The sequence below is a fragment of the Uloborus diversus genome, chromosome 2, assembly GCF_026930045.1.
Source record: "Uloborus diversus isolate 005 chromosome 2, Udiv.v.3.1, whole genome shotgun sequence".
NCBI lineage: Eukaryota > Metazoa > Arthropoda > Arachnida > Araneae > Uloboridae > Uloborus > Uloborus diversus.
Window position 1 is genome coordinate 205,229,397 of NC_072732.1, and position 144,179 is coordinate 205,373,575.

At 33.4% G+C, this 144,179-nt stretch overlaps 2 protein-coding genes across 2 annotated transcripts; both read right to left on the bottom strand.

The window, feature by feature from the left end:
• Positions 1-410: 410 nt before the first annotated feature.
• LOC129216252 (F-box only protein 28-like) lies at positions 411-29,300 on the bottom strand. The gene is made up of 6 exons (XM_054850450.1): positions 29,022-29,300; positions 26,867-27,115; positions 17,375-17,570; positions 13,468-13,610; positions 6,206-6,780; positions 411-1,154 (listed from the first exon to the last, which is right to left on the bottom strand). The coding sequence occupies exons 1-5, from the start codon at positions 29,157-29,159 to the stop codon at positions 6,241-6,243; spliced, it is 1,266 nt and encodes a 421-aa protein (XP_054706425.1). The 5' UTR covers positions 29,160-29,300; the 3' UTR covers positions 411-1,154; positions 6,206-6,240.
• Positions 29,301-49,506: 20,206 nt separating this feature from the next.
• LOC129216251 (dual serine/threonine and tyrosine protein kinase-like) lies at positions 49,507-118,459 on the bottom strand. Its single transcript, XM_054850448.1, has 14 exons — positions 118,315-118,459; positions 67,332-67,519; positions 65,609-65,743; positions 64,749-64,955; positions 63,518-63,957; positions 60,259-60,823; positions 59,437-59,499; positions 58,727-58,957; positions 58,509-58,584; positions 57,551-57,707; positions 55,860-56,016; positions 54,633-54,716; positions 54,289-54,538; positions 49,507-51,969 (listed from the first exon to the last, which is right to left on the bottom strand). The coding sequence occupies exons 1-14, from the start codon at positions 118,457-118,459 to the stop codon at positions 51,698-51,700; spliced, it is 2,970 nt and encodes a 989-aa protein (XP_054706423.1). The 3' UTR covers positions 49,507-51,697.
• Positions 118,460-144,179: the final 25,720 nt, after the last annotated feature.

Below are 144,179 nucleotides of genomic sequence, written 5' to 3' on the forward strand. Positions count from 1 at the left end.
CAATATTACTATGATTATAATTTTTACATTGAAAATACCTCAGTTGAAAAAATAAAGATCGAAAATATCATGATATTTTCAAAATAAATATGGGATATATATCGTGATACATATTATGATGTATATCGACTGATACATCGGCGAACCTTGGGCTGTATTTTCTTGAGAATTTGTGCTTTATTTACTTGATTTTTTCACTTTCATTCGTAGCACGAAGCTTATTTAATCACTTTCCATTTATTCTCAACTTTTATGTATTAAAAACAGTAACAATGCTAGGAAAAAAATAAATACTTTTTATAAACACAAAACTTAAAAATAAAACTGGAATTTTTCCAGTTCAACAATGTTTAATTATTGACTTCTAGTTTTTGAATAAAGTAAAACTTTCCAATATTTTAAATGTATTCTATTAACACAAAGTTTCATGTGGATGACTTATATTTCTGTTTGACAACCACAATAAGCACTTAATGCTTCCATTTACGAAAAAAGTAACGGTAAAATGCAATGAATGAAAACTATTTCGCACAACATAAAAGACCAAGAACTACACAAGAAGGAACATCACTCGGTTTCAAAAATTAATAAAATTAGAATACAAATGCATAACCAGTTTAATGCAAGCAATGTATTACACTTAATGAACATTTTAAAAAATGCAAAAGGAATGTTGAGCCATGAAATAATATTACATATTATTCCCATTTTACAGCAAAACTATTAACTTTGTATTTTCAAAACACAAATTATAATAATGGACAAACGCCTTGTTGTTTAGATTATTGAAACTCAATCAAGTAAACAGAAAAAACACACAACCATATAACTACATTAGGAACTAATTTCTATAAGTTTTTTCTTGTAATAGTAAAATTATCCCACATACAATGTAAAAACAAATCAAACTGCAATAAATTTGTGCATTATGTTCTCAAATAATGCTCAAAAATCAGAACTAAGGTAAGTATTACTTATAATACTCAAAAATGAAGCAACAATATTTGTAGAAGATTGATAAATTGAAAATGATGCACTCATTCTCAAAAACTGAAACAAAATTATAAAACAACGGCTTGTTTTTCAACTAATAGAGGATGTCTTTAGCTTTCCTTTTCTTACGATGTGAAGACCAGAATCAGCTAGAAAATCACCTGTAAGAAAATTTTAATAATCAATTAGTAATTAATACAGATCCACATAGCCAAACTTGCAAATAACTAACTCCACATGCATTAGTATGTACAAAAGTAATATTGAACCTCTGACCCAACATTTAAACTTTTGACATTTGACCCTCTTAAAGTGTAAGGAATTTTATTAAAAACTTTTCAATTGATGATCTTAAACTGAGGCCCCTTGTTGCTAGTTAAAACTCGCTATACCCAGTTTCTGCCACTGGCATGGTAAAAACAAACTTCTGCTGGCAGAAAACCAACTCTATCTAGTTTATGGCTTGAATTCCTTACATAGGTAATCCTTTTCCTTCAAAACATTTATTGTGTTCATCATATAGCTGGTCAGACAGCTAAGGATTTTGGGATTAACTATCTTTTTTTTTTAAGCAATAAGTTACCACCACTTAAGTTAGGGCTACATGCAAAATACCAAGAGCAGTTTTGTGTCATCCAGAAACTGCAGTTTTATCCTTGTTATCAACTCATCAGCCTGGAATAGTTAATGGCTGAGCTGGAGGCAGAAGAGAAAAAGTTTGAGAACATCAACATCTGCTTCCAGCTAGGTTATTGACTAATCCAGGGGTTTCCAACCTACTTCCCGCGGGCCACATATGGCCCGCGAGCAGATTTCCTCCGGCCCCCAGAAAGATTACGAACAGAAAAAAAAAACCTTTTTAAAAATTTGAAACTAATTTCCTATCAAGCGTTAAAGATAATTATGTCCAGGAAACCCCAAAACCCCTACCACTGAGTACTTAGTATTTAAAAAAAAAAAGCATGAGAGAAGGGCTAATTTAGACTATCTGAACTGAATATTGTTGAATTGATGGCCCCACTGATGCAACAAGAAGCAGGGTCCACAGGGCATGGTCCCTCTCCCCAGAATGCCAAGCTGAATATTATTCAAAAATATACTTTAATATTGAGGAGAAAAAAAGAATGCATCTTGGGGAAAACAAAGAGATTTAAAAAGAAAAAAAATGTTGAGGGAAAATTTTAATTTATTTTGAAAAGAGATCTTTAAATTAAAAATTTTCAATAGTTACAGCCTAAAATTTCCGCTGAGCCCCTGTATCTTTTGTCTCCCTAAAATAATGAAAGACTCAAAAACAGCTTTTTGAAAAAAAAAAGTTTCAAAAAACTTCCAAGGGAGAACCCTTCCCCCTCCCCTCTTAATTAAAACTGTTCTCTAGTTGTGCCAATGGATGGCCAGCCTCATTATCAAAAATGTACAATGTGGCCCTTGAGTAAAAAAGGTTAGGTACTTGTGGACTAATCCAAACTGATGAGTTCATAACAAACAGGGATGAGAGTGGTCAGAGAGCAAAAAGGAGGAAATCCAAAAAATTTCGTAAAAGGGATGACATCCAAAACCGCATCAAAATAGAACCTGGAAGCCATGATATTCAAAAATTTAATAAAAAATGGCTAATTTACCAGTTTTAAAGGTAATACCTATTTAATTAAGTATAAGTAATGATTTTGTATAGTTTGCTGCATTGTACCATTTCTTGCAAGAGTGTTTATTAATAAATCTAAATTTTAAAAATAGGCAACAATTTCTAATACCTGAGTTATTGAACAAAGGGTTGGGGGAGTCGGAGGTCAATCTTGACTGCATCACAAAATAGTGCGAACTTTTCATATTTTTTAGAGAAAAATACATTTTTTTCATTAAAAACATTTGAGTTTATAGTGTTAAATGAGTGAGAACATAAATATATATATGTATATAAACGATTGGTTATCTTTTTCTTTGCATTGGAACCCAAAATTTGTCTTTAAAAACTTCCTAATACGATTTCGGAATCAAAAGAACAACTTGCAGTCGCCTCATTTAATCATGAAATCTCAAAACTTTCAACAGGCTGTAAAGCCTAAACGGTTTGATATTCACCATAAATATTTATTTCACTTTCTTAAATACACAAAAAAAGTAACCATGCCAAGTTTCAATAAAATTATGCCTTATTTTTTGATTGAATTTTGCATTTTTTCTAAAATAAATTAAAGAAATAAAAATATTATTGAAATGATGAATAAAATAAGCAGATATAAGGTAACATATAGTGAAAAACCACCCAACATTAAAAATAATTAAAATACTTGCAGGATGCAAAAAGATTGAAATCTCAAACGAGGTATGCAAATTTCGTCGCAGCACGTGTTTGACATCGTTAGCATGATTCCAAAACAAACGTTTTTGGCAGATATCGTGGAGGATAAAGATTCGAGGAAGAAAAATAGAAAAAAAAAAGAAATCGGGGACGAAAATTTGAAAAAATCATTTTTTTTCCGATTTTTGAGAAAAATAAGGCCTGAAAGAGGCAAAAAAAGAAGGAAAAGGAGGAAAGGTTCTAAAAGTCAACAGAAAAAGCCGGAATTCCGGCAAAAGCAGGAAAAATCTCATCCCGGAACAAAGAGAAAACTGCAGTGTCTGGATGGCACGATCGAGCAGTCAATATTTTTCTATTTTTTTCTTTCCACTCTTAGTCATGTTTAGACATATATATTTTGAATTTTTGGAAGTAATGACCAACTTTTTAATATAAAGGATACCCCCATTAAAGCAGTTTCTGCTTATGGCAAATCTAGGGTAAGATGGGAAATATTTGAATAAAAGCACAAACAAAAAGTTGAAAACTTATTTTTAAAAATAACACATTTTTTTCTTCACTCAGGACTCTGGGCCCTCCAAGAATTCTTCTCAATCTTATTTGGTTAACTTTTTATATTGTCTGCTAGGAGGAATTAGATCAAAAATATGTATTATGTCAATTAGAACAAAATGAAAATCATGGTAAAAAAATAAGAGTTTAAGCAAAGAGCTCATTGTTAGAACAATATTCAAATCCACTCCTACCCACAGAGAAAAAAAAAGTTTTATTGATGAAAATACATTAAACAAAATTATCAATAAGTTATTTCAAAAAAGAACTTTTAAAAACCAAATTCTTATTAATGTATCACTTCATATAAAATCTTTAGCAAGTTATGATTTTGCCAATTACATTGAGGTGAAAGGTTAAATTTCGGAGGAAGATAAATTTGCTCTCTTTTATAAACTCTGAAAAGCCGACAAAAGTCCAGATAAGGATGAAAGCTGACAAAAAAATGTATTTAGCACAAACACCTTTGTTGGACTGAAAATACAGCTACCTTGGTTAAAAATATCATTTTTCTAATCACATTGTCCAGTTTATGGCATCTTTTGATTCCTGTAATCTGAATCAGACTATGTTATATGTTTGGAGAATAATCACAAGAAGGAACTATTAGCTCATTCTTTAAAAAATTCACCAAACTTTTCAAGACATAGTGCTTATTTGCTTGTCAAATGTTGCCAATCAGTTTACAAAATTTAAAATTTAATGTTTTAAGCTTAAAAGAAAGAAAACCTTAGAATAAGACTAATAGTTACATTAAAATGAAAATCCACCAACTAAATAAACTAAGCCATTAAGTTATATCATTTGGATGTGTCAGAAGCTCTATGTAACAGTTGGATCTTTTAGTCTTAATACATTTTTGATTTATTCTCTTTTGTATACTTTTCTAATTTTTGTGACAATGAGAGTTGGCACTGCAGTATTGAAATTCATTTTCTAAGACTTCATTTGAAAAAAAAAAAAAAAATGGTAACAGCAATTCCAGCAAGAAATTCAGAAAATGCTCCAGATGAAAGCAATTGCGTGAGAATTTAGGGACTAAACAAGAGCTTCAAAGAGCACCTCTTTCCCGGAGTGCAAACTAACATATACCAAATTTCAGCCTTTGGTACTGAGGGATTTCTGTACATTGCAAACCAGCAGTTTTGTACATTTGAAAAGTCGTTTTCAAATTTGTAGTTCTGGGCTTGAATTGAGTTTAGTCTAAAACTTTCGCTAAGATAGAATCCCTTAGATTTGCTGTCCTAATTAATAGAGAAATCTAGAACAAGCCTAATCTGATGCGGAATAAAAGCTCTTCCAAATGACATAGAATGTTAAGGGGTGTGGGAAATCTTTCATTCCATTAATAGGCTATATGTATCAAATTTTACTTTAAATTAATTACAAAACAATTCAAAATTTAAAAAAAAACGCTCTGAGGAACAATTGCTGGGGCTCAAATTCATTTTGTACCAAATTTCAAAGCCGTAGGTGATATAGGGTCTTATGGATGCGAGCCCAGCACAAACGCCCATTACGAATTTCTTTGTCATTACTTTTTTTAAATATATAGATACCGGACACAAGGGAGGGGCGATGAAGGCAATCTTTCCTCCCCTGAGGGACTTTCCATTGGTAATTTTTTGAAAATGAAGTTCAAAAATGCGAATTTAGACGGGATTTTTTGATGTTGGGAGAAGAGAGGTTTGGGTTTGGGTTGGAACCTTATCTCGGAACTGTTTCAGAATTCAAGCCCAAAACCTTTGCGATCAATATTTTAAAATCAGTATACCTAGTAAAAATGAAAAAAAAAAAAAATGTCGCCTTCCCTTGAAAAATTTCTGGATCCATCCTTAATATATACCAGTGGTACACACAAGGAGAGGGTCCGAACCCCTCCCATCGCCCTTCAGTTTTGATTGACACAAAAATCCAAGCAAGGGAAACAATAACTTTAGATTTTATAAATGAAAAAGTAAAATGTTCACTTTCTTCCCTGCAAAATCGAATTGTATACAAACAAATTCTTCTACAATGATGATTTTGCTTCCCTATTTTTACTTTTAAATAGAAAAAAAAATAAAAATAAAATAAATACATTCTTGTGCTTTTTGGTAGTTTCAGTATTTATTATTAAAAAAATTTATTAACTCTCGTTAAGTAATTATTCAGTAATTTTTTTTTTAGTTCCAGACAATCAATAAAATCAAAAGAATATGTTCGGCGGCATGGTGGAGTATGACACAAGAATGGTGGACTTTCCACCCTGACACGCCCTTCCTCTTTGAAAAATTCTTATGTGCCCATTGATAGATACAAATCCATATCAGATTTGTACCACCATTAATATTCAGAAATAAAAATGATGTAACTCACCAACTTATTACATGTACAGTATTTTGCACTAGGAACTAAATTTTCCTTTTATTTGCCTCACTGCCTTTCTTAGAAGTACAGCTCCTAGTAATAGGCCTATGAGCTTGAGGTTCCTCTTTCACTTGAAGTACAACAGCAGCAATTGAACACTTTCGTCCCTTTTTATTCGATGTTGAAGTTGAAGCAGAATCGACAATCCTTTCTTCATCCGATTCTTCTAATTTTAGGGCTGTTGAAGTAGAAGTTGGAACTACAGTTCTAGATTCTGATGATGAAGATCCCGATTGTCCCAGGTCCTTAGAGGTGTTTAGCCGCATTCTTTTTGCAGCAGGTCCATGATCACCATCAGAATCAGCAGGTGATTCCCTTTTAACTGTATCCAACAGCCCAGGCTCAACTTTTACGTATTGATCGCTCTCATTTAGCTCAAGCTGTTTATGTACTTTTAAATGCTTTGAAAGGGCAGCTATCTGCTTATCATGTTCTTTACTTTTCTGATCGTGCAATGCCACTATCCTTTGTTGTTCCACTAATTGCTTTTCTAATTCATCACATTTTTTTGCTAAATCATTGTTCTGTAAATAAGAAAAAAATACATATCAACATATTTTAATAAATAGCAAATTATCATATTCATAAAAAAGAAATTTTTTAGTGTAATAAGAATTTGCAAGATATCAAAAAAAAAAAAGGTATCACTCTAGTTAGATAATACTGCTGTGTGTAGGACTGCAACTTTTTCATTTTTAATTTTTGTTTGCACTTTTTGTCAACTATTGTAAGTTACCTTTATTGTGAAGGTTGCTTATTTGGTTTCCAATAAAAAAAAAAAGCGCAAAAAAAAGTAATTCCAACATTTTTCTATTGTTAGTATTAAATCCACCATATTTCTTCAAATATCTCGAAAACTAATTTCGATACTGCCGTTTACCTGCACGCGGCAGAATACAGATGTACACCTTTTGGGGATACATTTGCTGCTGTGCGGATGCATTTGCTGTGGATAAGTGCATCAGCGAATAATTATTTATTATTATTAAACATTGATTATCTTCAAAATCCGAAAATAAAATAACTAAACAAGTTAACCTCTTGCTTTTGTGTATACATGATTGAAAGTAAAAGGCAACATCTTTTTTAAAATTCGTATCTACCCACTGTACATTGGTTTTCATACCTGCAGATAGTTTTGAGTTGAGTGACACTATATTTTTATCTTACTATAAGTATCAGCAAACTTGAGAACAGGACAAAGAATGTTTTACACTTTAATTTATAACTTTTCATGCTTCAATAAAGTTTTAATAAATTTCAATAAAGTCAATAATTTGGATTATTGAACAATATAAACTAATTTGCCAATGAAAAATACATTCAAATATTAGAAAAAGGAAAAATTAGAATAGTTAATTATATATTTGGTTATTTTAGTTTAACGGATTAAGTATATTGAAAGGATTGCATGCATTAGAATGAGTCAAAAAGAGACAGGACTGTACTTGTAATCATGCCATCAATATCAAATCCATTTCCTCATTTAAAATGCTAAGAAATTAAGAGAGCCATGCATTAGTTTTAGGAAAATAATTGAATGAGATATTGCTGCCATGCACAATTTACTAAGTAATTCTTAACACCAATTAATTTTGAATTCCTTAAAGCAAGGACTGAAATTAATGTTTTTAAGTGGAGAAAAATCCTCTATCTTTAATCTTTTGATGAGCGCACAATTTTTGTGGGGAAGAAATTTCAGCAATATTATTTGACTATTACAGCATTATGCAAGTTCATGTTTGATGCGCTGTTCCTTTTCCAACCACTTCAATCCAAAATGTCCACTGTTTTCATTTTCAAGGAAATTTCTGAATCATCTATGGCTGGAGGTGTCCCGCCCAGACTAATTTTAAAGAAAGGAACAGAGGAAGTTAGGAAGGAAATCTGTCTAAGCTTTATCTTTTGATTTAAAAATATTCAATACATAATTTATATTTATTTTCGCTTCAAAAATTACACTTTTTGTACAAGTAGTGGAAATTTAAAAGGAATGTGAGATAAAAAAGAAAATTACATGAGATAATTCTGCAGAATACACCAAGACAAAAATGAATTCTTATGACATTCAAGCAAGCAATAAAGTTTGAAGTTGAAGTTCAATTGCAATAACTTTTCCCATTGAGTTACTTAATTTTCATCTTGAAAAAATTTTTGGCAAAAAAATATACTTAACAAAAAAAGTTAGTAATAAGTTGAATTTTGTTTTACCCTGTCCCTTTCTTTGTAACAAGTTTTTGATGTAATAGAATGTTAGGTTCATAAAAGTGTTGGTAAATGAGTTCATAAATATTGAAAATAAAATATAATTTTGGTATATAGAATTAGATACTACAACAAAAGTGCATGACCTTTCAGTTTTCAGCATGAAAACTGAAATGAAATCAGTGTGTCTAAGAATTTGCTAATATTTTCAAGCTTTAAAACTAAAAACGAACATTAGGAACACAAAGTAGCAATATTTTCTTAAATAGCTATTTGTAATTGCAAGGTTGATTATGACTTTTAATATGTTTAGCTTATCAGCTACATTTTGAGTTTTCAAATCCATAACTTCTACTAGTAACATTCTGTCGCTCACGGCAAACAATTGTTTTCAGCAAAAAACATCATTTTCTTACAAGAATTACTTGAATCAACATTTAAAAAAAATAAAATTAACTCATGTGAGTTATGCTTTGTAATCGTTTCTAAATATTCAAACTGAAGCAAAATGTAACTAGCTGAGCTACTATTATTACTAAAAAACAATTCATGCAGAACAAGAAACACTAATAGTTAGAGTTTTAAATTTAACATTTGCTTCCAAGGACACAAGTATCCAGGAAATCTAAAACATCAACAATTTTTTCGGTATCCAACAAACCATATCAAAATTTTCTTTGGTCAAAACTTTACACATAAAGAAAGTAATTTTATTCCTGTGAAAAATCTGATATGATACTCAACATTATTCTTCCAGTCACTAAAAACATCGAATAAAACCATTCACTTTACAATGAATATTCAAAGCAAAATAATCTTCAAATTTGTGGCAATACTGATATGTACAACTACTTGTGAATAGAGAACCCTTAACCCAGTTTTAAAATAAAATACTCTTTTACTCTTTCAGATTTAAAAAATTATTTATTACTAAAAAATGAAAGGAATTATACAATTAAGTTTTTAATACTTTGAAAGCAAGCAGTTTTCTAAAATACATGCACTTCCCAATACTTTATTAAAAACTAAACTTAATGTATAAATGAATTATCAGGATAAATGAAAATTATACGCTTTTATATATCAAAGTAATTTCTATCTTTTAAAAAGATTGAAAGATTAGCAGGTTTTAAAAAGATTGAATTCAGTCATTTGAAAAATGTTGCTTGATAAGATAAAGGATAAAAATTGAACAAAAAAAAGACACCATTAATAACTAATTTACTTGATATAATCAACATAATTATATAAAAATAATGAAAATTTCTTAAATTTGAGAAAATCCCAATATTTCCAGACTTAAAAAAGTTTCTAATGATAATTCATTGATTTCATGTTCTATCTATCACAATTCAAAATGTTTTTAGTTAACTTTTTAGACCAACTTCATTTTCTGTAATCTTCATAAATGTAAGATTAAGAAGTGAAACTCAATGATAGTTTTTACCAGTGGTATTGACTTGAACATTCTCAGATGCAAAGGGATCAAACTTTTCGGGTGAGCATGGCAAAATGACCAATGAGTCTTCAACTAAACAGTATGAAATATGAGAAAGGTTTAGAAGAATTATTAACAAAAAAAGTTACTACAGCTGAAGGTAGCATGGTCTTTCTCTTTTTCTGCTACTTTTCCAGTTCAGTTTTAGAAATCTATCTGCTTTGCATTTCTTTCTATTGTCTCTCCTGCCAAAAGCTAAAATCTGTTGTCTCTAGACAGATATTCCTAGGATGAATGTTTCAGGGTTTCTGCTATGGTCACTTTTTTCGCAAAATGCGAAAATATCATCTAAATTACGAAAATGAAGCAAGGTAGTTTTGCTTTTATGTTCAAAAAAGAAAAAAAATGATGCAGAATTCGAGGGAGCAAGCATGGCAATAGAACTTTATCTTTTTATAAATCTCAGTCGACATGTTTCAACAACCAATAAGTTCAATAGTACTTGGTCTTAACTATGCAATATATTTCCCCCAACTAATTGTATCATTACAACTCTTAAACTTTTGATTTTAAATTTTAGAGGAATATTAGCTACTGTGTATTTATTTCTGAAAATATGCCATGGCTAAATTTTGAATTTTGCTCTCAACTGGAGATGAACAAATAGTCTGAAAAGATGTGTAAACGTATTTATTAACCCTTCGACATTTTGCTTAAGCCTTTTTCCCAATTTTAGCTTTTTTTATAAGAGCGTTCGAACTCAGCTTAAACTTTGTAATGTTTCCAGATGGTTTCATTACTTTATTTGTAATAAACAAAATAATGATGCAAGTTTTGTTTGATGTCAAGAGAAATTTGATTCTGTTTGAGCAGCTCAAAGTGTCGTGGTACCCGGAGTTTCACCATAAAACACTGTGGTAAAATTTGGAACCAATGAGCATTAAGATTATACTGCCATTAGTTTGGGACTTTTTAAGAAGCGACATGGTATGCATAGCATTGTGAAATCCAAGTATTACAAAAACAAGTTTTGACAGTATTTTCAAAATGCAAAAGTATTGAAATCTCAAATGTGGAAAGCAATTATGTGATGCTGTGTATCAAACACATGTTCAAAAAATTGCACTGATAAAGTACTTTTGAAAAATTTAAAGTGTGATCTGATGATTTTTGAAGGAATTCAAGCAATAAGAAACTTTTCAAACTTTTTGAAGGTTTTCAATCACATAAAAATGATATTTTTTTAAAACACTTTTCAGGGATTTTCAAGAGCGAAGGAACCAAACAGACCAATTGTCAGTTTCCATGTTTTTTGAGCATTTTTTGCAGAAATCATCACTTTCTATGACAAAATTCAATCATGGTTAAAATCCATGACTTTCTTGGAGACCAGATATCCAAGCATGGGTGCTCATATGCAAAGTTGCAAAGGGGGGGGGGGGGGAGCTCAAATCTTTTCCCCGTAGAAAACAATTTCAGGACAGATTAGAGTCATTAAAATTAGACATTTTTAATAACTTATTCATTAAAAAGGGTGGAGAAGAAATATTTTTACATTCGTGCAAAGAAAAAAGTACTAAAAGCAAGGAAGTTTTAATTTGAATGGGGGGGCTCCAGGGCCCCCTATCTGGGCGCCCCTGTACCCAAGATCAATGGTTCTAAACCTGGGAGGTCATTGCCCCTGTAGAAGAATTCTAGATGAATTTTTGAGATGCGATAAGTATTTAAAAGATCAATATTAAGAATAAAAAGCCAACAAATATTGAGGTTAAAATGTATTTGAAACTAATTGTTTGGAGAAGGAATGACAAGATGGAAAAGAAATTAAAGTTCAGAAGCTTCCTCCTCACACCTCTTTGAATCATAAGGAAGTATTTTATCATTCACTGTCAAATTGATGAACTTTCAAACTATTATTATTTCTTTTTAATTGTAGGAGTCAGTGTTGTTAAATCCTTCAGATTCCAATTTAAAAAAGAAATTCATCAAAAAATGTACACCTGTTTTTGAAAAGTATGTCAATGATATTAGTTAAATATTTCCCTCAAATATTAATTAGTTCCATTTGAGAAGGAAGAAAAAAACTTAAAGCAGAATAGAATTTAAAAAATAAGCATTTTGTAGCAGGATATAGCACAGGAATAGTTTTGGAGCAGTTGAATATTCAAATCCAAACCAAATGAGCAATGATTCCAGATTTTGCAATATATATATATATATATATATATATATATATATATATATATATATTCAAATTTGCTCATGCACTTAAGTAATTTAATGACTGTGTAACAAGATAGATAACTCAATCTGTACATTAGCAACAAATGTGGTAGAACTTTTTGTATTTCTATTCACATAAAACTTTATCTTTTATTCACATTGTATTATTAAAGAATATAATATTTGAAACAATTTAATCTGATGTACCGAACAACCTTCAAATCATAATAACTTATGAAATATTTTACATTCAAACTATATGAAAAAAGATAAATATTTGTATTTGTGTTTCAATTTGAGAAATTTCAACTTTATTTAAGTAACTTTTTTTAAACATATTTTTTAACAAAATGCTTTATTTGTACTCTGTAAAAAATCACAGAAATTCTTAAAGTTTCATAAAATGCTCATGAAATTAAAATAAAATATTTGAAATACATCTTACTATAGTAAAAAAATAATGATGGTACTACAGCAAACAATGCAATCAATAGAAAGTTATGATGTTGCAAAGTCAGACTGAATCAAAATTCATAATTATGGTTAGCTAACAGCTTACAAGTTGTAACACCTTAAATAATTGTCGAGATAAACCATACCAATTAATATGAAAATCTTATTTTAAGAAAGCCATAAAATGCTTGGGGGAAAAAAAGTAGAAATTCTATTGTTGAATGCCAAAGATATATTTTTGAACCAAAACAGCGAACTTTTGGAGAGCATAAATATGTGGCATGTGGCGAGTTACTTGACGACTATTATTAAATGTCCAATTTCATCTTGATTGTATTGCAAAACAGCACATGTTTGTAACAAGAGATAAAGGAAAGAACAACATGCAAATGAAACTTGACATTAAAAATGAAGCAGATTAGGTGATATCATTGGGATACTGACACAATCACCAAATTTTGGACAACAATTGTTTTAGTCTGACAATATCAGCAAGAAAAAGATACACCAGCTGTCAATGTCCTAACTAATTTCTAACTTTCTAACCAGCAAAAGGCAAATTGTGATAATTAACAAACTGAACAATGTAATACAATTTTTGAAACTCAAGTGAAGTATACAAGATTTTTCACTGCTTTTAATCCCAAAGAGGTGTGCTAAAAACTAAAACATCTTTTGACAGGGTACCAATTCTTTCTGAGATAAGGATAAAGCTGGTCTAAAATATTTTGGCGTTCGACAAGCTAGCAAAGTGATACAATGGAAATTCCATAAACAGTTCTAAACCAGTCCCAGCTGGTGAGGGTAGCCAGCAGGGATGGTAGCTCTCTAGTTTATACATAATCTTATTGTTTACGCACAAATTTTTCAAATTAAACAATGACATTTTTACCTTATTCTGAAGAGCAGTAATATCTTTATTTGCTTGATTTTGCTTTGATAGAAGCTGGCGCACATAATGTGACATTTTTTGAAATTTTGTCTCTTGACTTGGTGAAGAACTCGAACTGCTCTTGGAACTAGATTTGACACCTGCTGAAAGAGGAAAGTAAATATTGTTACAAATTTTATTAATTATTTTATGATTAATTTGTTGTAATCTGGCTAAATTTGGCGTTTATTCCATTATTTTTCACCTAAAATTATCTTAGTAATGTAACCTGTAAATAGTTTCTTGTAATGTACATACAACCCCCTAACATTCGACTGAAGTATACGGTCCCCCCATTTTTGAATGATAAGATTTGTGAATGGGAAAAAAAGAAAATATGAGAAATTGGTAGAAAATAGTAAGATTTTCTGGATATTTCTTTGCTGGGTATAAAACGCCGGGCGTCTTGTGAATGGAGAAGAGAGTTAGTTTTGCTTTTGAACTGTCTGAGTTTTGTCTGAGCAGTTGCTCTGTTTATTATGAAGCATTTACGCTGTGTTTTTGCGTATTTGGATGTAAATATGTGTGCCATCATCGAGTTTACGGTGTTAATTGATATTTGCTTAATTGCTGATGATTGATTTAGCAGTTGTAACTACATTTCCTGTACATAGCTGTAAATAAATCTCCCGCTTTTTTTCAAGATCAGTGTCGTTATTTAAAGAAAGTTTGAAGTTGCATCGAACTCATAACACTATACACTAAGAACATGGCAAACAAATTACAATTTCTATGATGATGCATGCTACGAAAAAGCTCATATTTCCCTCAAAGTTATTTTAAATTATTTAATCACAAACTGGGATACTCTTCATACTGAAATATGAGCAAAAAATCCAATTCTTTAGTTTGAAAACAGTTATAACAACGACAGAAAAGCACAAATTCGCAGATTACTGCAGACAAGTGTTTTGCCGGTACAGGGAATGCCTTTTAGAATGCAAAAAGTAATGAGCTTATGGATGAAAAGACATCTGACAAAAGTCAAAAGCGAGTGTGCCAGATGTTTTTTCATCCATAAGCTCATTAATTTTGCATTGAAAAAAGTGTTCCCTGTAACGCCAAAACACATGTCTGCAGTAATCAGCGAATTTGTGCTTTTCTGACGTTATTTCTTAATTTAAGAAATGTAGGTTTTAAAAATAACTTTAAATTTTGAAAATAATTGAAACACTTACAGGTCATAACAGGAGTGATATCTCAAACATTGATAGCAATTTTCAATGAAATATGTGTGAATTTTTTTTTTTTTTTTTTTAATAAGACTTTTATTGATATAACTAAGAAATTACCAAAATTAATACCCACTATAGAGAATTTTCCTAAAAGTCTTGAGAAAAAAATTTATCTCTGATAAATTTTAGAAAATATATATTTTTTAAATTTTGCTAGGTGCTCAACTGACAAGACACAGGCAAACATGTGGTTCGCAGGTTGTGCACCGCTTTGACTTGGATAAGTTTAAAACAATAAATGACACTTATCCAGGGAACCACACAAATAGTGCAAAAATTAAAAAAAGTTTAAAAAGGTAGCAATCGTAAGAGCATCTTGAGACAAATTTTTGATGCAAAGATGCAAAAACTATTTGCACTTGCCCTACCAGAATCGAGATATAAGGACTTAAGAAGAAATTTAATAAAAATTTTAAGAAGAGTGCCAAAATGTAAATTTTGGCAAAAAATTTGCACATTTTTCAAAATGTGCATTCATTTATCAAGAATTCTCCAACACCTCAATACTTCCACAATTCTGTTGCTCATATGTAAATGTCAATAAAAAACATAATAAAGCATGTAACTCCCCCTGAGAATTATGACTAGTGATTTAAAATACCCGGGAATTTATTTTTAGGGGTAAATACCCAGGGTATATTACCATGGTTAAATACCCAAAATGGGTATTTACCCAGGTATTTATTTCAAAAATTTATATTCAACTAAAATAATTTTCTGTATGTATTCCACTATGTATATATCTAACCAACCATATACAAAACAATAAATTTTTGCCAAAAAATTTTATTTTGATCACATATTAAAGAATTATTGTGTGAAACAACTTAGCAATCTAATATGACATTCACATTAAATGTGCTGGCTATGTCTAATCAATGCTGCTTGCCAAATTTCAGATATAAAAAGCCATTCTACAAAAAGTAAAAAGCTTAACTGGTTCCAAAAAAAAAGTAAGCATTACTTTTTTAAGGTCCTAGCCTTTTATAACCCAGTAATATATCCCTGCATGACATCAAATTAATTAATAATGTTATTTGCATTGGAACTGGGGAATTAAAAATTGTCCGTATAAGAGGGGTGTGCGCCTTTGAGGAGTGTCTGTTAGGAAGGGTTTTACTGTGTGTATATATATATATATATATATATATATATATATATATAAAGAAACATTTAAAATTCAAAAATAGAAAGAAACAAACCAAAAATGTTCTGAAGAATGGATCTTGCGAACTAAGTGGCTGGTCCACCCCCTGATAACGTATCAGTCCTTAGTTCGCTCATTTCATTTTGATATTTTGACTTTCTCTTTTTATTGTATTTCAAACATATGTACTGAGTGTGAGAAAAAAAATAGACGTTACAGCTGTTTGACAATGTTTTAATTTAAAGAACAAAACTATTTAATACTAAAACTAAATGCAATACAACATAAATTTTAGCATAAAAACACTTGATAAATCCTTTTTCAGCAAAATGTGTTTGAAGATGTTTAAATTTTTTTTAAATTAATTCTAAAGGAAAGAAATTGCTGAGGTTTGTTTCAGAAGGATACAGAACTGTTAATGAGAAAGAAAAGATAAAGATAGTGGCACTTGCAGCAGGAAGAAATTTTGATAGTCTCAAATGTTTTAAAAAGTTTATGTTTTAAAAAGAAAATCATCACCTTTTGATACCACCTAATTTTTTTTTTTTTTTTTTTTTGCAAAATGCACAATTGCTAGGGGATTTACCCTGCCTTCGGATAAATACCCCCCCCCCCCAAAAAAATATCTTCCCACCCTACATCAATAATTGCGTGTATTAAAAATAGTTTGAATGAAGTTTCATCATGAAGTACCGGGGAGCAAATGCAAATGAGCAAGGCAACAGAAAACAATATTTTGATTTCTTTTTGCTGGTTAATGTGAAAACTGTTTCTATATTTGCCACGTTATCACTTAAACAGCAATAAAACAAATAAATAACATCATATTCTTAATAACTTCTCAGTTTATTCTTGAAAACATCCCTCATGCTTCCTTTTTTTTTTCATTTTGGATATGACTAACCTAGATTGAGATTTTGAAATCCTGAAGTTCACCATTGAATTGCTTATACTTCTCCAATTACGGCATTGAAAAGAAAGATTCTTTGGTTCACGATATGTTTTTTCATAATTTCATCAAGTCTTTCAATAAAAAAATATTATAAACTGTGTAACACATATGTATGTATTAGTTTTACCAATTATTTTATATTTAGATGAAAAAAATATCCCATTCACTTTTTGCACTTTTTGTAATATACTCAGTTTTTGGGTATTTACCCAGGCCTTGAGTAAATACCCGGGTAAATACCCAAAAAATATTTACCTACCTACAGGGTATTTACCCAATCCACATCTCTAATTATGACTAACTTAAAATATCTAGTTGCTTCAAAATTTTGTTGGAAAAAGGAATTTCAGAACATGTACAACCCCCCAACCGCCTAGTAGATCTGATATACTTACACACATTTTTGGAAAATACGAAGTCTAGATTGGTACAGGGATCACAAACCTAAGGTGCATCTCAAAGTGCTAGGGTGATGGGCAGAGAAGGTACAGTGATTACACACAAATGATTTCTTTCAAAATGATAAAAACTTACTCATGGGGAAACTTATGCCAGCGTGAATTTTCGGTACTGGATCCTTATGCTTCTTGAAAGTGGGAGCAATTTTATCATCAAAATACTCCATTGCCATTGATGATAAATCTCTCAGCTCCTGCAAGACCTCGTGAGCTCGTACAGGTGATGTCTCTGTAGTCACATACCTAAGCACTCTATAAATTTCGTCAAGCACCTGAATGTTTTGGAATAAAATCTTTAGAAAAATGTATTATGCATAAAATACGTTGGAAAATTAAAATAAGTTTCCAGTAAACAAGTATTTTTCTTTTAAAATTTAATATGTACGATGATTAAAAGAATTGTGAGGCTGTCCAAAAACTTTATCATCCTTTGAGGGGAGTTCATGAAATTCAGAGCTTGTGGCAAGGGGAAGTGAGGGGATAACAAGAAATGTTCTTTAAAAAATGCGTAATGTCACATGTTCATGAAAAATAGTGTGACATGTGAAAAAGGGGCGAGATGGATTTTGGTAGAATGTGACAAAAAGTGGGCGGGGGTCAAAATGTTGAACAAAAGTGACATTTATGGACAGCCCCTTATTTAACAAATGGTGGATAATGAAAGAATTTTACTAAGCTTTAGTTTAAAACTTTAAAATATGCCAAGTAAATCCTAATTTTTAATTAAAGTACCATTTACAGCAAGGTTGGTAATTTTTGCCAAGACAATGGAAAAAAACCAAAGCAAAACTGGAAAAAACCAACAAAAATGGAAAGAATGGCAAAAACTTAACTGCCAATATACAATTCCATTGAATAGGGAAGTTGCAACCTATTAAATGTTCATATTTTGGCTATTGGATATTGTTAATTGACCCTCAAAACTAAAAAATTCACCATTGCCGAATTTTAAAACACTGTGGTTGATTTTTAATGAATTTTTAAAAATCCACGCGCAAAACTGCGCGCTTTTGAAACGTCACGAGCCTACGTCACAGGGCGCGAATGTGCAACCTTCCGCCAAAGATCCCTTGTTTTCGCTAGGAACATTTTGAGCGCGCTGATGTTTTTATTTTTTAGAAATTCAATAATCCTTTTGAACACACTATGGAGACCGGATTCGTTAAAGCACAATCTAAATAATCTTCCTCGTGTAACATCAATGATTTTATTCGAATATTTCCGAGAGGATGAGAGGTTTAATGTTCCAGAAACACGAGGAGTTAAATGCGAGGAGATAAGCCTTTTACGTTTCGTCTTCGAAGTCGAATGCGTTGTTGTATAATATATTCAGACATAATTGGTCTTGCCATTTAAACAAACCTCTATTGTCATCATAAATATATACGTATCAATTTTCTCATTGTTTGTCTCACTGTCCGGTAGATGGCGCCATGAGTAGACATCAACTGTGTTTTTCTGTGGGATATAAGAAGTAAGATCACAGAGGGTTTTGAGTGGTATTTGGTGTGTGGCTATCTTGTAACATGGTGTTTTCTTTTCCTCATGTCCGAATGGGTGTATTATATAGAATATTCACTTTACAGGTATGAAGTTAAATGTTCATCCATCCTGTTTTGCAACGTACATTGTAATTTCTTTAACTTACCAACTATTTTAAACTTTTAAATAAAAGCTTTTTATAGCAGAAGTATCTTTCCTTGTAATGTGTAATATTCACTCTGCTTAGTGTTAGACAGTATTAGAATATGTCAGATATCTTCGCTAATGGCGTTTGATATTCTGTACATAACATGCGTGACCTTCGACTTCTCCCTTACCGGAAGAGGGCATGACGTCACTTCCTATGCCATTTGACGTCACAAGAGATTGAACTTTAAAAATTAATTTAAAAAAAAACTACTTATCGTATCGTAAAAAATTTTTCACCTATGATGTTCATACATGTTACTCTATCATATAAAAATAAAATTGAAAATTCGAAAACTTCATTTTGTCAATAAAGGGATAAAAATAATGTAAATAAGACACTGCAAATAAATATTTCAGTTATAAAATTGACAATTAATAATTTATAAATTTTGAAAAATGCATGCAGTTGCTGCCTTGTAAAAAAATAATTGCACCAACAGTACCAAAACCCATTTGAGCAAGCAATTTTATCTTGTCATCAAACTGCATAATTACTACATCCTAGTTACAATGGGAAAGAAGCTTATGAGAGGATGGGAAGCTTTAGGATTAAGATGGGATTAAGATGGGAAGCTTGGTCATTGAAAAGAGTGCAAAAAAAGTTTTTTATTAATTACGTTCTAAATTATGTTAAATAAAAAAAAAATTATTATTAACTGTAATATCTAATATAAATTTAATTTTGAACTAAAGAACATTCCAAGATTTATTTTTAAGTTAAAAATTTGCTGACACACACGAGAAACAAGATGTAGATAAATTTTAGTTGACATCTCATAATTTCAAAAATGTTATTAATTCCTTGCTAACTAACACTTACTAACATTTAACTATCAAAACTAATGGCACAATTTCGCAGAAAATGCAATCAAATACAATACACATTCATCAAAACATGCCTTTAAAAACATAAGATTACTTTGGGTAATTTCAATTCTTAATTTTAAATGAATATAAAAATAGTGACAGCAAAATTTTTTCTTTAAGGTCCACTGATGTAAAACCATTTTTAAATTGTTTCATCAAAAAGCCACTGTCAACTCATTTTATAATCATATTTTATTTTCCCTTGCCCTTAGTAGAAAAGAGAAAAACCCATGAGCAGTAATTTTTAAAAATTAATAACAGGAGAAAGAAATGACTTACAGCTTTTAAATTCATAAGTGGAGGCTAATGTTCATCTAGAATAACATTTCACTTGTAAAAACATAAAATTGAGCATAAATCAGCCATGGTGGGCAATACACAGGGTTCATACCATTCAGGGAGAAAAATTCAAGCACTTTTCAAGGCAAAATTTTTTTTTCCAACTCAATATCAAATTTGTACTAAAAACATTGTATGCAGATTTCATTCAAATTCAAACAGAAAATAATAGGTAATAATATTTAAAAAAAAGTAAAAGAAAACAAAATTGCCTTTTCTACAGCAAGAGACACTTTGGTAAAAGATCTACTGTGTCGAAAGTTTTTCTGCAAATATCTGAAAAGCTCGGTCATAAAGAGGAGCAGATCCAATGAAGTTTAATTTTGAAATCTCCACATTCAGAGAAGTATATTGTAGGGTCTGGTGGGGTAAAGTGGTCATAAAATCGTATGTTTTCAACTTAGATGGATAATAAATGCAACAAATTCTTTAAACACTTCAACTTTTTTTGTTGTTATTTTACATTGCATTATTAAAGAACACGGTACATTAAATTTTAGGAAGAAAAATATTGATTTTAGTAGTTTTATAGAACTTTCTTTTCCCTATGTTTTTATGACCACTTTACCCCATGGGGTGGGGGAAAGTGGTCATAGCATGGGGTAAAGTGGTCATAGTTAAAAATAGTAGCAAAACCATTATAAAAACCCTAATACTTGTATATTTCAGTTGTTTTTATAATTACAAGTATATTCACGAGTACATGTGTACACGAATATATACGTGTTGTGTTATACACGAGTAAACACGTTCCTATATGAGTAGATACATGTATACATCAGATACATGCATGCACGTGCCTACTCAAGTATATACGTATAAATACGAGTATATAAGCATGTATACATGATTACCTACAGGAGTCTATACGTGTCTACATGAGTACATACGTATCACATGTATATACGTGTCACGTATATGTACATGTCACGTGTATATACAAGTATATACGCGTATAAACGAACATCATATGCGCGTATGCACTTGTATCTCGAGAAAATACGTGCATACTTGAGTATATATGTGTATATTAGAAGTATATACGCATATATAAGTGTACGTACATACATATACGGGTGTACACGAGTTAATTCGTGGATACAGCCAGTGCGTCTGTGTGTCTACTCACGTATATATAATATGGAAGCACGAGTATATACACATGTACACGTGTACACACGATTATATACCTGTATAGACGTATATACAGTGGCTCCCAAAAGTCTTCGTACACCTACGACTTTCAACGAAATAGTCCCCAATCAATTGGTTAGAATTAATATTTCGGAATAGGTATTTAATTATAAGATCTATGATCAATTTGTAACAAAACTGCATGAAAAGTTTTTAAAAAATATTAAAACTTAATTTTTTAAAAATCAAAAACCAAAAAGTGCCGGAAATTTTATCTCACAAAAGTCTTCGTACACTTTATAAAATGTCTATATATTATTGAATAATCTAACTTTTGATTAAGTTATTAATTAGTAGAATATCATACAGTATTCATAACACCTTTTAAACGTCTGGGAATAGATTTCATTTTTTTTCTTTCTTTTTTTTGCGTAATTTCTGAGTAAGTGTTCTACTACACTTCGAGTCTTACTGTTTCTTGCTCTTTTTTCGTTTTAAAGCCCTATTTTCGTAATCTAGCCTCCAGATATCTCTAAATACGTTACATTAAGTTAAAATCTGGAGATTTAGGGGGTATTTTTTAAACTTTAGGACAATTTTCTTTGCACTAGACGCAAATGTTGAAAACCCTGTGCTTCTTATCGTTATCTAGATAAATAAACAAAGTTGTTTCAATAACCAAATTTTTGGCTAAGAGTTCAAAATTGGTTTTTAAAATATTTAAAGGAACAGCATGATTCATTATTTCATCAAAAAATTACAAACTACCAAGTCCTGGTGCTGATATGCACCCTCACACTAGAAAACCTCCACCGTCCTGATTAACTGATCCAAATAAGTTCTTAAGATTAAGTGCCTATTTTTTTTTCTACTTACAGTTATACAACAATTTAACCAAAAATGTTGAATTAATTTTTATCTGTAAATAAGACGTGATTCTAAAACGTTTTTAGCTTATTTATAATTGATTTTGCGACGAAAAGCGTAAGCTTTCTGTTTTTCGCACGACCAAGAAAATTTCTGCGAGAAGAGGTCCCATTTAATCCAGCTAATCAGAGAACTTGGCGAACAATTTTAGGTAAAAATTAAATGTAATACGTTTCATTTAACTCTGCAGAAACGTTTACAGCACTCAAATGTGTATTTTTCATAAATTCTTTAACTTTAAATCTTCGATAACGTTTCGTCAACTTTGCCGGTTGACCTTTTCTTACCTTGTTTTCGGTCCGATTCCTTTCTTTAAAGCATTTTATCAAGCATTTTACTATACAAACAAATAAATTAACTAATTTAGAGACATTTCAAACCAATTTACCACTACTGTGGGAAAAAAACTCAAATTTTGAATGGTGTTTGTGGTTTTTTTACGAATACCAGCCATTTTACACTAAAAAGCACAATATTAAGGAATAAATAAACAAAAAATTAAAGCCAAATGACTTAAAAGGGTCAACACAATGCAAAAATATTAATAAAACGGCATATGATAATTTTAATCATGAATTTATTCGAAAATATTTGAGTGTACGATGACTTTTGTGGCGTGTTATTTCTCTGTATCTTCGTTTTCTGACCCATTTCAAAAAGAAGATCCGTCAATATTTTGAAAAAACCAATAGGTTGTATTTAGAATGATATAGGAATGATGTGAAAAAATATTGGACTTCATATTCGAATTCAGTTTCGAGTTATTTTGGTTTTACTAAAAAATTTCAAAGTGTACGAACACTTTTGGGAGCCACTGTACGTACATTATCGTGTATACACCAGTATATGTATGTGTACACGAGAATATACGCTTATATACATGTCGGCCTACAGAGTGAATCTAAGCTCTTGGGCAAAAATCAAAGGGGTGTGAGAGGGGAGGATAGAAAGATAAGAGGAAGAAAGATAAGAAGCAAAGAATCATAAGGAAGTTATAATCACTGACGGGCTACATGCACACAAAGCCAGGAGGCAAAGCAGGGCACAAATTTGTTGCACACAGATGATTTTACCTAACATTTTAGTTTTTAAGAAATATTTAGAGCAGTTTTTGAAAGTTACGGTCTGTAGTAGCTCTAATACACGCATCGCAACAAAGGCGCAGCGGCTGATGAAAAATTTTCAAAAGTCTCGTTTTTGCAACAGAGAGGGATCTGTAAATGCGACGCATGATGTTTTTTAGCTAAAGGCCGTAAATTTCATCAATCGGTTTAAAACTTTCTTAAGTCCTAAAATGTGGTGTAAAATTGCATTTGTGTAATATATATATATAAATTTGTGACTTTTTTTGCATCCATCAATTTCTCACTTTGCGTGCATGTAGCACGTCAGCATTGTGTTTGTGACCATATGTTCCTTATTAACTCTTACTTCTTCTCCTCTCCTCTAACACCTTTTATTAATTTGCTCAAGAATGCAAACTCAACCTGTACACTTTTATATCATATGCTTGTATGTAAGTGTCTACTCGAGTACGTACGCGTATATACGTGTCTACCTGAGTATATAAGTGTTCTTATATATACGAGTATAAGCGAGCATATACATGTATAGTAGAATGTATAGCTGTGTGGATAAAAAATATTTGCAGATACCCATATATGTATTTATTGGCGCATTTATGTGAATACGTCTATGTACATGTCTACACGAGTATATATGCGTATATATATACGCATATACTCGTATATTTAACCTCGTTTACTGTAAAAACAATACATATTGAGTAAAATTAATATTTAATTTGTATCTGCCTTATACCTAAAGATTAAGTGACATTAGAAGAACAATATTCGTTAAGCCTAATATTATGACCACTTTACCCCATCTTACTTAAATTGTTCTAAAAAATTATCTAAAATAGATTCAGCTAACTGCTAATGAGTAAGAGTTCTTGAGAAATGTAGGAAGCTTCTTGTACAGTCAATCTGTTCCTAATTCTAACAAACAAAATTTCCCAAGGATGTTAAAATAGGTGTTTAGATTTTAAAATTTTTCATGTTCACGCAAAATATTTTTTTTTACCAAATAAAATTTTTCCAGTTGTAAAATTTTGTATTCAAAGTGTAGTTTCTAACTGCTTTACTCTAAAATAAAAGTTTCACATTCATTCGAACGTTTATTTCCAAGCTATAGCCATTTATTTGACGTTTGACCACTTTACCCCATTGACCACTTTCCCCCACCAGACCCTATAGAATCTGCAAGCGAATATTAAAAAAATAAAATAAACCTTTCATGAATGCTTTTAACTTTTATAGGAAGAAACTACAATACCTAAGTTCAATACAATAGCCAGAGAGGATGTTTTGAAGTCCCCCCCCCCCCGCTCCGTGGTTTAAACATTTATTCCCATATTGATAGTGGTTAACTCATATAAGGGTGGTTAGGACCAAATACACCACCTAGAAGGTAATTTCCAGTTGCACTATTAAGTTGAAAATATTAGAGGTTTGCAAATCAATTATTTGTATGTATGTATTAGTTGTTCAGCCAATAAGGCATTTCAACTGCCCTCAAGTAAATTTAAAAACTAGTAAGAAAAAAAAACATTTTATGAAAGTCCCCAGTACAGTCTCCACCCCTCAAAGTTCGCAAAAGCTACTTAAGAAGTGATAAATACTCTGAATGTAAACTTGAGCCTGCTTTTACTGAATAACTTGTAATAGTCAATAATATGCAAGTTCAGATTCATAGAGCTATATTTCCAAATTAAAAAGTTTCACAAGAAGTTGACATACATTATGAAAAATGGGTTATTGTTAGAATTCACTCTTCCAGTAAGCTGTTCCAAGTGCCCACAACCCCACAAAAGTTGAACATTTGAGGTAAAGGGGAAAATCGGAGGTAGGGAGGTGAAAGCATAACACACACTACTGGATTTCCAGTGAATAACCAAAACACAATCAGCCCTGTTACATACCTTAATTATATTAGCAGACCAAAAAAAAAAAAAAAAAACGGCTTATAAATTCATCTTTATAAAGTTATATAATTCAGCTTTTTATTTAAAATAAAAACTTTAAGTCAAAATGTTAGGTGCTCAATTGTTTAAATTTACAAAAATTAAATGTCAAAATTACAAAATTAAATAAGTATACATGTATTTAAACAAAACAAAAGTAATTAATTTTTCAGTTATTAAGAAATAATATAAAACACTAATCTGATATAGCATGTAACAAAATAATTTCTAATTGCCAAAAATATAAAAAATATCTAAAAAATGCAAAGGGTTGATTCCTAATAAAGGGAAGCAAATTTTCATGAATTAAGTTCAATGTTTGGAAAGTTTCCCATGAAATAAATTTATTTAGTTTTTACTAAAATTAAACATAATATATGCTAATCTAAGGTAGCATAAATGAAAATAACATCTGATTAGCCAAAATATTTAAATATTTGCAAGATGCAAAAAGATTGAAATTTCAAACACGAGAAGCAATTTTCAGCGAAGTCTGAGTAAGTTCAATGTTGGCATGTTTTCCATAAAATAAATTTATTTATTTTTTACTAAAATTAAACATAAAATATGCTAATCTGAGGTAGCATATGCAAAAATAACATTCAATAACCCAAAATATTTAAATTTTTGCAGGTTGCAAAAAGATTGAAATTTCAAACACAAGAGTAATTTTCCACGAAATCCGAGCAAGTTCAATGCTGTCCAAAATAAATCCTTTGTTAAATATTGAAATTGAGGAACTGATGTGATATACCCCACCCTTGGCGACTTTTTCCTGTTGGCGCCAAGAAAGCGTCGTCAAGAAAACGATGTATGACGACATATGTCATACATCGTTCTTAGCGATGCTTTTTTAGCGCCAACAGGAAAAAATCAGATAAAAAAACATGATCAAAGCACTTCAGAACACAATATATATAAAAACAACATAAAAATAACGTGTCAAAATAACTTCTGATTGTAAAAAACTTCAAAATATTACAAGATGCAAAAGGATTGAAATCCCTAACACGGAAGCAATTCTTCGAGATGTTGAAAATCGAACACATATTCAGAAAATTGCATTGGTGAAATCCTTTTTTAAAAATTTTAAGCACAATCCGATGATTTTTGAAAGAATTGAAGCACTAAGAAACTTTTTCAAGCACTTGAAAATGAACTTCTTTTTCCAGCAGTATTCAAGGTTTTTCAAAAGGGAGTACAAACCCTGATACATATAAAAAGTAAGAAATCATCACAACGAAAAAAAAGACAAAAATTTATTTTGACCTACTTGTTGAAATAATTTGTTAAAACTGATTCTTGATTGTTCATCATTATTTTGTAAACAAAGCAGTAGTTGTTTGACTTGTTTTCAAAAAAAAAAAACAGGAAGAACTGAAGAATGATGAAATTTAAAGTACAATGACAGCTACACCTACTTTGCTTGGGGCAATTTTAAATCTAGAAAAAAAAAAGCTGCGAAAATGGGTGAATGTACTACTTTTTCAAAGATAAAAAGTTGATTAAATGTTTTTCTCAAAACATTTAAGACAAGTTCAATGAACCTTATTCCTGCCAAATTGAAGTGATGATAATGCATACCTTTCCAGGAATGAAACAGCAATAATTCAAGTCTATAAATTTCAAGAACGTCATCCCTAACAATGACAGTCTAGTTTCAACAGCAGTTAGAATATCACAATGCCTTGCTAAATGATGTTTCCGCCTCTCTGATTCACGTCTAGGCAGTTGGGCTTTTACTTTCTTCAAACACTGTGCATGGTATTTCTCAACTTTGTGAAACCCTCTATTCAACACTCTTTGGGACACCGAGTTGAACCTTCGACAAACCTATGAGATACAAAAGTCATTAATATTTCAAAATTTAAAGAGTAGGATATACACAAATTAAGGTATTAACACTTCAATCTATTTTTAGGTCTCTAACAGGGATGCAAGAGAACTTAAGTAAAATTTTCTGAAGCTCGACCCCACTCCCTCTCCCGTAAAAATTCTTCAAATATGCATACAAAAATCATTGAAAAAACGAAAATTTTTTTTTTATTTACTTTTAAATATAATTTTTCACTTTCAGAATGTTGCCAGGCCAAAACTTTCAGAAACAGCAACCCAAAATTTTCGGAAATTTCGGATCACAAACACCCCCTGGTCTCTAATAACCGACTTCATGGACTATCCCTTTACATTCAAGTGATTCTCTTTTCATTTCTGTACCACATTAGAAATGAGAAGGTTCACTTATTTCATGTCTATTCTAGGTTGACCTTTAAAAAATAATCATTAAAAAGATATAAAATTTTTAATGTAACATTGATACTAATCATTTCAGATTCTTTTAAATTTTATCAAAACCTATTTTATGTAATATTCAATTTTATTTTCAAACCAGTTTTTACAGTAAAATAAGAAATTTATTTCTTATTTTATTTTTTATGCACAAAAGTATTTATTCAACTAGTAGTTTTCATATTTTAGTACTAAAATACCGCAGTTCAAGGTTGGGTTTAGGACAGTAATACAAGTGTATTATATTGTCAAAAACTGCCCAAAAGTATGCTAAAGCTAAAGGGGTCTAATCCAATCAATTCATATTTACTGCAATATTTATAATGCTAAGTTTTAATTAATGAATACTTGACAATATTTTTCTCTCAGATATTAATTTAAAAAAATATTTTATTTATGAAAAATTACACTCAATGCAAGTTGTATTGAAAACAACAAAACCATACCCACATATCCTCGCCTCAGGACAACATTAAGACATCTAATACCAGGAATAACAGTAAAATATCCTACTGTTGCTCTGAAGAAACAATATGCAAAAAACATTGATTTTTCCAAGCCAGGAATTGGTTAAGTGCAACATCTGGTATTGGAAAATCAACCCCTCTGACTGACCCTCCCTCCCTCAATGACGGCCTGTATCCCCCCCCCCTCCCAGGACATTTCATTTGTGTTACCCTTATTTATTTTCTTTACCATTTCAAAACAAAACTTCACAATTTCTTCCCTTTTAAATTAGTGATAATTTTCTTAAAAGAAATCATTAAAAAAATCAGTTACATTTGAAGACTTGATAATTGGATCACGTATTTTACACAAAATGCATGATGCTGTAACATTTTATTCAAAGTATTTATATAGCTAAATGTTTCAGTTTCATAACAATAAATTAGAAATTTATTAAAATGCAAAAATGTTTCTAATCCGTTTTTTCAACTGAGAAATTTTTTATTTTACACAAATGCAGGAAAATTATTTGGAGAAAATAAATACACCGTATTTATTAAAAATACAATATCAAGTGTCGAGCACAAAAAAAAAAAAATTACCACTACACAGGTCGGAAGTCATTTGTCTGTAGTGTAGAAGCAAATGTTGTGGACTAAGAATGATTACGCGGATTTTATCAAACACTTAGCAAAGAAAAGAGTCGAAAAGTCGTTCAACTCAAAAATAAAACCTAAGCCTACAGAAATAATTGCTGCTTTTGTTCTTAGCTTGACTTTGAAAATTTAACATAAGAGATAAAATAAAAACAGCATTTGGGGTTATAGAAAATAAAGGTACATTTTTGCTGAACTAAAAAGCATCAATTACCCCCTGCTTCTTAGAAGTACAAAAAATATTTGAGACAAAATCACAACAAACTGAAGAAAGAGCAAAACAATGAAATAGCTTCTACACACATGTATGGTCTAAAAAGGGACAAGATTAAAATGAAAATTCTTACCAATCTACATCGGCTAACTTCATCATAAGAAATAAATGACATAATTTTTTCCAGAACATCATCTGGAACCATCATTAATTTGGTTTTTTTCGGCTTTGGAGCCTTCAATAAATCTTTGTGTTGGTTGGTATCACTCATGTTCGTAAAAAAAATATGTACCTGATGTCACAAAAACAAAGATTGTCAGGTTACTTCAACAATTCCTTAATCACGTTAAATACCCTGAAGTATAAAAACTGTTGATTCAGTATTATATTTTTAATAATTACGCCATTTCAAGAACGTAACGCAGCCATGTATCTTTAAACAATGACATGACATCAGCTCAGCTGTAGACTGTAACATGAGCACGGGAGTTGGGCAACCGAAACACAGAGCACAAACGAGTTTTGAGTCACCCGAATCTTCAATTCGATACACTTCGGCTGGGGTCTGCCACGTTTTGGGCTCCAGGTTAAGAATAACCACGTGGTCTGTGAGTTTACATTTTCAGCGCTAATCTATGGGTAAAGTGGGGCTGTACTGAAAAACACATGTTTTTTTTAGTATAATTAAGGTATTTAGTTAATTCTTTTTTAGAGATATTTATACATCGAAATTATAGCAATTATTTTTGTTTTAGTTGTAAAACATGTCGACCTGTGCGTTTCATATGGAACGTAATTTTATGATTCTGATAAACTTCATTTTAAAATAATTATTAACGAACGCAAGTTTAAATTTTTGATACAAACTGAAAGTACATGATTAAGAGATTGCATCTCTATAGAAAGGTAAGAATGAACTTGAAGATTCTATTTATTTTGAGGCGTTTTCTTGTAATTTTTGTCCCTGAGTTAACTTTTGTCGAATGTTAATGCTCTATAATTTTAGCAGTAAAATAACAAAACAAAACTTTTTCTAATTGTTTATAGAACAGAAGTACTTTTATATTTAAAAAGCCAATTTCTTTTACAATTTTACTCTCAAATGTAGTTAAATGTAGTTTCGAATGTAAAGAATGACAAAAAAAAAAAAGTTGTTAAATGTTGACATTTTTTGTTTTGATAATTCGCAACTCCAACGAACTATTGGGGGCACTGCAGTCACTGTCTAATGGCCGACTTAAAAACTAAAACAAACGCATGTGGTAACGAAGAAAATGCTAAACGTGTTGTGATTTTTGTTCGTATGTATGATTTTTTCGCTTTATTCATTTGAAAAGATTTTTCAAATTCTTTTGGTTATTCTGACCCATATAGAAAGAGATTAGAAACCAAAAAGTATTACGAAAGTAAACAATTAATGCAGAACACACAGTAAGTTGTTCTGAAGCAGCCATTTTCACGATGTTGAATTCGGAATTCATAAATTTTTGGTTCGCTTCGAACGGCATTTTCATTTTGTACCATTTTTTCTATAGATAATTTATTTCTATGACTATATGATTGGATATCCAAAGAAATCATGCATTTAATTCATTCGTCATGGAAATGATTTACCTGATATGCGAAATCTTGTCAAGATACATTATTCTTTCGCACAATTTTAAAACCATAACCCTATATAAACAGATTTTTGGCGAACTTTTATTTTTTATTGTTCAAATTCTTAACGTTCTTTCTGGATTTTTCAATCGGTTCTGCGATAAATATTTTCAAGAAAATTTATTTGCATACTGTCTATTTCAGTAGGATACTGTAGTAACGAAGGTTATTTAAATCATTTATGTGGAATTAGGTTAAGGAAAAGTGTCCAGTCAATGTTGTTAAGTTCGTTTTTTTTCCATCGAATTGAAAAACTGATATTTATTCAAATTCACTCAGAACAAAATAAATAAAATGTGTACTCACAGTTTATATATGGTGGTAGTTTTCTTTTCAGTTGATTGAACATTATTTCTCTTTACTTATCGAATTCTGTAATCTTACTATCATTTTATTCCACTCATGATAAAAATTAAAAATGGTTTAACTAAAAACGCGAAATCTCGCCAAGGCTACTTTGCTCGCACAATACTAAAACTATAACCCTAAACAAATTTGCCGAAACCTTTCAGCTGAGAATAAAAGGAATAAAGTAAATTCTTTCTCGGTTAAGCATTTTTCACTTTTTTCTACGATAATAAATTCAAGAAAATAGTTTGCATACTGTCCATTCCAACTAAATACTGCTGTAAAATATGATTAGTTAAATTAATTTAAGATTAAAAAAAACTCATATTCTTACAAATTCATACAAAACAATAAAAAATTTTACCTGGTATAACGTTATCCAATTTTGTTAATCCAGAGTTTTCTTGTTTACGCTTCCACCATTTAATACTTTTTTGAAAGAAATAAGGAAAACTAACATTATTTTGAGAAGCTCGAGAATACTACTAAGGGACGAATTAATTTCTGTAGCTGAAAGCAAACTAAGACACATCGATCGCGTTATTAAATACTCAGAACAAACTGCCTGTGTTTACGTCAACAGACACACGTGTAACGCAACGTGGCAATGTTTTAGTTCCATCGGCAGTTTTGTAAATCACCGCAAGGTAGCGTATTCGAGCGCTGGAGTTCCGAATAAGTAAAAATATGTGTATAGTTTTGTGCATTTGTACCTTCAAATGCAACCAAGGTACATTCATTTTACTGTATTCTTATTTCAAAAACAATAGTTTCAAATTTTTGTTTAAACATATACCTAACTTTCTGAACTAAGCCCTTACATCACCATGTTACCACATCAAGTTAGGCTATCAAAACATGATCTTTTAAATGTGACAAGGAAAGAAAAATCAAACAAAATTAAATGTTTCTCCTTCAAGCTTAATCTATAATCTAATGTATAAATAAATCATCAAAAATTTTAAAAAAATAAATTAAATAATATACATATATAATATATAATATAAATAAAATAAATATATTATAAATAAAATAAATTTTTATAAAAATATGTCTGATTTTAGGTTCTTTTCTTTAAAAAAAAAATAAATAAAAAAAGCTTGATTTTAGACCCTTTCTTCACCTGACTCTACTGTTTAAATATGCTTTTTTTCTTTTGTCTTGTTCGTTTTCATGTTAGGTTTCAAAGAGATTTTTTTTAATTCCTCACTTCTACCTGCAAAATACCGACAGCCCGGTGTCGTCCTTGTTATTGACTCATCAGTATAGAATTGTCAGTAACTGAGCGGGAGGCAAATATCATCTTATTGAAACAATTCCTCACTCCTGTTTGGCACTCGACTGTATGAATAGTTACAAAAAAGAAATCATTGGTGCTCGGATGTATGATTAGTTAGAGAAACGTGTTATTGAGGAAAAAATATAAGCTTTTCAGCTTTTTATTGGAAGTTCCATCGTCTAACTATTAGAATATAAAAAAGCAACCGGATGAGCTTTTTTTTCTGTAACATTTAAAGTACATGACTTGGAATTCTCGGTGATATAAATTTTTAAAAGAATAAATAATAAAACACAAACAATTTTATTAAAAGTGAGAGTTTTGCTTTCAATGTTATAGAAGCTCATAGACATCCCTATAACTGTGAAAAAAAAAGCAACTGAGAAGGTACGAATATTACTATTAATAGCAGTTGCAACAGAATTCAAAATTTACAATTTATCACTAAGTCTAGTTTCTTCTCTAAGAGCAAAGGCGCACTGCTCTAAATATCGCGAGGATCCCCCCCCCTCAAAAATAAGAGCTCCCTCAAAATACCCGCCCCCAAGTGGGCACCCCTGTTTTCGCACAGTTATAAAAATGTGCGGTAGATCAGTACATTTTCTAATGCAAAATCATGGTCTGCTACTGCGCTTTAGTTTTCTGCTCTGCTCTGGGTATTCAGAAATTCGTCACCGATCGACTGATCTTAGCTTAAGAGTAAAAAAAAGAAAAAAAAAAAAAAACCCATGATATGCTGAGTGTTTTGTTTAGAAAAAAAATTGCATCGAATATCGAATAAAAGTTTTGCTTATGAATTACATTTCAAAGTTTAAAACATCTTATTCACTTCTGCAAGGTTGCCAACGCCCCTAAGTGCAAGGGCACCCCCCTAAATATCGCAAACACCTTCTTCCCAAGCAAGAGCCGCCCCTCTCAAAACGAGAAAAATACCCCTTAAAACGCCCCCCTCCCCCCCAAAAAAAAGACTCAATAGTGCAGTTTGTGCCATTGCCTTCTCCCCCTTTGTGGGAACCCTCTACACTTCTGAAACGGATCATTTTTCTCAGTTTTTTTTCCCCTAAACCTTTCTCCTCAGTCTCAATACAGTCATTTCAGATAAGAGATTTTGTATCCCACTAGATGGCAGCACGAATGAAGGTTTAACGGAGGGCTCCTAAACTCTTTTTTTTATTCCGTGGATCATATTTTTTCTGTTTTTCGAGGAATCATTCGTAGAGGGCTTACTTGGTTGAAACTACAGACTCTGGATGGCATAACCGGCCAGTCGGTATATTACATGTAGTTCTGGGGGGGGGGGGGCTTAGCCCTGGTCTTAGGGGCGATGCATTTTCTGCTCAATACCTAAGCTTTGCCTTCAATTGACGAGTTGTGTCGTACCATTGCTAGAGACTCTCGCTGGTCTGCTAAAATTACTTAAGCTATTGTGCATTCATGAGGAGAAGACACTTCGGCACGCCTTCCCGAAAGCAGAGCTAATTTTAGAGCGGGGGTGATCGCTACCGCTTGCGATTGAGACAACCCTAACTTTGGCGGGCACTTAAATTTGCGAAAATTTCTTTGTGTTCTTTCCTTTCGTTTCTAGCTTCGCGTAATTGTCGTCTACGGGGAATGTTTACCCTTTAAACTGAAAATTTCAGAACCATAAATATTGTATTTGCAAAAAAAAAAAAGGTATTTTGTTTTCCAAATGAAACATTTCTATTAAGGATAGGCTTTCTGAATTTTGAACGATATCCTTTTAAACACTTACGTCCTATATTCGAAATTGCAAGTGCGCTGATAAAAAAAAAAGGGGGGGGGGGGCAGAAAAATTTCATTGCCACACAGACTGTGGCATTGAAATGCTTAAGGGTTGCGTCCTTTTTGAAGACTTAGTACATCTCTCTGCATCTCCCTCTCTCTCTTTTCTTGAGGGGGGGGGGGGGAGATGACTCAGAAGCTCTCAGGGGCTGGGTCTTTGATGCTTCTGTATGGATTGTACAAAATTTCAGATCAATTAGAGTGGATATACAATCAGTAGATCTACAGTAGCAGTAATTTTTAAAAAATGCTGAAAACATTATTCGAACAAAAGTTGTCCCCCCCCCAAACACAAAAAAAAACCTGGTTGAACCAAAGGCGGGGACTGGCCAGTTGTTCCAGAAAAGATTTACATGTGAGAAATAGAAGTAAATGAGAAAAAAAAAATCAATCTGAAATATATTAATGCAATTGATTATTAAAATCAAGATTATTTCTCTATGTATAGCATGAATGTTAATGTTTAGAAATATGTAATAATTTTCGGTGCGTTATAAAAAGTGACTTTGATTGGAATACTGTTTTAAAATTATAGGTTCATCGGTAGGGCCGTTTTAAAAGATGACGAGTACTCCCAGGGCGAGTATTTGCCAGCGCGGGAGGGGGGGGGGGGGCTAATTAACTTCGTTTCTATGAACAGAAGGGGGCAGAAACGAAGTTAGTTATAACACTTCAGTACAACAGTAGCTTAACGTCCACTTGCTATAACGAACGCTTTTATTTGAACCAAAATGTGTGAAGTCACATTTCTTGTAATTCCCTCCTCCCCCCTTGAGACTAACTATCAGAAGTTCATGAAAACCGAACCCTCCCTCCCTACCCCTTTCAAGCGTAACATCATTTGTGAACGGCTCCTTAGATTTGCTCTAAGTGACCAAAATCGCACTAACAATTGTTTTAAGGGAAAAGACCGGCTCCCCCCTCCACCTGGATAGCGCAAGTCACAATATTTTTAAGATCATGTATGTTTTTAACAAAGAATCATTTTGCACTCCGGCAAGGAAAGTGACACAATTCAAAATTTGGAAAACCGCACCGGCTACTGATTTAAATTCTAAATTTAATGCTCTTTCTCGACACAAAAATCTCAAAGTTAGCTCACCTAAATGGTGCGGAGGTGGGGGGGGGGGAGGGGGAACAATGTGCGATACGTTGAACAACTGAATAGGTTGACTGTAGCAACGTTTCTTGCTAAAAATTACGCCTTTTACATTCAGAGTCAAGGACGGATCCATTAGACTATTCAAGGAGGGGGCGATTGATTTCACACCTTTTCCCTTTTATAAATTCGCAAACATCCGCTCCCCCCCCCCTTCCAAACTCCATGAAAGATCGTCTCATTTCAGTTATCTTGGGAGGGGGGGACTTTTTTTCTACAAAATTGCAGAGGAGTGTACCAAACCACATCCCTTACCTTAACGCGATCAAAGGTGTCCCATAATAATTTCTCTTTTTTTTTGGGGGGGGGGGGGGAGGGGACTTCAATTTTCGAAACTTTCCTGAGAAGAGCCCTTGCACCCTATAACCCTATTGAATATCACTAAAATCGTCTAAAATTGAGTTTTTGGAACTTTGAAATACTTCCTATATAAAGTTCGGATCCCTATCTCTTAAGTGTTAAGATATGTGAAACAATTTCATTTTCCAGACAGCTCAAGCTTCGTAAAACTATTGAAGATGGGCTAAAACAATTTTCAATTTCAGTATCAAAAATATGCCGTGGAAGAGTTCTGCATCTCGACTCAAGGAAGGGGCGATCGCCCTTAGCGCCCCTCCCTTATATCCGTCCTTGTTCAGAGCTGTATTAGAATACGGGAAACAAATTTTTGCCTATTTTATGATCCCCACACGTAACGCTGTTCCGTAAAAGTACTAGAGGAACTGAATTACTTTTAGAGTAATCGCAAAAATTAAAAAAAAAAAGCGCATATATTTTTTCGTCTTTACAAAAATAAATAGGTCAAAACTAACATAAAACGTTGTTTCAGGCACTCATTCAATTATTCTGTAGATAACTATATTGGCATGTGAAAAGCTTTAACTTTTGTTTTGTTCCTTTTTTCATTTTTGAAGAATAAAAGTTATATTGAAAAAAAAAATAGTACTAAAGTACTGAAATGTGTCACACAGAGTGCAACTTACCTACTGTGGCTTCCAAAATTATTCGTACGCTTTAAATGTGTGTGGTTAAAAATGAAGTGCCTAGAAATTGAAATAGTAGTTCAATACTTTTTTATACTGTCTCTATATTACATCAACCCGACATTTTTTACAAAATATTCACTGTTTGAAATGGGCCAAAAACGAGGTGACATAGAAATATTTTCAGAAAAATTCGAAATTAAAGTTGTCGTCTGTCGTTTTCTTTTTTTTTATTTTTTTTTCAATGCAGTGGTCAAAAGATTGTTTGGTATTAATTTTTGCTTGTTTACTTCAGAAATTCCACGAATTATTTTCAAAATGGGTCGAATTCGCAAAGTAACAACAAATGCAATTCGAAAATGTATTAATTCTTCATTATATGCGAAGTAAAACAGTTCGAAACATTGCAAAAGTAGTTCATTTATCCCATACTACTGTGTAATACTTAAAAAAACGCTTTAAAGAAGAAAATTGGATCGAAAATAAGGTGAGAAATGGTTGACCAGCAAAGTTAACAAAATGCGATCAGAGATTTATAATTAGAAAATGCGTTAAAACCCACGTTTGAGTTCTGTGAAAGTTTCAGCATAATAGAATGAAACATTTTCGTTCCCCAATTTCACCTGTAACTCTTCACCGTGTTTGCAGAAAATGTTTAGTTAGTGCGAAAAACAGAAAGTTTAGGATTTCCTTTGCAAAATCAATGATAAATTAATCCGAAACGTATAGAAATGCACTGCAAATCTTAACAAATGTAGCACACCTTTTCTTCGAGAGAGAAGGTGGGAGGTGATTTCTTATTATTTCTATTATAGAACACTCGTCTTCTTCCATTGCGATAACGATGGCCAACTGGCAACCTTTCTCAGTGTTGGTCTGAAGCCTCATCCCCAAAAGACGCATATAGAATCTTCCGATACCACGTGTTGGGGGCGTGGCCAAGTCTCAACTTCTGAAAAACGGACAATACTAGTTCGTTGGCACTCTCATCTTTAATGAGATGTCATCTGCCTCTACCTCAGTTATTATCTATTCCAGACTGACAAGTCCATAACAATAAAGACGAAACTGCAGTCCCTGGATATTATAACCAGGCTGTCAACTTTACACATGAGCCGTTAGAATTTACAAATGAATCAGTTTTTGTTGAAATGGTTAACTTAAGAGTAGTGTTGACTTTCGCCCTTTTAACAAAAAGCAATTCCATTCTTGTCAACGGCGAACCCGAAAGTGCTTAACTAACACTTCTTTCTAGAAAGAGAATCGTCAATTCACGTTTATTAAAAAGGTTAAATACAACTCGAATATTGTGCAAAGATCGAGTAGTAATTCATTTTTTTAAACAATTTATTCTCAGCGTCTTATACAATAGACTCTTAAACAAACGAACTCATGTGGTGACCGAATAGTTTAATCGATGTCCATTTGTGCAAACATGAAAAGCCGAAGATACAATATACGTGTCATTTATGTATGCAATGCAGACAAAACATCGGGGCGTTGCATTCAGAGAAACATAAATATAGATTAATGCTATATTATTATTATTATTATTTGTTTGTTTGCTTCTAGTGTTGGCCAGAACCAGACCTAGTGCGCTCTTTGACAAGGCATCACTCTCTCATGTGCCACCATTAAGGCGCTGATGCATGACACAAGTAGTTTTTGACGCCCATTTTCCACCAGATGGAGGCACCTGGGCTCTCTTTGATGCGAAATTGCACAAGGAATTTATTTTTCCTTTTCTTCGAGAGAGAAGGTGGGAGGTGATTTCTTATTATTTCTATTATAGAACACTCGTCTTCTTCCATTGCGATAACGATGGCCAACTGGCAACCTTTCTCAGTGTTGGTCTGAAGCCTCATCCCCAAAAGACGCATATAGAATCTTCCGATACCACGTGTTGGGGGCGTGGCCAAGTCTCAACTTCTGAAAAACGGACAATACTAGTTCGTTGGCACTCTCATCTTTAATGAGATGTCATCTGCCTCTACCTCAGTTATTATCTATTCCAGACTGACAAGTCCATAACAATAAAGACGAAACTGCAGTCCCTGGATATTATAACCAGGCTGTCAACTTTACACATGAGCCGTTAGAATTTACAAATGAATCAGTTTTTGTTGAAATGGTTAACTTAAGAGTAGTGTTGACTTTCGCCCTTTTAACAAAAAGCAATTCCATTCTTGTCAACGGCGAACCCGAAAGTGCTTAACTAACACTTCTTTCTAGAAAGAGAATCGTCAATTCACGTTTATTAAAAAGGTTAAATACAACTCGAATATTGTGCAAAGATCGAGTAGTAATTCATTTTTTTAAACAATTTATTCTCAGCGTCTTATACAATAGACTCTTAAACAAACGAACTCATGTGGTGACCGAATAGTTTAATCGATGTCCATTTGTGCAAACATGAAAAGCCGAAGATACAATATACGTGTCATTTATGTATGCAATGCAGACAAAACATCGGGGCGTTGCATTCAGAGAAACATAAATATAGATTAATGCTATATTATTATTATTATTATTTGTTTGTTTGCTTCTAGTGTTGGCCAGAACCAGACCTAGTGCGCTCTTTGACAAGGCATCACTCTCTCATGAGCCACCATTAAGGCGCTGATGCATGACACAAGTAGTTTTTGACGCCCATTTTCCACCAGATGGAGGCACCTGGGCTCTCTTTGATGCGAAATTGCACAAGGAATTTATTTTCCGAGTGAATTCTAAGCCAAACGAATACCCAAGGGATCTTTTACATGCCACATAATCATACGACATGGGGGCCGATGATTTTCTGCATCTCGAAAATCCACCGATTGGCGACCTCAGGCAGGCCAGAACTCGGGTCCAAAGCGCAGAAGGCCAGCGCCTTACCATCACGCTACCAGCAGGCTAAATAAACACATATAGCATTGATATAATACTAATGCTATATTATAAACATAATTACATTTTTAATCTTTATTATATCTGTGAATGTAACTTTATTAAATATAAATAAGACGGGATGGTTCCTTACTAAAGATGTGCGAAGCAACTCGCATGCAACATGCGATGTTTCCAAGATTATTATTATTATTTTTTTATACTTCGTGATATTTTTTAGACATGGAGCTCATTAGGAGTCAGTCCAATGCTCTGGTTTTACACCAAAAAGTACGTGAAAAAATCGTAAAACAAGCCCATATATATATATAACAAGCTGATGTGTGCATCACATGACTTCCTTTTACACCAATTTAATGTTATTTTCCAACTACAGTGAAACCTGTGTAAGTTGACCACTTGCGGTGCAGTAGTTCGGTGGTCAACTTAGACAGGTGGTCAACTTATAAAGGGGGAAATAATATTTTTTTTTTTTGTCATTTCTTGCACCATGTATTCATTTTTTGACTAATTGACACTTACCTTTCCGTTTAACTCACTTTCATTGTTTCACATTATTTTGAAACAATAATTTAAAATGTTATTCAAATATTTTTAGAGGTTATTTTTTCAGAATGACGTATAATGTGTCCATATAAATTTAAAATTTCAGCAAATTGATCCAAAAAAAGGTCATTGTTTACAAAATGTTATTTTATATTAATAGTTCCTAAAAATTCATAGCTAATCAAAAATAACAAATTTTTAACATTTTTTTTCTCATATACATTTAATACATTTATAACCATGATAATCTATTTTTCAACAAAATAACTCCTTATTGAAGTTTGGTGCACTTATTAGACACTAGTTTTGGAAATTCCATATGTGTCAGCTAATTTTCTCTGGATTTCTCCATTTTCAATTAGTTTTAATATTTCATACTTTTTATCAATCTCAAGTTCAACTAACTTTCTTTTTGAAGCCATTTTATGTAAAACTATAACACAAAGAGCAACAAGCTGGGCTCTCATAGTTCTAAAAGGCAGTTGAATATGAGAATGTCCTATTTCTTAATCCCTTTCACCAGAAATACTTGCAACGCAAGTAACTTTTACTCTAGCACAATTCCAGTGTTACCAGAAAATATTGCAACTGGAAAAAAATACTTTGTACTTTTCTACTGACACATGTTTTCATTGAACAGAGAGTACAAAAGGTAATCTCAAATAGAACAACAAAAGAAAAACAAGTTTGGAGAATAAAAGTGGCATCAAAAATATTCTTGGAAAGCTATAAAAAAAAATAATAATCAAATAAAATAATTTGCTACATTAAGTTTTAAAAAATAAACCAAGTGGTCAACTTACAAAGGGTTTTTTACAATACTCTAAACCAAATTTGGGGTACATTAGTGATCAAGATAGACAGGTGGTCAAGACAGAAAGGTGGTCAAGTTACAGAGGTTTTCCTTCATTATACAAGATAGGACAATTTCCGTTCCTGACAAAAGTGGTCAACATAGACAGGTGGTCAACTTACAAAGGCGATCAACTTTACAGGTTTTACTGTATTGGCAATTTTAAAAAAATTTTAAGAATAAAAATTTTAAGAATAAATAAGTTGGCGACAAAACTTGGCGACCAAAAGATTGGCGATGTATCGCCAAGCGTCCGCCAAATTATAAAATCACTAGAGTTTGCATCGAAATTAACAATGACTTCCCCACCAAAAAGTGCAAAAGACCCCTTTAGAAACGCTCGAATGCCGAGGTGCACAACTAGACCCCACTAGAAGCCTACGTACCAAATTTCAACTTTCTAGGACATACCGTTCTTGAGTTACGCGACATACGTACATACAGACGTCACGAGAAAACTCATTGTCAGGGGCGTAGCTAAGGGGGAGGTTTTGGGAACAACCCCCCCCCCCCCGAAACGTTAGTCTCAAAAAAAAAAAAAAAAGAGAGAGAGAGAGAGAGAAAAAGAAGAGAGAAGAGAAAGAAAAAAAATCAAAACGATTTTTTTCTGAGTAACAAAGGTCAAAAATTCACTCTGCTTCTCCCCCCCCCCCCCCAATGCCATTGAAAATCTGCTCCATGTGTGACCCTCTAGCATAAAGACGCCTCCTTCTGCTCCGACAATTTTTTGATAATTGAGTGAAATTTGACACTTTGCTTTAGAAATGAGATTGATTTGTTAAATCTACGTATATGCAGCCTTTCTTTGTAATAGATTTTGCAAATTGTTAAATATGTTTAATTTTGTGAGCCGCGCAGTGGGAATATTGCATAGGGTCTGGTGGGGTAAAGTGGTCATAAAATCGTAGGTTTTCAACTTACGTGGATAATAAGTACAATAAATTCTTTAAATACTTCAACTTTTTTTGTTATTATTTTACATTGCATTATTAAAGAACACGTACATTGAATTTCAGGAAAAAAAATCTTGATTTAAGTAGTTTTATAACATTTTCATTTCCCTTTGTATTTATGACCACTTTACCCCATGGGGTGGGGGAAAGTGGTCATAGCATGGGGTAAAGTGGTCATAGTTAAAAACAGCTACAAAACTGTTACAAATAACCCTATTATTTGTATGTTTTGGTTATTTTTATAGTTACAAGTACATGTACGAGTATATGCGGGTATGCACTAATATATACGTGTCGTTTAAACAAGAGTAAACATGTTCATATATGAATAAATACATGTATACGTCAGATACATGCATGCATGTGCCTACTCAAGTATATTCGTGTATACACGAGTGTATAAGCATGTATACGTGATTGCCTACAGGAGTGTATACGTGTCTACACGAGTATATACGAGTCACGTGTATATGCGAGTATATACGCGCAAAACGAACATCATTTGCGTGTTTGCACATGTATCTCGAGTATATATGTGCATACCTGAGTTTCTGAGTATATACGTGTATAGTCGACGTATATACGCATATATAAGTATACATAGATACACTACTGGCCATTAAAATTGCTACACCAAGAAGAAATTGCCAGAATGAAGCTAAATTTTACATACGTGATAATAAAATTGACATTAGAAAGTGATTACTAAATTAAAGCAAATTGATCATTTATGGTTGGAAAAATCTCGAATGAATGGAGGTTTAAGTACCCTGTTAAGCCACCTCTAGCGTGAATGTACGATGTACTTGAAGCGAAACATTTGGGCATTGAGACATAACAGTCTCCTACGATATCCTGCGTCATCTCGTACCACAATTGCTGTAAACGTGCCACTCATTCGATCAAACTCATACGTGTTAGCACTCACGACGGGGCTCCCAGGAACCATTTTTTAACATGACAATGCTCGGTCAAACACAGCAAGGGTGTAAAGGGATTTCCTCTTCCGCATAATCACTTTCTCTGGTCTGCGTGATGCTCTGGTCTGCGATTTGTGATTTGTCACAAATTGAGCATATCTGGGATCACTTGAGACGGTAAATTGGACAGCCTGTAAATTTGATCAAATTAGTGGCGCGTTTACAGCAATTGTGGTACGAGAAGACGTAAGACATCGTACGAAACTGCTGTACCTCAATGCTCGACCGTATCGGTTCTTAAATTCCAACTAGAGGTGGCGCAACAGGGTACTTAAACCTCCGTTCATGTGAGATTTTTCCAGTAATAAATGATCATTTTGCTTTCATTTTGTAATCGTTTTCTAGTGTCAATGTTGCCATCACGTGTGCAAAATTTTGTTTCATTCAGATTATTCCTTCTTGGTGTAGCAATTTTAACGGCCAGTAGTGTACTTACATACATATACGGGTATACACGAGTTAATTCGTGGATATATCCAGTGCGTGTTTGGTACGTGCCTACTCACGTATATATATATATATATATATATATATATATATATATATATATATGTAATATGAAAAATCCTTTGCTAGGCCTTTTCCATATTAAGTTCTGTTCACTTATATGTCAGCGCGTATGAGTCACAGACATTATTTATTACACACTTAAATGCTTCTCGCACCATATATGGTTAGGTTCTGGGCTCAGATGAGATTCCCCTTAAAGTACCTACCAGACACTTTTTTTCCCTCCAGACTTAAGCCAGCCTCTGTCTGCGGTGCTAAGCCCAATAATATTTCGTTATTGCAATCTGCTCCTCCTATATAGATCACGTGAGATCACATGATCGAGGGATAATTATCTGTAATCTCTTAATGATATTCCCTATATAAAAATCGTGGCACAACTAAACAGGGGGTTAGAAGAGAAGTTCCTGCTGTTATATTCCATGCAAGAATAAAGATGTGATTAGTGAATGTAGCTCTGTCCTCTTCCTACGTGGTAGATTATCACGCCACAACACTGCAACAAGATTCGTAATGAGAACCGAGCGGCGGTTCTTACAAGCCGGTAGGATGATAAGTGAGGGCAAAGCTGTAGCATTTTAAAATTTTTACAGCATTGAGTGATTTGCGTAAGATAATACCATGCTTCATCCGCAAGAGGATTTTTTGCTTCAAGACATCGAAACAGTGTCTTTCGGAGTTAACCGCTAACAACAGTGAAACCACTTCAGAATATCCTAAGAAAGAAAAAGAAAGTTTTAAGTGCCAAATGGAGACCAGAGATCATTTCAGTGGAACTCCAGCGAAGATTTTTCCGAGTGTTGGTGCTCAGCGCATCTGTTGAATGTGAGAGTGTGACTCATCCAGTGTGCGAAAACATCATTAGGATCCACTTGCTGGTGATAAATTGTGCCACCATATGGTTTACTGTGATGATCAGATAAGAGGGGCCTCGCTCGTTGAAAGTTCGATTTGGAAGGATCTCTTGTGTGTTTTTTTCCCTTTCGTTCAATTGAAATCTTGAGATCAGGCTGGTGATTGAGTTACATTTGTTTTTAGATTTCGGAATATGATACTTTTACTTTCTTGAAATAAGTATTTTCGTTCATATTGTGACTTCTAGGGAAAGGTTTTCATGATCTCTTTGCATTAATTATGGTTAATAGGTATAATATTTATCGGCCAAGCTCTTTAAAAGGCTCATGCCGTTATGGTAGTATTTTGTTTGGTTGCCAAAAATGTTTCATGTAATGTAAATGTGTTTTCTGTTCTGATTTTAAGTAAGATAGTCTCTTTTGTGGTACTATTTTTATATGTCTGTAATTTGTAGCATTTGTTAAAATTTTACTAAATAATTTGAATATGAATGTGAAAAGTAGAAGAAATGCTTTAAAGTTTGGTGAAATTAGAGATAATGATATTGCGTAGTGGCAAAACTAGTCAAAACCTTGAAATAGAAAATGACCCAGAAATAGTCCCTTCTAATAAAAATAATTCAAAAATGGAAAACAAAGAGTCAAATCGAAAAGATGCGGAAACTCAAGCTGAGGTATCGCCTGAATTAAACGTAAATTTCACATATGCGGAAGGCCAAACTGTTACTGAGAGAATGCAAGAACTAAATTTAGCCGGGATTTCTGCTTCTGAAAATGAAGCAAAACAAACAAATACGGGTAGCAATCCAGAAATCTTATTGTTTGAGCCAGAGTTGGGAATAAATTTTTCAGCTTGGTTAGCTCATTTTAACCAACAAACGAACCTAAATAAATTAAACGATAGCTGGAAGTTAAAAAATTTTCAGAAATTTATTCGCGGATCCGCCTTAAAAATCTATATTAATCAATGTTTGTGTTGCACTTCTTTTCGCGAGATAATAGACATTTTTGAGGAACATTATTTCACCCCGATGAGTAGTTTCACAGATTTCCAGAACTTGAGATTCTCGGGAAACGCCAAAGAATTATTCTCTTATTTCACTGAAAAAGTAGAACTGGGGAGGAAAATAAATCTCAGTAACAAACATATTCTAGAAGGGCTCTCAGATGGGTTACCGCAACAAATTAAACCTTTTCTGCTAATTAAAGACCCGCAAACTCCTACAGAATGGCTTCAAGTGGTCACTAAGATAATTAACGAGGTACCACATGAAATGTCAAAAAATGAATTTAAGACCAAGACACGGCAACCAAGTGCTTATAGGGGGCCTACCCAATTTTATCAAAACTGGGTACCGCGAAACCAAATGCAAAACAATTTTCGGCAAAACCCTAATTACGCTCACCAAAGTAGAAATAATTTTCCACGAAATAATTTTAGTCAACCACAGGACAAACGTGGTGTTTTAAACCAAAATAAGGAAAAGAACGTCCGTAAAAAACAAACAACACATTATACACTGGAGCTACCTCCTAATCCTTGTAAATTCTGCGCACGACGAGGAATTATTAACGCATATCATTGGGGACAAACCTGCATAAATAAACCAAATACCTCGACGGTTGAACCATTACTAGAGTCCCCGAATAAGGATAAACAATTTAGGGAAGGAGAGGAAAATTCAAATGAAGCATGACAATTACTAGTGCCCGGGTATATAGAAGGCGAAATAATCTACAAAAGTGAAAAGAAATTATATGATGAAAATAAATTATATAATGAAGTGTACACTAAAACTAAAAGAAATTCGAGTTTATTACAAAAGATTTGTTTAAATTTAGATACAGGATCAACCTTAAACATTATTCCTAGTGTGATTGCAAAAACATTAAATGTTTCGATTGAAGAAAAAACAATCGTGAACGTTAAGCAAACCCAGGGAATTCTGTCACTTAACCGAACATGCACGCTCCACCTTAAAGTTGGTAATATCGTTAGACCGGTGGAATTTTTTATTCTAGACACCGATTTACCATATGCCATATTAGGTTTAAAGAGTTGCATTCGATTTCATTTAGTCATTGACTGTATGAGACGGGTCGTTATGCAGGATCGGAAAAAACTGATCACTTTTTCTGAGTCCGCGCTAAATGATTTGTCTTTGCACATTTTGCCTGAAATCAAGGTTAAGGACAGTGAAAATAATGATCCTGGAAATGAAAATACTAAATTGAAGAAAAGTAAGCGTAGAAAAAAAGTTAACAGAACTTAATATGGAAAAGGCCTAGCAAAGGATTTTTCATATTACATATATATATATATATATATATATATATATATATATATATGTGGAAGCAAGAGTATATACGTATGCTTACGTGTAAACACGATTATATACTTGTTAGACGTATATACGTACATTTACGTGTAAACATCAGTACATGTATCCACGTATATCTACGAGTATATCCGCTAATATACATGTATGCTTACATAGTGAATCCAAGATCTTGGGCAAAATCTAAGTGGTGTGAAAGGGGAGGATAAGAAGCAAAGAATCGTAAGGAACTTATGGTCGTTGACGCGCTACATGCACCTAAAGCCAGAAATCGATGGAATGAAAACAGGTCACAAATTTGTTACACAAAGATGATTTTACCCGACATTTTAGTTCTTAAGAAATATTTAGACAGTTGTTAAAAAGTAACGCCTGTAGTAGCTCTAATACACGCATCGCAACAAAGGCGCAGCGACTGATGAAAGTTTTTCAAGAGTGTCGTAATTGCAACAGAGTGATTACGACGCATGTATTACAGATGCCGGCCGCAAGTTTCATCAATGACTTTAAAACTTTCTTAAGTCGCTGTGTAAAATTGTCTTTTTTGTAATAAATTTGTGACCTGTTTTGCATTCATTAGTTTCTGGCTTTGCGTGCATGTAGCGCGTCAGCGTTGAGTTTGTGGCCATATGTTTCTTATGATTCTTACTTCTTATCCTCCTCTCTAACACCTTTTAAAAATTTGACCAAGAGTTTAAACTCACCCTGCATGCATGTATATCATATGCTAGTATGTAAGTGTCAGCTCGAGTATGTACGTGTATATACGTCGTGTCTACCTGAGTATATAAGTGTTCGTATATGTACGAGTATAAGCTGGTATATACGTGTATAGTCGAATGTATATCTGTATAGATAAAAAATACTACGAGATACCCAAATACGTGTTTATTGGTGCATTTATGTGAATACGTATATATACGTGCCTACACGAGTATATGCGTAAGCATGCGCATATACTCGTATATTTAACCTTGTTTACTGTAAAAACAATACATATTAAGTGAAATTAATATTTAATTGATACCTGCCTTATACTTAAAGATTAAGTGATTTTAAAAGAACAATATTCGTTAAGCCTAATATTATGACCACTTTACCCCATCTTACTAAAATTGTTCTAAAAAATTATTCAAAAGAGATTCAGCTAACTGCTAATGAGTATGAGTTCTTGAGACATGTAGGAAGCTTCCTGTGCAGTCAATCTGTTCATAATTCTAACAAACAAAATTTCCCCAAGGAAGTTAAAAAAGGTGTTTATATTTTTAAAAAATTCATAATCACTCAAAATATTTTTTTTTACCAAATAAAATTTTGCCAGTTGTAAAATTTTGTATTCAAAATGTAGTTTCTAACTGCACTACTCTAAAATAAAATTTTCACATTCATTCGAACATTTATTTTTAAGGTATAGCCATTTATTTGAATTATGACCACTTTACCCCATTGACCACTTTCCCCCACCAGACCCTACAGTCGAATCTGTATATTTCGAATTTCACATTAAAGAAAAAATCATTGAAAGTCAAACATCCAGTTTACAGGCGGAAATGGAAGTATCTATTAGCTTTCAGGGATGCCAGCTTTTGTAGATGTGTGTTAGCCTCTAACTTAAGCAGTCATACTGAAATGAACGGCACACGCTCATCAGATATGTGATTTAACCTTGATTTGGATAGACTGGTTTTGACAAGACGTTGCTAGAAAATTTCACATTAAATTAAATGGAGGGAAAAGAAAAAAAAGTTGAACTTTGCAGAACATTAAAAAAAAAAAGAAAGAAATCTTTGCTTTTGTTTTGTTTGACACAAGTATCGGAATTGGGGCACCCCATTCCAAAGTATGTAAGATTCACCTCCCTCTTATTTTTTCTAATACTAAAAAATGTATATATATATATATATATATATATATATATATATATATATATATATATATATATAAGAAGTAACCCCCCTCCCCCCGAAAGTCGGGTCTAGCTACGCCTCTGCTCATTGTAATTAACTCGGTAATTGTCAAAATGGATATTTCGGGCGGCTATACGTTCTTAGGTATGCATGCACGTGTGGTCGAGTCGAAAAAAAAAAAAAAAAAAAAACTCAACATTCATTCGGGGGTAAGCAAAATGGAAATTAAGGTCGACTTTTGAGTGAAATTTTTTTTGAGAATACAATGCTTCTTTTTTGTAAAAGGAAGCGGAAAGATAGTTTTTGATGATTTTAAAAACATTTTAGGGGGACACACCTCCAAGAGTCTCCCAACTTGTTACTGATGTTCATGCTTTTGAACTCTTTTTCAATCTCCCCAGCAATTCAGAAGAAAGTTAATGAGAAATCCTGTCTTGGGCAGGTAAACAGCAGTATCCGCGGAAATGAACTTTCGAGATATTTGATCAAACGCATTTTGGATTCAATGCTAACAATAAAGAAATGTTGGAACTGGATGTTTCTTTGGGGCTTCCTTTTTTAATGGAAATCAAATAAGCAAGCTTGTACAATAAAGCTAACCTACAATTGAGGCAGTGAGAAGCAAAGGGATGCAAGTGAACATTTTCAAGTTTTGAGTAAAACGCGTTTAAAGATTAGCTTCTAGGTAAGCTTTCATTGATTTTTTTTTTCCAAATCTTGCTGTACAGCAGCACCTACCAGGGCTACTAGTACCATCTCTTGCCCCAAGACAGAGGAGAGATTCATCTACCATTTGTGCTGGTTATCTCCAAATTTTTAATATTGCCACTTGCATCCCTTTGCTTCTCACTACCTCAATTGATGACAAATGTAAAAAATTGAAAAATTAGCTGTTACTGCTCTTTACCTGCCCGTGGCAGAATATAATACTCCCTTCCGCTTGAAATAAGAATAAGGGCTCTGAAGCTGTCAAAAAATGAAAAAAAAAAAAAAAAAAAAAAGAAAACGAGAGGATTGGGGTGGATTGATGGGAGAAAACAGATTAGAGCAGAAATTAAAACGGAGGGAGCGAGTCCACTCATTGGCTAAGCAAAAACTTAGGCAATGAGCTCAGTCACGTGATTCAACAACGACGAATGGTTGACACTTTTTGCGTGAAACAAGCGAACGAAACCAGATTTTTTTCCAATGCTTTTCTTTAAAATCTATCACGTGACTTGGGGTCTTTCCTTCATGAACGAAAGTCTTCACTCCCTCCATTTTACCATTTGTCAATGGAAAACAGTGGTCATATTTGGGTTTAGAGGATCATTTTACGTAAAAATAAGCTAGAATAGGTTTTGAAGCAATTTGAATTTTTTCTTTTTTTTACGTTGTGTTATCGGTCCGGATATTCCAGAATGCAGATTTTTTCGATCCGTATTTGTGCGAGTCTACTGTACTTATTTTCGTGACTCCCTTAAGTCTGCGTCGATTTGAATGTTATGTTATGAACAAAAAATGCAACAAAGTGAAGCACAATTGACTAAACAAATTATTTTTTTTATAATTCGTTTTATTGAAAAATGTAACACAATACTGCCCAGCAGATGTGTATCGTAGTATCAGCATTTTATTCATGACAAGAGCAAATTAAGGCTTACAAAATAAAACACAGAGGACAACAATTTACATAAAAATGAACACAAATTTAAACATTTATGCAATGAAAGAATGAATTTTCTACGTGAAAAAAGAGCTAGAATGAATCTCATTTAAAATGTGTAAATCATGGATCCTAGAAACTCTTAAAAAGTGGATTCATTTAGCAATGATCCATGTAATGTTTTGACCGCATCTACTGTTGGCTCTCTTTAATGATCAACATTTCAAGCAGCGATACAGTGTGCTTATATTGCTGGGCTACCCGAGTAGCAGACGCTTCGTTTAAACGTTTCATAAAACTTTTAAAAATGGCTGCCAAAATGTTGACAACCATTTAAAGACGTTTATGAAACGAAGTGTAATAACTGGAAAAACAAGGTTTGCCCGTTCGACTGAAAATTGCCTCATTAAGCAGTTACCATATGAAAAATTCTTGTACCATCAATCGCTGTATCAAACGCTATTCCTCCCCCCCCCAATGGTAACTAAAACGTGCAGATTTTTCAACATAAAATGTCTAGCATTGATAGTCATAAGAGATAACTGAACGCTCCCCGCCAGATGTTAATTTTCAAATATGTTGTTATATTATGACTGTTAAGTTTATTTCACTAACATTGCTTGATATGTGCTACGAAGGCTGCTGTCGCGTCATAGGTTTTTTTTTCTTTTTTTACAGTCGTTAAAATATGGGACAGTGTTAAATCGCAATAAAAACGCAGAATTATGCAGCGTTACCTAAAATATGTGGAGAAAATCTGGAATTCTTAAATAGGATTTTTAAAATTTAAAATGTGTGGGGTGGGTAAATCACTGAATATGCTATAACAGTCGTTATGTGTTTGTTAAATAGAGTGCCGCAAGATCAGGTGTCCAATATTAATCACAACATCGTCTAGTATCTGTATTGAACGTGGTACCATGGTTATAGAAATGTGATTTCTTAATTAAAAGTCATGATATTGCATGGAATTAGTGTGAATTAATTGAGAAGTACTGTATCGATTATTCACCATAAGACGTATAAATACGTTGCAGCAGCTGTTAATTGCTGTAATGAATTTCGTTTGAGTCCAAAATCGCTTTAAGAGCTTTCTGTATTTTGCAGTGCAAAAAAATACTTAATGAACTGAACAAAGCTGAAAAATTACGCAATGATCCAAATAGTCGGTATTGCTAAATAAATTCACATGTATTTCAATTTAAAAACATCTCAAATTTATATCGTACAAAACAAATGATTTGTTCACATAAAAATTGGCAATGATTTCATTTTCATTGGGTACCATTACGATGTTAATGAATAACACTTAAAAAATATAAAATTTACAAAGTACATTCTGATGTCTACAACTTAAACATTTTCTTTAAATGAAGATATTTTCAAAAAGTTGCAAAAATTTTATCACATAGTAAGTGCTGTAAAACAGCATGAGTAAAAATAGCGTTTAAATAGCTAAGGAAAAAGCAATTCATTTAAGATTGCTCAACCAATTTTAAATCGATATTATAAGATGCATATTTCGTATTTGTCTGACTTTTATGGAGTTTTGAAACTTTTGTTTTAATTACGTTAGTAAATATAAATATCACATTATTACAGATAATTCAATTTTAGCTCAAACTGATTCAAATACGGAAAGAGGAAATGGCGCATACATACAATCATAAAAATAAATGATCTAATAATATATATCTACATTCACACACATACAATGTAAAAAAATAAATTCAAGTCCTCACACATTCAGTCAATTGCAAAAATGTCCTAATGATAAAAATACTGAAGCAGCGAATTGAGAAAAAAAAAGTCCATTCTAAAAACCTCAATGACCAGTCTTTAAGATGCCCATCGATGGAATAATACTGAATAATTCCAATTCTAGTTTCTGTCACTTGGCACATACATTGGAAAATATCGACGGATCAGAAGGAAATTTGGCATTCTTCTGCTTCTTCTACTGTTGTCGATTCTGTGACGCTCAAGAATAGTCAAACTGGTAGAAACCTTCTATCAGAACGAACATACTTGGGATAATCTCCAGTACCATCAAGTTTTGGCAAGGATTGTTTAGGATTGAAGATAGGACTGTGGAATTCTCGTCAGCCTGCGTACGATTCACTAACCACTGTATATGATCTAGATGTGTCATTATATGTAGACCAACAGTCTGATCCATGGGACATGGTAAGTTCGTTGCAGCTCAGTTCTGATCTGACAAGTCGTTTGTGGACGGTAAATTTTGTTTTGATGTCTTCTAATCTACGTTCGACTTCACCCGGAAGTGGCCTTTTTGCCGGGTCTCCGTGCCAACAGTCACTCATTAAGTCCCAGCAGTCCTCATCAAAGTATGGCAGTCTCTCTGGCCTCATTCCTGAAAAAAGAAGCACGTATTTTAAGTTACTTTTGTAAAGCAATTCATGAAACAAGACACACTTTGAGTATCTACCTTTAATATTGTGTTTTAATAGCCACGTGTAAAATGCAAAACTGCTACTTTTGAGCGATTAAGCTCGTGGGAAGAGCAAATGAAAAAGGCGTATTGATTGTGAATCCAGATCCTTTAAATATTCTTCAAAGTAGAGAAACCATGCTATGATTATAACTTCGGTGGGTAACGTACCACGGTTAGGTTTAATTTCATGAGGTTTTAGTAACCTCAAAAGTCAGAATAGAGCATAAGTTGCTTCATCAAGAGAAGTCCAAGAGGTAATTGCATTACCATACGTATAGCACTTTTATTTTAAGCAATTGTAATGCATTGCAACTGAGCAACTTTATGATTCAAAGTAGCTGTAGATAATTTTACGGAGAAAAAATATTATGCACGTAGAATCATTTTTATTTCTGGAGTTTTAACTAGAGATTTTTTTTTTTTTTTTTTGTAGCAAACATCGAAAATAAATGTATGGATGTTTTGATATTGGGGCCCCCTGATCATGTTTTGAATTAAGCATAAAGTTACTTTATGCTGTTGCGTATTGGCGTCATTTCCGATCATCAACCCCACATAAAGCATTGCATAAACTAATTTCAATAGTAAATAACTAACTCAAAACTTATTTATTAGAAAGTTACGCGAACTGTTACGTATGTTATCCACTTAATACATATAAATTAACATAATCGATAGCTTATTTGATCAAAGATAGCGAAAATTCTTATCTTTTCTATAGGTTTCAGGACTGATTCTTTAGTTTTGCTTAATTCCCCTGCTTAAACATATATTTAAAAATTTTGAGGAAGCCTTTAAATCCCATGTTTGTCTGACGATACTTACAAATACAAATACAAAAGTGACGACCAGCAACAGGCTCTGGGCCCAGCTAGACTGGTCCTAGTCAATTTACAATCTCCAGTGAAGATCAATGGCCCTCTTAAAACTATCTACTCCCTTGCTCATTACCACCTTTTCCGGTAAGCTGTTCCAAGGTTCCACTACCCTGCTAAAATAATAATTTTTCCTAATATCCATGTTAGCCTGAGATTTAAATAGCTTAAAACAATGACCCCTTGTCCTGTTTTCCGTGCTAAACTTCAGCCCCGTAACATCTTTCATTTTAATAAATTTAAGCAACTGAATCATGTCCCTCGATCTCTTCTTTGCTCAAGACTGTATATTTTTAGCCTTCTAAGCCTGGAATCATAATCTAAGTGGGAAAGTCCATTTATTAGCCTTGTAGCCCGCCTTTGAACCCTTTCCAATACATTAATATCTTTCTTAAGATAAGGAGACCAAAACTGAACAGCATACTCCAAATGGGGTCGTAACAAACTTCTATATAAGGGCAGAAGAACTTCTTTAGATTTGTTTGAAATAGATCTATTGATAAACCCAAGTATCTTATTGGCTTTGTTACTAGCAATGCTGCACTGTTGGCTAAACTTTAAATCCTGACTTATTAAGACCCCCAGATCAGTAACTTTGTCTGCCTGACTAATGATTGAACCTTGCAAATAATAACTTTTACACTTATTTCCATGCCCTAATGTAGCACTTGACATTTCCCAACATTAACAGCCATACCCCACCTATCCGCCCACTTAGTAATATAATCTAAATCCTCTTGAAGCTGTTTTACCTGTTCTTCATTTTCTACAATCCCCATAACTTTTACATCATCAGCAAAACAATTCATGTTCCCAGAAATATTTTTGTGAATATCGTTCATAAAGACAACGAACAGAACAGGCCCTAACACTGATCCTTGAGGAACCCCGCTTAAGACCTCACTCCAATTACAATAATCCAATTACAACTACCCTTTGTTTCCTTCCGGTCAGCCAGTTTTTTACCCAAATGAAAGTTTTCCCTCCTTTTCCTATATCAGCTAATTTGCTAAGTAGAGCGACATGGTACCTTATCGAAAGCTTTTTGAAAATCAATGTACACGACATCTAAGCTCTTGATGACAGCTGGGAGGATTGACATACAATGACTTCTTGGAGATATCAGTCTTCAATGGCACTTGAAAAGAAGAACTCTTTGGAGGTATCAGTGTCTACAATGGCACATGAAATGAATGAAGTTTTCCAGATGTCATTGCATGTCAAGTTCTCATAAAATCACAAAGTGATATTATTAGTATGTGAAGGGGTTAAAGAAGAAACGTTTCTATCTAGCTAAAGTATTTCCTACACTATAAACAAAAACTAAGAATATATTTCCTCTCAATGGTAAAAAGATAGTTACCTCGCTTAATTAGGGCAAACAAGTCTTCTTTGTGTGAGCATTGCTCGTAGACGTAAGGCAAGCGAGGCTGTCCGGAACACAAGTACCAAAACAGGACACCAAAGGCATAAATGTCCACACTGTTATCATAATGTCCTGATAGCAGCTCTGGAGCCATGTGAATAGGAGTTCCGACTACGCTACCAGACATCATCACTTCTACTTTGCAGAAACCAAGGTCCGATAATTTCGCCCTGTTTTCTTTGTCCAGCTAAAAGAAATGCGCAGTGATTAGCTAAAATTTCACTTGGAGAACTGTTTCAAAGCATAAAACAATAATGATCAATTTAACGTAATGTACTCACCAAAACATTGTGAAGTTTTATGTCTCGATGAACCAACCCTTGACTATGTAAGTATCTGATCCCTTGGATTACGTCTACGGCAACCTAAGAAGAAAATGTCATTTAGATCATACCTAAATGTAAAATGTTGATTCAATTACCTTCAAATATTTGGCATCAATAAGGAATTTTAAAGTTTTTTTGCCACTGGTCTCTTAAAGTTTTTTTCGAAGGTCGTATCTAATCATTTTAACTTGGTACGACGACAATACTAGGACTACTAATTGAAGCAGGAAATCCTTGCGTTCTTCTAGAAATTAGAATGATATCTAGTTACTGATCTTACATCACATATTATTATTTACAGCATAAAGCTGTTATAACGACATCCAATGGCTTGCGATATTTGCGACAATACCATCGAGGTGACGCAGTAAACTAGGTTGGCTTTACAGGCTGCAGATCAAATAACTATAATAATATGAAGTACTTGACTTCTGTGGAGTATTTTTTTTTTTTTTTCATAGAACTACACTGCTTTACATAAACTTAATGGAAAATTGTTTTATGTGATATAGTTTCTTTTTTTCCACTTTCCCCGTTTTGTAAAATAGTGAAAGTATTTAAAGAATGCTTAGAGCTAATGTGGTAGTAGGTAAGAATGTCTTGAAAATGTTTAGTGCTTTTAGGTTTAATTAATAACACAACGTGTCCGAGAAGTCCCTTTACCTTTATTTATTTATTTATTTATTTTTTTTTGTATCTACTGCACATAATTTTGTATGTTATACCAGTTCTTTTTTTCTTATAAGATATTGATATCCTCGGTATCTTTGCTTAACATTTTAACATTGTTGTAAAGTTATTAGTAGTTAAAACATAGCTGATGTGGTTCTGATGTAAGTGGACAGAGTTACTCGATAGGGAAACAATTAGTGGCATGTGTGTAGTTACATGGAAAGACTACAGCCGACGCAAACAATGACACAGATATTGGATACATTTAGCGATCATTTTGGCCAGGTTTCATCTCGTAATATAGTAACATACGCACTGTGACTTTTCGGACACACTGTACATATGACAAGTTACTTGACTATGAAAGAATTCAAACGTGACTACTTATATGACTATCAACCGCGCGAGTACTAAAGGATTGTGGCAAAAACTAAGGCGTGGGTTATCCTCAGTAGTGGGGTAAGATGGAGAAAAGCACTAAAGGGTAAATTTTTGTGAGGGGAAACCTACCTGCAACCTCTGCATCCATGGCAGCCCATTCCAGAGGGCTGAGTAAAGATCGCGGCTCAGTCTCTCCATGATGAGCAACACAGTGGGTCGTCGGTCGTGCTTGTAATCTATGACAGTTCCGCACAGCCTGACTATTCTGGGATGTTCTGGTGTGTTCCTAGAAGAAAACAGAGAAAGTGTCCTTTTTGAGAAGCCATCAAATGGAACAAGTTTCTCAAAAATTCCCTCCTCCCTCTAGTGATTGCCATTCGCGTAAATGAATCTGAATCTGTCACATTGGTAAGACATTTCTTCTGGGGGAAAATGTGCTTCAATGAAAGGCAATATTTTGAAAATTTCAGGTGATTAGTTAATACAACTAATAAAAGATATTTCAGCTAGGTATGAGCAGAAACTTTAATTTTCATGCTTGTATGACTGAAATATGAATTATCGATTCCTTCACTTTGAATTCTGATCTGATGAATTTACGTCGTTAACCGTATAACCGAATGTATAACTTCCACGTCTTCAGCTGTATAACGTCCACTTCATTTTCACACCGCCCTAAGTGGGACATCGTAACCGGTTTTAGAAAACGATAATGTGGCGGTAATCATGCACAAAACACTACCGTATCTATTAGCTGGGTGTAGAATTTAATGGAATGCTAAATATCATCGCTTCCAAAAACCGACAATTCCTTTCCCGGTCGAGGATACATTTTAAATGTCATTATTTGTTTAAAATTCATGCCATCCAACTGCATAAATTGTGCGTTTGTTATCTATTTTTTTACCTTTGTGATTTAATTTTCATAAATCGTATGTTAACAAAAAGTCTAATTTGTTACAATATCTATACAAAGGCATGAGCTTCACGTGTACATTCCAAAAACTTTTATCATGATTTCTAATAAGTTAACCTCAGTAAGAATTTTTCGTTGTTGAAATAGAAGCAACATTTTACCAGAAATGAAATGTCTTAAAGTAAAAAAAAGGGTGTCGAGAAAGAATGTTAGGGGGACTAAAATGTAAGTTACTCTACTCACACATGAGGATGCTCCTTTCCCCAGCATTTCAAGGTTGGATTTCCGCAAAATTCCTACATTCAAAGAAACGACCCTTTTTAGTGGCCTAGCAGAGCGAAGCATCTTACCATTTTAGTATACATTAAAACTGTGCCTTGCACAATTTAGGCTCTTTTGACTTATTTAAATTCATCACATGACGCATTCAGATTTTGATGAAAAATAAAAAAGCGCAAAAATCATAATTGCAGAAAAAATAAGACGATGAAACTTTAAAATGAGAGGATATTTTTTGGAAAAACTATAAGAATGTTGCAGTTATCATGTAAATTTTCACTTTCTTACCGCGCATTATTTGTGTTCAATAAACTCAAAATACCAACATAAAAACATTCAAGCATTAGGCATTCATATACATTTTAAAAAATCTTTACTATCAATTCCATTACTTACAATGAATATTAATAGACAAAATTAAGTAGTGTAGTTTTAAATTATCAGATTAACTCATAGTGAAATGAAGTGTAAAAGGTTTTGGAAACTTTTTTTTTTTTTTTTTTTTATTTCCAATGGCTGGCAGGAAGAAAAGGTTACAAAGAACAAAATAGCAAAAACAAACACAATACACAGAACAAGGAAAAATACAGAAACAATAGGGTGAAATATGGTTTTGGAAACTTACTTATGATAAAAAAATTCCATAGCAAGGCTATACCAATGTTTGTCTGTAGGTAGAGCAACACTTTTGACAGCTAGGCTAGATTGTCCTGCCCAAGATTTGCATGAATAAACAATGCCGAAGTGGCCACGCCCCAACTCTTGTCCTAAAGGTGGCATGCCTGTCAAAAAAAAAAAAAAATAGTAATTGATTAGATGAACGTTTTACTTGTCAAAATAAGCGACAAAAATATAATACACGCAAGAAATATTTAATTTTATTATTACTTTAAATTAAACTTTATTAGATTATCATTTAATTTTTAGAGCAATTTAAGGAAGTAAAACTTTACGTTTTGAAAAAGTGAAAATGAGATTTGTCATTAAATTGCTAATTTTAAGAGATATCAATTGAAAAACATTCTGAAATGGCAGTTGGTTAATTTGTTGCTTTTTGACACAAGTTCTGATGTGGAACAAAATTTGTCTCAACATTCGTTTACAGCAAAGCCCTAGATCGTAGCTTAAGTAGCGACACGTCCTCCATCTTGGAGCTAAATGCTGCTTTCTTCCTATGCCTACTATCAAGAAGTAGCTTGTTTAGCTTCTCGATTGTAGATTGACATGGATGCAATAAGAAATCACAATCAAGAAGCAAAACAAGCTACTTCTTGATAGTAGGCATAGGAAGAAAGTGGGGTTAAGTCCAAAGATGGTGGACATGTCGATATTTTAAGCAACGAATCAGAGCTTTAATCTACAGAACTTACATCACTGAAAATTACAAATAAGCTTGACGCCACCAGAAATTCGAACGTTCAGAAAGGCAGCAAGATATTACGCAAAGAGATAGTGGACTTTTACATGGCGCGGTGAAAAAAAAAAGCCAAGAGATGAAAATGACAATTTTCAGACACTAACTTCAAGCACGCGAGTGAGGTTGATATTAAGTTACACAAAGAAGGTGCTGATCTAAAACTTACCGTACTGAATCATGTCTTTCAGTGAGGAACTTTCCAATGACAGCTTTGCTATTTGTGGAGCATACAGACATCGAACCTGTTGTGAGACAAAAAATACTTTAACTGGAAGTTTCCAAAAGGGAGACAAATGTTAAGATTTTAAATGTTTAGAACATTTTAATTCTGTACTGAACAGACTTCAAGCAAATTTAATGCATCCAATGCAGGTTTGAACTTACGTTTTTCCTTTCGCTCTCCCTTTTTTCAAGCCTGTCCAAGTGTCTTTCTTCAAGCTGCGTTAGAGAGGCGACGAATCGTTCGTGAGATGATCTGACTTTTTGTTGTAGCTGATGGCAGATGGATCGAGCAAGATGAACTTCATTCAAACTGGCTAGCATGCGGAGTGCAACTTCTCGTTTCCACTGCGAGTCCACTCTGGTTGGCAATTTCCAAGGAAGAACCTCGGCCAACTGAAATCAGAAACAAAAATACTTATGGTAAGAGGTTTTTTCTTTCCTTCTCTTTAGAATATGTTTTGATATTAGAAATCTCGCAGCTATGCGATTAAAATCCATGGCTGCCTATTTTGTTCGCGTTACATAAAGTGGTGTTATATTTTGCTTTTTACGTTTGTTTCTAGGCATGTTGAAAACGCTTCTTTTTGTCGACTCTTTTGACAGTTTCTTTACATTTTCGCTTTAGTTTTCCCACTGACATTAAAGTTTAAACAATTACAAAATCTAAATAAGTTCCATGTTTCCACAACGATATGCACAAAATTATTAGGTTATATTTAATGGAACTGTATCGTTAATTAGGTAAAGAAATTACATTAAAAGTATATGAAAGGTTTAAAGAGATTCATGAGTCTCAGAGGACAAAGTAATTCTACTTTTATTGCATGCATTAACGTTTCACACAAAATTAAAAGAACAAAAATGAAAATTACCTGTTGCATCTTTTGCATGAAGAACCAAAATATTGATGCACTGTTTCTGAAAGATACTTCAACCTGTAATTGGAAAAAGAAATATATATTTTTTAAACTTTGATGGGCAATAGTTAATAACTCAGTATGTTTATTTAAGAACTTACTAAACACATTTAAAAGATACTTTGAATATTTTAAGTCTTAGCATTAATAAATTTTATTTAATCAATAATATATATTATGATTAGTTTGGCTGTCTTGACTCGTGTAGAATTTTTAAGCAAGCTGTACTGCGCCAAAGAGCCGAAACTGCGTTGAAAGTTTGAACAGGCCCCTTTTTTTAGTTATTGAAACTAAATATTTCAATCGGTAATGAAGAAATGTATTTTCTGCTGCAGGTTAAAAAAATCCAGTAATTTTAGAAAAACATTAAAGAAACGTGTTTAAATGAATGTTCTCATTAGGTGAATATGATAAAATGTATATCTAGAGAAATGGAACTTTTGTAAGCTTGAAATATGACCTTCTTTAAAGTTTTAACTTTCCACCATTTTACTGACTTAAGTCTTTGGACAAGCTCGATCAGCATAGCATAAATTTTATTAAGAGGCCTAATGGCACAGAGGGTAAAAAGCATCAATAACTTCTTGATATTTATAGTACGATACGAGAAGAAAAAATGGCCGACGCTTTAAAATTTACCTCATTCATTACAAAATATCTTCAAACATGAATCATTTAAAATGTTTGGTCGGCTCTTAACCCAGTACTGGTACTTAAAAAATTAAAAAAAAAAAAAAAAGCAGATTAGGAATTGAATCAATTTAATTTTGAACTTACTTGATAAGCAGCTGACAGTATGTGCCTCAAAGCAGCAGATGCTTGTTTGTTACTCTCATCACCTTCACAGCACATCTGTTCCAGGCTTGTAAGACAACGTTCTAAAGTTCCAGTGAACTTCTCCTGAAGCCACTCGATGGAAGTCGCCAGTTTCGCCGAGACTGCGCTGTTGACTTCATCAACTACCATGTCTCTGATTTCAGAGGTACACAAATGAACAGTCCTTCCTGTTAGAGGTTCCTGCATGTACTCATCCAGGACGATGCTTTGAAACCTGAACTCTGATGCCTTCTTCAAGACATCGTCCCTGATGTCGAAAATGGTGCCGATGATCATGTTTTTGATTTCGTCTTGCTTGTTGTGGGCGAGGTCCAGTAGAGATTTGTAGAGGGCTTCCTCTCGCAGTCTAGCGTATTGGATCCTTTTTGGAGTGATCATGAGGTCTCGCGACAAGTCGAAGGCTGCAAGGATGAAGTTCTGCAGGCTGCGCGCATGCGTGTCTTGCAGAAGGGTGGCTGCGAGGAGGAGGCGGGATTGAAGAACATGACTGACGAACTGGAGAACACTAAAAGAAAAAAGTTTTTTTAAGCAAAATTGTTTGAGAGAAACACTGGACGTATCATTGCTCGGCAATGAAAAATACGCGTATATATTTTGTCGTGCACAACTGTTAACAAATGAATAGTTCAAAAACTATCATAGTAATCTCCTCCAGTTCTTTAACCAAATTGTTACGGGCAAAGTTTTACATATATTCAAGATTGATTATAGTTGAGCCAGGGGGAGATGGGGAGGACTGGAAGTGGAAGCAGAACACTTGCTTTTGTAATGTGTAGCATTAGCAAGAACGCGCAAGCAGTAAAGTTTTTACTTGCTTGCTTGTTCACACTGATCTTATTTACTAGAAAATGGGAGTTTTCTGTTCCGCTTCCGTTTTATATGCTAATTCTCCGTAGCACAACTATTCCTCTAAATGAGCTTTTTATTACTTAAGCAGCTGGTGTAAAATATGTGCTCCAAAATAAAGAGGAAGGGATACTTTGTCCAAATGAATCTTTTACACTGTAAAAGGCTTTTCCAACAGCAAATTTGTTGCTTGGAAAAACTTAGAAAATCATAAACGTGCTTAGTAATTTCGGGGAAGTCGCTTTAAGTAGATGAAAATATCCCCAAAAGTATCTGATGAATTTGTTTATGGGTTTCAAATGAAAAATATCTGTTATGCGTTAGTAGAAATATTCTGATATAGAAACTCTCCCAATTTTTATGCTCTGAGTTATCATAATAGGAATGTTTTACTTAAGTTGTTAAAAACGATCATTGTAATGAAATTTCTGTTCCTTTGTTCATGAGTAGTCTCCAGAAGTTACGGAGGAAATCTTGACACATGTTTATGTAGTTCAACACTAAGTCAGCTGCAAATATTATTCCGTGAAAATCTATATATTGGGAAAAAGTGGTTCAAAGAACAATACCGCCAATCTCATCTTCTTGCTCATTGATCAACTTGTTACGCTGAAAAAGTTACTCAAAGCGTACTCATGTCTCAGAATTATTCTGCAGAAACTAGTATTAAACGCTGACAGGTCACTTTTCCCGATAAAATATTCCAACACTAAAAATAACACCTTTTTTTAAACGGAAATTAAATGAAAAGACCAATAAATTTTATGCAAATCATCCAAGGTCTACCGCACTTCAGAACACAGTTTAATTAAGCGATTCAGGGTTAATGTATCGCTACAATGAATAACAATTGCTGACAGCTCTGGCAGAGAAAGCTGGAGAGCCGGTATTCAGTCAGAAATTTGCCCTGAGCAGCTATTCCTTTTCTTTTGCTTGCATTTTCTTCTGCTTGCTGCATGTATTTGAGAGGAAGATCTATTGTAGGCCAAATGATTGATAATCTCTTTACGGCAAGGTAATATAAACTCGCTCAGATTAAAGAAATTAATTTTACGGTTGTTTTAATATCTTTACTTTTCTTGCTTTGAATACTAGTTAACGAATTAATAAATTCCGGTTGTACGTTCATTAAACTAAATTAAATGCTTTATCAACTGCAAATCAAGTTGCGGAAGATGTTTTGAAGAAAGCGCTTCAATAAATGTTCAAATGAAATGCGTTGTCACGTTTGATCTGCTATTTTCTTTGCAAAGGAACACGATTTGGAAACTTTGCAATAAAAGTTAATTCCACTTCAATTGATTTTTACAGATTTCTTAATAATGCTTCCAGCTTTCATGTTGATACATACATTTATAATCATTGAATATTTGATTAAACTCATCAGAATGTACGTTTTTTATCCTATGAGTTAATAAAGTGGTATGTTTTGTTACCCCGCTTTAGTTTCCAAGAATTAGCCGCCGAATTCGACCTGCACATAACAGTTCATATATTTCATAATTTCATGAAAAAGTGCAATGATTTTAAAAAGGTAATGAACACTTTGTTTTTGCATAAGAAATCACATAAGCGTTTGTGATTTCTTAAGCAAAAGAGCTTTCTTTGCAAACCTTTTAAGCTATAAATTTTAATAAAATATGTGAGCTGTCGCTTGCGGGACGAAATTACTTTTTTCTGCGGAATGGTCCCAATGCTTGGAATCAATTTTGCAAAAGATTACTATGAATAAAAAGCTGTGTAGTTGCACAGTTTTCAGGAATTTATATCCATAGTTATTAAAAAACTGGATTTTGAACATTAATTTAAACATGTGAAGTTTTATTCTTTCGCTACTACTAATACGCAGCATCATCAAAATAAAACACAGAAAGCATGAAAAGTCTCGCACAAGTCAAAAAGCATTAGAAGAAGATGCTATAAATTACCTACACACAACCGATCCTCATTTAAAAGAATTCAAAAAATAGAGAAAAGTTTTTGAGTAGATAGATAAAACGATATATTTTTTGAATAAAAGCGAAATCAAGTCATTATATCCACCTATCTATATAATTCTGTGTATTCATGGAAGTGTATATTTTCCTCATTAAATAAAATTAAAGGTTTGAATCATTAAAAAACAACTTAAATGCTAAGCAGAAAGTTACCGACCCCAAAGCAAGAGCAAAGAAAGAACTACGTGCGATATACCGACAGCCAGGTTATCCTGTAGACAAAACTGCAGTCTCTTGATGAGATAACCGGGCTATCAGTATATTGCATGTAACTTTTCAATATTTTTAAGAATAAATTTGAGGGAAAAAAGCGTAATATAGAGTACTGAAACAATAATACTTAAGTTCAACCTTACCTTGAAAATCCTGCAAAATCATCGACTAGTTCATTAACAACTTCTAAGGATCCTTTGTACTCTGGCCTTGATCCAGGAGGAGGCATGAATGCTAGTTCTGACAATTTTTGGTACAGTTCATTCACAGGAAACTGTTCTGCCGCCTGCACCTCAGAGCAGTGCCTCAGGAGGGACAACTGCTCCAATGGGTGGCGGGAATATGTGTAGGGTAGATTCCTTGGTGGTGAAGATGGAGATTTAGGAGATGTGGGAGATGGTGGACAGGAGTTTGCTGGAGTGGATGTGGTGGATGATGTGGTGGAGGATGGAGCCGAAGGTATGTTTGACCCCGCATGCTGGCCAGATTCAGTGAGGTCAGACTGCTCTGGGTGTCGAATGCAAGTGAAGAAGATGGGCAGTTTGTATGGTAGCTGTTGTAGTTCTGTCAGATCTTGAATGTCCTGATTGAGTAAATAAGAAATTGAATAAGAGTTAAACTAATTTTTAAATTTTATTCATTCACTTTTCTTTCGAAATCATTTCAAAAAACCATAAATTAAGAAAAATAACTCTCTCGAGTTATTTATGAAACAAAAACTTGAAGTAGGGTGATTCTTCAACAAATAGATCCGTCGGGATAGTATTGAAGAACATTGATTTAATTTATTAAATCACCACATTGATAATTGAAGTAATTAGTCACTAGATGTCTTTGAATCATCCACTCCTGTGGATTTTTTGTTTTTTCCAAGAGGTAAAAATAGATCTTAGTGAACTAGAACGGTTTATCAAGTTACACAGAGTGGTATTTAAAACCTAAAATTTTCTTATGCTATACTGAGAGTATTTCGACGTTTTTAAACTATTGAAGCACAAAAGAAAATTATGATAGTGAAAAAGAATGAACGGTCATTGAACTTCAATTTATTTTCTGATATCCATCCTTAACTTCTCTATAAACTCACCAAAAATATTTTGTTGTCAAATAAATCCTCTAAACTTTTTCCTTCAAAATGACTTTTTTCATTAAAACAATGGTTAAATGAAATGTTTAAACGTTTTATTATGGTGGTTTCAAACAAATCAACTTTATTTTTTTAATTATTCACACTGAAAAACAAGATCAAATAAAAATCTAATTTTCTTAATTTCACGGTAACATAAGTGGCACAACTCAAAGATTCTATTAAAAGAAATCTAAACTAAATGCTGTATAGCAAATAGGGATTGTGTGAGGTACTGACAATCTTACCTGTTGAGTAAGTTGATTTCCAATGGTATAAATGAGAATCGGTGTAATTCCATCGAGGCACTTTTTCAGCTCCTGGATGAAAGCAGTTTGGTTCCTTTCAGGAGCCATGATTACTTGTGCATTATCATAGAGCAATGGGTGTAACAGGGTCACTTCTAGACCACCACCTGTCAGGGCAGGGTCCTCGTTCACGTTAGCTGTGTTGGGCTGCGAGGAAAAGATAAATGGATTTAGAGTGTTTAAAAATGTAACTAATTTAATTAATTATATGAAAAAAATCCATATCAGCAATTGAAGTGAATTGTCTGAAATATTTTCTAATTTTGTAAATATCATGAGCCTGATAGTTTAATTTCCAGAATATCTTTCGAAAGTTGCAAGTCTGATAATAGCAAGTAAAGAACAACACCATTTGATGAAACAATAGAAGAAGCATTTAGTGAGAATACAGCACAATTTCTTTTTAAATGGTGGATCGCAGTTTGATTCAGTGTAACAAGCTTTAGAATTTCCAACTGGATAAGATCTAATTAGGTTAAAGTAAAATTAACGTGTATACAAATCAGTATCACCAAATGTTTTCTTGATAATGCTTTATTTTTAATGCAGTTTTATTTAAAATTTAAAGAATGGTTCAAAAACTTAAATTCTTCAAAAAAATTTATGCGGTAAAAAGTGCTTCAAAAAATTTAAGTCTTTATGCTATAGTGGTATATGTACTATAAGAAAGAAGTGCATGTTTAATATCTTAGCAGATGAATTTCTAGTATTTGTAAAACACCAATTGTCAGTTTTCATTTTACTCATACATGATAAACAAAACATTAAAATATTAACAGAAATGTACAAGATATTATTACACTTACTTTCAATTCCAAATCTTCTAAAGGAATTGTAGAAGATTGTTTTTCATTAAATTCAAGATGATCAAGTACTTCATATCCATTGGGAAGAACCAATTTTGCACCAGCTTTTTTACCATAAATAAATCGAACCTGCAACATTAAAATTAAAAATTATTGTACGATTTATAAAGTAAAACATTTTCTCCATAAAACTTGCTTTAGTCTTATTAGCCGCAGGTTAGAAATACATACCTAAATTAAAAGGTAAAACCAATCAGTTCTCATATTGAAAATCAATTTTAAATTTCAAAACCGAAATTTTTGATTTGGAAAGCTTTTACCCGAAGTTATACGTTTCTTCCAATATAGTAAAAAAGAACATTTAAGCGCCCTCATCGAGTTATGTTACTCGAATTTCATGTTCAATATCCAATCTCATAATACAAAGTTTGCGGCAAAAGTTATCAAATCATTTCAATTCCTATTGTGCATTAGTTATTGTGGATGTCCCAAACAAAAAATAAATACTACCAATATGCATAAGTATTTCTTTAAATTAACATTAATGTTCCTTCAAAACTAATTATTGATTACGAAAAAGAAATGTCTTCAAAAAGTAAACAATTTTTGTATTTCCTTCAACTAATATTTACATTGTAATTCCCTCACACGTTTCGTAAATAAAAGCATTCTGCAAATGCTATTACAAATAAATAATAAGTTTACTCGGTGATATTGAAGAAAATTTAAATCGGAGTATTTATTCAAAGCCAAAGGGAAACTTCTCATTGCTTCTTGAATATAAAGATTATTATTATTTGCCGGGAAATATGCTTCCTTTTCTTTACAAGCTTGAAAGGTAAATATTTTCTTTTCAAACCTGCTAAACATTTCTGAACGAAGCATAACAGCCTCTGAAACGTTTTTGAAATATATATTTGAATAAAACGTGCACATTTGATTTTTTTAACCTTTTTTAAAAAAGAAATAACAGATATATATAAATATATCAAGGATTAATAGTTCTAAAAGATTCAAAACAATATCGCAATCTCTGAGGCAATTCCAGTTGAGTTTCCGGTAAGAAAATAATGAAACAATCCAATTTTATTTTATATATCATATATAATTATGATGAGCAGCTAAATTAAGAAGCTAGACATTTCAAAATATACATTTAAGATAAAAGGTTTAGGAAACAAACGTTTTATTAAAATGTAGATCAATAATTTTCTCAGAACGCGATTTGAATAAAAGTTAAGGTTTTGTCTAGAAGCAAATGTTCTAAATTTAATTTGAAGATAAGTTGAGTCATCAAAACAATATGAAAGGAGAAATAATTTTATAAATTGCCCATTAACATTTTCTCTTAATTAGACTAAGACATTTTCAGGAATCAATCTTTTGAGTTACATTTAAGCAAAATGTACTTTATAAAGATGAAGTTACTTTTATTTACTTGCACGAAATAAGTAATTTAGCTAAAACTCTTTTCTGTTTTTGTTGTTTAAGATTCTGCAGCTTATGTATGTTTACACAGACAACATATCATACCACAATAAGTTTCGCATCAAACTGAGGTTACAAATTAAAACAGTTTTACAGTTCTGCTGCAGCCGTAAAAATACTTGGAAAAGAAAAAAAGTTCGTGAGCATTGGACATATATTAATAGTACTGATGGGGAGAGGGCGGATCCATTTCACCCCATTAAAAACACTGAAAAGGGGAATTTCTTACCATTCTCCAATGAGTATCTGCTTCTCCCATTGGAACAATGGGTAATAGTCCTCTTCCCATGAGGGCATTGACAACTGTTGCTCTTGCCCAGCAGCAGCTACCGAGAACCACGAATCCTACAGGTTGCTCAATGATGTTCCAAACGGCTATTTCGTCTTCAGGGTTCAGGGCAAACTTTGCAAGTTGCTCTGCAAAAAAACAAAATAATTAAATGATGCATTGAATCAAAAAGCAAAGTTTTGTAAAAATTATTAAGTGTTGCAGACTGTTTTTTTTTTCCTCAGCCTGTAGAAATATCACTGCACTCAGAAAACATGTTGTTATTTATGCCACTCGGGAACCCGAGACCGAAAAAATGAAGAGACTACAAACTAAGATTAGTTTAAGAGAAAAGTATCATCAAGTGTGCGTTATGGGGTTTACTAACGGAAGATTTTTCGAAAATTTACTAATGCCTTTTTTTGTCTGAGAAAATTTTATCAAAGTATGAATTTTTTTCTTTGCATTCTTTAAATAGTAAAACGTAAAAGTTATGAACTCGTGAATTAGTAAGGCATCAGTTCTTTTAACACCACAATAGTTCGAGCACACATGATGCATGTAAACTACGCTGCTTTTGTAAAACATAAGTAAATGCTTTTGCTCGGAGCTGTAACTATGACAGTTGAACCATAATTATATTAGAGCTTTAAATTCAGGAAATAAGAGAAGACAGTAAAGGATTTTTTTTTCCGCAACAATAACTTATTAAGAAAATCTATCACGAGAAAAAATAAAGCATGTAATGTAACAAACGGATATTCCAGTTTTATTATAACTGACAACCTCCATGACAAAATTAAATTTAATGCTTTCATGATTAGATATAGCCAGAAAGTTCAGAATATAGAACTGTGGATGCTGCTTTAAATTAAGACCTTGGCTATATAAAAGTTTTCTTAAGAACAACTATACTGCCACGAAAAGGCAAAAGACATTAGAATAGTTTTCTTTGTTCCTAATCACTATTTTAAAATAATGTATTACTTGTTTAACTTAAATAACTAAATCTTGCTTATGGATGTACTCAATCTTCAACCACAGCCAGAATTTTCTTCTGTGTGGATGGAGGGAGGGTCTCATCAAAGTCGTTACACACACTATATATATATATATATATATATATATATATATATATATATATATATATATATTATATATAGTTACAGTATAAGGTAAAGTTGGCTATGTGAATTAAAAGAAAGAGTTCTGAGGGGAGAGGAGTAACCTCCAGCCGCATGTTGTGGCCCCGACTTGATCTACATATTGACAAGGCAAAGTTACATTTTTAAACATCTAACTTTACCTAGTCACAGTCTGAGATATTTATCAATTGTGGTAAATTATAGCTGATGTAATATGGTTGTTTAGTAGTGTTTTTCTGATGAATTCGAAAGATATTTGCTGTTGCTCTGAGTTATTTTGTTTTCAAGGGTTGCTGTTCTATATTCTGTCAGATCTTTATATCAAATCCATTCAATCCACAACGTAAGAAACACTGCTGATCTCTTCCATTCCACAAAAGGAATTCCAAGAATATACATCAGTCGCCAAATTAACTAAGCATGAGATCTGGCGGACATGCGTGAGTCTTCCTTGGCAATAATACGAAACGCTGAATGCTAGATCAAAAATCAGTCCTCCGATCTTCCTTATTTGAAGGTATCCATCAAGTCTGGAGATAAAAGGAAAGTCATATGATATGAGTGCAATACACACTTTTTCCACATGCAGAAAAATAATTGCTGTTGCTCGCAACTTTCATTTCCAAATGATGAAAGGTTTTATCTGAATTGCAAAGAGGATGATTCGTCAGAAGCAGATCGGACTGGTCCATCTCTCAGCACCGAAAATACGATAACTTCGCTTGCCAGTTGATGCGTCACGCATTGTCCAATGCATATAGTACTACCCCATTCATCTGATATTGGAGATCTCCACTTGACCCTTTTGATCCGAAAACTCTGTCCTGGTTACGATTTCATTTGTTGTGAAAAAGGAGTCTGAAGGCTGAAGACTTTTTATAGCCGATTCTTGATGTAATTTCGTTCTTACTTACGTCAGCATGTCTCAAAGAATCCCATAGGACAGGAGTTCTCAAACTGTGTGCCGCGGCATCTGGTGTGCCACAGAGAAAGAGAGGCGAAGGGTACCGCGAATTGTCTACAATATCAATATAGCACATAAAGGAGATTCACTAGGGCGCCATGAGAAAATTTTAATCCTTTAAAGGGTGCAGCGAATAGGAAAAGTTTGGGAACCCTTGCCATAGGACCTTGAGAGTTTTTGTTTCTTAATTATATGGGTATGATTTAACATCAGAAATTCAGAGATCATTCACTTTTTGAATGTTTTGTAATAACTTAAGTCTCTAGTGGTTCAAAAACATCTAGATTTTACTATTATTACACCACTTGCGCTGGAAAGGCGTGCCACGTATGTTGAGCTGCTTTTCTCTCAAAATGGACACGGTGCCGTTTACCACACAAGAACTGGTTGCTACCGTAAATTTTCGTTTGATAATTATTCTGTAGTTTCGAAAAATTGGAAAGCTTGCTTTGAAACTTTGCTTCCTTTGCCACTTCAAGTTTCCTCTTGAACAGTAACTACTAAAGAACAACTAACTTGATTTGAATGAAACATAAGAGAACCACATGAACTTTCAGAAGATGTAAAATGTCTATAAATTAAAAAAAAGATTTCATTTTTCCCTTTAAATTTTGACTATTTCGTGACTGTATTTCTAAATTTTAACCATAATGTATGCAATTCCCGCAGCGTAATGTCTAGTTTTTCAGGTTGCGAGGAGGAAAGGTGTTATCTTATGCGATAAGTCTTAGAAGTTTGCATAAATAATTTTACAAGCTGTAACGCTAAGTGATTGCTTCAGAATCTGAAGCGTTAAATCACTGACATTTAGTTAAGAAATAATTACTGTTAGATAAGGATTGTGCGATAAACAAGCAACACTTAGGTACGAATGGCATGCAAATGACATCAAATGATGCCATGCCATTCGCAAGTTTAGGTCATCATTGCTAAATGTTACTGTTCTCTTCTATTTTGAAATGGAATTACACAATTGTCTTGAGAAATTAGCAAGTCTTGCAATGACAATGAGTGTATAAAAGTAATATTTTTGTCATGAAAAAAAATGGAGTGTATTTTTATAAAAGTTAACTTTTTACTATAAATAATCTTCTAGTCTCGATCATTCTCATAACAACAATTATGACGAACAGGCATCAGTCCGTGAAAATTCTTATCTATATTTTCAAAAAAATTTATAAGTGACAAAATATTTGATCCGCTATTTCTTTGTATTAGTTTTGTGATTCCTTTTCATATTTTTTGGTGATTTTTCTCAAAAGTCCATTTGCTTTTGCATAAAAAAAGGATTTACTTTTCTTTAGATCGAAATTTAACCGTCAGTAAATCATAATTTTATGAACCTTCCAATTGACTCATGAAACAATTTAATAATATTTTTCTTTAAATTAGCCCGGTGGGGGAGGGGGGGGGGTTGGCGAAAAGTGAAATTTTGTCACAAATTTTACCGGTAAGAGGGTAAGAAATATTGAGAACGTCGCTTTAGATGGGTTATTTTGTATCCCACGAATAGTTATTTTTAATGACATGTATTTCAACTGTTTTTTTTTTTTTGTAATTAATCAAACATAATACTTGTGCTACTAGTATATTATCGATTTAACCAATGATTCTTAGACGAAAAAGAAATTTCAATAAATACTTGAGGCTTGAGGGTACGCGATACTTAATCTTGAGGGCAGAAAATGGAGTAACTCAAAATATGACAGTATGTTTGCATTCTCTTTGGTCTTTTTCGACAACAAACATAACGATAACTTAATAGCCACAATAAAGTAAAAACTTTCTTTTGAAGCACGTTATGAAGATATTCATAAATAGCTACACAATTCACAGTGGGAATTTTGCTAAAAATAGCCTTCGAATTGATAGTTTCTGCACAGACTGCTATTTATTATCTAATTGAAGTTCATAGTTTTCAAGTTTTCACTTCTTTCTCCAAAAAGAAAGCCCAGTCACTTTAGTATGGTTCTTACATTGCTAGTTCAAAATATCTGGAAAGAGTTCGAAATTTTTTTATACTTAAAGGGAGTTTGAAGAGTTCCGAATTTCAAAGAGTTCAAATTTTCCTTCAAGCATCCTCACGTTAATTTCTTTTAAACATCTACAAAGATTTTTTTTTTGGTATGTGAGAAACCATAGTTTGTTTGTGACTAAAAATAAATAAAAGTACATCCCGTCTTTATAACAACGGAAGTAATATAATTACTTTCCATCCATTAATGCTGTATTAAAGTATTTAATTAATAGAAGCATTAAGTAGCTCCATTAAGACTAAAATATTATTTCGAGAAAATAAAAATAGTAAAGCACAGTGGATCTCAAGACTTTATAACTTTATTTTGCTACTGTTGAATCAATATAGTTTTTACTAATAATAATTTCATCATTTCCGATTTGACATTGTTTAGTTGACGTATTGTTCAAAACTGGATTGTATTTAAAATCAATTGAGAAAACTTGTATTACGCAGAGCAAAGCCAGTCAATTTAATTATTATTACACTAACACTAATTTAACACGAAAATGAATAAAACATTAGAGTATTTACATCGATTATGCTAATAGTTCTAGATAAGTCCTAACTTTTAATAACTTTAATTAATTGATGTTCATTTTATATCTAAAAATAAACAAAACTGTTTTATCGGATCAAAAACTTGCTCTGTCCATTTCTCGTTTCCTGCCCTTTAACACTATCCAATCATTTATTCCTACAGATAAAACGAAAAGTCTAGTCTGGAAGCGAATATTGACCTTAGAACATGGAAGTAGAAAACGCAGTTAGCCAAGGTAATCCGGTGGGAGAAATTTTAATTATTTTATGATATCATTAATTTTCCTTCGGATACTGCTTTATTTTTAAAAGTAAATTTGGTGTTAAATTTCAAAGACACGCTTTTGTTTTTCAAAGAAGAAAGATGAATTAGTGCTTTTTAAAATGACTTATTCTCTTAAATTAATTTATCTAAAACAAATAACTGAACAAAATCAAGGGTTTACTAATTAAAACAATCTTTCTAATTAAAACAATATTGGTTTTAACATTAATGCATAAATTCGAGACAGCAGTAGTAAACATTTAAGTGTGAATTTGTGTATTTATAATGCTGCGTTTGAGTCGTGGAAATTTTTCCTTAGAATTTTCTCTTTAGCAATTACAATTCTTTTCCCTACAAATAATAATTTCGATCTTTAGTCATTTCAACGCTTTTTTGCAGTCATTACGATTTTACTCTTAGAATCTTCTCCTTAGTAAATGCATTTTTTTTTCTCTCCGGAGATAAGTTTCTGGTCTTAACCTCTCTAACGTTTTGTTATGTTTTCTTTCGATTCCCCCACCCCCATTTTTAAAGGATTCTCTCTCCTTCTCTCTCACTTTTTAATTTCTATAATTTCTCTAGAAATAGGTTTCTCTCTTTAGTCTTCCTCCCTTAGTCATTGTATTTCCCTTCTCTTATGCATTAGAAGTTTTTCTCACTGTTTAGAACACATCCATTTCTCCATTCAAGTGTTCTTCATATTCATAAGAGTTTCATTTATGGACAATTTTTTTTTTCTTTCAGTAGGAATTTTCCGTCAGTTGTTAATATTATTGCAATATGTAAGCAAGAACTTTTAGGGTTACTTCGCTCCCCTGTTGATTCATATTGCAGATTTGAGAGTTTCAAAATTTGAACAAGTTTTCTTCTAAAATGGCTTGGGTTTTTCTGCTAATCATCGGAATTTAAATAAATATAACTTAGAAAAACGTCTTCTTAACAAAATGTATGCGCTTTATTAGCGAAACTGAACACAGAAAAACGAAATGCGAATAATTAAACAAACAGCATGGTCAATAGAATGAAGTAGATTTTTTCCCCTTTAATACTAAATGACATTTACAGTTTTCTTTGCTTTGTTTTTTACTGGAAGAAATTTACCGTTCAACAGTAGATAATTATAGAAATTAGGAAAATACAATTTTTTGTCACTTGTTCAGAATAAAACAAACTGCGCAATGAAGCCAAAAATAAAATGAAATGCATTATATTGACACAAACTCGATGATATAATTTACATACTCTTACAAAGGAGTTCTTATTCAACGATAATAAAAAGCTCCTTCGTCACTATCTAGATAACCTATCAAGATCTTCTCGCAAAATCAAGATAGAGTACAAAGGCATTCTGTATTAAACAGAAGAGCACAAGAACTTTTATTCAAATAAATTAAAAAATAACTTCAATTATTTGTGTTATATAATTGATGTGACGAGTTGATAGCTTAATATAGGTGTAAATATTTACATCTCTTCTTGGAAGGTATCTGATGGTTGTAAAGATTAAATACGATTCAAGAGTTGGTAGTAAATTTGTAGAAGTATTTTCAGAACTAGTTCGTCGGGAATTTAATCGTTATGTGGTGTTTGTTAATTTTTGATGACGACGTTCCTTGTTTTGATTAGAATAAGAAAAGTAATGGAGGATACCAAACAGAAGAAGAGAGATAGTTGGTCTATAAAAATCGACTAGGTCACGTCAATTCTATTTTTCAAGTATTTTGTTGCTCAACCGTTATGTAAGAAATGGCGCAGTATTTTATAATCAACGATTTATCGGTAAATGTAGCGAAGAGTCAACTTACAAATAAAATGTCATAGTCCTAATCAGTTGTAGAGGTAGTAAATAGTTCAAGGAACTAGGCGCTACAAAAGCAGATATAGAGATAAGGTGCTTTTTAAACTTCTTATATACTGCCACATTAAAAGTTTAAGGAATGGAAGAGAAAAAGCAACCCCAGTCAATATAATTTTTGCCCTAGAAAATTCGTTCCACATTTGTCATAAATGTTCTTGCCCGGTAGAAAAACAGCGCGACGCCGCGACGTACGTCGCAGATTTTGAGGAAGTCTGCAGACTATTCCTTAGTTGCTGGAGAAAGAAAAGCTTAATTTTTTTTAAAAGAAAATCTTGAATTTCAGCGAACAAAGATTTGCAACTTATTTTCAGAGACATAATCCAGAGGTAGCGTGCACTTTTAGTTTTTCAGGATAGCATCTTATTTTTAAGTATTTCTCAGAGCCGATTTAGATATTGCGATTAGTCAAATGTCAGATTATGTCGCAGACTAATTTTGGATTTTTAATTCATGCCGCAGACTGTTAAAGAAAATTTTTCTGCTGATTGTTCCTGCAACTATTCGAGATTTTATGTCTTACCCCTCTCAAAGTTATTGCAAATTTCTTCCTAGTTAGTTTCTCTGTTATTATCGAATTTTTCTACAAATACCAGAGTTTTTCCCTAAATTAAAAGTTATAATTATTCCCATAGGTATCTCAGCCATTACAGTTTTCCCAGTAATTACAGTATTAATTATAATTTTCCTCTCCCTTTTTCCTTTATGATAATGTCCCCTTCCAGTTATTAAAATATTTCTCTTCGTCAAAATGTCCTCCCCAGTCTTTAGACTATTTTCCTTTGTCATTACAACTTTCCTCATTTTCATAACGACTTACTTCTTGGAAGATAAGATTTTCTTCTTTGTCAAGCTTTCCCCTTTAGTTTCAAAGCTCTAATCCTCAGGGGCGCCCTGAACTAAATTTTTTTATGGGTTGGGGAGGGGAGGGATTTAACTTTCCGAATGAGACTCCAAATATCGCCGATTAATAAAAATAGAAGCATAGCATTATTCTAACATTTTTTTTTAAATTGCAATTTTTCAATGCTCTCTCCAAGTTTAACGAAAAGATAGACAAAATTTGTCGAAAAAATACATTTTTGGACGGCCACCGTGACCTCCTGTTGGGGGTCATTATCTTATTGCTTAACTTTTTCCAATGTATATCTTGATGAATAGAAAAAATTCAAACGTGTGTTCCTGAAAAATACTTTGATCTTCGTTTTTTTTAAAATTAGAGTAAGTGGTTTTTGCATAAATTAAACGCTAATTTCTTTTTCATGTTTTGCAGAGGGCAATTTGATGAATTTACCTCACAGATGTTATTTCTATACCTTAAAATCAGATCATCACACAGAATATTCTATATCTATGGCATAGAGTGTATCTTATTCATCCAGATTCTTGTTGAGCATTGAACGTCAACTGAGACTGACCGAACCTTTTGTGGCAAAATTTCTCTCTCATTTTTACGCGAGACCTGTTTTACAACGTCTTATATTTCACAATGTGGTCAAAGTACAAAAATGACTTTTTAAACTGAAGTCCATGATGCTGAAAACTGAAACAGCAAAACAAATTCAATTTCCGCTTTACAAAAACGTCCAAGAGTTCCCTTTTGCACAAACACGTGGCCTAATGCGTGTCAGGAACAAATTCCGCTTTGCACTGCTTTAACATTTCTTCTACATTCATCAACCATCACAATTCCCCCCATCAATACTTTTAGTTAACTGTTCCCGACGGCAAGTCTCATTGCGCAGATTATTGCTATGAACCACCAAGGCCGAAGCCTAGCCGGCGACAGTGCCTAACATTGCGAATCCATCTTTTATCTGCCAGGAATAGGTCAGACTCGATGCGAAGCAATCATACGCAAATCACATCATAATTACCCTCCATCTTACGTCATATGACGTCACATGAAATCCTCGAGAAGACCACACCATTTAAAAGTCAAATGGGGATGGTCAGTGATGCCAGGAATCTGGAAACTTCTGGCAGACGATGCCCTTCGCTTGGTGCAAGCCCCAGACGACCCTGAAAGAACAGTTTCTACATTTAAATTATTCTAATAAGTTAAGGAGTTCTGTGCGTGCCGGTGTCTAAATTCGGAGCAAAAAGAAGTCCCCGTTGTTTTGACAGAACGGTTTGGCAATCGAGCCATCCCAGACGTAAGGACATGGTTTTTGACAGAAGTAATAACTAGTGCTTGACTTTCAACTTCAGTCGCCCCATTATTAATTTTCCTTTTCGGGTGTAATAAATTACAACCCGTGATGCAGTTAGCATTGCATTTTCGTCACGCATTTTTCTTTTATTTCATTCTTTATTTTTTAACTATCTCAGAAGACATCTACATTTATTTGAAATTTAGACAGCTGTATTTCATTTCAAATTGTGAACGACTTGAAATATTGCACTTTTTGTTCCTTTATAAACTTAAAACGAACTAGCTCCCACGTGGTTTGAAAAGTCTTAAGTAACCTCGAATATTCTAGAAGAAGTGAAAATGTTATTAAAAAGAAGAATGCTTAGACTATTATTAATATAAAAATATTCAACCGATCTTCTGAGTCTTTCATAACTTTTGCTTCATGTCGTCGACTCAGAGCATCACTAAGGTATCTAATCCCAGGAATAACATTAAGATATCCTATTGTTGCTCTGAGGCGACCATACTTTAAATACAGATTTTACTTATTCTACCTTGAAGCATTAAAGCTATACAATTGTATAAATGTATCGGTAAATAATTTTGAACACAATCTCCCGACACTAGGCATGTGTATGAAAAAAAAACACTTGATTCTAAAAACAACAATTTCAAAAATGACGAAAAAGTACTTAAATTTGAACATATCGCGAGTACAAATGGCTCCGACTACCTGGTCTTCAAATTTGAAACATTCAAACACTATCAAATCTACATGTGTGATCATTTTTGAATATGTAATAATTTCAAAACTGAGTTTATGTGCTCAATTTTGAGTAGGAAATAGTTCAGCACACTATTTGAAAACATGGGTACTCATATTTGAAACAAAAGGTTAAGAAAATTTGAAATTATGAATGTACTCATTTTTGAAAACTTTACTTTTCTCAGTGTTATTATAAAATCTACAAATATCATTTTTCACCTTTATTGGGGAAAATACTCAATAATATGTTGGAAATTGGCAGAAAAATTGAATTGTTTCATTTCAACCAGTGAAATGTTTCAAATATGCTTAAGTTTCAAGCGCAACCAGCAGGTGTCATTTTTCCCGGGGAGGCGGGTATCAAGCTCCCCTAGGGGAAGATATTGTGTTGTATACCCCAAGTATATAGTCTTTAAATGAAAATTGTTTTTCAGAAAAAGACACATTGACTCATGTGATGATTTAATTGAATACACAATTTCATCATGCGCCTTATAAATATAAAAATAGCTCTCAAGATCCAAGGCCACCTTTTCTCCATACAAAACCGAGAGTCCATTTTTGCTTCTGGAAAAGAATGTTTAAGCTTACGTCATTTAATTTTTCCCTTAAAATTTTTTCTCAAATTTCACGAACTTTACATGTTTCCATTCCCCCCTCCCCCGTTCTCTAAAACAATTAATGCCTTCTTTACGAAAGACCGAAATTGGAGAATGCCAACTTTTGCCGCCACAAAATATAACTAAATTTTCGGTCTTTTACCGACACCTTTGCAATGTTAATGTATACGTTTACCGCCAAATGTCGACATTTACCACATTTCAATTTTTCATGGTAACACCTCTATTAATATATACCTATGTAAAAAAAGAGACAAAAGTAGGGAAGAAGAGATTGAAAGTCAATACGTTATGTTGTATTCATACGCTTTCCGTTTTTGTATTTCAATTGAGAAAATGAACCCGGCAAAATATTAGGGAGACGGAGAAATCAATCGGTTTTAGAGCAAAATATCTGGGAGTTGGATTTTTGGATATGGTACAAATCTTCAAGGTTTTTTTTTTTTTTTTTTGTCACATATACATAGATCGGAATAAAGGGAAATTCGATGTTGCAATGTCAGTTACATATAGTAGGTGAGCTCACAGTTTTTTTTTTTCGGGTTTGCTTTGAACACTGATGGTCTTGTGGTATGTTTCGGGATCTCGCCTTTTTTCTGCTGATAATAGTAGAAATATTCTCTTCACAAATCTGATTTAATTTTCTTCCGATCGCTAAAAATTTGGCTTATATCAAAGATGCCATTTCCAGATATTTTGCTCCGAAAATCAATTGGTTTTTTATCCGTCAGGGATTAAAAATGTGCATACCAGACATACCAGATGACAAAACTGTTGGTAACGAGGGTAATCATATCGTTGATTAAAAGATAAAACTTTTAATGTTTGTTTGAAAAGGAAAAAAAAACATTAAATTTCTTAAATTACGGGGACCGAATATTAAACTAACAAGTAAAAATAAATAAAAAACAATGGGATTGTTTCCTTCAGTCAAAAGTAGTACTTTTAGTCACTGAAATTGATAGAATAAGCAAAAAAAAAAAAAAAAAAATACATGGACCCAGAGAATACTTTTATTTTTTTAACAGTTATTTTTTAATTAAATTTTTAAAATGTCCAATTTTTCAAACAAGGCGTGGTCTTGATGAAGTTACGAATGATACTATATGGCGCATCTTTCTTTCGCGTTTCCACGTTATGATAATCAAGAAGCGAATTAAAATTGCACTCTACGCTTGCTATGAACCATATCGTTGCCAATACACGTTAGTAAAGATGCGAATTATATATTTTGCTCTGTGAATGGCAACACTGAATGGCATTTCATCATTTGGGATGTCATCTGCAGAAGCATAAACAATGAAAGCGCACCGATTTAAGTTTTTTTTTAATATTAAACTTAAACAAATTATTTAAAAAATGGTCAGATCCGATGTTTTCAAGCATGCTCTTTCAGAAAAGAATACTTTTAAAATGTTGGAAACGACCCCATTTTAGTGAAAATTTAGAAGTAAAAGTTTCGAATGAAGTTTAAAAAGTACCTTATCATTTCAGTCAAAAATAAATGCGGAAATAAAAAAGATTGTCGTCAACAAGCTTTTTTGCAAAGAGGAGAAACGAAGGAGAAAAAGCGCGACGACGATGTAGCCAGTTTATCTAGATCATCAGGGAGGAAAAATCACGCTTTTCTTCGGGATGGGAGAGGAGGAAGAGAAGGAGAAAGAGAGAGAGAACCACCAGTTCTTCGATTGGAGATACCCGGGGCAAGTTTTCCCAAGGATTTAAAACTCCCGGGAACCAGCCCAAGCCGGCTTTTAAGGCGCCGACGATATTGTAAACAGTGTCTGTATCGTCGTATTGGTGGAAAGTTTTCACATTGAGGGGATGAGATAAAAAAAATTTGTAGCAGTTTTGGGGGTGGTGGAAATGAATTTCGCAAGATATGAACAAGTATTGCGCAAGATCTTTTTTTGTTCTTCTCTTAATCACTGTCAACAGTTATGATGCGAAGAAGTATGCTTCCTGAATTAGGAAACACCTATGCAATGTTTAGTTGGAGAAAAAGTGTTTTGAAATAGATCTCAATGTGGACAATGGTGTCTAGAGGCAAATAAGCGAATTCAAGAAAGAAAGTTTTCTATTTTTCAGCTCATTTTTTTAACTGCTTCGAGCAGTTTTCTATTTTATGCACGATGTTCTCTTGTCGGTGTATGGAAGCTAAGTTTTCATTCGTTTGTCTGTTAGTTTTACTCTGGTTTCCCTGGTACTTTGTCTTTAATTTTAGACGGGCTGTGTCTTACGCGTGAAAAAAGTTTCACTTAAAAAGGGTTGATGAAAAGAAGCAAAAAGAGAATTCGTTTACATCCTCTATAAAAATCTTCATCCCCCCCCCAATTGGCATTTAAAAAAGCTCATTGCTCATAAATAAAACTTGCGGCATTGTTTGCTGTTCATATTTTTCCGGTGCAAAGTGCTTTTTCAAACTCACTGCTTCAGTTTGAAAGTGTTGCATTATCCCAGTATAAATAGCTTTAAATAAAGGTTTACGGAAAAGAAGCTTTTGACCATTCGAAAAACCTTTTTGCTGCCGCAAATATTTTCATTTCTTCAAAAATGTCACCAAATATAGTTATAAACTGACTTTCCCATTTGACAAATTAGATAGTGAGAAGCAAAGGGATGCAAGTGGCAAAATTGAAAAATTTGGAGATTACTAGTACACATGGTAGGTGAACCCCTCCTCTGTCTTGGGGCAAGAGCTAGTATTATTAACCCTGGTAGGTGCTGCTGTACAGCAAGATTTAGAAAAAAAATTAATGTGGGGCCTACCTAGGACGTAATCTTTTTTACGCGTTTTACTCAAAACTTGAAAATGTCTATTTGCATCCCTTTGCTTCTCACTGCCTCAAATGAATTTTGCTTATTTGGAGGTTTTTTGCTTTGGTTTTGCTTAAGCGTCAATGGTGATTTTCTACGCATTTTTTTTTTTAAATATAGATTAAATTATAAGCAAGGCTTCTACAGTTTGTTTCAAAAACAATTCTAGAACTCTTTGGCAAACCTTAGTTCCTTACGAACCCTAAAACGATTCGAAAACCTTGTTACAATTGTTAGTCTTCCACAAAAAGAATATAAGTTGAGAACCCCGATAAAATATTAAATTCGTCAACTTAAGTTCTTTGCGGGCTTTTTTTAGTGGTGCATAAACATTTTGCTGGAAATCACTGCCATATATTTCATCGTTTTTTATCAATAAAACTTCACTAAAAATTCACCGCATTGTAAGCACTCAGATATGATATATCCAACTTCGGAAAAAAGTAATGATTCTACAGCTTGTTTTAAAGACAATTCGAGCCTCTTGGTAAACTTCAGTCCCTCGTGGACGATTCGAAAACCCTGATACAAGTGTTAGTGCTCCACAAAAGGGACAAAATTTGAGAACCCCGATAAAATCTTCAATTCGTCAACTTAAGTCCTTCATGGACCCTTTTAGTGGTACATAAACTATCTGCTCGAAATCATCAACATATTTTATCAATTTTTTCCACCAAATTTCACTTGTAGTGAGAAAATCCACCGCATTGTAAATAGCTCCCTGATAACAGATATCTAACTTCGGAGAAAACTAGGATCCTACAGCTAGTTGGCGAAGGTCATACACGTGGCTACATTTGGCAGAATCGGGCCAGACATTTAAAATTTATTCTACCCCGGGAAATGCAAATTTTCATTTTCAACGCAGTGGGGAAACTACACAGAACGCGTTAGGAAGATAAATTGCTCGGTAAAAGAACAAGAACTAAACGTCGCGTTTTAGGTTTGAGAACATATTTTAGCGAACTACCACAAGGAACATTCACAAACTGCTTCATTCATAAGAAAATAAGAAAATTTCAGACTATTGCTATTTGTAGGAAGTGGTAAGTTTTAGTAACGTTGTACTTTGCGTACTGTGTTTGAGTGTATGTTTCCTGATTTTATAACAGATACACTGAAAGTTTGAAATGTAAAAGTCTTCCTCTTCCATTCATTTTCCTGTAATTCTTGTTTTTATACTGATTTTTACACCTTTATTGTGCTCTTTAGTTATACATTGTATAGGGGCGAAATGGCCCGTCGATTCCTCGCCCTCCCGCCTGTGAGCCTTCGTTTTTTCTTTTTACGTCCTCGAACCAGTGCGCCTTTGTTTTTTTAAGCCCTCGAACCTGTGCGTTTTTTTTTTTTTTTTTTTTGCGTCCTCGAATGAGTACGCCCTTTGAGCTCAAGGTTGATGCTCTCTCCAGCCCGCCCCTGTATACCTGTACATTTCTGATAGGCAGCTTTCGTATTCTAGTAAGACTTTGTAAAAGAATGGTTTTAGATCAGAAGTTCAAACTTTTCAGATTCGTGATACCCTTTGAGGAATGAGAATTTTCTCAAGGCCCCCGGCCAATCTAGGTTGTATATGAATGTATTGAAATCAAGGGCACCTCGTGGCACTCCACGCTTCTCCTTGCGGTACCTCAGTGTGCCGCGGCACCCACTTTGAGAGCCCCGGTCTTAGATTTCAAAAACAGTAATCAACCTTTATATTTTTCTCCGTTACTTCTTTTACGACTATACACTTCTTTTTCTTTGCTTGAAAATAACTCAATGAGACATTAATAACCGTAAACGTATAGATGTTTTCAGGAAACGCTGATTCGCATTTTTAAATTAAATATAGCACATGTTATCAAATAATAAAATTTTTTTCTGACATTTCAAGAACATTAATTTTGTATTCTGATTAAATCTTCTTCGTTCTTTTTGTTTTCATTTGCTAGCAACGGTCATTAAAGACTCCCCCTGTCCCTCCCCAATGTTTTCTAAACTTCAGAAAGCACTATTAAGGTTTAAATTTTAGACAATTGGGGCAACAAAAGTGCTTTTCAGTAAGGAAAGGTGCAACATAGTATTTTGTTGGAAGTTTGGAGTGCAACGAGGTTTGGTTACACTTCAGTAAGCTGCTAACCTGTAATATTTTAACTTAAAATGATATGGGATTTTTTTTTTCATCCCAAATTAATCTTCCCTACTCATTTCCCATATGATATACAATAGCGATTTATCAAACACTCTGAAACATGGGCGTCCATCTGCAAAATTGTAAGGGGGTGGGGGGGGGGGCTCAGATATTTTCTGCATTGTTTAGCAGGATATTTTCCCCATACACACCGATTTCAGTACAGATTAGAGTTATTAAAGTTTGACATTTTTTATAAATTATTCATTAATGGCTAGAAAAGAAATGTTATTACATTTTTGCAAAGAAAAAGTACTAAAAGCAAGGAAGTTCTAATTTTTATAGGGTGCAAGGGCTTGAGCCCCCCCTTGCACCCTATATGGGCGCCCTTGCTCTGAAATGGTACATGATATGAATGACTGTTCACAGCGTTTGTCTACAAATGGCACTTGGAAAGAAATTTGAAGATGTCAAAGAATCAGTAATGGCACATTAAACCGAGCTGAAACTCGGATGTTTTTACGCTAGATGGTCGATTATATTTAAAAAAATTAACTGTTCTCGAAATCTTACTAGTCTTATACTAAATTATCTCAAATTCTTTTTTTTAATTACCGTTAAAACGTATATTGCCTCACACTATATAAACTCTAATTTTTTATTTATAAATAGTATTTGATTCTGAAATGTTTTCGATTTTGTACTAGAAAAAATTTCATTAATTTTCAAAAAAGTATTAATATTACTCTTCTGGAACTTATCATAAAGATACTCAGCCAATTGAGGGGGGAGGTGTAATAGTCCTTTATATCTACTTGGTTATTATGTTAATTCACTCAAACATGTTTTTGTGTCGTCTTTTTTTTTGTGCGGTATATGAAAATTTCAATCCGATTGGGGCTGAACCGACGAAATTATTTATAAAACGACTAGGCGAGGTGGTATATCTTCAAGAGATGACAAGGGCACCCCAACGGGAGGTCACTGTGGCCTCCCAAAAATTTCCTTATTCGGGAAAATTTGTCCGACTACTCTGCAAAATTATCATTTGGTTAATTTTGATATTGTTAAAAGAAGCAATTCCCTAGTTATTTCGTAAGTTTTTGGATTATTTTCTATGTGCGACTTTTTTATGCGGGGGATAGGGACCGCATAAAAAAGAATATTTTTTAACTGTGTTGCGGAAACAACTTTTTATAGCTACTCGTGAAGTTTCGAATATTTTTTTAAGCGATTGTTTTATACGGTCCCTATCCACCGCATAAAAACAGGTTTGGGTGTTCAAGAAATAATTAGAACTCAAAAATTAGTACTAAATGTTGGCAGAATTTCCAAGAAGGGAATGTCAATCTGTCTCTCCGAGGCTGTGTGCCATATTTTTACTATATTTTCTTTATTACAAATACAGTTCTGTTTCATGGAAATTTATTATTTGAAGACTATGGCTATTATATGTATTATTCTATAATATGCTGCTATTATATGCTATTAGCAGCTCTGATGTGCCATAATTAAAATTTGCGATGGAAGAAATGCAGACATCCAGTGAAAAGCAAAATAAAAATGAAACCCGAATAACTGCAGGAAAAAAAAAAAAACATTGCATTTGCAGAAAGCGGTTAAGTGAGGAGAATAGTCCTTGAAAAAATGCAAACAACTGCATGTTACGTTGGGGGCACAAGCAATACCTAAATCAGGTGCTTAATAATGAAAAATATGCAACGATTTTAGGGTGGGAAACTAAATTATACGGACAGCAACTGTTTTATCTTGCGCAAATTCTTTTTCGAGAAGGGGTGCCAAACATATCGATCATTATTCCCTGGCACTTCGAAAATTGTCCTCAACCATGGATATTATTACCAATGGATGATTATATTTCTGGTCCAGATCATTTTTTTTTATTCTAGTAGTTAAAAATGCATCATTTTCTTCGTTGCAATTCTGACCGTGGCCTGAATTAGAGGTTATAGGTCAGCCTGGGGAAACGTTAGTGACGAGTTGAAACCGGATTAAGCCGCTTTTTCGTTTCTTCCTTCAACGGCCCTCCCTCCCCCTTGGCAGAGGCATTTAAAGAGACAGGCGATGTTGACGAATTGAGTTTTAAAAAGCCCCATGAAAGCAAATCTCAACTGGGAGGATCTTTGAAAGAAAAGGCCGGGATGTGTGTGTGTTGAAGGAAATTTGAAGGTCTTTGTTTTGTAAATATAATCTGCTTCCACACGTGGCGATCTTGGAAGCGCGGAAGTTGAGTTGTTTCCTGTTTATATTAAAATGCAGTTTTAAACTCGTGCCTCAATGTTGATGCAGTCAAAATTGGACCCGGAATGTCTCGGGTTCGATCGGCAGCACTGAAATCATTGCTTTGAAAGACGAGATGATTTGACGATTTTGAGACACGGTGGTTTACTTTGTGGCTTAAACTGACGAGTCAAAAAATTGTAACCTGAGTTTTCCTAGTTTTCTTTTACTCACACACTGATGGACCACCCCATCCTTGATCGCAGGCTCATCATTTTTATAACAATTTTTTTTTTTGGGGGGGGGGGGGGGGGTTGGGGAGGCAAGTGTAAATACTCCATGTCTTGACTGATCGCCTAAATCACGGGTGTGCTTAATCGTCCACCGGGAAGCTTAGTTTTTCAGAGAAATATAAAACTACTTTTTAAATCAATTTTTTACTAACGAAATTAATTAATCATTAATGAAAATACAATTAATTTGCAACTGAGATGGCGAAAAAAGAGTTTAAGAGTTAAAAAATTTTAAATTTGATTGCAACTAACAAAAATGCTAGTATAAACTCGTCTGTTTTCAGGCAAGACAGTTACAGTATCCCTGGTACAGTGCTGCTGAACAGTATTATTTAGGGGAAAAAAATGGCTACCTAGGATTCAAACTTTAGAGGAGTTTCACTCAAAACTCTACTTTTGTCACATTTCTTTGTTTCTCGCTGCCAAAATTACACTACAAACTTCGTTGAAGCTTTTTCATTGGTTAATCCCTGTTCAGACAATTTAAAACAGTTTCTAAATAATAATAAAAAATACTCGTACTCAGTCTTGAATTGTTTCATTGCACTCCTGCTTCTTCTTTGAAATGCTGCAATTAAATTTCCAAGGTAATAATTTAAAAGAATTTTCACACAATGATTTGATCTCTTTGCTGAAAAAACCTGGGTTATAAAATTACTTCAACTTGCTGCTGCGAAATATTGGCGTGGCAAATTTAAACACGAGGAATGTTTTTATTTTCTTTTTCCCTCCTCTCCTTGAAAAAAAAAAAATTCAATCATTTAGACCACGCCCATTAAAATTATATTAATTTTACATCCACCGTCGTCCTAAAGCATTCAACTAGCAGAAAACTGCCGAATGTTGAAAATTATTCTAAATACGGAAATAGGTTGCAGAGTTGTGGGTGATGATACATAGTCCATAATCTACACGAACCAAGCTGGATGTTTTGAAAGAGAGCATAACTCGCCATCTTCAATAATATTCCTCCAGAACAGTAAAGACAACACTAAATTACCCCTTACAACACACTGTTTACTTGCGAGCCCACTTTATAGTAATCACGCAAGTCGAAATTAGTAATCACGTCAGCTGTGTTTGTTCTCCGTAACCATAACTGACGTCAATTGTTCAAACTTCGCGGAATTTATAGAGCGGTCGCAGTTAATTCATCTGGATAGCATCTAATTTTACTTTAATGGCGAAGTAAAAGCTGCCCATTAGGTATAAATAACCCGTTCAAAGTTGCCCAGGGCATTAATGGATAGCGGCCTTCGCAGAAGCAGATTGAGAAGCCAATTAATTGGATGCAATGGCATTCCAAAAGGAAACTATAAGCTTCTGAGGTGCAAAATAACGCGTATTCTGCAGGAAAAATCGAAGCACTTAATGAAAGAATTATTCTTGTCCATAGAATTCTTTCCCTCAAAATGATATGTCGTGATTTTCGTTCATGAGAAAATTTCTAAAGAGAGATTTATGAGTTCTTTTATTAATTTTCTAGCTGTGAACAGTATGTGAGAAAAAATCCAGTTATGGAAATAGTAAAAAAAAAAAAAAAAAAAAAAGAGTTGCGAACACTAAGATTAATTACATTTCGCTGACCTATGGAATTTTCATTACTATTCATTTCACATGAAACTCCATAATTATCGTTTCATCAGTTTTCCTCCTTTGCTACTAGTTTTAAACATTTTTGAGCAATGTATTTTTAATTCCTGTTTTACAATACCTTTTTCTTTGGGGAAAAAATTCGTTTCTTTGCTAAATAATAAAATGATTAAGTCGATATCAGGGGCGGATGCAGGAAAATCTTTTGGAGGGGCATGGGAAATTGAATAGCCTCCCCCCCCCCCCGCTTTCGATGTTTCGTAACAAGGATTCCTTCAGGTCAATGAATCTACTTTTAAGTACATGAATATTATGCACTAATATACTTTGAATGTGGATGGAAAACATCTTTAACGTTTCAAGCCATTTAAATACTAAACCCAATATAATGTCACCGAGATGCTAGACTATGAGCGGCTTTACTTAGGAACATTGTCATAATGATTATGGCATGAGGGCTAGGTTATTAAATAAACCCATACCTCACTTGAGTTTTTTTTTAATTAATTCATAATGAAAATAACATATAACATATAAGTTTTACTGAAGAATTCAGAAACTATTTCTGCGTGAATTTCAAAACAATTGCTGATTTGTTCTTAAAGCCATTGATACAGTTGAGATAACATATTGACACTACATGCCGTATCCATCAAAAATCATGGTTTTTCCTAGAAACTACCACATCATTTCTTTCATTTTGCATTTTTTATGAGCTGAAAAAGAAATCTATTATTTCGCAAATAGGTTCCTGAATCAAAATGACTCTTTTAGGTGCGCCTACACATAAAAAAAAAATGTTAATTATTGATTCCATCAAAGAATTAGTGGACGAATCGCGATAATATGGTCACTTTAATTCGAAACCAGTGAGTTAAATGTATCCTGCAACTCTGGGCCTCTAACTTCAGTAATACTTCTTCAGCAAACAAAAATGCATTTATTCAAAATATGCTGTGTATGTTTTGTGTTCTTTTTAATTAACTACGTAAAAAAGTGCAAAATAAAGGTCAATTAAAAAGTAATAAAATAGTGAAGTTAATTCATCCTTGCCCCCCCCCACCCCCCAAAAAAATCCGCTACTGGTAGATATGCTACGAATGTAATGAGTACTTCATGAGCTACAGAAATTAAAATTATTAAGCTAAATTAATTACGTCGAGGAAACATCCAATTCAGCAGACAATTCTTCCTGCACGAACAAATTTCTAAGAAATAGACTTTCTCCAAAATTACTAGCCTTCCGCCCTGAACGTCCAATTCCACTGATAGTCCTTTCTATAAGGATTTTTCCCTAATAGATAAACTTTCCCAGAAGTTACTAGTGCGTCCCAACGTCCAATTAAACTGATAGTTCTTTCTACATCAACGACTTTCTCCAAAAGAAATACTTTTCCAGAAGTTACTAGCACCTCACCCAAAGCCTCAAATTCCTCAACAGTTCTTCCCATATCAAGGGCTTTTACCATAAAAAATTAACTTTACCAACAATTACTAGCACCTCCCCCAACGTCCAATTCTCCTCATTTTTTTCACCCTACATTAGCTACTTTGTACATGGAAATTGGAAAATACTTTCCAAAAAAAAATATTATCACCTCCCTCAACGTTGCTAGATGGTTCCATCAAACCACATTATCCTGAAAACAACAGCAAGCACTTTAATAGCAAAAGTTCAAAACATTGCGTATTTAAACTTCAATAAATAACATGTTGTTGGCGCATCTTTCAATAAACCAAATAACTCAATAATTAGTTCGAACTAATTTTTTTGTTATTACAAAAATTATTTCCACAAGAATGATAAACAGCTTTGACATAACAGTGACGCAGTTCACGAACTGCTGCCAAACGCGGTCCGCTGAAGAAGCATTAGCTACTACACGGCTAATTGCAACAACAAGGAGGGTTTCTCTCCACCCAATGCGCAACTCCTTTTCATTAAGATTCAAGAGAATGGCGCCCGGTTGATGTGTTTAATGTTCGCCAAGGGGCAACTTGTTTCTTATGCAAGGAAGAAGCATTATTGCGTTTGGGAAGTGTCAGTGGGGAGGCTTGAACCCATAATTAATTTCGTTTTTGTCACATGGCTTTAAAAATGCAACTGAAATGAAGAACAGCCTTGCTGAATGGCACCTGAGGATATAGAAGCAAAATTGTGTACTCTTCTTATTTTCTTTGTTACGGAAATGAATTTCTGTCCTGCGAATGTCCGTCAAGAACAGGGAGCAAAGTGAATCCAAGAATATAAATTTCATGTCTTTGGAAACTATTAAAAGCACGAAAAGAAAAATACAGGGAAATTTTACATAGCAAGTTAAAAATTCTTACGAATATATTAAAACGTTTTATGAGGGAAGGGTAGTTTGTTTGCTAATGGAACGATTTCTTTCCAAGTATTAAAAAAAATTCTTACCATTAGAAAGTAAAAGTATTTTTGCTTTTTTTTCTGGCATTTAATTTTTTTCTTAATTTCGGTTTGGACTCCTCGGAAAGCAGATTAAATCTGATCTGAACTAGCCATTTCTGATGGAACTGTCAATTACGTATAACTCATTAGATTGGGTTACTTAAATCGACTTTTGACAACTATTTCCAGTTTACAACTACGAGCGCTATACTTGGTCGCTTTCGATGGCATATTGAAATTTTTACCTGTTCACACAACATAAAAAATAAATTCCCAAAAGCAATAGAGAGTAATTAATTAAAAACGATGGAATATTGATACCCTCACGTGACAAACTAATATTACTCTAATCCTTTCTTTACTTGAAGGAAATTTGGCAACGACACCATATTTACTTTGACATAAATTTTCCAGAAGAAAATAACGTGACGCTATCTCTTAAAAAGTGTCGAGGAAAAATAGTTAAAAGTGACACGATAAATGATGGTAATAAAATTGGCACCAACCCAATGATTAAATTAAAAGAAAACTCGCAAGTAATCACGTTTGACTGAGGCAATGACTTCTTCATCTCGTGTAATTGGAGCCGTATCTGGTATTCAATGGTTGACTTTCAAAAAACTCAGTTCAGTAGAAGTCGTTATTGTTCATTCTTTTTTACTGTGAGAAAAATTGATATCCTCATAATAAGAGAACCGAAACTTGTTACGTGTGTGGCGGTTTTAGGTTATTTAACAAACTTTGTGACCCACTTTCTACTTGTTCAATCATGGTACAACATCTTTAAAAGTAAAAATAAGCAACTATTTTTTTAAATTTTGATTCAGTTCGGTATCTCATCGTTCTAGAAATAGGGTTTTAAGGATGTGAACCCTTCTAAATTGGCTTATAGCCTTGTCCAGCTACTAAAAACCATATTTTCAATTCAATAGATATCATTTCAGCAGTCATGCTTTTAACTGTAGATATATGCAAAGGACAAGATATATGCAAAGTTGGATCATGACGTGGTCCTGGTACTAATTCGCCCCTCCCCCCATCACAACTACTAAAACGTATGAAAGTCACGGTACAGATTATATACAAGTAATAATATTAAAAGAAACAATTGAAATTTAATAATAAATTAGCAATAATATTTAACAAAACAGCAACAATATAATTTGTCAATAAAAAAATAAATTTATAAGTGCTTTTGCTTAAAATCATTTTAGTATTTCATAAAGAAAACTATATTTTATTCATTACATAGTCTTGAAATAGGATCTACGGAGGTCTTTCAGTAAAATGGCTCGACAATCACTGCAACACGGAACGTCATAATTGGAATTGTCACATTGAAAATTTTTAGGATGAACAAAAATTACGTCATTTTCAAAGAAAACTTCTGCCTATAAACCGAAAGCTAAGGAATTGAGAGTCTTATTTCTTTTAAGAAGCTCACTTTTTTTCCATGCTTTCAAAGATTATCTATCATTGACAAAAAGCGGGCGAAGATTTCAAGTTCTCTCTCCGTAAGCCGCTCTCAATTTTTGACAAGGGTCATAAAGACTCGAGGCGCTACATGGGTGGTGTTGTTCTTTCGGGGGCCCACTGTGAGAATTCCATAGGTGAACCACACCTGCAAAACGCGTTCGTTTATCAGATGTCGCCAAAATCCTGTCAGTTCTTGGAAAAGTGCAAAAATTCGACACTGATAAATAATCGTCTCGTATCCGAGATCAGAGAAACTTCTGTAATCCGCGTTCTTTCAAACAAAGGTTCAGTGACCATTTCGCCGCCGTTTTTTAAAAATCGCTTCCGCATTGTGTCACCTAACATAAAAACTAACGATTATCATCTTGCGAAACCTATTTTAAAGTAAGAAGTTTTTTTAACAGCACACGTTTATGTACTTACATCCTCATATAAATAATAGCCGATGAACGAGTAACCCGCGTTATTCAACAATGAAACTCGCGCCACGACATGATAATTTGATCAAATATTTTGGTAATGTTTAGCGTGCCAGGGAAAGGCTTTATTGCGACAAGGCTGAACTCGATCCGGTAACTTAACTGTTTTACTGGTAAGACTCATTTCAGGGGAATGAAGAAACAAAAAAATGGTCAACAATGAACGCTATCTACTGGAGTTTAGGGTTCATCCACTGGTGTTAGGGTTAAAATTTCAACTGTCAAATTATCATCAAACAGGCAATGGCTTCGTTCATAGGTAGAAGCAATTTTCACCCGTCATACCATGACGGGCGATTTTCTAGTAAAAATTGTTTGTGAAATATTTCAATGATTTGCATCCTCATCACTCCGCCAGACAGACGCTTCTTGTATTTAAAAAATAATTTTTAAGCTTTCTGGACATGACCGTGCGGTCATACCCACAACATGCAGAAATCATTATTCTTCAAGTGCAAGAATTTTTCGTAGAAAGTTAACACTTCATATTATGATACATAATGACTCCTTATATTTGGATACATCCAAATTGCAAGCCAAAGTTCCAAGCTCCGGGGATAAAGTAAAAATATATGCGTAAAAATGTGCAATTTGTGCAAATGGATTGTGCAATATCTTATTTTTGAATTAACCAGAAATATCTTATATATTGATTTAGGAGACTGTTCAGCCGCACTTTTAAAACATACAAATAGTTGTTTTTGATAAAAACAAAAATTTTCTTGAAATGCTGGTACTTCATACTATGATGCATAATATTTCCTTGTATTCAGATATATCACAACTAGAAGTCAAAGTTTAAAATTCCAAAAATAAAGTGCGTGCGTAAAAATCTCTTCTTTGTGCAAATAGATTGAGCAATATCTTACTTTTGAATTAACCAAAAGTATCTTATATTGATTTAGGTGACCGTTCAGTAACACTTGCAAAACGTACAAATCATTGTTTTTTAGAAACAAAATTTTCCTTAGAAAGCTGATACTTCATATTATGGTACAAAAAGGCTGTATTCTGATATGTCATAATTAAAAGCCTAAGTTTAAATTCCGGGAAGAAAGCGCAAATATATGCTTAAAAATGTCTCGTTTGTGCAAATTGATTGAGCAATATCTTATTTTTGATTAAAACAAGAGGGACAAGACCTTTTGAAGATAAATAAATAGCAATTTTCCTCTTTACACTCCCGGGAGACTAAGAGTAAAATTTAACTCAATCATGGTTTTAAATTTTCTCGATTTGCTCACTTGCAGAAACCAAAAGTGCGTTATTTGATCGTCTGTGATTTAACATACGGGCTTTAAATGGGGTCAGCGCACTTCCTGAATGGACTTTCAGACTAGGTGTTAATAACCGTAGACGAGGAGAATCTGAATTCGAAAACTGCACGGAAAAATTCTCGTGTTTATTTTGTTTTTTAATGTGTTCAATTACTTTTTTTACTTCTACTTAAACTTGTGTCAACAACATATGTTCGAGTAGTTCTTTTCGAAACTTCATTGTGGCGAATGTTAGCAGCCGCGTGCTTTTCTTATTTTATCATATGTTTTGCAGACTGTAAATATTTATTTACTCAACCAATAGTGTTTTATCAAGAATATAATTCTGAAAGAATCAACCTTAATTTAATTCTGGTAACTATGATTAACGTTGCAAACTGCGCATTCAAAGAATGTAAAGTTTAAATATCGTCGACCCTTTGAATTTATTTCGGAGACGAGAAAATAATGAAAAGACATTAAACTTGATTTTAAAAATAAACTCATTTTCATAAAAATGTTTGCCGCCGCATGTTTCCTTATTTTATTGTCTGTTTTGCAGACGGGAAGTATTTATTTACCAACCAATAGTGTTTTGTCAAAACGTTATTCTAAAAGATCTAACCTTACTTTCATTCTTGTAACGTTGTAGTTATGATCAACGGTACAAACTGCGTTTTCAAAGCAGGTTTCATTTTTTGAAAATTTAAATACCTTCGACTATATGAAATAATTTCGGAAAAAAACAGGAACGTTAAAAAAAAATCTAAAACTTTAAAAAATACATTGTTTGAAAAATGAATCGAATGCAGTAAACTAAGATACCAACAGACCAAAATTTTTCACGAAGACTGGAGTACTATTTAGAAAATCACCTTTTTTTTTACCTGCAGTTTCTCTTAATATGTCTTCATTTGCAAGACTAGATCGAATTCAAAATTATACTGTGTACAGCTTTTAGATACATATTAGCATGAATAATTTTACCTTGGAATCATGAAAAACACATCGTTATGATTTTTGTTTTAAAAACATATATTGTTTGTATTATATATGGCCTTCTGGTACGTAAGGGACCCAACCTCACCAGTTTACTTAATAAACTACAGAATTATTAAACTACTAATCTTAATAAATTTGTTTTAAAGCTCATCATTTTATTTATACCCTTTAATAAAACGTGCACCAATCCGTTAACACGGAATAACCGTATCGAACTTCGTTTGGCTACTTCTTTTAAAAATTTTAACTTGTGTTATGAACTGCAGTAATCAAAGTTTTTATGAAACTATAATCTCTTGAAATTTAGAAAGGGGGCAGTAACTACACCTTTACTAATAATAAAGCTCTAAGTCTCTCTGTCAGGATGTCTGGATTTCTGTGACGCACTTAGCGCCTAGACCGTTCGGCCGATTTTCATGAAATTTGGCACAAAGTTAGCTTGTAGTATGAAGATGTGCACCTCGAAGCGATTTTTTTAAAAATTCGATTTTGTTCTTTTTCTATTTCGATTTTAAGAACACTTTCCGAAGCAAAATTATCATAAGATGGACGAGCAAATTACGAAATTATCATGACGTGGAATGGGAGAGCGAATGAACATACCCAGTTGGCGAGAAATTCATCATCCATTATTTGGAAATATACAGGCGAACCAAATGACCTTTTAATTTTTATACTACGGGCAAAGCCGTGCGGGTACCACTAGTTTATAATAAAGCTACAGTGGGTGGTTAGAAGTGGACTTTTGGGATCAAATCAAAACTGCTTTCAATGGTTCTGAATTCAACATTGAAAATTTTATGGGGTGTCGAAAGAATGCTTCGATTTTGAGTGAAGGCTCTAGCTCTTGAGGAGGGGGAGAGTATGATCTATAGCGTTTGAGGGGGTATACCATCGTTATTGGAGGAGATGGCCCCCCCTTACTATATACGAGTTTAAAATATATATTTAAATGCATCATTAATTCAATAAAAAAGCAAAAGCTTAAGTGACAAAAAGGGTGAAATACTTGAAATTGTTTTACGAATTCTTACAGTATAAACAATATTAAATAAATACACACCTGAAATGCGATATGTTTGCAACATGAACAATATACAGTTGATTTACATTTTCCTCAAAAATTATAACATTTGAACTTCAGCCATCTTTAAAATAAAATCGTGCACAGCAGTTAATGATGTTTGTTTCTATTATTTTCGAAATAAGTTAATGTTGACTGTCCATCATTATGTCAAACAATTCGGTCACATCTTGGTGAAATTTCAAATTTTTATAAAATAAAAAGAAGCATTGCTGTACGAAATTACGACGTGCATTTTTCGTCCATATAATTGAATACATTTTTTACTCTGTTGAAAATATCACTCGAAGATAACCCGTTTACAAATTCAGCAATAATTTAAATGACTAGTCTCTTTAGATGAGCCTCTTAAAGACCTGTATGTGCCAGTTGTTTTTTTCCATAATAGTAGCTTTAGTTCAAGCTAAATAAGTGGAGCACATTAATAAGATCAAAATTTAAATCACGCTTTGTGACTCTATAAATAGATTTCAGAAATGATTAGCGTATTATGAAAAAAAGAAAAATAAAACGGTTAATTTGAAAATATTCTTTTAGAGTGTATTTTAAAGTGAAGACCGAGTATCGTTATGTTGATTCACAAAGGTTTGAGACTCTGTAAAAACGTAATTGTAAATAATTTGAAATTGCAAAAATGATTAATTTTTGATTCGTACAAATATTTCTTTTCATATTGAGCTCCAAATAATAGCGATTTTATTTATTCCAAATCAATCTAATTCGGTTCTATAACAGTTTCGAGCACACGATTTTTAGGTTGGTATTCAAGGCTTTTTTCCACTTCTTTTATTGATGGCAACGATGTTAATTTTTATGTTTTGTTGCCAACAAAAGACAGTTAAGCTTTCGGTTCCTTTGAACCTCAAGAACAAAAAGCGCGGCATTATTTGGCGAAACATGCGTGCAGAATTTGAGAGAAATATTTTCCCCAATTAGATTCGAACAACAAACATTTTACCGTCAAGCTATATTATTAGCCATAACCAATTTGCGAATAAAGATTCAACAGAATGAAAAATATTACTCTGATTTCTATTTTTTCTACAGAGACACAAATGTTGACTTCTCAAAACTGGCTTACTTTGGAGATTGTAAGAATTTATCATGAATTAAAGCGCTACAAAACGTTGTAGGATTTAAAAAATAAATAAAAAAAGCTGAAATATTGTCTGAAAATTGTTACAATTTCACACGTTTTGGCACGATATGTAATCTATTTTTGAAAACTTGTTTGCTATTGGGTATGAATTTTATGCTAAAAAAAGGGTCTACTACAAATGTGTTGACCATAATAACAGTAACTTCGCTGAAGAGATTTGAATTACATTTGCATGAAGCATCATAACAGGATTCAACCGTTCAATATTCTTACAACAGAAAATTTTATCAACCTTCTACTTGCTGCTGTCTGTTTTATTCTGTTTGTTTATTGTTTATTATACATCACTTTTATAGTTGCCTTTTTAATTTTTATCGGATGTTGGAACTTTTTGCATGAAATTCATTTACACCGTATCCGCTATGTCGACAAGACCGGGTGAAATTGATATTTGCTTTAGTTCTCTGTCTTTTAGGAAAAGTACTTAAAAATCATGAAATTGCATTTATGATACAGTGAAGCCTCTGTAAATTGACCACAGCGGTGCACTACTTTAGTGGTCAACTTAAACAGGTGGTCAACTTACAGAGGTTGATTTATATGATATAGGCTAATTCCGTGCCTGAAAAAAGCGGTCAACTTAGACAGGTGGTCAACTTCACATACTGTATAGTGTTTTTACTATTTTTTGTTTTGGAACAAGGGCTACTTTGTCTAATGTCTCCAATTACTTGTAATGAGAAAGAGGATGTTTATGATTCAGAGTTTGACCATAATGTTAATTTTTATCTTGTGTTATGTTTCATCTTTAGTAGCTTATAACTTTGGTAATGAAATTTCGAAATTCATTCGAGACGCTATGTAAATAAATTAAATATATTTTTTTTCAAACAAATTACTTCATGATTAGAGTTATTGTGGTGGAGGTGGTACTTAGGTCAGTTTTTGAACATACTGTACATTAGGGTGGTTCAAAAAAACTTTTTTTTTTTTAATCTAGACTCCAAGACACCCCCTATTTTTTTAGCCATACTAATAGTATTATGCTGTAAAAGTTTTAGCTTCTTTCTCTAATTCTAAGAGGGTGCTCAGTGACCCTTTAATTTAGCACTATCCGTAGCATAGAAAATGCCACAAATTTAGAAACAATTCAGCACCCTCTTTCAGTTGAAATAGGAAGCTAAAATTTTTCCAGTATATTACTATCCGCACGTCTAAAAATATTGAGGGTGTCCCGTTATCTACACTGTAAAAAAAATTCCGGAAAATTTACGGTAGTTATTACTGGCATCCATGTTGCCAGTAACTATTACCGTAAAAATCAGTTGTTACTGTAAAATTTTACGGTTTCCTCGGTAGGCCACAGCAACCAATTGGAGCTGGGATCGCTCATTTCTCCGGTATAAATTACCGTAAAAATCAGCGATGCTGTAAGTCCGCCATTTTACAGTAACAAATACCAGAAAAGCTTCCTGAATTTTTAATAGTGTAGGAGAAACTTTTTTTACATGTATTTTTGAACCATCCTTCTATACATATTTAAATGAAATAATTTTTATTATATTTTTTATAGTGATGAAATTTTATATTAGAACAAATCAAAAAGAAGTCTTCGTTGTAAACAAAATAAGAAATTTGTAACACTTCTGAATTTTTTTTGATGAAGTAGCCTTTATATTTATCAAATCTTTATTAATTTTAGAGCATTTTTTTTTGATCTTCTCAAGTCAGACTATTTTCGTTCAAAATTAATTTTGGAAACAGCAAAACAAGTTTTTAGACGATTCATAAAAAATGCTATGAACTCGGGACAAAAACACGTTGTAAAAAATCGGAGCAGGGACTGAAAATTCGGTACATATGGTCACGTTATTTTAATATACGAGAAATTATAGCAAAATATCGTGAAAATATTTTCAAATTAAGCGTTAGAATTTACAGTATTTATTTCAACCACTTAACGACGCAGTCGTTTCTTCCAAAATTGATTTTCTTTCCACTCAGCACATTTTAAGACCTCCGAGCCGAGTCCGAAACTTAATATCAAACACAAGCACAAGATTCTGTGAAATTTGCAAATTTTCTCTGGCCAAAGTCAGTAGACATAACGCAAGACGTAAACAACATTATCTTAAGACTCGTGCCCGACTTCACGCGGACAATTCTAAGATATGACGCTTTGCCGATCCAGTAGAAACTAGAAAACTCATGCCTTTGAACCATGGTCTTCGGGGTAGGAAGCGAGATTTGTCAAATCGGGGGAGAAAAAGAAATTAATTAGCACGATCGGCTGAGAGTTTTTTTTTATGGCCACGTTACAGGTAGAAATGAATTGATGTTTCAAATGTCCGAATTTAAAAAGCAGTCCATCTTTTGATGGAGTAAATGACTCTACACGGATAGAGCACTGCTGTTTGAGTATACTTACAAGTGTCAGTTAAAGTGAGATTGTTTTTGATTAATGTCTTTGAAAGTTGTCTGAAAATTGCTTTTATCTAGCTAAGTGACGTAAAGGTGTTCGATGACTAAGTTTTTCCTAATCGTAATTAAAATGAAGTTCTCAAATTGTTCGAAGTTTTTATAAAGGACATGTGTAACACAACATAGAATATCTGCCATTTATTTTTAGTTATCAAAATAAGATACTAACATTATAGAATATTGAATATATATAGTTCACCGGCAAAAATCTAATGGTACATCTGAAAATTTTGGAAAAAAATATATATATATATATATATTAATTTGAATTTTTGGCATCTTGAATTCAAATTATGTTTTTCGCAATCACGAGCGTGTGTGTGTGTGTGTATGAATGCGCGCGTGTGTTTGTGTAGGCGCATGTGTGTGGGTGCGTGTGTGTGTATGTATGCATGTGTGTGTTGTATATGCAGTGCTGTGTGTGTACGCGCATGTGTGTGTAGGCGTTCGTGTATGTAGGCATATGTGTTTGTGTCTGTGCGCAGGCATGAGTGTATGTAGGAGTGTGTGTGTGTGTGTATGATATGGACGCAACCTGGAGACGGTTTTCGCAAGAGGAGCAGCATTGTGAGGCCGGTCTACGCGACGGTGGTGCTGACAGAGGAAGGTGGTGGGAAAATAAAATCACAGGAATTCAAAACTGTCAAATGAGAACAATAAGCAATCGTAATTGCACAAAAAACACAAACAAAAAGAAAACTTAATTATTACTTTAAAATCAAAATCTAAAGCTCTGTTTTGCCACCAAACTCACAGAAAGTTACTTTACATAACTATTGCATCGTGGCGTGTAAAAACGGTATAAGTAATAGTGGCACATCATTCCATTTTCCTAATTTCGAAGAAAAATGTTCGCATTTAAACTTTACACCAGTAATTCAGATAGCAAGAACCAACAAATAAGCACAGTATCACCATTTCTTTCAAGCATTATATCATTTGAGAGTAAATCAATTAAAAGTACTATTACGTAAAACCATAATGTTCTCCAATGCTGTTTTTATTTCATTTTTTTTATCATGTGCCACAATTGTAACAGATGAGCGATATACCACTCTAAAATAATAATGTCACTTTAACGACTGCGTAAGAACTATGTCGTTAATATCAGATTGTTCTCCTATTGAAGATGGCAGTGAAGTATCAAAATATATTGATAATTAGTTTGCAAACGTGCTAAGAACAATTTTCAAATTTAGACGATTTATAAACGGCTCAACCCTGATAGAACCATGCAGCAAAATCAGGTTATGTCACTTTAAAGGATTGACAAGACATACAAGTGTCATTAAGTTATGGATAAATTTAGAAGGTTAAAGAGAAAATCATTAAATGGCGGAGATTTATTTGAATTCCTCAGCAAAACTTAAGATACGAAATCGAGAGATAAATTGCGTGCTACTGAAAACAAAAATAAGAAAAATATTAAAGCACAATATGCTCATTTATTTTTCCAAAAAAAAAAAAAAAAGACAGATTAATGAAGATGATTTACAATGAAAATGAGACTGATTCATCAGCAGCTTAACTCTTAACAAATGAAGCAATTACCACAATTTAAAGACATCTAACTAGTTCCAAAAATTCATCATAAAAGTAGAGCTGCTTTTAAAATTGAAAGAATAAAGTTGAAATACGCAAAATAACGGAGAAATTATTTTCCAAGAGGAATACGTTTTGCTAAACAAAACACGACTGCGCATTATTATTCAGCATTAGACGAACGTCAAATCCTTAGTTAAAATCAAGTTTTATTCTCGAATGTATCGGCGAAGATAAAAACTATTTGACAATTTTTCCATCTTTTTTAGTCTTTCTAAAATAATGTGTGCAGGTGATTTAAGAAGCAGTTGAATGAAATAGCGCAATTATTTTTCAATTCTACGATATTAGAAAGCAGGAAACATCGTCGTTAAAGTGGAGTAACTCTTAATTCTTAAGTCTACGATTAAAAAGCATAAAATGACCCAGAAATAGTCTTCAAATTGTTATCTATCTTCTTTTACTTTGAGAAACGTTAAACTGAGGAAAAAATAGCTTAATTTTCTAAACTGATCTAAATTTAGCCTAATCATTGCAAAAGGATTTTTTAAAAAGCTTTTTAAATGGATAAAAAGAATATATTTAGGACAATTTGCTTTTAAAATGTTCTGCTGCTAGTAAATTTAGTGTAAAATATCGCAAGTAGAGGGTGCTGACATAATTGCTCCATTCAGCAGATATTGCCAATTACAGTATTTAAAAGACTGGTACATTTCATGCGTTTAGTATCATAGGCAGGACCTGATTACTGGACAGACCAACCAGGCTGTGGCCTAGGGTCCCCCAAATGGCTAAAATTATCAGTCAAAAGTAGTACTTTTTGTCACAGAAGTTGATTGAGTAAGCAAAAAAAAAAAAAAAATATATATATATATATATATATATATATATATATATATATATATATATATATATATATATATATATATATATATATATATATATATATATATATATATATATATATATATATATATATATATAACATGAACTCAGAAAATACTTTCATTTTCCCAACAGTTATTTTTTAATTAATTTTTTAAAACGTCCAATTCTTCAAACAAGGCGTGGTCTTTATGACTCACAAATGATGCACTATGGCGCATCTTTCTACCATATTTCCACGCTATGATAATCAAGAAGCGAATTACAATTGCGCTCTACGCTTGCTATCAACCACATCGTTGCCAATACACGTGAGTAAAAATGCGAATTAAATATTTTGGACTGTGAATGGCAACACTGAATGGCATTTCATCATTTGTGATGTCATCGGCAGAAGCGTTAAACGATGAAGGAGCACCGATTTAAGCAATTCTTTAAAAATATTAAACTTAAAGAAATTATTTTAAAAATGTTCAGATTCTATGTTTTTAAGAATGCTCTTTCAGAAAAAAATACTTTTAAAATTTTGGAAACGACCCCATTGCGACAGTTTGTTGCAAGGGGCAATTATTTAATTTCCATCAAGTATTGTCAAACTACAAAAAAAAAAAAAAAAGGTTACTTTGTGGATAAATGAACAAATTTTAGTCTCTAAGGTATCTGCATACAATTTTAATGTTAGTTTGTAGATTGAGGAACAAATTTAAGTCTCTAAGATATCTGCAAACAGTTTTGCAGAAAGCAGAATTTACGTTTAAAAACAATTTTAACGCAAAATGAATTTGTGCTTCAAATTTAAAGGTAGCTGTAGTTGATTTTGGAAATATCATAAGAATGTTGGGTGTAATGCTATAAAGTTTCAAACTTCTGTATATATTGAAAAGTTTTTTGTTTTTTTTGTCATGAAATAGAAGAGCAATATTCCAAAACTTAACTTCGAATATTTCGCTAAAACCAACCACTAAAAATTCAATCATTAAAAGATCCTTACCAAAAAGAAAAAAAAATTGAATATTTTAAAAACCAAGTATTCTCATTGATACAATGTTTGAAATTTTTTTTTCTCGTTTCTCATTTCCTTTACGATAACACACGTTTGCTGTAGTTATCTTAGAAAGTAAAAGAATTTACTTTGTCACTTGTTGTCGCGTGACTAAGACACAAAGAAGCGTCTGAAGTTGGGGGATATTTTTTGTTACAAGCGGTTTTTATCTACTCATTAAAAAATTCTTGGAGCATGTTTCACAAATACTGCCATGAAGATGAAATCTGTTGATTTTTATCATTTAAATAGTTTCATTATTTTTCAAAAGGACATGTAAAATTATGACTGGGGAATACCAATCGAGTATCTTAGGGTGAACCTTATCTACAGAAGGTGGAGACATTACTTTTGAAATGACTAATCGTTGCTAATTTTTAAGTATCTACATCTGAAATGTCTGTAGAGTATATAAATATGGAATCTGGTTTTTGGGTGGATATGTAAAAATTTTCAAGTCGAAGTGACTTTACAATAAATACAGCGAACTTTGTTTTTTTTTTACGTTGGAAAGATGGCGTACCTTGATGTTCTGTAATGGGGTCGTTTTCAAAAATTTAAAAGTATATATTTTTTTTTCTGAAAGAGCATGTTTAAAAACATAGGATCTGACCATCTTTTAAATAATTTGTTTAATTTTAATATTTTTAATAAATTACTTAAATTTGATGCGCTTTCATTGTTTCTTGCCGATGACATCACAAATGATGAAATCCCATTCAGTGTTGCCACTCACAGAGCAAAATATTTAATTCGCATCTTTACTCACGTGTATTGGCAATGATATGGTTGATAGTAAGCGAAGAGCGCAATATTTAATTCGCTTCTTGATTATCATAACGTGGAAAAGCGGAAGAAAGATGCGGCAAAGTGCATTATTTGTGACGTCACAAAGACTACGCCTTGTTTGAAAAATAGGACATTTAAAAAATAATTAAAAAATAACTGTTGGGAAAATGAAAGTTTTCTGGGTCCATGTTATTATTTTTGCTGATTCTATCAATTTCAGTGACTGTAAGTAAGTTTTGCTGAAGGAAACAACCCCATTGCTTGAAATAGAATATGCGAGCATATTTACGTACTATGTGCTTATTTGACGTGTTTGAGCCAAATGCATTACAGTAAAAGCATAGTAGTAAAATTTCAAAAGAATGTATTGAGCGGAACACTTTTCTTTCTCTTGAGCTTGTTTTGGGAAACTAAAACTAAAAAAATAAATAAATGAAAATATGTTAAGTGAAATGTTGCCTTGGAACTTTAAACAAATGAAACGCTTTATGTATTGTATGAAAATGGCTGTGTGTTTACGTAAGATCACTGCCAAATTTGGCACAGATGCTTAGAAATTCATTTTAACCTGTTCGTCAAACACTTGTCATAACTCTTAGAGTTTAAATAGTCGTTTTGCATCAACATTTTGTAAAACATTAATTCATTTAAATTCATTAAAAATCTGAGCGAAAGCATTTTTGAATCAAAAAATAAATGGAATAGAATATTACATGCACTATATCCCCAAAAACCGACCTGATATGAGAAACAAGTTTTGACCGCGTTAATTGACTATTAAGTAAAATACAACACGGAACGCGAGACACCAGATTAAAAAAAAATGAAAATTTAAAATTCTTAGAGTATAACTGTTTGTCATTCTAAAATCTTTTAAACGCCTATCTCGTATGCTTCATTTGAAGTAAGATGAAGAAAACGTGGTGTAAAAAATTCTGAATTCATTAGAAACATTTCAAATATTCTAAACAAGGAACACAGGAAAATTTCAACTAAACTTAAGATGGATGGTAATCTTTCCAGGTTGAGGCCTCGAAAATGTTGCAGCCTGACGAAACCATGTTTTATTGGCATCCCAATGACACGAACTCACTATTGTTAGTGCTCATGACAAGGGGTCAACGCTTTGTTTGATCATCTTTGTCGGCAACTGGAATTGTGAAGCAAGTGGTCTTGGCCAAGGAAGAAGTTCGTTTGCTATGCAAATTGAGTGTGAAGTCCTTAAAACGAGTAAGTTAAATATTTCTGCTGAAAGTATTTTGCCCAATACATGTTTGTTAGATGAAGGGTATACTTTCCTTATCTTTCATCATCTTGTAATTTCGTAAACGAAAACTCCTTTAAAGTGGGTAACATTTATGGTTACATTTGAGGAATTTTGATTTCAATATTAGCCCTTTATGCTTTCGTGATTCCAACTTCAACTGCTAAAAAAATACCTTTGGTCACAACTCACAGTATCTTATTGATGCTAAGTAGACCGATAAGTATCGTAGAACTATATATATATATATATATATATATATATATATATATATATATATATATATAGGCTCACACAAAAGGGATATTATATATATAATATATCGTATATATATATTTATAATCCCCCCTGGATATTATATATATATCCAGGGGGTCCGGACCCCTCCCATGGCCCTTGAGTTTTTTTAATTGACTATAATCTTATGCATGAAGCACGTAAAATAATTCCAAACAACTGTAACATTAATTTCAGATTTAATAAATGAAAAAAATGTAATTTATTTTCTCTCTTTCTTCCCCAAGAAAATCGAACTGTATGTGAACATAAATTGTTCTAGAATTACGATTTGCTTCACTGTTTTTATTTTTAACTGTGAGAAAAGCAAATATTCATTCTTTTGCTTTCTGGTATTTTAAAAAGTATTTGCTATCCAAAATAATTTATTTTACTAACATTAGTTAATAAAATAAATTTTTGGACTAATGTTCAATATATTATTAGCATATGTTCAATATTTTGTTTTTTTTAATGTTTTTTGTTCCCGACAACCGATAAAATCAAAATAATATATTTAGATGCGTATTGGAGTATGATATGAGAACGGTGGATCTTCGAACCTGGATCCCCCTCTTTGAGAAATTCCTATGTGCGCCACAGATATACATATAAAATGAAATAACTAATCATAAAGAATCGTTTAAAAATGAGCCGCTGTGATTACAAAGGGTGAACTCAACAAAGGGAGGTTTCCAGAAAAACAAGTCTGAAAAGTCACTCAAACATCGAACAATTTTCATCTTATGTAAAATTTTATGAGCTTTAAATTAGTTTAATAAGTAGGAAGAGGCAATTATTTCTTCGATTCTATGTTATCAAATTACATGAAAACTTGAAAGTTCAAATGAAAAAAAAAAAGAAAGAAAGAAAAGTGTTTTAGAAAATTAACTACGAAAGGGGAGGGGATGGAGTAATTTTTAACCTAGATTCGAGATAATCAAATGAATGGATTTTCTTATTTCGCTTTCTTAAAGTATGTTCCATTGTCAAAACCGTTCCCTTCCGTAACAGAAACTGATCGTGGGTTTCGCTGCTGCAATAAAACATTTTAACCTCAAAAGCTTTAAATGCAAAATGACATTTATAATAGAGCGATGAAGCATTCAGGCAAAATAATCGATGACAAAATGTTGATATCTATGACTAAAGCGCATTATACAGCTCGATCCGTTTGAAATTGAGCTTTTTTAATCCTTTAACAGTCATCACTACTTCCTCAAGTAATAAAAAAGAAGACACTCCAAAAAGCCGCGTGACAGCTTTAGATGAATGGAGAAAAAGGATGGATTTTCCGAAAGAGCAATTATGTCCTCTAACACTCCATGCTCATACGTCTTCAACATCTTTTCTCGCTGAAGACTTGAACAGTCTGAAGATTATCTGCCACCAAATTGGCCACGCTAAGAAAATTTAAGACAACGACGGGAAGGGTAATGACTTTTCAGTAGTATATTACGGCGAAAAGTGCTTTTAAGAAGGCGATAACCATGCAGTTTGGGTCGTATACGTGACGGTGGCCTCTGAAAACAGCTAGATTTGGGAACTGGAACAAACTGGATTGCTTGATTAAGATTCTTGACGACACGGGAAAACTCTTCGCGACTCTCTCAGAATGGGAACAAAGCGATGGCGACAAGAAATGGCTCCTGCCAATTCCAAGCTTGTCAAATATGAAAGAACAAGCCGGCAAAACTGTTCTGTTCTAATGTATACGTTGGGCAACACGGGGGAAAAGTTTCGATATCATTTATAAACGTGCTGAACTGTCGTCCTTGCCGAGGGTAAGCTGAAGAACATAAACATGACAGTATTTCGATCGAACCCGTGAGTCTATTTTTAAAGGATAAGTTCGGCAGGTCATGTTGCGCACACACAAGATTGTAGCAACAGCAAAGAATTTATTATTCCATTTACCAGAACAAATATAAATCTTTATTCTGATGACTTGCACGACAGATTGAATGAGGTTGGATTTTTAATTGAACTAAGTGCATTTTAAATAAATATGTTACAACTAGAAATACTATCTTGATTTTTTTTCTTTTTTGGCTCATTGGAAATTGTTTCAGCTCTATTCAAACGTTTTTATCAATCTCGTTGTTAGTTTACTTCTATTAGTTAAACTACCGAGATAATTCAAGTTTGCATTGATGAACTTTTGTTTGCCTTTAGGGACTGTTTCGTCAGTTTCAAAGTTTTTTTTTTTTTTTTTCAACTTTTATGTGCATGGACGTCATTAGACATACTGTAATAATCCACATATCCATTTGTTAACTGGAAAATTTTAGTTATATTCTGCAGACTTGAACCGCTAAGGTTTAATTATCATTAATAGTTAAATATTGTTTGGTTTGCTTGTTTTTTATTTCATAATCATTACCTTCCTTTGAATCTTATTTCAGAAAACATTTAAGCGTCGAACTTTGAAATTTAGTTGACGCAAAACTTAAGTTTATTATTATCGCTATTAGTTAGCATATTTCAATCGTTTAAACCTTTAACTATTACGTTAGTGAGATAAAAAGAGGCTCATCTGCAGCCTTTAAACCTAGTTAAGAATACGTTTAACAAATATAGAGAACTTCTTTCTCTTCACGTAGCTGGAGATGTAAAGATTCTTAAATTACTATTATCAGTGTAAGTTGAAGCCAAGAGCGAATTTAGCATGTATGAAGTACTCTGTTTTGTCATTAAATACCATAATGCTTCCTTCAAAGATGCATCGTTTGACATTTACATATTTTTTATTCATTTTTTTTTAAATATCTCTCTCACATTTCTAACTTCATTCCTGAAGTAACTAACTAGTGTTTCACAGAAGGGGAACCTCATAATTACGCAACTGTAACCTCCCAAGATGACCAGAACAGAATTTTCTTTTTAGCAAATTGAGCTTTTTAACCGCTTATTAGGCTAATTATTATGTCTGCTACTTTTTTTAGATATATATAGGAAACAAGTTCTTAGTTTTTCTCCTAACCTTCAAATTAGTATGATGTTTTTGTTGAAATATACACACAACATATGCTTGTTTCTAAGTCTCTTTAATCAGGCCACGTAATCTGTGCAGATTCAAATGTTTTGACGAAAAACTTAGCAGATTTATGCTTGTTAAAAAAAAATCGAACAAAAATAGAACGAACGCTTTACTGCTTTAGTTACTTGGCTTACTTTCCGTCAAACTGATCTACATGAAAATTGAATCTAGTTTTATGGATGTGTTTTTTTCCTAAAACATAATGCGCTCGCATGAAACATCACATTTTAAGGCAGTTTAGTGCTGAAAAGTGCATAATTTGCTTGTCGAAAGAACAAAAAAGCGCTTTAATTTCAACTTGTTAATGAAGCGGTTTGCCGATAAAGTGATTAGTAGATTGAAGCTAGCTGAAGTTGTTCGGCACAAGAGGAGTAATTAATGGGCTATCGCCAATCTGGTTGCTTATAAAAAGATCTGATATAAAAGTGATGGAAGACGACCTGTCTCCGAATAAGAGCTGATGAAACGAGGCTTTCAGAAATGCTAATCTAATGACTTGGAATCTCTTTCTGATTGCATCGATTGAGACATTGACTTCATCTTTGCACATTTTGACCGATAGTATGCGTTAAAAATCTAAACATCTGACGTCATATTGATTGCACGTCCATCGACAATTTCTTAAGAATGCCGGAAAAGTCTCCTGATGTCATGCTAATTGTCAACAACACGTTCTGCTGCCAAAATGGTTATCAATGAAATATGTGTCGCTAAATTGACTGCCTGAATAAAAACTATCCAGTTCCGAGATTTTTCCTTTTTCTTTCGTGCATACCTGCCAACATCTACTGGGAAAAAAATCCAGCAGATCATTAAAAAATACAGTAGATGTTTACGACGGATATTACGTTCTTAGTTAGGAAATAAAAGAATTTTTTATTTTCCTTTTTAGTACAACCAAATGCTCCTTACATCTTATACACAATCAAAAGAAATGATCAAAATCCAGGAATCTCCCGGAAAAACCAGTAGAGTTGGCAGGTATGTTCGTGTCATTTTGTTGAATATTTAATGGGAATTATCACGTGGAGGATGCCAAATTGACGAAAGCAATTTCCATTGCTGAAATAGCTGTTGCCATTTTGACTCCTCACACTTCAGTTTGATGTTTTAATGCTTGGTCATGTTAGTTAAATACACACTTTTTCTTTAGCAATTTTCTTTGGTTTTATTTTTAATAGCTAAATTTAATTATTTTGCAAATTTTAGTCTCTTAAAAAGGCGTGTTTTGCTTTAAAATTAAAATTGAGTTTTAAATTTCAGCAGCAGCATGGCAAAGTTGACAAGCATTATGAGCTCTTTCTTTTAACTTTTTTGGCGGAGATATTGAAAATGCGCCAAGTGTACATCGCCAGCTTCAGTCAGTTTGCTTTAGAATTCTATTTAAGTTTGAACGTCAAAACAAAAACGTGCTCTATAGTTTACACGTTTTAGACTGGAGATACTACTAGAAATAAAAAGGAAAGGCAAATCGAACTTAAAAGCTAAGTTTGAAAGGTTGAGAGCATCAAATATGTTTAACCCGAATAAACATACTTTTACGTATTTAAACTAATTTTCGACATGCACTCAATAGATAACGTTTTCAAAAAAAAACCTACCGCGGATGTTCTACCACTTGATAAGAAGAGTCTTCGTCAAGAACTCGAGGTTGGCCCACTTGGTGTATTTCACTTCCTACTGCACAAACTACCGTAATGGTTTGTCCCATTTGGAAGACAAACTGCTAATTTGTAGATATTTCCTAGCATTCGTGTTTCATTTTCAAATTCCTCGTCAGAAGGCATTTGAAGGGCGTTTTATATGCCCTCTTAGTCAAATTACAGTTTTTAGGGCTAAGAGTAGTCCAGTTCCTTAAAACAAATGGTGAAAATGTGTTCCTTGTCGGAAAAAATAGCATAATCAGTTTCGATTATGTAGCATTTAGTTGAAAATGTTGTGTACAGAAGTTTTCTTCGAAGTGTCTAAAGAATCGTGCAAAACGTCCTGACGATTATTCTTGGTTTAAATTAGAGCATAACTTGATGATTTTACAGCTTTTAGGATGAAGAGTATCTCATTTCCTTAATTAAAAAAAGAAAAAAAAAATGGCGAAAGTATGTCGTGTCAGGAAAAATACCATGATCAGTTTCAACTATTTACTAGCATTTAGGTGAAAATGTTGTGTATACAAATTATCTTCGAGATGTTTAAAGAATACTGTTGTTGTTGTGTCCAATCCTTCAGGATCTAGCGACAGCTACATCAAATCCATAATTCCATGCACCCTCGCAAAGTCGAGCACCAGGAGTGGGTTGTCGCGGACATCCTCAAGAGTGAGCCCCAAGCAATCCAGTAGGTGTTGCGGGGAGGCCGGCAGCAGATGGCACTTGGGACACGTTGGGAAGACTTTACGGCCGGATTCAAATGACATGCATTTCAGGTGCCCACTGAAGAGTCTTGAGATGGCCGTTTGGTCCTGTCTGTCGGCCTTGAAACGTAATGCACTTCCTGGTTTTGGTCTACTGTACCAAGAATGGGCTGGAGGAGCTAGCCAGACATGCCGGTCTCTATTTTTCGCCGCAGAGAAAATTTCTTCAAAGGTACTGTAATAATGTAGGTAAGAATACTGTAAAACCAACTAGCGGATTATTCTTAGTTTAATTTCGAGCATGACATGATTTCCAAGAAGTTTGATCGCCATGAAATTCTATTTTCAGGTCCGTTCCCCAAAATAATTGAACAGAGACAACCCTAAAAGCTTTTAGTTAGAAAGATAATATTTAGAAATAATTGAAAACGTGTGTTTCGTTATTGTGTCGGATTTTTTAGTCCTTAATTAGCTACCTGAGTTAAAACGAGGAAATGTGAAACTGCTCAAAGTACCGCTCCTTAATGTCTGTTCATCACTTATTCGTATCTTTCTAGCCCCTTGACCCACTGAATCTTGTGTGTGGGACGATGAAGGATCATTGTTCGATAAAACCTGAGCAGAAGAAGTCTCTGCAACTGATTGGGGCGTGATTTATAATTATGACAATGGCTTTAATCACTTTGAGGTGGCCATTGTACGTCTGAAGCACTTTTATGACATAGAACCAGAGAAAAGAAAATAGATTGGTAGCTAATTCCTGTTTCTCGATACCTCAGTCCTGTGACTTTCATTTTAATGCCTGATCGCTTGATATTGTATGAAATTTTCAATGAAAAATATTACATAAAAATATAGAATGCGTAGATGGTATACAATATAGCTATAAGTGGTAACAGAAAATGGTAGGATCCGTGCGTCTTGTGTGCATGATCTAATTCAACTAGCGATTCTATGAACAGTAAAATAACTTTCGCCTTCTAAAAGAAATAAATAAATGAGAAGGGGCACAGTGGGACAGATTTAATTTTCCTTATATTTCAAATACTAAAAGCTAGAAGTAAGCCATACGAAGTACCCCTTGTTGCAAACCCATGGACACTAGCCACTGCCGTACTTCAGGGACGCTGTACTTTGTTATTTTTACTATCACTGTTGGAAAAATCAAGGAAGTTTTGCTTTTTTGAATCAGAGGTATAAATTATTTTTCAATAATCAGTATCAACGCATCTATTTATGACTGAATCTTTAATTGTATGCATGTAACCAGTCTTGCATTAATAAAGTGTGCAATTTTTTAACTCTTGTTTTAAAAATATTGCTTTGGGGATACAGTGCGAAAATGTCCTATTGTAGCTTCAACATTTCGCACTATACAGAAAACATAATTTAGAATAATGGAAGGTAAATATATTTTAGAACATCAAGATTTAATTGGTTGGTTTGATTGGGTTTTTGGTGCAAGACCATTAATGGGGTATACTGCGCCAAACGATTGTTAAACTGTGGAAGGAAGAGCCAAAAGACTGAGTTTTGTTAATTAGCAAAGGACATAAAACTTGCAGAACTTAGAAAAATTAGTCAAAATAATCACATAAACGAAAATTTAAATTTTAAGTGACGAGCCGAAAGGAATATGTGTGAAACAATTTTGAGCAATATAAAAAATGTTAAAGACGAAACAAAGACAAGACAAAAACAAGGGCATAAAGATGTAATTGATATTAATAGTGTATATTAATAAAAACCTCCATTAAAATCAAACTATTTTCAATGGAATTTATGTACATCTAAAGAGTGCATTTAATAGCTAATTTGTTGACTGATACTATAGTATATCATTACTGCTGCATGTTTCTTCTGAGTAATAATCTGAATATATTGTTATGAGTTGTTTGTTATGTCTCTAAACATGTAATAACATTGAAATTACAGAAACCTATGACTTGAAGGTTTAGAAACAGCACAGGAACTTTTATTATTTCTTGAATACTTCAGATGTTTTGACTGGGTGAAATGAACTTTTGATTTCCCTTTACAATCTTTTTAAAAACGTTCTACAATGGATAATTTAATTTACCTTCATCATTATCAATGCCTAAAAATACGTTAACAAAGAATTTTTCAATTCTCAGATGCACTTGGACACATTTCTACTTTTAAGTCTTGTATTTAAAAATGTGTTTTAACGTGAAAGATAAATGGTTTAAACGAACCTGATATTTGTCAAACATTTCTTTTGTACTTAAAATTAAAATACTGTTTGATTAACGATCATTTTTGGCGTTGCGATTTGCGCAATTTCCAGAAACGTAACTCTTAAATTTCAGGAATATAAAGGGGGTCCGGGAGACAAAAATCGTCAAATTTTGCAATTTTTTAAAAAATTATTTGAAAAACTTTTCCACTTTTTTTCTGCTTAAAAGGACGTTTGAATCTTGTTTCAATCTTAATTAGAACTGAAGACATAATTTGCATGCATTTAACTAATATTATATTTAACTTTAAAACTTGAAAAGCGTTTTTCTCCGTGATGCAATTTTCCCCGATTTCTTGCATTCAAGCTTTTACAAGTCAAGAACCGATAAAGATAAAGTAATGACATTTGGAGCATAATACCTTTTTCAAACATTTTACTTTAATTTTTACTCGGCGAATTTGAAGAAAACATGTACTGCAAAAAAATGATAAAAAAAAAGTATCTTCGAATTTTTCTTCAAATATTTTTTTATTGAATTAATATTCTTAAAATCGCCGAATGAAAATTAAAACTTAGATATTTGTGCATATGTCTTTGAAAATAGACCAAGAATATTTTGAGTTATATAGATTTAAAGCAACCCCATTTTCTTTTTAAAAACAATTTAAATAAATAAGTTTTAAAATATATTTATGTTAGGATTTCGCTTACTAAATAGATGATGAATCAGAGCAAAACATTTCAAAACTCTAAACTGTTTTACAAACTTTTTTTCAAAATATATCCTAGACCTCTTTAATAGAAATCAAAAATTGGAGGAGGAAGAAGGGGAGGGATGAATGAATCCTATCCAAAGTAATTTCTGGCTTCGGTGGTCTCGAATACTGATGAGAAAAAGAGGCTGACAAGAAAACGGCGCTACAAATAATTCTAATTTAGAAACCTTAAAGAGACTTGTTTTGAAAGTGTTGAGACACCTCCTGGAACAAGGCTCTTTAAATATTCCATTCTAAGGAGACTGCCTGTCATGATATGGAAGAATTATTTTCACTTCACGAGCGGGCTCTCTGGTAATCCTCGTGTATGTGACCTTCTGCACATCAAGATAAAAACGAGTTGAAAGTTTTTGGGACTTTCAGAAATTTGTTTTATTTTCTCTGGTTCAAGTTGAAGGCCACTTGTACTTCTCATAGCATCGGTTGATCTTTGGCTACTGTATCGTTTGCATCTACGGATCGATGAAAACTGACATCATCGGATGGGTAACTTAGAACGGGTCATCTCATTTAGAAGTGCGTTTTACGGAATGAACGATGTTAAGGTATACGTATACTGTGATAAGAGTCCAATATTTTGTAAACGAAAAGGGTTATCTGTTTGAAAAGTAGCAAAGGTTACTATGCCTGATGTTTGTTTCATTTTAACAGTTCTACGTTTTGAGTATCAGTCATTATGTTCAAGTTTACTATCAACTGCATTTGTAAGTTGAACAGAAAACTTGAAAATCAGCCCTAGAAAAAAATCTTGAGTGAAGGGTAGATCCCCTTTTATGCTTTATGTGTGGAGGGAAACTATTTTTGTGAGAGAAAAGGCAGTAATATTATTTGGCTATTGCAGCCTTGTTTGTATTTTAACATCGTGAAACACTGATTGTTGTATTTTGTTTTTCAAAAGCAACTTTTGTTTTTACGAAAGATTTTCAAATCTTCTGTGAACGAAAGTGTCTCATTTAAATGAGAGGAAGGAAAACAAGAGAATTGGCATGTCAGGGAAAGGAAACGGGAAATTTCGGCATCATGCCCTGAGCTTCAGTCCTCCCACCCTCCTCCCTCCCCACCAGGGGCACCCCCAACTTAAAATTTTTGCAAGGGGGAATCATTCAATTTGTCAAATGAAACTCGAATCTAACCGATTGATAAAATACAAGCATGCCGTTTGAAGACCATAATAAGCTCTGAAGTAGAATTTTGAAGTTTTCAGTATTCTCAAAAAGAAATTACAGTACAGGCGTCCCTCGCATAACACGGTTAATTCGTACCGTGTACTATCAAAACCGTGTTATGTGGGATTTTTGTACAATTTTTTTTAACAGTGCATTGAACAAAAATAAAATTTAATCTTTTAAAATTCATCTTATATCTCATAACCGTGTAGTATTAAATTCAAGTTTTATACCGTGTAATATAGAATCCGTGCTTATATTACTCTCAAATTCCGTACCGCGTAATGTTGAAACCGTGTTGTTCAAGTACCATGTTATACGATACGAAGGACGCTTATATATTATTTCAACAACTGGGGTTTTTTTTTTTTTTTGCTAATATAAAGACTGATGTCTTAATAACAGGAGAAAGTTTTCTTGAAAATTCTTTGTAATTTATAAAATGGCCTTGAATTTCAGGAGCCATGTCTCATTATGGTCCTTAACCTTTCATTTACGCCATTATCAGTTACATGGAAAATCAATTTCAAGTATTTTTTTTAATTACTGCGTAGGATCAAATTGAAAGATATAAACAATTAAAATGAAATAATTATTAATTTATTTTATTCAACTATTAGCTAGTAGTTTATGACGATTCAATAAAACAGTACTTTTAAGTACCGTTGATCCACAAAGCTCGCAAAGTATCAGGACTTACAGTGAAAAAAGTTGGTGTAGAAATTGAGGTGGTACAGAAACAATTTCTATACCACCTCAGTTCTCGAGATGGTGTGGAAATAAATTCAAGCACAGGTGATGAGCTCATACAATAGCATTTCTGAATAAAGACAAGACACTGAAAGATTCAACCTAGAACGAATATAACTTAATGTAATCCTTTGTGTCATATAGTGTGGATAAAGAGCACCATATACTAGATTTGATATGTATAAGTGTCGGTATTATTGCACCTGATCATTTATTTTATTCAACTTTGAATCTTACTTTAAAGTAACGTCTAAAAATTCAGGATTTTATTTTTCATTTATCTATTTCATTGTATCGTTACGTAAAGGATAATTTGTGAAATAATTTAATAATTCGACGTAAGAAAAGTTTCCCTAAAATACGGAGTAAAATGTACATTTTCAAATAAATAATTCAACTTTGTAATAATCATAGTACATCCAGTTGATAACACTTTCATAGAACTAACGCAATAATGTCGAATGCTTAGGTGTGAGCTAAATTTCAAAGTTAAGATTGGTTAAGATTGATAAAACTAGAGCAGATATAATTAGTATTTATTCCCTCGATTTTAATTTATTACTTTTGAATTCGCCATGAAGTGGCATTTCTCCTATAAAAATATTTACTCTCTCCAATTGAAATCAATGTGGTAAGTTAAAAGGGGAAAAAGTGAAGAATTATTCAAGTTAAGGTTGAAGATCCATTTTAGCCAACCTCGTAAGTTAAAAGGCAGAAAAAAAAAAGAATCATTGAAGTGAGAGACTGATCCAATTGAACCAACAGAGTAAGTTAAAAGAGAAAAATAATTAAAGAGCCGCGGAAATTAAAGGGACTAAATGTTGCTTCTCACCTCGTGTTTCGGTTCGGCGATTTAAAAACGAACTCCACACATGTTAATAAAACTTTTTTTTTTTCAAAAAATAAAATAACTATACGCTAATAAAAATAGTACTGAATGCAAAGTACAAATCAAACTAATACTTTTAAGTTTTGTCAGTTCTAAAGAAAGAAATATTAATGTAAACATTTTAATATTGATCATAGTTATAAATTAAATAGAAACCTATTGCAAAATTAAGAAAAAGAAGGTTTGACATCCGTTATTTGTAAAACAAAAAATGTTACAGTTGGATCAAAACTGAGAAACAAATTTGAAAAACAAATTTTGTTTTTGTATTTTTAATGATTTTTTTTTTAAGTTTCAATTATTGTGCAGAAATTGAAATTAGTTTCTATACAAATGTATTCAGGAATTAAAATAAAATTCTAACATTAAAAAAGATTTAACTACGAATTTATTATTGATCAACTTAAATTCATTTTAACCTCGAAACAAATGTCATTGTTTCGCTAAATTGAGCTTTTAAAAATTTGTTTCCGTTCATACGTTTCAGCACCCATTTTTTAGTTGTTGAAGAAACCTTGAATAAACAAATATGCTCAATCGATATTCAGTTTTTCTTTCTTAGAGTAGAATAGTTTACTTTTAAATGTAAACACAATATAAAAAATCGGAAATGCATTTAAAATTTTAAAATGTATATTTAATGCATATTTAATTTAGTTCTCAGTAATTTAAACTTATTTAAACTAAAAAATGTTCTAAGATATAATGTGTACTTTTTGATTAATTGCAAAATCGCAGATTTCTATCATAAGGGGCCAGTCATTAATTACGTAAGGGTCTTGAGGGGGAGGGGGCTTAGGAAAATCTCAACATACCTTTACTGGGGGGGGGGGGGTTCAAATCAATTCTTACGTAATGTTTTCCAAGTCGATATTTACATTAGAAATCTCGCGGTCAAGTGGTTTCGCAGGTATTACATTTTATTTGCTTCTGGGAGATAAAAAACGTATTAGGATGAGCTGTTTTTTTAATTGTTTTACAAAGAATGAATAATGTAAAATATAATAAAATAATCGCACTATGTGTGGCATGTTTTTTTTTTAATTAGAATCGCATCATTTTCAAAAAATGCCGAAAAAACATTCAGTCTAAATTTTAACTTTTTAATAAATATTTCTTTACACAAAAAGGTATAATTTAATAATTTAGGGAATTTAATTACGATTCCAGAGGTGTAAGATTAGTATTTTATTATCTTGATAAACGAAATCTTACGTAAGAAGAGGGGAGGGGGTAGAAAAATCTTACGTCGCCTTATATGGGGGGAGGGGAGGTCAAAAGTTGCCAAAATTATCCTTACGTCATGAATGGCCCCTAAACAAAAAGATTTTAATTCACTATTTGGCCATACTCTTTAAAATATATTTTTCCTATGAAAACAATATTAATACATAATATTTGAGAAACTTGTTTAGTAAAATTATAAAAGGAATAAATTTTGTATAACGTCTTACATTATGCAGCAGTAAAAGAATGCCATTAAATAAACTCATTTAATTACATTGATGTTTTACATTTCAATATGCTTGTGCAGGTCTTTTATTTAGTTTTTTGATTAAGGGCATTTAAAAAGTTTATTGAACTCTTATTCTGTATAATTTCACACCCAAGACGAAGAATATTAGAAGCTTTTAAAACAATTCTTCAGTTACATTCAGATAAAATTTCCAAAGAAAGTTTACAATTTTCATTAACAAATAAAATACATCGTATATTTTGATTAGAACGCATGCCCACAATTTTTGTTCATACTTTAACTAGTTTGATAAAACATTTTGTAAATGTAACTGAATGGTTACTATTAGTGAGAAAACCTAAATCTTAATATAAGCTACATCGTGGGCGATCTTTGAGTTTAGTTCACCAAATCGGTATCGTTGCGTACGTTAGAAATCTTGTAAAAAATCCATTCATTGTTTAGTTTATTTTACTCAGCAGTGAATGAAAAGCATTACAAGAGGTAAATGTTGTGTAGCATTGGTTTGATCAACAGCGGAAGTGTATGCAATGCTGGTTAAATAAGTTAGCCCGTGATCTGCATCGTTGCGTAAGTCAGAAACTAAATTAGAAATACGTATATCCCTCCATTTATTCTCACTGTGCAATATCGGTAGTAAATTAGAAACCTTTTAAGAAGTGGATTGAGTAATATCTATTTGATATTAGAGGACAAGCATTACAATATATTGTTGGATGAATAAGAAGTATGCAATATCGATGTCACTGCGTAAGTTCGAAACTTTATAAGAAATATATCTCTCTAATTCTTTGCATCGTGCATTATCAGTAATAAGTTGGAAGCATTGAATTAATAATGTAATAATGGTTTGATAATTAGTCGATTCGCATGAAACGCATTACACGCAGTTGGATAAATAAGATATCCAACTAAGAAATCCATCCCTCTGTTATTTAATTTTTATCGCGAAATATTGGCAGTTAATTAGAAGCATTAGAACAGAAGTAAATTAAGTGACATTGAGATGAAAATTGGCGGAAGCGAATGCATCTATAATGCTACTGAATAAATAAGCAGGCGGCAATATTGGCAAGATCTGTTATAACATAGATTACGGGTGTAGGGCAATCAATATTTTTCAGAACGAAAGAAAACTTGCTCTTAGTTGCATTTTTGAATATCTTCTAACAATGTAGAACATTCTGCTATTTTCAATTACCCCTTAACTGGTGGGGGGGGGGGGATTATGATGTAACAATAGAAGTGCAGTTTATACAGCAACCCCAACATGATATTTCTTGTGCATTGCAAAAAATGTAGCAAATTAAAGTAGGGGAATTTTCAATGTTTTTATAATTTTTAATTTTGTAAATACAATAGAAACAGTACCCTACATGACATAAATATAAATTAAAAAAATAAACATTACAAACATTTGGAAGCAAAAGACTTATTCTTCTTTGTAATGCACCCCAACAGTTAGTGCTTCTAAAATTTAAATAAGAAAAAAAGAAAGAAAAAATATTCTTTTTTATGGATAGGAAGCAGCGCACATAGCGCTTGAATTAGAAGTTTCATCATAATTAATCTTTCTGATGTAAGTGCCATCAATTAAAAATACATTACATGAAAAAATTAAAACCAAACAACAAATAAAAGACTTGTGATCGTTTGCAGTTCCCGCTATTTATCCACAGTTGTTTCCCTTTAAAAGCAAACATGGATCTTTAAATCCTCCAAAGAGGAAACATTGCACATTCCGACCACGTGTTGCTCGTCCCTCCTAATCATCACGAATTACAGATTCCCTTAATAAATTTTCGGCACTAATACACAGATAAAAGGAGGGAGGGTTTTCCCACTCACCTTTACCGTAGCATCCTTTCTTCTTGATGCTCTCGTGCACGTGCTTGGTCTCTTTGAGGATCCTCCGGAGCTGCTTGCCCCCCCTGCGAAAGCGCGCCAGCTCGCTGGCCAAGCTGGAAGCCATCACCGAACGGGCGGAAGGCATTGAATCGCCGGTCTCTTGCTCTCTGCTGATCTGGTTATCTGGATTGGAAAGGACGGCCATCGGGGCCTTATACCGCGAGTCGGACGCCGCCTGGCGAACGGAGCCTCCACTACTGATACGAAAATCGCGAAATTTCTCGCTCTCTCTCTCTTCGGTTGAAGAGAGACGGGTTATTGATGACCGGGTACAAGATTTCTTGGACTTATAGTCAGGGCTGAAATAGTCAGCGAAAATGACCGACTCCGGGAATTTAAAGCATCCGACTCTGACTCTTTTTCACCAAAATCAGTCCAACTCCGACTCCGCGATCATTGGTAGAGTTTCGAACTTTGAGGGGAAATGACCGACTCCGACTCTTGAAATTTCAAACCACCGACTCCCAACTCCGACTCCTTTACCCCAAAATCAGCCCGACTCCGACTCCGCAAGCACTAGCAGGGTGGCAGACCTTGTGAGAAAATGACCAACTACGACTCCGACTCCTGGGATTTTGAACCTCTGACTCCGCAGCTCTGCTTAAAACTAATAATAAACAGGGCCTCCGAGGGCCCAAGGTGAGGCGAACCCCTTGTCAGTTTGGTCTCCGCCCCCCCCTCCCTCATTAAACATGTAAAAACTATTCTTCTCCGATCCCAAGCTGGGTCCCCTTTAAGGGTGGAACCCCTAGTTTCTGACTACGCTGTCACAGGGCCTCTCGCCGACCCTGATAATGAAAGGCTCGTCTTTTAAGGAATTGGCGAAAGGCAGCAGGTGCCTGTGACACTAGGCGTGAACTGTATTTGATGCCCCCCCCCTGCTCCAAAGTACATTCTATGTAGTGAAGTAATAGAATGTTTTATGTTTTAATAGTTGCATTTTACCGCAACTGGGCTAAATTTGACGATTATTACACTACATTATATATTATAACATTTTCATAGAAATAGTATTATAACAACATTATTATGCAAAGGTTTTCGACAATTTTTACATGTTTGCAATAAGACTTATACAACAAATTCTAATAAAGCCAATCTCGCCATTTGCAAGGTAAGGAGGGTCCGTGGCTCCTTCCCCTACATTTTAGAAATGTAATGTAATTATTCATTTGTGTATATGTGCACGTATTTCATTGTTTGTTCCTTTAAAATGTATTGATGATGTAACCTCCCTCCCCATAAAATGTACTGATGATGTAAAAATCCTTCTCCCTTGGTCAGAGACGAATAATTGATGACCAGGTTCAAGATTTCTTGAATTTGAACAAATAATGCAAAGTACGTCCTTTGGGGAGTCGAGAGCAATGCAGCAGCCAACAGGAGACGGCCGGGCCCTTGCTCTGGGAGGCAATGTTTGAGGAGCGTTAATTTCACCCTATTTCTGGGTTTCGTGTTCAGGAGAAAAAGCTATGCGTCATGGACCGAAATTCAAAGTTTATTTTGTGAAATCGAACTTTAAGCAATTAACTGAGTCTATTCAGGCTTGCTGCATTAACTTCTAATGACCGTTACATCAGTTTTGAAGTGATAACTTCTTATGGGAGTAAAAATATCTCGCTTTATTTAGGGTTTTGAACTGTGATAAGGTGAACATATTTTAAACTGACTTCATCCCTGCAGACTCCGCAACGCGGGGGTTGGGGACGACCGAGCAAACAAAAATAATAAATAAACATTTAATTTGTTCATCACAGAGTAAAATCTAGAATGTTTCGTTAATTTGTGTGATGATACTAAAATTATTCCATCTTTTAAACGTATTGTGCAATTAAAGCGCCAAAATATAACAGCAGGAGGTGTAGCAGTTTATCAGAATGATCTGGATTGCATAAATATTGTCACTCCAAATATAGGATTACATGTTAATAATGCTACAAGCTTTAATACGGCTACACAAAACGATATTGGTGAAATGTGTATAGTGGAATATCTCAATGAAGCAAAGCAACAAATTATTATTGCCAACATGTATATATTTCCAAACTAAAGTATTTCAAGTATTATTCAATTTATTCATAAACAGCTTTTAAATTATACATAAGAAGGTTCTGCTTTAGTAAATGAAGATTATTATACAATTCCTTTAATTTTAACCGAAAATGTTAATGTTAATTTTGCTTCTGATCGAGCTAAAAATTTTATATCGTTTCTACAATCCAAATTATAATTACAAATGATTAATGAGCCAGAAGAAGTCGCTACAAGTCACGGAACTGTACTTGATGCAGTCTTTGCAATATTTTTAGATAACATACAATGCTAAAATTACGTTGCTTATTATAGCTACCATAAGCCAATTGTTATTTTCATAAGATTAAATAATGATAATTATTTAATCCTATGAAAGTTATCACTTCTGCCGAAGGTCCCGTGACGCACATTTTTATTTAAAAAAATCAGTAACATTAGCAGTAAGTTACCACCCCTAAGCCAGAGCAAAGGCAGAACTACATGCAAATACCAGACAGCCCGGTTATCACATATTGAGACTGCAGCTTCGTTCTTGAGCAACTTTGTATTAAGTTTTATATTACTTTTCAATGCACAAGAGAAGACTTAAAATTCCGATAGCAATATGAAGCTGCGAGAAGATAGAGACGTAAGTGGCAAAATTTGTTTTGTTTTAAACGCATGAAAAGCAGCATTAACGTCCCACTATGTAGACGTTTCACCAAGGGCACCCATATAGGGGGCAAGGGGGCTCGAGCGTCCCTTGGAAATCAGAACTTCCTTGCTTTTGGTACTTTTTCCTTTTCAAAAATGTAAAAACATTTTTTCTTCAGCCATTAATGAAAGAGTTGTTAAAAACAAATACAAATACAAATACAAATGTGACGACCAGCAACAGGCACTGGGCCCAGCTAGGCTGGTCCTAGTCAATTAATTAGTCCCCAATGAAGATCAATGGCCCTCTTAAAGCTATCCACTCCCTTGCTCATTACAGCCTCTTCCGGTAAGCTATTCCAAGTGCCCACGACCCTGCTAAAGTAGTAGTTTTTCCTGATTTCCAAGTTAGCCTGAGATTTAAATAGCTTAAAACAATGACCCCTTGTCCTGCTTTCCCCGCAAAAATTTAATCCATTTACATCTTTCATTTTGATAAATTTAAACAACTGAATCATGTCCCCTCTGACTCTCCTTTGCTCCAGGCTATACATGTTAAGCCTATTAAGTCTGGTATCATAATCTAAATCTGAGAGTCCCCTTACTAATTTAGTTACCCTTCTTTGAACCCTTTCCAATACAAAAATATCTTTCTTCAGATAAGGCGACCAAAACTGAACAGCATACTCCAAATGAGGTCTTACTAAACTCCTATATAAAGGCAGAAGAACTTTCTTAGATTTATTTGAAATAGATCTATTGATGAACCCAAGCATTTTGTTGGCTTTGTTACTAGCAATACTGCACTGTTGACTAAACTTGAAGTCCTGATTTATAAAGACCCAGATCCATAACATTTTCTGCCTGATTTATGACTGAACCCTGTAAACGATATCTCATACGCTTATTTCCATGACCTAAGTGTAGCACTTGACATTTCCCTACATTAACTGCCATACCCCATTTATCTGCCCACTTAGTAATATGATCTAAATCCTCTTGCAGCTGTTTTACTTGTTCTTCATTTTCGACAATCCCCATAACTTTTACATCGTCAGCAAAACAATTCATGCTTCCAGAAATATTTTCATTGATGTCATTCATAAATATAATAAACAAAAGAGGCCCTAAAACTGATCCCTGAGGAACCCCACTTAAAACATCACTCCAATTAGAATGATTTCCTCTCACAACTACTCTTTGCCTCCTACCAGTAAGCCAATTTCTAACCCAAAGTAAAGTTTTTCCTCCTATTCCAATGTCAGCTAACTTGCTGAGAAGAGCAACATGCGGTACCTTGTCAAAAGCTTTTTGAAAATCAATATAAACAACATCCACACATTTTTTGTTATCTAAAGCTGAGGTAACCTTGTCGTAGAAATGCAATAAATTAGTAGTACAGGATTTACCTTTCCTGAAACCATACTGCAAACTAGTCAACAGACTATTAGTCTCTAAGAACATCATGATCTTAATTTTGATCAAAGTTTCGAAAATCTTACAAATCACCGAAGTCAAACTTACAGGTCTATAATTCCCAGCAATACCTTTAGACCCCTTCTTGAAGAGTGGCGTTATGTTAGCCAGCTTCCAGTCCTCTGGCACCGTCCCCGAGTTATAAGAAGCATTGAAAATACTCAAAATAACATCCACTAATTCCTCTGCACATTCAACTAAAATTTTTGGATAAATATTATCTGGTCCCGGAGCTTTAGTTGCTTTCATCTTTTTCAAATGAAATAAAACCTCCTCCCTGGAAAATACAAAATCCTCAAGCTGTATAATAGCTTGTGTCTTGTTAGTGTCAACTGTTGAGATACAGTTATCGCTAAACACACTGGAAAAAAAGTTATTTAGAACATTTGCAATATCCCTATCGTTTTGGATTAAATTTCCATGCTCATCAACCAAAGGCCCAATTTGACTGTTTCGAGCTTTCCCAGAATTAGCATAAGCAAAAAACCTCTTAGGGTTCCCATCAATGTCATCTGCCAGCCTTTGCTCCAATTCCCTTTTCTGAATCCGTACCAAATACTTAAAATTTCGCCTTGCCTTACCATACTGGAGCTTCTCCGCACTCTGACCAGTTTCTTTAAACTTACGAAAAGTGGCTTGCTTATAATTAAGAGCTTCTTTAGTCTCCCTGGAGAACCACATGGGCCAAATTTTGGTACTAACACCTTTTCTCCTAAATGGAACATAGTCCCCAACGGTTTTAGCAAGTTTATCCTTAAATTCCGTCCACTGCTGATCTACGTCGCTATTTTCCAACCCTGACGAAAAAACCTCTTTCAAGCTCTGCCTAAGTGCAACAAAATCGGTGTTTCTGAAATTGGGCACAAACCTAAAATTATCATCTTTGCACACTTCAAATTTAACCCGGAACCTAATGCTGTTATGATCACTATCTCCAATATGCTCCCCTACACTCAACCCCTGAACAAAACTACCTATGTCACAAAAAACTAGATCCAAAATGGCCTCCTCTCGAGTTCCCTGAGTTACAACTTGATCTAAGAAACAGTCACCAATTACTTTTAAAAATTCCTCTTCTTTGCCATTACCAGGATAAAAATTATTCCAATCAATACCCGGAAAATTGAAATCCCCCATTATGATAACGGATCCCTTACTGGACATGTCACTAATAATACGGTACATCTGTTCATCTTGTCCCTGGTTTGAATTAGGTGGCCTATAAATGTTTCCAAAGCGTAGCTTTATGCCCTTACTGCTCATCAACTCCAGCCAAACCATATCAATATCAGTAGGCTTATCATTTATGACCAATTCGTTGCAAATAAAATTGTCTCTAACATAAAATAAAACCCCACCACCTCTTTTACCTACTCTATCCTGTCTGAATAAATTATACTCAGCAATATGTAATAACTCTGCATCAGATTCGGTAGCCCATGTCTCTGTAATTCCGATAACATCCAACTTCTCATCCATAACTATGCTTTTCAATTCATCCATCTTGTTCCTAATACTGCGAGCATTGGTATAGAAAACTTTAAGCATGCCTAAGTTGCTTTTATTTAACACCCTGAAATTTCCTAAATTACAATTGTTAACATTACTACTCTTGTTTGTCACTTTATTTCCATTTCTAGCAATACCCAAAAACATTTCGTTCTCTCGATACCTGATGCTTGAACCATGCCCCCCATTCCAACTTAGTTTTTTGACTCCGAAGCCCTTAAAATTAATCCACTAACCATTTTGACCCCTGTAGAGCTCAGATGCAGGCCATCCCTAGCAATCCAATCCCGTTTACAATGACTCCATACATCAATGAACCTGATACTGCGCTTTTCGCAAATTGACTTCAGTAGCAAGTTCATACACCTCGCACGTTGATTTAGCCAGCTCCTATGCACTCCATACCTGGGAAGCAAACCAACCACTTGGACATTCGTCGAAAAGCTGGTTGCTTTATCCAACAGGGATTCCCATTCCCTAGAAAACTCCTCATTTTTACTGTGGCCTATATCATTTGTTCCCACCCACAAAGTAACCATGTCCTCCTTATTCAATACTCCCTTCTTTTCAGCAACCATATTAACGTCTTTTACCCGAGCCCCTGGTAAACAACACCTAGCCACCTTACGCTTTACTCTCCCAACTGTGTTACCCACCTCCCTTACCATAGAGTCCCCCAAAATTACACCCTTAGTTTCCCAATCTAACTCCTCATTTGAAACTTCCCCCTGAATCTCTGAAACATTTATACCCTCTACAACTGGCTTACACCCTAATGCTAACTGGGCTTCCAAAACTAGCATCTTAAGTCTTAAGTCTGAGAGTTCAGCACATTTAGTGCAAATATAATCCTCTTCAAAAACAGACTCATTTTCCCCCTTATACAGGCAGAACATATGACATAAATCACAAGAGATCCACCTGTCCCCCTTCCCACTCTTTACCTCTTTCATAATGCATATAACACCCATTTCTACTCAGTGAATATGTTCCAAAAGGCAAAACAGTAAGATAGAAATGCAAAAAAACACAGAATAAATACTAAAAACAGCAGTAAATAAACAGAGTTGCTACACCCAATAAAGCACACAAGATCAAAAACCAGGAGATCACCACATGTTAGGCTTAGCTCCAAAAAATGCAAAAACACTTCAAGAATACAATAACAGCAAAAATGAGCCCCCAAAACACAATAAAACTAAATTACATGATAAAGTAAAGTAAAAAAACCTAAATCTAGACAGTAATAATGAAAAATTATAGTAAAAAAACACTTATCAAATTAGCAGCAAAAAACACTCCCTGCATCACAGGCGCCCTCTCAAAACGTCAAATTTTAATGACTCTAATTTGTCCTGAAATCGGTTTCCAAGGAGAAATATGGGAAAAATATCCGAGCCCCCCCCCTCACAATTTTACATATGGGCGCCCTTGCGTTTCACCGCATATGCCACAGGTCGTGGGTTCGATTCCCTCCGGTGTCCTGAATGATATTTCCTCTCTATGTGCTGCAGATCTTTCTTTTCTTTTTTTTCGTCTTGTCTGGAAACTAGTTTCCTACATTCTCCGTTGATGTCGGATGCATGTACAAAATAAAGTATAAGCACCCCACCCCCATATTAAGAGGTTAGAGTCATAGGAAAAGAAACGAAACAAAAGCATGAGCACCCCACCCCTATATTAAGTGGTTAGACTCATAGAAAAAAAAAAACCCGAAACAAAATCATAAGCACCCCACCCCTATATTAAGAGGTTATAGTCATAGAGAAAAAAAAAGAAACACTCGTTCTTGTTCTAAGTCTATTTGCTCTAGAGATGCATTGTAAGGTATTATTTTTTCAGAAATAACGTAGAGAAATGTGGAGCAAAGTGAAATAACGGCGCAAAGTGAAATGGTGAGATATATACTCAGCTTTTAGCGTCACCTATCCAGTAATATTTTAACTACGTAGTAACATATGTAATCTATTCCAGTCACGAAAAGATTAACTTTAGAAATCAAAGAATATGAAATACGAGCAATTTTTCAAAAAATGATACTCATATGTAGTATTTTGTTGTAAGTCAGTAATTATTTTTTGTATTATTAAATGATAATGTGCTTGTTTTTATCATTTTATACATTAATTGAGACATACTAATATTCGGTGCAGTATTTATTTGTTCAATATTAAGCTTATTTGTATTTTAAATGCTTTGTACAATTAGTCAAATGCATGCGGAGCAAAGTGAAGTAGTTCATTTCGTTTATTTATTCAGTCTTTTATCAAATCACTTACGGGGTCTAAGGACCTTTAACTTTCAAAATTTCCGATTTTCTGGAAAAAATATATGTTGTGCATATATTAATTCTGAACAATTTGATACCTTATTTATTACCATACGCCAAAAACTTTTCAAGTTGTCGTAAAAATGCGTAAACTTTCCCCATAGAGATTTATGTTAACAGCAGCTGTTTAAGCCTCTTTTTCTCAGGTGCCGGTTTCTTCGGTTTTCTCGTTTTGCGAGCATGATATCTCAAAAAGTTTCTTATATATTTCCGTAAAACTCTTCATGCATGTTTGTCTCGTATATTTTTATAATCTGAACCTAAATTTTAACTAAAAATAAAAGTTAATATTTAAAAAAAAATATTTTTGCCCAAAATTTTGGAAATTTTCGATATTAACTTATAAAATTTCAAGAAAATAAATGAATAATTAAAAAAAACTAAATTTAGGTTCAGGTCGCAAATATAAACCAGATAAACATATAGTAAAAGTTTTACGGAAATATATAACAAACTTTCTGAAATATCATGCGCGCAAAGCGAGAAAATCGAAGAAACCGGCACCTGAGAAAAAGAGGCTAAAAGAGCTGCTGTTAACATAAATCTCTATGGGGAGAGGTTACGCATTTTTACGATAACTTGAAAAGTTTTTTGTGTATGGTAATAGATAAGGTATCAAATTGTTCGGAATTAAGATATGAATAGCATATATTTTTTTCCAGAAAGTCGAACATTTTGAAGGTTAAAGGTCCTTAGACCCCTTACGTATTCATTGTGATTAATTAGTTCTCTCTCTCATTTGTATTCCTTCATTTAATAATTCCCTAATATATTTATTCATTCATTCACTTATTTTCCTGTTCGTCCACTATTTTAATCACTTATTTATTTTTCTCGTGTATTAATTTTTAAATGAATAAGTATTTGTATATTGTTTTTTTTTCTCTTCATTTATTCATTCATTCTTACATTTTTCCTTTATTTAAGTAAAAATATCTTTAATTTTCAAATATAAAATATTTCATTAGAAAAATATTATAATTTTTCACTTTGCCCCATGTAAAAAAAAGGGTAAAAAAATTTCACTTTTTTTTTCAAGTACAAACTTACTGCTAAGAATAAAAAATAATGTTTCAATGCAAGTTTTATTGTAAAATACATTGTCCTTCTTTCTGTACCGAAATTTTCAGAATAAATTTCCAATTTGTTCATTTGCCGATCCGATATGGCCTCTCATCGTGCTTCTGGTGACCAATTTAAAAGAGCTACACGAAATTAAGATAAAATAAAAATATAAAGCACTCTAAATGTATCATTTATTTATTTATTTTTAATTTAACAAAGGTCAGGCATTAACACTTAAGTCATTTGTCTTCTATCTTCTCAATACTTTTGAAAAATAAATTTAAGTCTAAGTACAAAGCATGTGTCTAAATGACAACTGTATGTTGTGAGTCCAAAACTGAATAAGCTGCAAAACGATAATAAGTTCCATTTTAACAAGACGGGCACTAAGTTTTTTTTTTGAGCAATCACGATTGCTTATTGTTCTCATTTGAATGTTTTGAAATCCTATGATTTTATTTTCCCGCCAGCACCCTCTGCCAGCACCACCGTCGCGTCGACCGGCCTCACGATGCTGCTCCTCTTGCGAAAACCGTCTCCAGCTTGCGTCCATATCCTACACACACACGCATACATACACACAACTACACACTCACACACCTACACACACACACGAACGCCTGCACACACACACACACGCATACACACACAGCACTGGATACACAACACACACACACACAACTACATACACACATACACACGCACCCACACACATGCGCCTACACAAACACACACGCGCATTCATACACTCACGCTCGTGATTGCGAAAAACACAATTTGAATTCAAGATGCCAAAAATTCAAATTAATATATATATATATATATATATATATATATATATATATATATATATATATATATATATATATATATATATATATATATATATATATATATGTATATATATATATATATATATATATTTTTTTTTTTTTTTTTTTTTTTTTTTTTTTTAACAATGCCGAAACATTGTAGCTCTAGAACTTTTAGTCTGAGCTCCAGACAACCGAAGCATCCAAAGAACAGTTCGTCCTTTCAGTATCGAAATCAAGAGCTATGTTTTTTGCTTTTTCAGTTTAATAAAATATTCCGAGAAGTGCTTCTTCAATATTTAAAAATTTGTATGAGCACACATTGACTGTATAGGTAGTCCGAAATAAGATGCCCAACTGCTTTATTCTGCAGACATCCGTGTTACAAATGTTAACTCTGTTTCCACATCACCACTGGGGTAAGAGTTCCGATGCGTTTTTGTTAAGGGGGTATCGCCAGCAGCCCTAGTCCCCCATCAAGACACTGTTGATCACTATTGTTTTTTTTTTTTTTGTAACAGAGAAGTTTAGTTCTTCATGTTGAAGTTCTGCTTCTGACACTATGTATCTTCAATTTTCTTTAATGATGCTTTCTTACAAGATGAGATAAATAATGATATGAGATCTATATACTAATCATGTGAATGGATGATTATGGCCTATTGTTTTCAGTTTGACAAAATTTATGACTGATCAGGATATGGATTGCTTTATATACATTTATATTTTCCAATAATTTTACAGTACCTTTTTGTGAGTTGCAACTCATTATCAGTTTTTTGAAGATAAAAAAAATGTTCTGCGAAAATATGGTTATATTTTAAGAAAATCTTGACCCATATATTGTTGCCAATTATCTTCAAATCACAATACTTACAAAGTGATCAAAATCTTTCTTTAGATCTTCCGTTTGAGTAGTGAAATTGTTTTTATTTATTTTTTCCACGTTTTTCAATAACACAGCAGTTGTATGACTTTTTTCCAAAACTACTCCATAACTTCTTTAAGTTTTGTCATAAGTTCTAACAGTAACAGGATATTCTTCAAGGTTTTAGGCTGAATCACTGCATTTGCTTCATATGGAGAGACCTTATATTGTTCAAAATAGTTTCAAATCACAATATTTTCAGTTAATCAAAATCTTCCATTAGATGCTGTGTTTGGGTATTTCAGTCGATTGGTTGATTGGTTCGAAGGAATGTGGAACGTCAGAGGAATTCTGTAGAGTACGAATACTTTTAGGAGGCAAAATCCAGATAAATGATGATGATGGTAGATTTTTTATTGATGTGTAGCTAAGGATGACAATAGTATTTTGAATGATTCTATTTGTGGATATTGTTCTCAGAAGTCTATTTCTTAGAATTGTTTTTATAAAAATGTCCGAAAGGCGTTGAATTAGGCCTTTTTTTGGTTTAGGAAGTTCCACCACGCCGTCCGGCATCATCCATGGTTTTAGAGGGAATTTAGCCGTTTTGCCTTTTAACGGGCGTGGTTTTAGTTTGCGTGCAGGTTTTTTATTCCTCCTTTCTATTATGAAGGTGTCCCACCAAAGTTCGTCGAAGAAAGATAAAGGTTCCATTTTCTCAGAAATACCTGAAAAGACAAAAACGTGTTACTGAAAATAAATTAGCAGACAAAATACACAGAGATTTTCTAAGTTTTTGTTCCTATCTTTCTAAAATCCTGTATGATATACCTAAGAGGCCGCATGATTTTTCTTTTTCTTTGTTCCTTCATACTTATAGGTACAATAGGAGTGAAGCTATTTTTCAAGCAGAAGCGACAATTTCCTAAAGTGTAACTAATTTCATATTAAACTTAGAAAATGATGGATGATGAATGATATTCCTTAAGTTCTATCTTCAGTTAGAAATAGTTCTTAAATAGAAAGTAGAAGGTTGACAGTTTGAAAGTAGCGCTTAAAATCGATGTATATGATTTACGATGGTTTCAAAACGAAATTACTGCGTATTTTTTAAACAGTAGCGAGGCCGGATCTATAAATTTTCGGCCCCCTGCAACAAAATACGTAAGGCTTCTCCACAGAGGCCAGCAGTGTATATTTGCAACGTTATAAGTCTTAGAGCTAGTTTTTTCAATCAATATCTTGGACAGTTGGGCCACTTAAGGGCGGGACTCCCCCCCCCCCTGCGGGTACGCAGATTCGGGTCTGAACAGAAGGAAACAATTTGCTAATATTAAGATTCTAATCCCTTAATATCATGCAAAAAGGACAATTTATGTTTTATATGGCATTAGGTATTGAATGATTCATTTTAAAAAATGAATTATTAAATACACAAGTTATTCATTTTGCACAAGCTATTCACGTGGCTGGTTTAAGAACAATTCAATAATTGGAATGCTGGCACGATCGCCAAACGTTGGGCAATTATTATTTTATTCTGACAATATCAAAAAAAATTGGCGACGATTGAAAAAATGAGAGGAAATCCCTGTTATGAAATTCTTTTCGCTTTTCTTTTTTAATTATTATTATTTTCAGACACTCAATGTCTACAAAATTTTATCGTTACAGTGCATGAAATTTCAAAATTTGTTATTTTATTACGTTGTATCTGGCATAAGTAACTAAAAAAGGTAGATTTACTTACAATAATTCTTTTTTAACGCAAAAAGTGACGTTTTTCCAAGAGTGAGTTCGAATTCCTCTTAACTAGATTCTCATCAACTCAAAAGTGACGAATGCTAACAAATATTCTTTGTTGGAAGCAAGAGCATTGTTGCAAAGGATAACTTCAGATTACAATATTTTCTCTTTGCTGCTTTGTTGAAAACAAAACACGCGAGCGATGTTTATTATTGTTGAATTTCAACAATATCTTTAATGAACGCGGCCGATGTAACATCAGCTTCGGGTAATGATACCAAAAAAATTGCATATTTCGATAGAACGGAGCAAATTGGAAAATTTAGGAAATGTATCGAGAATTTTGATGGACAAGGAAAATTTAAGGGCCAAAAACAAATTTTTCATTTTTTATGTTAATAATAAATTTTTTAATTAATGACACAATTTTTTCAAAATTATGTAATTTTTGTAAAAAAAAGGCGTAACTGAGGAATCAACCGTGCTTGGTGCACTTTCTAAAAATATAAATAAAATGAAAAACAAATTAGGATAACATACCGGAAAAACATGCTAGAAATATACTTGACAAAAATACTAGAACTGTTCACAAACATACTAGATTTGGCTCAAAAACATACTGTAACTATACGTGAAATACACCGCCAGCTCAGTCATTTCCAGCCGAGGACTGCAGTTTCGTGCTTATTAGCACTCATCAGCCCGGCATAGGAAAGTGACTAAGCTGGAGATGGAAAACCTCTTAAGGAAGCCAAGAGTGCGAAACAAACTGGTAGCTAATATAGAATTAGCAGACCAGACGAGTGACCGAAGCAATGGTTCGGTTCAACTCGAAGATTGAACGCGAGGCACGGTATATTCAGTAAATTACCACCCATTAGCCAGGGCTAAAGCAGAAATACGTGAAATACACCGCCAGCTCAGTCATTTCCAGCCGAGGACTGCAGTTTCGTGCTTATTAGCACTCATCAGCCCGGCATAGGAAAGTGACTGAGCTGGAGATGGAAAACCTCTTAAGGAAGCCAAGAGTGCGAAACAAACTGGTAGCTAATATACTAGAATTAGCAGACCAGACGAGTGACCGAAGCAATGGTTCGGTTCAACTCAAAGATTGAACGCGAGGCAAGGTATATTCAGTAAATTACCACCCATTAGCCAGGGCTAAAGCAGAAATACGTGAAATACACCGCCAGCTCAGTCATTTCCAGCCGAGGACTGCAGTTTCGTCTTTATTAGCACTCATCAGCCCGGCATTGGAAAGTGACTGAGCTGGAGATGGAAAACCTCTTAAGGAAGCCAAGAGTGCGAAACAAACTGGTAGCTAATTTAGAATTAGCAGACCAGACGAGTGACCGAAGCAATGGTTCGGTTCAACTCGAGGATTGAACGCGAGGCAAGGTATATTCAGTAAATTACCACCCATTAGCCAGGGCTAAAGCAGAAATACGTGAAATACACCGCCAGCTCAGTCATTTCCAGCCGAGGACTGCAGTTTCGTGCTTATTAGCACTCATCAGCCCGGCGTAGGAAAGTGACTGAGCTGGAGATGGAAAACCTCTTAAGGAAGCCAAGAGTGCGAAACAACTTGTTTGGTGGTGTATTTCACGTATTTCTGCTTTAGCCCTGGCTAATGGGTGGTAATTTACTGAATATACCTTGCCTCGCGTTCAATCTTCGAGTTGAACCGAACCATTGCTTCGGTCATTCGTCTGGTCTGCTAATTCTATATTAGCTACCAGTTTGTTTCGCACTCTTGGCTTCCTTAAGAGGTTTTCCATCTCGAGCTCAGTCACTTTCCTATGCCGGGCTGATGAGTGCTAATAAGCACGAAACTGCAGTCCTCGGCTGGAAATGACTGAGCTGGCGGTGTATTTCACGTATTTCTGCTTTAGCCCTGGCTAATGGGCGGTAATTTACTGAATATACTGTAACTATGCAAAAACATACTAGATTTGCCGCAGAAACATACTGGAAGCATACTAGAACTATTCAAAAAAATACTAGATTTGGCTCGCAATCGTAATTTGGCGAATAAGGGGGCGATTTCTCATATTTCACCCCCGCCCTGAATAATAAAGAAACAACTTCTTTTTATGTTAAGAATTTTTACGCCGTGGTCCGTAATTGAGCGTACACCTTCACTGTCAAAAATGAAACGCTCAATTTTAACGATTTGGCAATCCTCGAGCACTATTTCGTTATTTTCGACGATCCTTTCGTCACCAAATCACGTGATATTTGACAAAACCAGAAATCTCAAATTTTTGACGAAATTATTTCGTCCCGATTTCGTCATATTGCAGTGCATTCTGGGAGTTTTCGTTTTAGTCTTGTATTCGCTCGTTAAATTATCCTAAAGGATTCATAAAAAAAGGTTAGTATTTATTGAAATTTGTATGTGCAATGTGCTTTTTCTTTTATTTATTGTTACATTTTTGTTTAGTGTTGTGTTTATAGTTGTGCTTAAAGCACATTAAAATTGAAAACGAACCATTCGATTAGGTTTAGAACTCTGTGTGTTTTAAACATACTTCCTTTATTTCGTTGAAAAAAAAATGTCAAACATGACCACAGAATTTGTGCAAATTTAAACTTACAAAAAAAAAAAAAAAAAAAAAATCCACCGTAGCTAAACTAACGCAGATGATTTATAAAAGTCATAGAACTTTGAAGATTTTAATTTCAACTTTGAATATATTGCATGGTTATGTGTTTTCATACTTCTCCATGAATTTTACAAAAATAATTCTGTAAAACAAAGTGTATTTTTTAGTTTAATAGTTCAAATTTTATTTCACTCTGCATTTTTATTTTCTTAAACAAATATGTACCCATCCCCCAATAAGTATTGATATTTTTTCTTCTTCCACTCTACATGTAATGTTTTATTCAATGTTATAATTTATACAGTTGCTCCCAAAAGTGTTCGTACACTTATCATTTTCAATGAAATATTGCTCTACCCATTAGAAATAATATTTTGGAATGGGTAAACAACATTATTTTAATGGCAAAATAAAATATGATTTTGAAGAAATAACTAATCTAAAAAGAATTAAGAACTTTATGGCACAAAAGTGTTCATGCAAAATATTTTTAAATAATTGTTTAATAACCTTTTAAACAAACCGATGATACTCGAAGAAAACGAGCTGATGTGTGCATCACATGACTTCCTTTTACACCAATTTAATGCTATTTCCCTATTATTGCAATTTTAATGGGATTCTCTCTCTAACTCTTTAAATATCACTAGCAATGGCCACATTGAAAGCAGATTAAAAAAAAAAAAAAAAAAAATCGCCAAATTTTTCGCCAAGTTGGCGACAAAACTTGGCAACCAAAAGACTGGCGATATATCGCCAAGTGACCGCCAAATTATAACACCACTTGAGTTTGCATCGAAATTAACAATGATTTCCCCCCAAAAAGGTGCAAAAGACCCCTTTAGAAACACCCGAATGCAACCAAAATAAGAGGTGCACAACTAGACCCCCACTACGAGTCTATGTACCAAATTTCAACTTTCTAGGACATACCATTTTTGAGTTATGCGAGATACATACGCACATACGCACATACACACATACGCACATACATACAGACGTCACGAGAAAAGTCGTTGTAATTACCTCGGTGATGGTCAAAATGGATATTTCGCGTGTCTATACATTCTTAGGCACTTTTCCGCATGTGGTCGAATCGAAAAAAAAACTCAACATTCATTTGGGGGTGAGCAAAATGGAAATTAAGGGCGATTTTTGAGTGAAAATTTTTTCGCGAATACAATACTTCCTTTTTTGTAAAAGGAAGTAAAAAGTGCTTGATGCAATAAAAAATTAATGCAAACCGTTTATAGCGGCTTTTGGTTCCGAAACGATGACCTTTTTTTTTTTTTTTTGTTATGCTCGTTGGTGGCAGGACTTTTAAAGGCGTACATCATGTTGTTTATATAATATCTTTCCCTTCAGCAGATGTTTCTCGTGAATGTTTGTGTTGTATCAATATTTCATTATTTGTGAAGCCTTTTTTTTAATGTTTTTACTTGCATGAAGCATGAGGTGAAGTAAATATCAATTCAGGGGCGCCGACTTGCAAAAATTATTGGGGGGGGGGGGGGGCTAGACATCACCAGGGACTTAGGAGGTTCCCCCTCCCCCCCCCAATAAAAGTCAGATTTTTGTTCCTTGAAAATGAAAATTTACATATTTTCTGGTGTGTATAATTTAAACAAACAAATGTGAAATGGCGTTTTCAAAGTAAAACAATCTAAAAATTTGTATACAAATTTTCTGGTTCAGCTAGATCATGTCACTTGTCTTAGTAAGAGGCATTTTTTTGTTCTTTTTTACGGGGAGCCGTGCAGTGCCGTAGCTAGGCATTGAAAAAGGTAGGGCACTTGACTTGCATAGAAAAGCACCTCCCGAGACGCCGACTAAAAAAAAAATATTGGAGGGGGGGGGGAGGGTCATACTGGAAAGTCTTGTAGCGGGAAATTTTCTAAATTTGAGATGAAAAACAGTGAGTTTTAAAGCATTTTAAAGTTATATAATGAACATTAGAACCCCGAAAACTCGACAAACCTGAAACATATTTTTTGACTTTGAAAAAGGGAAAAAATAAATACAAACATGCACAGTATTTTTGTAAAATGGTAACTTAATTTACACATGTTTTTTAAGACCAGTTTTTTTTTCATTAGTAATATCGTCTAACATATTCAAATGTAAACGCAGTCTCTCAATATCTAGGTCATTTTTGAAAAACAGTTGATTTTTCAAAATTTGTTTCACCTCTGTTTAATAAAAGTAAGCACTCTTGTTCAACTGCAATGACCTGTGGGAGTCCAGTGTCCAGTTGATGTAAATCGCTCAATAATGCAAGATTGCGCCATTTCGCAAACCTCATCAATGTATTGCCTTGTATTACTTTGGGATTTTGAAAGTGTGCGGTGCGCTGGCTTCATTGTTTTCATACTTCTTTGGTATACGTCGATTCTGAGGAAGCGAAGGATGTTGAATTTGTTCATTTTGTGAAGGTTTTTCTTTTAAACACAATACCCAAAAGTATTCAAAACTATCACGCCTCCCATTTAACAGACAAATCAAACCCTCGTATATTTTTTCCAGATCAGCAAAACTTAGATGAGCGCGTCGCAGCGCTGCCCACCAGCAACTGATTTGATCCGTAAGTTCGCGAACTGGGACAAATTCTAAGTGTGCTTGCAACACCGTAACACTATCATTATTCACACCATTTGTTTTCAGTTAACCTGCTTACTACCGCAATAATTATTTGTTTTAACTCATTACTGAATGTATTTTACAAGGTAACTAATATTAACTATCTTCAAACAAAGAAAATAAAAGTTAAATTTATGAGTTTAGAAAGCATAATATAACTAATAATTTTCTTGATTTATTGGGGGGCTCTGCCCCTCAATAATAGTTTTGAGGGGGCTCGGCCCCCTCAGGCCCCATGGAGTCGGCGCCACTGTATCACTTTAAAACAAATCATTTTAGTCTAGAGAAAATATTAATTTCCGTAAAGAACTCTATCTTTGTGCTTGATACTTCAGCAGAATATTTTCAATATGTTTTTCAATTTTTCCGCAAATTAAATAAATTAATGAAAATAGAGTTTTAATGTTTAACCTCGATTGAAAAAAAAACATATATAGTAGCATGTTTTGAAAATAATAAAGATAAGCATTTTTTGTTGTTTATTTCCACACTTAATACACTAAATTTATAAGTTTTTCTATGTCAATTTGTGTTGCATGATTTATGATAATTATGAGTTTTTCTATTATACATAGTTTCTACGGCTAAAATTAATGCAGCATTAATTTTATTACCATATATGCATAATATGGTAATAAAATTATATAACAAAAAATGAGAAATCCGAGTCTACATGAAACAAGATTAAGAAGCATTTTATTGATGAACTACCAATCAATCCAAATGTAAGTTACAGTTGTGATTTTTGCTGAATGCAAAGTAAAATATCTGAAATTTTAACCGAACAGCTATACTTTAATTGAAAAATTGAAAGGATAATCGGAAAAAAAATCCATTGATATCGGTCAATTAGTTCTCAAGACGCAAACAAGGAAAAGTACTATGTTCTTGGATTTTCTCCTGTCTTAGGCAACTTTTCTCCCTTGGCGTGCTTTTTATTTACTGCGTGAAAATTGCATATTTTAGAAATCAAATATGCTTGGATAAAAGATAATACTTCCTTGGTAAGACTCCCTCCGTCTCAAACTAGTAGATCGGCGTTTGAATATTTTTGCACCAGCGATTAATTCTGACGATTTTATGATTTTGTTTGAATATTTTTTAATGATTTCAAGGTACTATACTATCAATTAATCGAGTGTTGGAGCCCTGGGGTTTTTGACTCTAATTTGGTAGTGGTTTAAGGAGATAAGGCTCGGTAAATAAATGTTGTTTATTGATAACATAACGCAATAAAATCTCGGAAAAAAGTAAAAATAAATCATAATCATCAGTTTCAGTACTACTTAATTTGTTAGTATCTTAATAGAACTAATTTGTGGTGGAGGGAGTACTTCAGGAAACATTCGTCGAGAAAACTGCAAATCTTAAAACGAAAGTCGGGAGAAAACGGTGTATTTTGGCTGTTAGCTGAAATTAAAAAAAAATTTTTTTTTAAAAATCACAGATCGACAATTGTCGCACCCTTGATTTTTTTTATAGCTCAAAAAAAAAAAAAAAAAAAAAAAAACACGACTTGATATGCAAAGGAATTAACTAGTTTAATGACTAAGTAATGCTGATTGTCGATAAATTGAAGAAACCCTAATTCCAGAATGCTATTCAGAAATTAATTTCAGATACCAACTGAGAGAAATAAATCATTGTCTGTCTGCCTAAATAAAAATTTTGCCCGTCCGCTGTAAAAATAACTCATTCTTGCAATCTGCTTGGAAAAATAGCTGTCACCGTCGAAATAATCATATTTTGAAAAGTATGAAAATGAAATCAGATGCTCTTTAAAGTCACATGAGAATCGTAGCTTTTTAACTAAAGGGGGAAAAAAACTCAGCTTTTGAAAGATATTGTGGAAAAAAGCTTTATTTCAGAGATAAGCTGCTGCATTTAATCGTAAAACTTTCCTAGAAATAGAAAAAAGATCAATGTGCATGAGGGCATACACCCATGAACTTACACATTTACTTATTATACATATATTTTCTTTTTAAAACTCTTTTAGGATGGATCCAACATCATGGAGATAATCAGAACCAAGACAGACGAAGATTTTTTCCATAATTATAACAATATTCAGAGTGTTCATATATTATACATTGATTTCATGTTACACATGTTTGGAAATAATAATAAAAATTTTGGGGTAAATAGCAAAGGAAAATTTTATAATTGTTTAACAAACATTACACTAAATTAATTTTACCAAAAGATTTATTTCACATCTGCATTTTTTTAAGATTTATATTTTCAAATACCTTTTGCAATTTTGGCAGAGAATTGTTTTCAAAGTATGAAGTATGAAATGCATGCAATTATAAAGTTCCTGTATTAAACATAAATTTGGCCAAACAAACATTCTACATACAAGCAAAATTAATAAAACAAATAATTGATTGGAAAAAGAAAAAGGTAAGTTTTTTCTTAAGATTATCTAATTTTATTTTCTGTATCTAATTTTAGAACAAAGATATACTAACTTAAAGTTGTCCATTTTATTGTACTTTTTCTTTGAAATTTGTGGTATAAGTTGGATAAAAATATATTTTGTTTCTGGAATTTTTTTCATTCGATGCAATCAAGAAGAAAATCCACAGCAAATTTCTCCCGAGCATATATCGATGTAACTGTGCATGAAAGTGAAACATGATTTATTTTTCCAGAACCCAATGTCTGCTGAGGAAGTAGCACTTTTATATTCCCAGTAGGGCAGGGCGATGTAGGAATTTCTACATCGTGATGCATCGCCATCCTTACATCGCGACGTAGCGATGCATCGGGATGTAGTTCAAACAGTTTGAAATAATCTTCCCGCTTTAGGGCCACCCCCCCCCCCTCCCTCATTAGGGGAGTTTTCCTTACAAAAATCCAGGCTTTTGTCAGATCTTTTTCTAATTTGTCACATATTTCCTTTAATCACATCGGGTAGTACCCCATATGAATACTACCCCATGGGAAACTATCCTATGTGGATTTCCAGCATCAAAGGACATCTGGACCGAATCTGGAAAAGATCCGACGAAAACTGGATTTTTATAAGGAAAACTCCTGTGGGGTTTGGCACACATATCGGGACTAAAACTACAATATGTTAATTCCCAAGCATCAAAAAACACATGTACCAAATTTGGAACAGATCAGACGAAAACTGGGTTCTTATAAGACCCCCCCCCCTACACACACATGGTTTCCCACTCCATAGCGGGACGAAAACGGGAATTTTTGAGCGTCAAACTACATCTGTGACAATTTTGGAAAAGACCTGATAAAACTGGTTTTTTAAAAGAAAAACCCCCATTTGGTGTTTGTCCCCCATAGCGGGGCGAAAACTACTTTATGAGAATTCCTGAGCATCAATAAACGAACCTCTATGCCAAATTTTGGAAAGATCCGACAAAAAATGAATTTTTTCAAGGAAAACCCCCATCGAGATTACCTCCCCCCCTCCCATAGAGTGACGAAAGCTAACCTCCGTGAATTCTTGAGCATCAAAGAACCTCTATGGCAAATTTAGAAAAGATCGGACAAAAACTTTTTTTTTTATATAAGAAGAACCGCCCAATGCGGGGTTGCTCTCCCCCCCCCCCCCATCATGGAGAGTTGAAAAGTAACAATGTGTGAATTCCAGAGCATCAGAGGAACTCTGTTCCAAATTTGGAAAAGATATGATAAAAACTTTTTTCATAAGAACCCCCCCCCCCCGTATGGGGGTTGCCCCCATAGCGGAACAAAAACCACCCTATGAGAATTCCTGAGCATCAAATAACGAATCTCTGTGCCAAAATCGGAAAGATCCAACAAAAACTGGATTTTTTTTTGTAGGAAAACTACCATAGGGGTTGCCTCCCCCCCCCCATAGAGGGACGAAAACTACCCTGCGTGGATCCCCGGGCATCAAAGAGCCTCTGTGCCAAATTTTGGAAAGATCCGACAAAAACTAGATTTTTTCAACTAGCACCCCCCTTCCCTCCCTTTATAAAGTGATGAAAAATACCCTGCGTAATTCTTGAGCACCTAAGAACCTCTGTGGCAAATTAGAAAAAGATCGGACAAAAACTTTTTTTAATCCGGAGAACCCCCAATGCGAGGTTGTCTGTCCCCCCCCCCCCCCCCACCCCACCCATAGAGGGACATAAACGACCTTGTGTGAATTCCCGAGCCTCCAATAACTGTGCCAAATTTGGTAAATATCCGACAAAAATTATATTTTTTGAAGGAAAACCCCCATTATGGGGATTTAATTAGATAACAAGGGGAGTTTAATCTGCAATGATTTGTTTTAAATTTTTTAAGAAGTTGTTTGTTTGCATTTTTACATAAATAAAAATTTACTTGACATATTTTATGTGCCGTCTTTTTTTGATGGGGGGGGGGGGCTGCAGGCCCGTTATTTCAATTTTTTCCCAAATATGGCAAAGAGTCTGTACTCAATAAAAATTTTACAGAAAACCAACTAAAACGACGGCCATTCATGTGTAAAAACATAAATGTTCAAAAATCAAGACGGGAGGGGGAGGGGGTCAATTGATCCCCTGACCCCATAAATGACGGGCCTGTGAAAGTGACTATACGCATTAAAGTGGGAAACTACGGTGGTAAGATTCTGAAGTTACGATTTGATCACACGCACACGAATCTTATAAAATACAGTTGAACCTCGTTATAACGAACTTAAAGGACCATTAAAGTCGATTAAAAACGTGGTTCGCTTTATCCGAAAAACATTAAACAATAAGACAAGAATTGCAAAAAAGTTCATTTCAGCAGTTATTTGTTTTAAGCGTGTTCAAATTAATGAGGTTCGACTGTATTCTGAAAAATTAAAAAAAAACTAATGTGCTCCAAGATTTAAAAAAAAGGGAAATAAATTTTCTTAAAAATTTACGAAATTAACGTCCTCATATATGACGAAATTAATTTGACGAAACGAATGCTCTCAAAACTACGAAAATGATTGTTAATTTGACGAAACTAGAATGAAGAAATATTTCGTTACATTTGACGAAATTCGCATCCTCAAACCACTAACAAAAGCAGTTTCTTCAATTTGACGAAATGTTCGCTCGGAGCATATCCCTGGAAGTGGTTTCGTCAAAAACGAAGAAAATTTCATCAAATTTGAAAGTCCATTTCTGAGAGTGTTTTTTTTCTAACTTGACAGGTATTTCATATTTAGTACTGTGTTACGGTAAAATGTTTGTTTTACGCTGTTGTCTTGAAGTCTCAAGGATCACAAACATCGGTGAAACACCATCCATGTCTTAACACGGATGTATCATGTGCCGTGTTTTCGCTGATGTTTCGCGGAGTTTGGAGAGTTCAGAGATTTTTTTTTTTTGTCGCAAACCATCTGCGAGAACATGGTGCAGAATTCAGCTGTGTTGTGACATGGAAGGTATTCTACTCGTGTTTATGTCTCATAAGACTTGAGGGTAGTTTTGTTTAACAACCATTCTCTAACACCTAACATAACGTTGAAAAAAAAAAGAGGGGGGGGGTTACGATCAGTTTCGAATCGCTCTGTGGAATTATGACGTTACTATTACGTTACAAGTAAAAAATAGTTTCGGCATTTTTTTTCCTGACCATCATTTTTCATTTTATTTTCTGTGTTTTGAGCATACTAACGTAGAAATTCCTTGTTTGGTGACATAATTTTTTGATTTTTACGGACTTGTAAACAACACATCCCTTAAAAGAAGACTAAAAGTTTTATTAAATTAAAAACAATGTAAGTGCTTATTTTCAAGTTTTGAGTAAAACGCGTTTAAAGATAACGTTTTAGGTAAACTTTCATTGAATTTTTTTCTAAATCGTGCCTTACAGCAGCACATATCTGGGCTACTAATACTATCTCTTGCCCCAAGGCAGAGGAGAGGTTCCCCTACTATTTATATTGGTTATCTCCAAATTTTTAATTTTGCCCCTTATATCCCTTTGCTTCTCACTGCATCAATTGTAGAATATAACAATCTAAAAGATCCAATGAAACTTCGAAAAGAGAAAGACAAAAAGGTAAAAGGAAAGTTCCGTCTAGAACTAAACGAGCCTACTTTCCCATATAACTTCGACTTTCTAGTATCTAATCAATCTTTATCTTTTCTTTACGAATAATAAAGCTGAAAGTCTGTGTCTGAATCTCTGGGTCTCTGGATCTCTGTCTGTTACGCGCATAACGGCTAGAACGTTCGGCCGATTTTCGTGAAATTTGACACAAAATTAGATCGTAGCACAGGGGTGAGCACCTCGAAGCGATTTTTTGAAAATTCGATTTTGCTCTTTTTCAATTCCATTTTTAAGAACATTTTATCGTGCAAATTATCATAACGTGAACGAGCAAATTATCATAACGTGGACGAGCAAATTACCATAACGTGGACGAGCAAATTACCATAACAGGGACGAGATAATTAACATAGCAAATTGGTGAGAAATTCATTATCCATCATTTGTAAATCTACAGGCGAACCAAATAACCTTTTAATTTTCTACAGAGGGCAAAGCCATGAGGGTACCACTAGAATTTTATAAATTAGCTGAGACTTTCAAGTTGTATCAAACATGACTTTTTAACAGTTTAAGCTGATTTCTAGAAACAAAATACGCCTCGTTCATCAAAAGAAATGCATACGTAAAAAATAAATTAACGTAAACAAAATAGTAGCACCTTTTAAATAAAACTTCTAATATATTTTTTTTCCATTAAAAACAAAAATCTTTAATCGCCTACAAGAAGAACAAGAAGTTTTCTCCAGAACTAAACGAACTTACCTTCCGTATACCAATAACGACTTTCTAGTATCTAATCAATATTCTCAAAATTAGCTGAAATCGGAAGTTATTTCAAACGTAAGTTTTTAACCTTTTAATCTAATTTCTAGAAATAAAATATGCCTTGCTCATTTGAAGAAATAGATGTCTAAAAAATAAATAAACGAACAAAAAGTAGAAGCAGCTTTTAAACAAGGCAGCTAATCTATTTTTTCCATTAAAAAAAATCTTTCATTGCTTTCCAAAAAAAAAAAAAAGAATGAAAAATAATAAGATCATTAAAATAAATATACATTATAGAAAAAAAATCATTTGTTTTTAAACTGTTGCCAAAAATAATTAAAAAAATGAATAAATGTACTTTCCAAACAAATAAAAAACAACAAAATGTCAAGTTATATAACTTTTATGATCAAAAAATAAATAAATAAATCATCTACTCATATCCTTATGTAGAAACATAAAGGACTCCGAATTTCTCCAGCAAACACTGAATACATAAATTAAAACTTAAGCTTGAAAATAAAAGCACATCAACAATAATCATATCTTAATATATAAAAATCTTCTGTGCGGACGTTTGTCACCATAAGGCTTTTAAACGGCTGGACCGATTTTGATCAATTTTTTTGTGTGTATTTAAGTCGTGGCAAGCATGGTTTCGAAGCGCGATGGATCGAATCGGAAACGTTTTTGTTAATTAATTAATTAACTTAAACATTGGATGGTTATATCTCCCATATTATTAATATTTATTTTAAACTATTATTGAGCGAGAACTGAAATGAATATATTCAACACGTTGCCAAAGGACAATAAGAAAGCCAGCTCTGCTTTTTGTAATGAAATTTCCTACTGTGATGTGTCAATTGAGAAAAGATAAAACGTAGAGAGAGAGAGAGAGTGAAGCCTTCATTTCTTGAAAGCAACGATTTTAGGTCCCGAGATATATTTTAAAGTAAATTAGTGGAAGTCTCACGCAAAACGTGTGTTCTGTCGTCGTAGTTGAACCATGTGACCGGATCGGTGCTTTAAATTTTCCTAACCAAATGATCAGAAAGATAAGTAAGTATCAAATCCATCTGAGTTTTGGCACCAATCTCAAGAATACTTTAAGGATTATCAAACTAATCATCAGTACATTATTAAAGGAAAATATGATGGAATTTAAAGACGAAACAAATTTTATTTTCGTTCAGATAAATTACAACAAGGTAGTTCTGTACACAAAAGATCAGTGCAGTGGAAGATCTTTAACTTTGGTGGAAAGAACAAATTAGGCAATATATATGAAGTTTTAAAAGTTTTCGTTCAAACGATCGGAC

Coding starts and splice junctions, on each gene's coding strand:
- LOC129216252 (XM_054850450.1), bottom strand. CDS start 29,159: ATGAGTGATACCAACCAACACAAAGATTTATTGAAGGCTCCAAAGCCG. Junction 17,571..26,866: donor GCTGTTTCATTCCTGGAAAG/GTATGCATTATC, acceptor CAAAACATTCAG/GTGCTTGACGAAATTTATAG. Junction 6,781..13,467: donor TTACTGCTCTTCAGAATAAG/GTAAAAATGTCA, acceptor TCTTATTTACAG/AACAATGATTTAGCAAAAAA.
- LOC129216251 (XM_054850448.1), bottom strand. CDS start 118,459: ATGCCTTCCGCCCGTTCGGTGATGGCTTCCAGCTTGGCCAGCGAGCTG. Junction 58,958..59,436: donor TCATGCAAAAGATGCAACAG/GTAATTTTCATT, acceptor TTCTGATTTCAG/TTGGCCGAGGTTCTTCCTTG. Junction 57,708..58,508: donor GAAAGACATGATTCAGTACG/GTAAGTTTTAGA, acceptor TTTTTTTGACAG/GCATGCCACCTTTAGGACAA.